A 144,179-nucleotide genomic window follows, 5' to 3' on the forward strand; every position below is an offset into this window, starting at 1 on the left:
CAATGAGCGAAGCAATTGTAGCCATGGCATCAGCAGCGCGATTCTGTTCTCTTGGTATCTGCTCAAACTCTATCATTGCAAAGTGTTGTTTCAGATCATCTACCAGTTGTTTGTAAGGCATTAGTTTTTCATCTTTTGTTTGGTAATCATCAGTTGCTTGACGGATGACAAGTTGAGAGTCCCCAAAAACACAAAGTTCTTGGATCTTCCATTGAACTGCAATTCTTAACCCAGTTGTTAATGCCTCGTACTCCGCTATATTGTTAGTGCACGGAAATGATAAGCGGTATGACTTTGGTATAGAATCGCCTTGGGGAGTTATAAAGAGTATACCCGCTCCTGCCCCATGCTGTGTATATGAGCCGTCAAAATATAATTACCATGGCTTTGCAGGTGATATTGTTAGAATGGACTCATCTGGAAATTCTAACTGTAGAGGAGCATCATCTATCATGGGAGCATCTGCCAATTGGTCTGCAATGGCTTGTCCTTTTATAGCTTTTCTGTCCACGTATTCAATGTCGAATTCATTCAAAATCATTACCCACTTGGCCAGCCGCCCAGTAAGTGTAGCTTTGCTGAGAAGATATTTTAGTGGATCAATTCTGGCAATCAACTTAGTCTTGTGAGTGAGCATATAATGTCGTAATTTTTGTGAAGCAAAGACCACAGCGAGACATGCATGCTCGATTGGTGTGTAGTTTAGCTCATATCCCACCAATGTGCGACTGATATAGTAGACTGCTTTTTCCTTGTCGTCAGGTATTTGCTGTGCTAGGAGTGCCCCCAGTGCTGTCGGAGTAGCCGATATGTAAAGTAGCAATGGTTGATCTGGAATAGGTGGCATCAAAACTGGCGGCTTCAAAAGATAGTCTTTGAGCGCCTGAAAAGCCTGTTGACAGTTCTCATCCCATTTGAATTTGATGTTTTTGTGTAGCAGGTGCTGGAAAGGGTTACACTTATCTGTAAGTTGTGCTATGAATCTTCGTATGGACTGGAGTCTCCCTTGTAAAGATCGAAGTTGACTGATATTCTTGGGTGGCGGCATGTCCAAGATAGCCTTGACCTTCGCTGGATTAGCTTCTATTCCTCTTTTAGACACAATGAATCCTAGGAGCTTCCCGGAGGTTACTCCAAAGACACATTTCTTTGGATTTAGTCTTACCTTGTACTTTTCCAACCGATCAAAGACAATTGAAAGTATGTTCAAGTGTGTATCTCTGTCTATTGATTTTCCCAAAAGATCGTTAACATAATCTTCCACGATTATGTGCATGAGATCATGAAAGATAGTAGTCATCGCTCTTTGATAAGTGGCGCCTGCATTTTTCAGCCCAAAGGGCATGACATTCCAACAGAAGGTTCCCCATGGACAAGTGAATGATGTTTTATGTTGATCTTCAGGTGCAATCCTGATCTGATTATATCCAGAAAATCCATCCATTAAAGATAACATTTTATGGCCTGCTGTGAGATCAACGATCAAGTCAATGTTTGGTAATGGGAAATCGTCCTTTGGACAAGCCTTGTTGATATCTCTGAAGTCTGTACATATTCAGATGCTGTGATCCGGTTTGCTAACAGGTACTAAATTGGAAATCCATTCGGGATAATCAATTGGGCGTATGAATCCGACATCCAGTAATTTCTCCAGCTCTGCCTTGACTAGCAATGCCACTTGTGGATGCATTTTCCTTAATTTCTGCTTTACTGGTTTTGCCCCCGGTTTGACTGTTAAATGATGCATCACCAAATCCGGGTCTAGCCCAGGCATATCCGCGTAAGACCATGCGAAGTTGATTTGTCGTCCCTTAAAGAAGCTTATGAATTTTGCTCTCTCGGCCTCTGTCAATGATTGAGCCAAAAATATGTTGTGTGGAACCTCTGCTGTACCAATGTTTGTCTTTATAGTCTCCTCTACCAACATGGATGATTTTTCCTCGTATGATGCTGGGAGAATGTCGAGCCTTCCATCTTCGGGTGCCTCAGAGAGGTTTTCACCCTCAGATACGTCCTTTCTTTTTACTTTTTTGGAGTCAGATAGCGCCACGGTGTGGTTTTCGCCATAAGACCCTTGTTTTGTTTTTATTTTCACATTTTTGCGACTAGAAGGCTCGACACCCTCACCAAAGTATGCTATGTTGTTGAGCTCTATGGTGTATCCTACTTTGTGGTCTCCAGGGGGAAGATCATCTCGAATGCCAAGATAGTCGACAATAGCTTCGTCATTTTGAAATGTATCAAATTGTGCTGGTCCTTCATGATTCCAGTCAATGAGTTGGGGATGAACAAGGGGAAGGTCATTAGTGTTTTCCGAATTTGCTGGACAAAGAGTGAAGATGTGGTTATATTCAGGTATGTCAAGGTAATCGTCGAGGTCATCGATGGCACTCTCCTCATCAGTTTCGATCGTGAGCGAATCCAAATTGTCATCACTAGTAGAGCCTACTGGGACAGATGTCCTCATCCTATGTGATTTTGACCTAGGACCTCGAAACGAAGCTTGTGCGGGATCCTTATGGGTTGGTTCTTGACCAACTCTGAACTTTTTGTAAAATTCCTCCTCCTCTGTGGGTTCATCTGGCTCTCTGAATGTCTCGGTGAGCTCATAGTCACTGGAGGATTTGTCTGAACCCCATTCCCACTCATTGGAGTCTGTGGAATAGTAATCCTCTTGTTGAACTTCGGCAACTTTAACTCGCCATACCTCTTTTGTTCTTTTATTATGTAGTCTGGGATTCAGAAAACCAAGCCCCTTGGAGCATTCCCTTCTTGTAGTTAGCTCAGGTTGTAAGGGCTCCATGACACCTTCTTTGCGTAGTCCGAGAGGGCTTTTTCCATCATACCCGAATCTTTGCAAAATTTTGAAGCCTTTGCCATAGTTCTCACAGGGTATAATAATCTGATCATGTGTGTCCTCTTCAACGTCCTTATAGAGCATTTTATATAAATTTTCTTCTTCTAGTTCACCCCATTTTTGAAAGATGGTAGGATCCCATTTGAGCATCATGATGGAGATTTGCTTGTTAGGATGTGGCCTCCCATATTCCTTGGGAGAGGTCATGACTTGTCGTAAAAACATTGTCTGATTCAGAGTGTATTCTCCCATGCCTTTGTCTTGAAACTTGGCTCTAAGTTCACCTTGTTTGGATGTCGAGGGCTTTAATGACTCAGGATCAATATATGCTGACGAAGGAGTAGCCTCACGATTATTGGGAATGATAGTCTCAGTATGTGATCTCAAGTTATTACAATATATGAATGGATTTGGATCACCATTGACCGTTACCTCGACTCCATTGTGAGGGAACTTTATGCATTGATGGTATGTTGATGGGACTGCCCTCATTTCATGAATCCACAGACGTCCTAGCAATATGTTATACGTGAGATCTAGATCTAGGACTTGACAAACCACATCCTTTGTGACTGGCCCTATTCTTAGCGGTAAGGTGACTGTGCCCTTGGACGAGCGCTCTTCATCATCATAAGCCTTGATGGTGATTTGGTTTGTAGCATTTACAGCTTTGTCAGAATATCCCAATTGTCTAATGGTGCTCAATGTACAAATATTAAGACCTGCTCCTCCATCTATCAAGACTCGCTTTATTCGGTGTTTATGTATGAAAGCTTCAACGTGTAAAGGTGCATTATGTGGCTGACTTATGGAGGCGTCATCGGCTTCTGTAAACGTAAGGGAATGTGGAATAGATAGGTATCCCACCATGGCTTGAAAATGGTCCACATTCAGATCAGTAGGGACGACAGTGTCTCTCAAGATTTTGTCAAGGATAGCTTTATGTGCAGGGGATATACGTAGAAGCTCCAAAATGGAGATGAGCGCGGGTGTTTTCCCTAATTGTTCTACAAGGTCGTACTCAGGCTTAATTGATAAAGGATTGGTATTCTTAGTGGAGGTACCTGGCAATGTAATCTTACCTTGACGGGTTGTAACATGACATTCAGAGGTAGATTCGGATGAAGATCCCACACCTTTTAGGACAATTTTGGGTCTCTGAGAAGTATTCTCAGGATTTTTGTTTTTGATAGTAATGGTAGAGATATGATTGTCCATTGAGATGTGATTGATAATAGAATCATAATTGTAAGGTGCTCTAGTGTAATTGGCTTGATCATCTGTGACTTTGCCTTTTCCTTTGTCATGTTTTGGGAATGGTTCCTTAAACACCTCATGTTCTTGATTAGATGAACGTCCCTCGATCTCTATATCTCCTCTGTCAATGAGATCTTGCACAATGTTTTTCAATCAATGGCAATTATCTGTCTTGTGACCCTTGCTCTTATGAAACTCACAAAACTCATCATCATTCCACCAATTTGGTTTGACCTTTGGTTCATATGGAGGAAAATCTGGAACTGTGATCACTTTGTTTGCCACAAGCTTTTTGAATACTAATTCAAGTGGTTCCCCCAATGGAGTGTACTTCCTTTGAGGTTTTGAAGTTGTTTGGTTGTTCACCTGATTGTTGGTAGAACTTGATCCAGAAAAGACGAACTTTGGTCTCACTGTATTTGCATCGACAACACCATCATTAACTGTGTTCTTGTTCTTGTTCCAAAATTTTGGTTTGTCCTTTCCTTTAAAGTCCTCTTTGTTTTCTCTGAATAGTTTGATAACTCCTTGTTCAATTAAGACCTTTTCTGTTGCTAGGCCCTTTTCAATAACGTCCTTGAATGTAGACAAACAAGCTTTTCTGAGATCATAGCCAATAGCCTTATTAACATTTTGTGTGAACATCTCCACCATTTGTTTCTGCGGGATTTCACAAGAGCATCTGCTAGCTAAGTTTCTCCATCTTTGTAAAAATGTTGCGAAAGATTCTCCTTCCTTTTGTTTAGTATTGCACAAGGTAGTAACTGAGACATTTGTTTCTATGTTGTAAGAGAAATGCTGAATGAATGCCTCTGCCAAGTCGCGCCATGACTTAATACCAGGAGGTAGTTGAGAAAACCATTCCATAGCTTGATCTCCTAAGCTTTGTGGGAACAACCTCATTAAGTATGTTTCTTCTACCGCTACCTCAATGCAAGCTGTGAAGAATTGTCTTATATGTGCCTTGGGGTCTCCTCTCCCTCTATATTTGTCAAATTTTGGTGTCACAAAGTGTGGAGGAAATGGAGGCATTGGAATGCTCTTATCAAAGGGATAAGGACATATATCTCTCATAGTGTATGTTGGTTTTGATGTACTCATGTCCTCCATTTTCTTTTGTAGATCCCTAATTTGTTGCTCCAAATTATTTTTGGGAGGAGATTGATTTCTTGTAGCATACCCCATGTTTGGAACGCCCATTTGAGGAGGAGCTTGTTGCATGTATGGATGATACTGATCGTAGACATGTCCATACGGAGGTCTATATTGTTGCGACATGTATGGAGCACTTGGCATAACTTCTTGTTGGGGAACCCCATATCTGTTTTGTGTGTATAAACCATATTCAATAGGCCTTTCATTTTCCATTGTGTTGCCCCCAATTTTGACATGAGGTCTCCTTGTGTCAAAATTTTGAGGATGTCCTTGAGTATCCACTTGTTTTGGTTGATCCATACCTTGAGCGTGTGTTTGAGCATAAGGCCTCCATGATGGTCTTTGAGTATAAGTATCATATGTTTGAGCTTGTGTATGTGAGATTGCTGGCTTTTGAAGCAAAGCTGATGGTGACTCTGGCATCATATTATTCGGTCCTCTATTTCCTCCACTATTTGGTCTCCTTTGATCCATGTTGGGTTGAATTTGTTGTGAGGGTCGACTTTCCATAAGTTGAGATAAGTCAAAATCATGCGGTATTTTAGCTCCATTATGTGCCATCATGTTTAAAAAGTATTGTCGATCTCTCCTCATTATCTCTTCAACCAATCTATTGAATTGAGGATTCATTATGGACTCTTCTATGTCTACTGATAGTATTGAAGAGTTGTCCACTGTGTCATTGTGTGTAGCATTGTTGTTTATAGTATTTGCGCTTTCCACATTTGAATTGTGTCTATAAACATTCATGTCTGGTAATGTAGTGTGCTCAGGATTGTAGAATAGATCATTGTCATACTCATAAGAACTCATGTTTACAGATTCTTGAGCTTCTTTAGCTATTCTCCTAGATTTTTGAAGGCGGGTTTCAACCATGAACTAGGTGTTAGACCAAGATGTGAGAGACTAGATGAAAAATGAAAAGAGTATGGAAGACCAAGAGTTGTATGGAGTGTAAATGAATCTTGAGGTGTACTTGCAATGTCCAAAGTGTAAGACCAAGTATGTATGTAGTAGAGTAGGTGTGACTTCCAAAGAGAGGATAGTTTCTCTTGATGAGGTAAGCTGACCTTGACCCTAAGTAAGACCAAATGAGACCCAAAGGTAAGAAACCTTGATGAGGGACCACTTAGCAAAGTGTAGTAGTATGTAGTGTGTTGAAAGAGTATAGTGAGGACAAGCAAGTGACCCTTTTTGACTCAAGTTTAGACAAGTATGAATGTAAAATGAGATGTGAAGCAATGATGGACTGTGTGAAACCTTAGAACAGGCTGAATGCTAGATGAAACCTGAAGAGACAACCTAAGAAGCTCAAGTATGCCGAAACTGATTTTCTTTGTTTGCTTGACTGTTGAAGTTTTCAAATCCTGACACAGACGCCTCTGTATACTTCACAGACGCGATTCCAAGACACAGACGCCTCTCTGTTTGACACAAACGCTTATAAAAACACAGACGCTATTCTGTACTTCACAGACGCGCTTATCTGACGCAGACGCGGTTTGAACAGACACAGACACGTTTCTGTAACCTTAGTGCAATTTTTCTATCTGTGAAGTTGTTTTGTTGTGACCAAATCTGATTTTTCGACTGTTTTTCGTGACAAGAGGACACAATGTTGATAACTCAATGTTTGCAAATTGTTTAGACTCCAAAAGTGTGTTGTTTGATGTAAAAAGTTTTTGCATACACTTGAAGACACAAAAGACACAATGTTTTGCTGTTTTGTCTTGAATGTTTAAGTGTTTAGCATAAGACAAGCACAAATCTTAGGGCTGGCCAAGACAATAGTTGTTGATCCCACATAGGGTTTTACCCCCGAGGCTACGCTATTCAGAGTGGATACTTAGATGCTTGACCTCACTGGCTCCACCCTCGACACTCACTTCTCGGGTCAGCCAAGCATCAGTCCCCATGAAAACTCCCCATGGCGAACTTTGTATCTCTACTAAGAACCGTATGTGTGTGGGCCGCTACCAGAGGTCCGACCTCCTGCCTCAACAACTAGAAGGATTTGGACATCTAAAACAAAGAGGTGCTAGTAAGGGCATCCGCTCGTGTGGCCATACATGCGGCACTTTCAGCTCTGTAAATGGATAAAATGTCCCACTGGGCGTGCCAAAATGTTTATGGTGAAAATGGATAACAATAAACAACAATATTGAAAGGCTAAATGAATTCAACCACCAAACTCTAGCCTAACAATGAACAAAGATCCACCATAACATATGAAGATAACCTAAGACAATGCAAAATAACTCAAAATCACAAAGATTATACCATCACATGTCCAATAGGGTTTTGATCTCCATTCTTCCTATCTCCATTGATCTTGCTTGATATATTTGCTCTCAGATTTTTGTATGCACAAGAGCTCAACAAAGAACGGAATGTGGTTGCAAGTAGGATCGTAATGTAGCCAAGTCTTCAAGATCAGTCATTAGGTCATTAGGATGTGTCCTTAGGGTTAGAGAATGAAGAAAGCATCTCCTTAAATAGAAGACACAATATGAGAAATAGAGGGTTAAGATTGAGAGGTGTAAAAAGAGAGGTCGGCTAGGATTAGAGGGTAGGTAAAAGAAATAATAAAATAATGAAAGAGGTAGGTAGTGTATGAATTAAGAGATGAATGACATGTGTCATGTGTAGAAAAAGATAATGAATTAATTAAATAAATAAAGATTTATTTAATTAATAGAAGAAGTAGGATAATTAAATAAATAAAAATATTTATTTTATTTAGGAAAAGGATAATTTAAATAAATAAATGTATTTATTTAAATGAGAAATAAGGCTAGAAGAGGATAAATGAATTAATTAAATAAATAAAAATTTATTTAATTAATAGAAGAAGTAGGCTTAGATAATTAAATAAATAAAATATTTATTTAATTAGACATGACAATTTTGAGTGTCTACAGTATCAACACCCACATCTTTGATGTTGCAAGTTCCTTCGTGATTTGGTACATTGATTACTTGTATTTGACACACACGAGAACATAACCTTGATGGTTGTGTTAATCCTCGTTGTTTGTTCCATTCAGCTTCCTCTGGACTGATGACTGGTGTAGACACCTAAAATTGTCGCGTCTAATTAAATAAATATCTTTATTTATTTAATTAATTCATTTATCTTCTTCTAGCCTTATTTCTCATTTAAATAAATACATCTGCTTATTTAAATTATCCTTTTCCTAAATTAAATAAATATCTTATTTATTTAATTGATCCCACTTCTTCTATTAATTAAATAAATCTTTATTTATTTAATTAATTCATTAGCCTTTTCTACCCATGACATATGTCATTCTTCTCTTAATTCCTACACTACCCACCCTCATATTATTTTCTTATTTTCTTTACCTACCCTCTAATCATAGCCGACCATTTATCTTTTACACCTCTCAATCTTATCCCTCCGTTTCTTATAGTGTCTTCTATATAAGGAGATGCTTCCTTCATTAGCAAACCCTCACTATGCATTCCAACTACTTGATTACTCGACTACACTACGTCTTTTGCACTTTTACATGCGATCCTACTTGCAACCACATTTCCGTTCTTTATTGAGCTCTTGTGCACGTAAAATCTAAGAGCAAATATATCATGCAAGATCAATGGAGATAGGAAGAATGGAGATCCAAACCCTATTGGACATGTGATGGTATAATCTTTGTGATTTCATTTGATTTGCATTGTCTTAGATAATCTTCATATGTTATGGTGGATCTTTGTTGTTGTTAGGCTAGGGTTTTGTGGTTGAATTCATTTAGTCTTTCAGTATTGTTGTTATCCATTTTCACCGTATACAACTGGTTCTGTTTCTGTAGCTTCTAGTTCTTCTTTTGCAGTTTCATACCTGATTTGTCTTATCTCATTAGAAGGAGGGTTGGTAGGTGAAGAAATTGCTTGTGTTCGTTCTTCCTCCAGCTGTCGTTCATAGTCTTCTTGTCTTTTTAGTCTGATTTCTTCCATTTCCTTTTGCATTTTTAGGCATATCAGCTCTTGTACGTCATCTGTGATATCACTGGATTCTTCGTGGGTTTCTGTAGTAGATGTATCTGAGAGGTGGTCAAGACCCCATTCATGCTCATTTGAATCAGTTTCTGAATCATCTACTTGTTGTTTGCTAGTATATGTGACTGGAACTTTCAATCATGCAAACAACTCTCTGATTCTATTTTTTTCGTCTCTCATATCCTCTGGAACTTCTACTTCCTATGGTATTATAGCTGATATAATTGAAACTTGATTACCATCTATTTCCTCTCTCTGGGTGGGCAATTATTTTTGTTCATCGTCACACTCTTCTTGAGTTTGTTGAGTATTAATTTCTTGTGTTGTTAAAGGTAGTACCTTTTTCTTCCACTTAAGTTGATGGTGGGACGTGTGTTTCTGTTTTAATGACTTTCTTGGATCATATCCTAGTCCAGCTTTATCATTGAAAGACTTAGTTTGTAACTGAATAGGTTCAACAATACCTTTTTGACGCTTGCCTAGAGGACCGATACCTGAATATCCCATGCATTGGAGCATCTTATAGCCTGGACCATATTGGGTCGGGGAAATCTCACAATGTCGTATTTCTTTGTTTGCACTATCTTCTTTGAAAAGTGATTTGAGAACATCATCCTCTTCTATTTCACCTGCAAGAGAAGTATAGGACTATATATAGAGACCATCATAAATGACTTTTGGAGTTGAAGTTTGTGACTTCATAACCTCTGATGGTTTTCCCAACTGTCTTGCTGATGGAGGAAGAGACATTAGTGAGAGTATAGGTTCTATTTTGTAGCCATCTATGCCAGAGTTTGTGATTTTCAATTTCTTTTCTAAATCTTTCAACAAAGATCCCAAACTTTCCGCTGTAGAGGTTGCTCTATTATGAGGAACAAAAGCATCAGCACTCTGCGTTAATGCATTGCAGGCATAACTTGTATCGGCAGGAATACTGACTTCAACTCCATTATAAGGAAATTTCAGGCATCGATGATACGTAGATGGTACTGCTTTCATTTCATGAATCCATGGCCTTCCTAGTAAGATGTTGTAGGAAAGATGAAGATCAAGGACCTGAAAAATGACATCCCTTTCTACAGGTCCTACCCTGATTGGTAATAGTACCAGACCCTTAGAAGTTCTTTCTTCATCATCATAAGCCTTGATTGTTATTTTTCTTGTTGGATCAATAACGTTTTCAGAAAATCCCAGTTGTGTCAGCAGATTGTAGGTACAGATATTCAACCCAACACCTCCATCTATCAAAATATGTTTAACTCGGTGTTTATGGATCATGGCTTCAATGTGTAATGGCTGGTTATGTGGGTGACTTAATGAGTTGTCATCTTCTTCAAAGAAAGTGAGATAATGAGGTGAAGTCAGGTGACCCACCATAGATTGAAGCCGATCTACATCTAAATCTTTAGGGACATTGGTGGTAAGTAAAGCCTTGTCCAAGACCTCTCTATGAGCAAAAGAGATCTTAAGCAGTTCCAAAATGGAGATTTGAGCATTGATTCTCTTCAATTGTTTGACAATACTAGAACAAGGAGAAGATGATGAAACCAACTGTTTTGATTTGGTCGTGATTGTGTCTGTTTGTCTATTTGGTAGATTTGATGTTGTTTGATCAAAAGTTGAGGAACTAGCTCCTGGGAGAGTGATCTTCCTTTGAGCGCGAGTCACAGCATTAGCAGTTTGTGATTGATTTTGGTGATCCTGGATTATGATCACATTGCAATATTCAGGCTGAGCAGATTCAATCATGTTGATCACATTATCATTGTTAGCTGCTCCCTTAGATTCTCCTTGTTCATAAGTCGGTAAGGGATATTTAAAGGCCTTATGATCAGCGTTAGTCACATGATTTCCAACAACGATCTTGCCTACATCAATGAGATCTTGGATTTCATGTTGGAGTTTCATGCAGTTGTTTATGTTATGTCCCTTGTTCCGATGGTAGTCACAGTATTCGTTTTCTCTGCACCATTTGAGTCTAATTTATGGGTCATATGGTCTAGAATTATCTGGCAATGTTATCAGATTATTTGCCAATAAGGTTTTAAAAGCTAATTCATATGATTCATCTAGAGGAGTAAAATCACGCTTAGGTTTTGAAAGCCAAGGCTTTTCTTTAAACCGTTCTCTTGCTTTCTTTGGAGGATTTTCTGTCGCAATTTCAGCTGCCTTGAGTGCTTGTGTGCCATTGGCCAAGTTAAATATTGTGGATTTTGTTTTTGCTTGGACAATATCTACCACTCCATCACTAACAACGTTCCTGTTGTTATCTTTGTCGTATTTCCAGTATTTGCTCTTTTCTTTAGAACTAGAACCTTGCGATGTTTCTTTCCAAAGTGATATATCTCCATTTTTTATAAGCACATCTTCCATTCTGAGGGTGTTATCTACCATCTTGTTGAATGAAGGATGTACTTGCATCTAGACACTATGCTTCAATTCATGGATTAAGTTGTTGACAAAGATATCCATTTTCTCAAGATCTGGGATAGTCCGTGAACATCTAGAGAACATCTTTCTCCATCATTGGAGAAAAGTGAGAAAGGGTTCTCCTGTCTTTTGTTTGGTATTGCAAAGCTCTATCATGGTGACCGAGTGACGAATATTGTAGGAGTATTGATGTAGGAATAGTTGGATTAATTATTCGAAAGTTTTTATTCCCATGGGAATACTTGAGAACCATTCCATAGTTTGCCCGCCTAAACTTCTCGGGAAAAGGCGCATGAGATACGTTTGGTTATGCATGAACTCCATACATAAAGCACATAATTATCTGATATGATCTTGGGGGTTCGTATTCCTATCATATTTGTCAAAATTAGGCATTTCTACTCTTGAGGGAAAAGGAGGCATGTAAAGTTTTTTGTCGAATGGGAATGGGCATATTGTGTCTAGAGAATATTGTTTCGGTGTTTTATCTTTGTTTTTTAGTTTTGTGGCCTCGGTTTGTAATGTTTGCATTTGTTTGTTTATCTTTCCCCATGGTGTCTCTTCCTCTTTAGTGACAAGGGCCTCCACTTTATAACCAGTAGGGAGTTTGGCACCTTGCTTTGCTAATTCTAGGAAATAGTATCCTTTTTCCCTACCCATGATGACCTTCATCATTTTTCAAAATTCTTTATCATTCTGACATTTATGTATTTCGGCCTCGGGAGGCTCAGGAAGCTCAGATTCAGTTGATGAGGAATCACTGTTAGTGGCATGATTGCTGAAGTTGTCATGAGTGTCTCGTTTACTAGCTTCTCTTTCTTGTCTTTCCCCAAACATGGTGGGAGAGAGGGGTTGACCAAAGATTGGTAGATCGTAAACTAGTATTTGTGACGAGGACGATTTATTTTGAAAGAGGTTTTCTTCAAAGAATGGATTGTCATTTGAAGAAAAGGGTGTTTCTTTTTCTTTGTTTGTTTTGCTGCGAGAGTTTCTGGTTTGAACAGGCATTTGTAACCGATAGGACCGAGAGTTAAATGTGTTGCAGAAGTCAAGATCAAATTGTAGCTAGTAGTTCATTTAATATAGTGGTTGAGAGAAGTTACTAAGATCTGGTCTGGTTTCAGGAATGATCTATCCTGTATAAGACATTATCTAAGTTGACTTAGGTTTGATAAGATGTTGTTTAAACTAGTTGAGAGATGATCGACAAAATCGTGCAATGCAATGGGAGGGGTACACTATCAAGGTTTTTTATGCTCAAGAGGATGGTAACTAGTTTTAGGCTCGCTGTAGACTATTTTAGACAGGTTTGACTTTTATGGACTGGCAAAATCAGAGACTCATACGACAAGATTTCTAAGACCGTACGATAGTATAATAGCTTCAGGAAAATAACAGTTATGTTTCGTACGAGTTGCTCCTTAGTACCGTACGACAAATGGGCATGTCCCGAACGACAAAGGATTCAATGCAGTTATGTCTCATACGACACAAGATTTAGCTTTAAACGACAGACTGTTGGGTCTTGTATGATAGAGGATTAAGCTCGGACGACAAATTAGAAGACTCGTACAATACATGATATGGTGCAGGATGACAAATAATCAGGTTCATACAACTGTTAACAGGACAGAGACAAAAATTCAGGGTTTTTCAATAGCTGAGTATGACAACTAAGTATGACCAATTCTGAGGTGGACTAATTTTTTACCAGGATAGACTAGTTTTTACACGGATAGAGTTTTATCACTGAGTTGTTGATTTGTTTTCTCCTATTTTAGTATTTCAGTTTTAGGGACGAAAACATAGAAAACACACAAGATAAATAATAATTCATCACAACATGCTAACCCTATGGAAGTTGTCTTAGAGAAGAAAACTTTTGCTTGCTGACTTAGGTACACACCCAATAGCTAATTAGAAAATGGCCGCTGAGTCTCATGCAATGGATTCTCAATGCCGTATTAGCCGACTCCAAATGCTAATGGGGGCACGATATGGCAAGTGTCTTGGGAGAGTTACTATCTCTCTTGCACAAAGATTATCAACCTTTCAGAGGTGAATCAAGTAGCTTCTAATCTTATAGTTCTTAGTTAGGAATTCTATTTGAAATTACCCCTTGAAGTCACACAAGCATTATTGAGGCCTATAGCCTGACAAGGTACTGAAACAAGTTGTAGTTACATAAACATGATTGAGACCGCGAGGCCCTACAAAATGCTCGATATGAGAGATCTCAAAGAGAAAACTCAAATAATCCCATCCTCCGAGACTTTAATCACCAGAGGCCTATTTATTATAGTGAGTTGGAATGCTCATGTCCAGCTGTACTCACTTGGGTCGTTCTCATAGGGTGATTACTTTTTCCCATTGTAACAGGCCCGCTAAAGGTACACAAATCTCAAAACTTAGAAAAAAGCTTCGAGGGTCTAGATTTTTGATTGTCTGTAAAAGACAAGAGCATACTCTCCTACCTTTTAGATTTTTCTTAAAATATGAAAGACAAAATTGTTCTTTAACCAGATAGCAATTTAAGTGCCTAAGAAAATACTAAATGAATACACAATGTTTAGTCGATTCTCCTTAGGCAACCTGCAAAACCAGTATGTCAGTAGTCATTTTCTTCTTGATTCTTTGGCAGGCATATGTTTGATTGATAGATTCTTTGACAAGCGTCTTGCAAAAATTGAAAGACCAAAATTAGTTTCCAAAATAATATTAAAAAAAACATCAAAAGAAAATTCTAGCATGCAAACTGTAAATTATTCTAATCTAACAAGAATTTCCATATTTTATGACTATCCTAGTTATGACAATTTTGATAGTATTGCACTTTGTCATTTATAACTTTTCAACCAGAGTTAATTAAGAAAATCTCTTTGGTGGAAATGTGGAAAACTTGGTTTTAAAAAACATATTAAAATTTGGTTTAGATCCAACGGTTCAATAAAAAGTTATGCCCTCCGAACAGAGACCATTTTTTACTGTCACAAAAGAATAAGTAAAATGATAGTACTGCACTCTGTCATTCCTAACTTTCAAACCAGAAATTATTAGAAGAATCGCTTCGATGAAACTGTAAAAAACTTGGTTTTTAACAACATATCAACAATTGGTTTAGATCCAATGGTTGAATAAAAAATATTCCCTCAAAAAAATTTCACTGTCATAGAAGAACAAGCAAAAAGAAAGATTTTTATTTGCAAATTTAACACATGTTTATTAGTTATAAAAACAAAACATTAAATTTGTTCAAGAAACATTAGAAATATTGTAATCGTGGGTTCGAACCCCACAGTGGGCCAAAAATGTGTGTGTGAAAAGTGGACCTGTATCTATATCTGTAATACACAACACTTCAATTAAGCCATTAGATGCATGGTTAGTAAATCAATAATCAATGAATAATAAACCATTACAAAGCGACCCATTGCCTTCTAGTAGATGCAAGTTTAGATTTCTCTCAAATTGCTAAGCTATCCAGTGACTAGACAACACCTAAACGAAAGATTTTTAAATCTATATGAGTTAAATGGATGCAAGATTTAATCTAGTTATGCAAGATTAATCTTACACGATTTAAGCAATATATGAATATTTAAGCTAAATGATCTAAATATGTATGTAATAACTAATATGCAATATCTGAATGCAAATTCTCAATGAACCTAGAGCAAAAACAACATAATAACAATATATTCTCCAGGATTTTTGAATGAGAGATGAGAGCCTGAATTTATAGAAAATTCACAAAGAAACCAAAGGCTGAGATCAAATGATGATGAGCGGTCAAGATTTTCCAAGAGGAAGCACAATCCAAGTGAATTGATGTGATTGGATGTTTTTCTCAGTTTTAAAGGAAATTGAACTAAAATTAAGATAAAATCAGGAAAAAACTGATTTATTCTCTATTTCATTCAATTTTAATATCTAAATATTTTAATTGCTTTCTTTGAGATTATTTATCAATTTTTAATTTGTTTTCAATATTATCTCCAATTGATTTCTTTTCTCAAATTTTAATTCTTTTTTTTTGTCAATTAAATCCTTTTTTGATTTATTTCCTTTTTTGAAGATTTGTGCTCATAATTTCCAATTCCTCTTTCTTGATTTGTTTCCTTTTTTGAATATTTATGGCAATTTTTATTTATTTTTCAAATTAATTCCTCTTTTTGATGATTTAATGGCAAATTGAGGGGGATCCATGTTGGTTGAATCATGGCAACTCTGTGCATGACTAGAGAATTTCAGTTGGATGAAGACTTGAAGATAACTGTTAAAGATTTGGAAAGTGTTGAATTAGAGAACGAGGAATTGAAAGAGAATGTGAAGGTAGCAAATGAATGTGCGCAAAAGTTGAGAGAGAAAATCTGAAAATTCAAACTGAAGCACAAGGAGTGAAGCAGGCGAACGAGACTGTTAAAGATTTGATGCAGAAGACTGAGAAGGATAAGTTAGAGGAGACCCTAAAAGAAACAATCAAGCTAAAGTCTGAGAAACATGGGAAGCTAGAGCGAGAAGTGAAGAAGTTGAAGATAGAGAATAAAATTATTTTTTTGGAAGACCTAATCAACATGCAGAAATCTCATCTGGACAAGACCGGACTTGGCTTTCAACCCGGTGAGTGTTTGGATCAGAAGGATAAGGACAAAAGAAAAGAGGTAGAAGGTGAGAAGAAATTGGAAGATGCAGGAAAGACCCGATATCGGATTACTAGTGCAAGAATGCCACCGATTCGTCAGCCCGATGCGTAAAGGTAGCCATCTTTTTATGGTTATTATTTTCAATGCAATAAATTTGGACATAAGGCTGCAAACTATATAAGCATTTAGTGTTATAGTTGTAAGAGATTTGGTCATAAAGCAAATCATTGTATAAACAATGCTTTGAGTCAAAATCACAAACTGGTTAAAGAAAAAAAGATGAATTACAACTTTCGTGGATATTATTATACTTGCAATAGCTATGATCATAAAGCTAATCAATACATATATAGATCTCATTCGGTAAACACTACAAGGAAGGTTATCAGTTATTTCAAGTGTAAGTAGTCCGAACATTGTGCTAATCAATGTGGAAATGGAAATATGGATAAATCTGCTGAGAAGAGTGTGATGAAGAATGATGAATCAAAGAAGAAGGAAGATTTGGTCTGGAGAAAAAAGGAAGTGAGCCTAACATACAGGAATCTGGTGTAGGCACCTCTTCCTCTGGTAATTAAGTATAATGCTTTGGGTCAGGGGGGTTCTGTTTTAAAGGAAAAATATTTTATCCTCCCTTGTCCAAGTGGATCAAGTCATTGATCTGGCATGACTGTGTTTAGAGGCTATCTAACAATTGAAGGTATTTTGCTGACATCATCAATAAGACAATTCTTGGCGACAAAACACCAAGAGGAAATTTTTGGCAAGATAAGTATTGACTTTTTGAATTCATTATTTCATTATCAATCATTTGTTTTTTAGAATATTGCGAACAGTAGAGGAATAGCTAAATAAGAAGAGCACACAATCATAGAAGGAAAAATGATAGTCAAAGAATCTAGCAGCATAGAATTTTAGGTTTTGAAAAAGGTATTCTTGGATGAATTCAACCCGGAGAAAATTAGAAATGTTGAAGCTAGTCTAAGTGATGTTCAGTTGTAGAAAGTTAAGGAATTGGATTGCAAAGATTTCAATTTATGGATTGAATTCCCTTGGTTCGATGATGCAAATGTTATCAGGATGATCCTTAGTCATGTGCAAGATGAGAACATCATGTTGGACAAACCCTATCCAATCACGAAGGAGGTTATCTCAAAGATCACTGGTTTATGTGATAGTGGAGATGTTCCGGCTAAGAAGTCAATTAAGAATCGAGAAGTGGAAACCTTAACTGACGTATAGGGTGATCAACGAGCATTGATCATTGATAAGATCGTTAACCTTGTGGTGAGGTATGTTGCCTACGACATTTCTTATAAGATATATTTCAAGAATGGGGAAGGTGCCACTTCGACAATTATAGTATTTATGACACATATGCTTGTAATGTAAAGAAAATCATTCGAATTGTTGAGATAATTATTGTTGGAAAATATCAAGATGTCAAAAGTGAAGAATTATCCTTTTCGGTTTGATTCATTTCTTGTATATTTGATCATGTATCATCAAGGATCCCTTCCTGGCAAAAGATAATGTTATATGGGAATTTGGTGTCCCGATTGCAAAGCAAATATTCAGATATTTGAACAGTCTAGATGGTAAAGAGAAAGTTTGTAATGCATATTTCAAATCCTTTATGGACGTGTGGTGTGTTGGCCTGATATCACTTGTATCTAGTTATGGAGGTTCTTCCTCTGGAAAGAGGAAAAGAAGACAATATGTTTCTATGAGTGTTTTGGAGTCAAAGAAAAGAAAGAAGGATTCACATGAGAGAGATATTATTGTAATTGAGGATCCAGAGTCTCCTATAGTTAAAGGAGAGCTAGCTAAAGAATCAGATGATGAATTGAATTTGCTAGAGTTGGTTTTGATTAAGTAAAAGCAGGTATTTGAAAGGTACCCGAACCTTTTACAAGCCAGGAAAACATAAAAGCTAAAAAAAAAAGTGCCTAATCACTTTCAAAAAGACAAAATAAACCCACCGAAAGGGAACAACTTAATACATCATTACATTAAAAACTCAGAAGCAAAAGGAAAGCACAAGGACAACAAAGAGACAGAACCAAGGACAACAACTGGAACTAAATACAATTTGCTAGAGTTGGTTGGTAGCTCTAATGGAATCAAGAAAATTGGCAAGATGTGGCCGACCTCGGTTAAGTTAGATAGAATTGAAGATGTTATGTTGAATCACTTGATCTGAAATAGTGTGAGCATTGAGGATATTACTAATTTGCTTCTAGAATATTTGAATGAAATTCTTAAGGAGAAGTTATCTGAGCAATTTGTCGAGGCTAGAGTACCTGACGAAAAAGGAATTGATGTGCATAATCTATTGGATGAATGTGTCGATGCGCAAAAAGGTCTATCAATGTGTATTGAGGAATTGAGAGACTGTATCCACAGTGCCAACGGAGTCTATAGGTATTGTATCTCTTGGCCAATAGTTGCACTGAAGCACAAAGCTATAATTGATGCTATTGAAGATGAGTTAAATGCTTTGGTCAAATCTTTTGATTGTTTGGAAGAAAAGGTTGGTGAGTAAAAGAAAAGAATAAACTCTCTTCTTGAGCTGAACTCTTATTCTTGCAGAGGCAGAGAGAAGACTTTGTAAACATGTTTTGGAAAGTAAAAGAGATTGTTGAGGCAAAGTTGGAGCATTTTTCAGCATTGCTTGGTAGTGTTGTTGAGTATGAGTAGAATCCATCTACCTCTAATAGTTTCTCCCATGTCGTTGATCCGTTGGTGGAATGCATAAGCCTTTCAATTAACATTAAATTGGCCATAAATTCTTGAGAAGTTCTTCGTCTGAAATGGAAGGATAAATACAAGATTATCTTTCTGAAGAAGAGCAGCTGAAGGTTCTATCTGGTTTGGTATTTAGTTTTTGATATCGTGTATATACTCTATTTTTCTTTCGTTTCTTTTTCATTAAAGGCATCCTTCGTCCTTGATGTTAAAAGGGGGAGAAAGGAATGTGAATTTTGGATACGAGGAGATGTATGAGTTAGGGGGAGTTGAGTTACATGCATATATGTTTTCGATATGTTTTGCCATTAATGACAAAGGGGGAGATTGTTAGACGTGTGAATATTGTTGTCATTGATGTCAAACCAATTATCCAATTTGGACCAAACAATATTTGCAGTTCATTGTTGTCAATCCAATTATCCAATTTGGTTCGAATGTCGTATATAGTCGGTGTGTGTATTTTTTGCTATGAGCAGGTATTATGCCTACTAGTATTGTTGTGAGATGGAGTTGATATAATGGAGTGACTTCCGGAAGATCCTTGTCTCTGAAATTTTTGAATTGTGCTTACATTAGTTATAGTAAGAGTTACACGTCCCGATATCAACTATTTTGCATATATTAGGTGTATCTCTTCATGTCTCGTGGTTCGGTATCCTTGGTACATGTGAATCTGTATTTTGAAATTTTGGAGATATCATGTGTTGAGTTTTGTGATAATGGGTTAGTATCTATGGGTCCGGATGACCTTATCCAATTGCGGTGTTTCTCTTGTGGTTGTGTTTTTATGATTATTCTACATTTGATGTTTTATGCGTGTTAAGTATAATTAATGAGTTTGATATTTCAGCAAAAGGTTTAAGTTTGGAGAAATTTTTAGAATATGTGGGAATACTGATTCATGGCCCCTCTCAATATTCTCATCGCTTCAACCAAATTCAATAGTGTATTTATCATAATGGTTATAAGTGGCAATTTGCTTTATATAGCCATTTCGAGGTGGGTGATGCATCAGTTTTGCATGCAATACTTCCTTGAAAATTTGTTTGTGATGAACACGCTTATGATGTTGGAGTCGACGAAATGCCAAATGATCTGTCTTGGGGATACCATAGATAAAATATTGGTGGCTATGCTCAAGTATGGGCACTCGCTAATTTTGCATGCAATTAAAGTTGAATTAGGTCGAGAGTTCTTGATGGTGTATAATCGGTATAGGGTTAACACCGATATTTGCTCGATGTTTATGGCCTTGGTGCCACATTTGGGTGTTCCAAAAGCAGCGGTGAAGAAATTTTTCCAAATCTTGTTCAAGCATGTTTTCTTGGGGAAGATAGATGCAGTTCTTGATAATGTGGGGCATGGTCCGCTCATGTCGCTTTCACAACACTACTACCTGAAAAAGGAAGAAGGGCCTATTTGGAAATTTCCATTAATCGGAACCCTTGAACTAGAACTAGTGGAGGCAAGATGGGGGGACATGGCAAGGTGGAATACCCTTCTAGGGATTGGCCAATGGATTGTATGGAGGAGGAAGGGCTCATTGATGAAGATGAGGCAGATGATAGTGAGGCCATGGTGATTGAGCTCTCAGAATATGGGGAAGAGTGGGCGGAGAATGATTACAAAGATGTAGAGGAGATTGCTAGAAGTCCGGCTCATCAAACCTATGGAGCAAAATGTTCGGTGATTGCCCATGCGTTGGCAATGGAGAGAGCCAAAAGAGGGGAAGCAAATCAAGAGGAGGACCCTTAAGAGGGCAATTTTGTAGTCACTAGTATATAGTTATAACTATACCACATTTTGGTATTATAGTGGTTAGGCTAGTCTAGGTATGTAGGTTTATAATGATTGTTTAATGTAGCTCTAACTACCATGGGAGCTCTTTTGATGTTTCTAGTTTATAAGGGTGGCTTGGGATCCATTTTGTCATGTATGACAGGAGGTTGTGATAGTATGTGACTGGAGTATATGCTCGACCTGCTAAAACTATGTATTGAAAACTTTGATATTAATATAATGGGTGCTAGCCCTTACCCAACTATTAAACTTTGCAAAAACAAATGTACCAACACACTCATTATTAATTTAAAATCTTAATTATATCCAACTATTAGTTATAATAAAGTTTGATAAAGTTTGGGTTGTTACAATTTTTTTTCATAGGGATCACATGTGAATGGTGGCAATGTTATTCTCAGTCCTTTAAGGCTTCATGTGAGATATAACCACAAATGTCATTCATGTTCTTTCAATTGGTCCTATGTTATTTTTGATTTATCTAATTGTCAAACCTCATGATTTATGTGTCGTCAATGCCCAAGTCACATATGGTATTTAGATTGTAGAACCTCTTTAAGTTGCACTAATGGGAACTGCTTGTGGATTATGATCATCAAATGGTAATCTAGAGAAAATATCAATCTTAACCATTGCATATGTTGTTGGTTTTGGTGGCATACTTATAGTTTGGTATACAATATTTTGAACATATCCTAAAGCAACATTGACAGGATTTTCTTTTATCCATATATTAGAAGTTCACACCACTCTTGTATTTTTGGAGATCAACAATTTTATATCAAGCTTATCATGAGATCTTACTTCTTTTGCATTAAGAGTTTTGATTTTTGTTGCAATAGTTTGTGCCATAGTTTGTTTCAGAGTATAATTTTTTTCTTGTTATGATTATTGTTGGTGTAAATAAATATTCATTTTGGATATTATTACACACACTTAAGTTAACTTAGGATAATGCATCTCTTCGTAGTTTGGATTTGAGACACTTAGGGAAGTGTGCACATAGGGATAGAGCTTGTAGGAGAAATTCCACCTTTTGTGGTCTTATTTTGCTGTTACACTCCACATTCGGTGGGCCATCCACCTCTTGTGGAATATTATATTGTTTCTCCTACCTACCTTTAGTATTTCTTACCTACCCTTGTTTCTCATTGAGCCACATGTCATATTTGTGTGCTCATACATCCATATGGCCTTGCCTATATATGCAGGCCTCTATTCATTGTATTGGTTAATCCAGTTGATCATTTGTATATTGATGAGAATATAGTTTGTTCTTGTCATTCTATTGTCTCTTTTATGCTTTTCATTGTGCCGTTGATCTTGGCAAAATCCTACATGGTATCAGAGCTATTGGGGCTTCATTGATCGGTTTTTTGAGACATCGTGGAAGGCTTCTATTTTTCGGATTTGGGGATCTCCATTTTTGGGGGCATCATGCAGCGATTTGGACATCACCGTTGAATCTGGGAGGCCGTTTCCATAAATTTCGATTATAAAGTCGACCTATATTGATGAGAATACAGTTTGTTCTTGTCATTCTATTGTCTCTTTTATGCTTTTCATTGTGCCCTTGATTTTTTCCCCATTTTGGCTATTATCGTACGGATTTCGAAATTTTTTTTAAATTTTTTTTTTTCGAAAAAATAAAATAAAAAAAATCAAATTTTTTGGGGGTCCATAGACCCCCAACCCGTGCCTTCCGTACTCTGTCTTTGTTCTGCAGATTTTTACGGGTTGCGCCGCCCGTACCTGCGCCCACTTTGGCAGTGGTACTCCCGCCACCATGACTCGTGCCGCTGTCGCAGACCGCCGAGCTCCGTGCTGTCGGTCTTCGCCCTCCGTGCCAACTGCTACCTCTTTGCCGATGACCATAGCCCCCTCCCGCCGGTAGAGACCTTCGGCGACCGCCTAGACACCTTCGGCCACCACGTAGACGCCCAGTTGGCTACTAGGACCCCGCCACGTGGCACACACAGGGTCATCCATCCGCCACGTCACCCGCGCCGCGCAGACCTCCGTACGCATTGTCAGACTACCACGTCAAATCCATACGGTACGACCTGCACAGTCACCTGCCCAGTCAGCAGTCCGTACAGTACGAACGCCCAATCAGCAGGGAGGCGAAGTTTTTGCGACGGTCATATGACCGTCAAATTTAACATAGTGAATTGCTGACGTCAGCGCCACATCAGCATTTTTTGAAATTTTTTAACCCCTCTCCATTGGGCTTTTCAATTTTGTAGTCCAACTTTGAAAGGCCATATCTTACTCATTATTGCTCCTTTTTTGGTGCAATTCTTTTTGAAATGGGCTAAAATTTTGTGATCTTCGCAGTGGTGTGGTTATTTTCTGATTTTGGTGAACAGGTTTTTCAGAATTTTTGGATTCTCTCAGCTGTACCTATCTAATCCTCAATTCTGCAACTTCAAAGGCCTCGTTTGAGCTCATACGACCTCCTTTTCAGGTGCCGTTTTTTTTTAAAGTGCTTATTTTTTCGTCTAATTTCATAATCTATGATCAGATTTCAGATATTTTGAGTGGAAATTGTACTTTCATATATTGGTCTTATTTGCCCTATTAGGTACTTGTAAATTGCTTGGATCTTAGTTAGATCTCTTGCATTATCAGTTTGAGTCTCTTTTGGCCTTATTGAGGTAGTTGTAAAATTGTAAATTAGAAGTCCACTTTGCCATTTTTTGCAAGTGGCCCATTGTCTACGCACTACTTATAAAGTGCCAAATCATCACATTTGGGGGGGGGGGGTTCTTTGATTGAGTAAATCTGGGGGGGTGTCTTGTGTGATTGTGCCTCTCTTTGTACTCTTTCCATTTTTGTTGCAATGAGTCCTCATAAATTTCCACCTCTAACTCCACATAATTATGCATCATGGAAAATTAAAGTATGGAGTAAACTAATGGAAAAGGGTCTCACACACAACATAGATGGAACAATAACAACACCACCTGATCCTAAGGCTGATCCAATTGCTCAATCAGAATGGCTCACAAAGAATTGCATGGCTCTTGGAACCTTATGCAAGTATGTATCAGATGACCTCATTTTTCACATTGAGAAGTGTAAAACAATCAAAGAGGCTTGGGATATGTTTCAGAAATTGTATGGACAAGTTGATGAAATCAGAGGCTATCAGATTGACAATGAGCTCACCAACTTGGATCCCAAGAGTTTTGATACAATCCAAGATTATGTCACCAAAGCAAATGAGCTAAGAGCAAAGCTTAAGGATTGTGGAATTGACAAAAAGGATGCTCAATTTATATTCAACTTGTTGGACAAGCTTGCACCAGAATATGCAGCATTTGTGTCTAGCTTCCAAACTCATCGTTTGGCAATGGGGAGTTCTTATGTTATGCCTTCATTTGATGCTTTCATAGAAATGTTGATATTGGAACAATCTAAGTTGTTGAACATGGGGTTTCTCAAGTCTTCAAAGTCCAAGGCTTTGGTGGCTAATCAAGGGAATCAAGGAAGTCAAGGCAAAGATTCCAACAAGAAGAAGAAGCAATCTAAGTCTAAGCCACACCAGGAAAAAGGGCAATCATTCTCTCCATCACAAGGCGATTTTTCATCCTCTTCTAAAAAGGGGACACCACCTAAGAAGGATAAACCAACTTATGCATATTGCAAGAAGTATGGTCATGATGAGCATCGATGCCACACAAAGCAAGTTGATGAGTTAACCAATCTTCTTAAGAAAAACAACATCAACTTGCCATCCGCCTACACAAAGAAGGATTCATCTCCTTCCTCTTCCTCACAGTCTAAGGGAAAAGGGCAAGCATTTGTGGCTACAACAGGTTCTTCACAGCAATGGATACTTGACTCGGGTGCCTCATATCACATGGGTTCTACAAAGGAGTAGTTTTCTTCATTGGAGCCATCTAAGGTACCTCACATTTACATAGGTGATGACACACAAGTAGAGGTTGAAGGGAAAGGTTCAGTTGACATGGATGATGGAACATTTGAGAATGTTCTCTATGTTCCTAACTTGTCTACCAACCTTCTCTCCATCTACCAAATCACTCACTATGGGAATGGGAAAAAGGTTGAGTTTACACCAGATTCAGTTGTGGTAAAGGAACTTGATGATGATGCCTTGGTAGCAGTGGGACAAGTCAATGATAACTCAAGGAACTTGATGATGATGCCTTGGTAGTAGTGGGACAAGTCAATGATAACTCAAGGCTTTATTCATTCTCCCGCTTTGTGCCAAGTTCACCTTCTAGGGCCTTGCTTACTCATTCAAATTCAGAAAGTAAGCTATGGCATGAGCGGTTTGGTCACCTCAACTACTGCTATCTTCAACAGCTAAGCACTAAAGACATGGTCACAGGTCTACCTTGAATCATTTTTTCCGAGGGTGTATGTTCAGGTTGTTCCATGGGCAAGCATCCCGAAGAGAAGTTTGATAAAGGGAAAACTTGGAGAGCTTTGGAAGTTCTTCAACTTGTTCACAGCGATGTAGCAGGTCCATTTCCAACACCTTGATTTAGTAAGGCCCGCTATGTTCTCACCTTCATTGATGACTACTCCCGCTCCACTGGGTCTACTTTCTCATTCATAAGAGTGAAGTATTTGACAGATTTCAAGACTTCAAGACTTGTGTGGAGAAGCAATCAGGGAAAGTGGTCAAGATTCTTCGCACAGATAATGGAAGAGAATATGTGAACAAGAGACTTGAGGATTTTTGTACATTTGAGGGGATTGATCTTCAGCATTCTGTCGCATACACTCCACAGCAGAATGGGGTTGCAGAACGAAAGAATAGAACTCTCAAAGAAATGGCTAGTTGTATGATACATGCACGTTCTCTTGATCCCGCCTTTTGGGCAGAGGCTATCAGTTGTGCCACACACATCCAGAATCGGGTTCCTCACAAAGCTTTGCAAGGTATTACTCCTTTTGAAGCTTGGGCTGGTAGGAAACTGATTGTGAGACATTTCAGAGTCTTTGGGTGTCCAGCATGGGCTCGCATTCCTCCGCAGAAACGCAAGGCATTGGAACCTCAGAGTCGGCCTTGCATATTTGTTGGATATCTTAAGGGTGTTAAGGCATACAGATTGATGGATCCAGAGACACATGAGGTATTCATTGAGAGGAGTGTTCACTTTGAGGAAAGCTCTCCTAGCTTAGCCTCTCTACCTCCTCCACCTTCCTCCATTGTGGATAGTGATGTTAGTGATTCAGATGATGAGACTCCCTCAACCCCGACTCGCAGGGTAACACCTCCGCAGGGTCCATTTGAAGTTGAGGAGCCTCGTTCTCCACCTCCACCTAGACCTCGTTGGGCTCGACAGACACTTGAGTTCGCGGATTCTCTTGTTGGGGATCCTTCAGATACACAGAGAACTCAATCACAACATCAGGATCTTCCACATGCATTCATTGCTATCGCTTCCGATCCACAGACATTTAGGGAAGCATCAGGGGTTCCTGAGTGGGACCAAGCTATGGAGGAAGAGTATAGTTCCTTGATGAGGAACAACACATGGGATTTAGTCCATCTTCCTAAGGGGAGAAAGATGGTTCGATGTAAGTGGATCTATCAGACCAAGTTTGCAGCGGATGGTAGTGTGGATAAGTATAAAGCTTGGCTTGTTGCGAAAGGTTTCTCGCAGGTTGCAGGTGTTGACTATACTGAGACCTTTGCACCTGTAGCCAAGATGAACTCCATTCATTTGACACTTGCTATTGCTGCAGCTCATGGTTGGGTTATACATCAGATGGATGTGAAGAGTGCTTTTCTTCATGGTGATCTCGATGAGGAGATTTATATGGAGCAGCCACAAGGTTTCATCCAGGATACTTCCTTGGTTTGTAGACTAAGGAAATCTCTTTATGGCCTTAAGCAGGCCCCCAGGGCTTGGTACGCCAAGATGGATTCCTTTCTTCTCTCCGCAGGATTCACCAGGTGTCATTTTGATCCGAATGTCTACATTTTGCGACAGGATGACTCTCACTTGATACTTGTGCTCTATGTTGATGACTTGATCATTACAGGGAGTACTTCATCCATCATTAGTAGGGTCAAATCTGCTTTGCATGACAGATTTGCTATGACTGACTTGGGTCTTTTGCACTACTTTCTCGGGATAAAGATTTCACAGTCACCTTCCGGGATTACTCTATCACAGCCCAAGTATGCTCTTGATCTACTTGCATGCTTTCATATGGTTGATTGTAAGCCTGCTCCGACTCCCTTTCTTTCAGGAGTCAAGCTTCAGGCTCAGTGTTCTTCTCCACTAGTTGATGCCACTTTGTATCGTCAGCTTGTGGGTAGTCTCATCTACTTGACTCATACACGCCCTAATATTTCATTTGTTGTTGGCATGGTTTCCCACTTCATGCAGGATCCACACGAGCTTCATTGGAAAGCTGCCAAACATCCTTCATTACATCCAGGGTACACATCACTATGGGATTCACTATGCAGCAAGCACAGGACTTCGCTTGGTTGGTTACACAGACTCCGATTGGGCTGGCAATCTAGTTGATCGTAAGTCTACTTTTGGTTACAGTTTTCACCTTGGTTCAGGCCCCATTTGTTGGCAGAGCAAGAAGCAACATGCTATTGCTCTCTCTTCGACTGAGGCTGAGTATCGAGGCTCTGTTAACGTAGCGACTGAGACCATTTGGCTCCAGCAGATTCTCACAGAGTTTGGATTCACCACTCCACGATCGACAGTTCTACATTGCGACAATCAGAGTGCTATTGCAATCTCGAAGAACCCAGTCCAGCATCGGGGGACCAAACACATCGAGATTCATATGCACTATATTCGAGAGCTCATCCAGGAGCAGGTCATTGATTTGCAGTATTGTCCTACTACAAAGCAGGTTGCTGACATATTCACCAAACCTTTCACCAAGAGTAAGTTCCAGCAGTTGCGAGCTCTCTTGGGGGTGTGGGATGTGTCATTAGGGGGGGTCAGCTGAATTCTCCTTCCTCTCTTATGGGGGGGGACTTTTTCCTCTTTGAGGTTTTGTCCTTCTTCTTTGAGAGTCTTTTGTACATTCATCTCTCTTTTGGGGGGGAGTTTTTTCCCACTAGGTTTTCTCCCTTTCTCCGTTTGTGAGAGATTGCATTGCATAGTTTTGCTTGCATTTGCATATTGTACATGGGTACCTATCATGGCCTAGTAGCCGGGACCCATCTTGCATTGTTGACTTGAGTCTTCATTCCCCTAAGTTGCACTTAAGGGGGGGTGTTGGTGTAAATAAATATTCATTTTGGACATTATTACACTTACTTAAGTTAACTTAGGATAATGCATCTCTTCGTAGTTTGGATTTGAGACACTTAGGGAAGTGTGCACATAGGGATAGAGCTTGTAGGAGAAATTCCACCTTTTGTGGTCTTATTTTGCTGTTACACTCCACATTCGGTGGGTCATCCACCTCTTGTGGAATATTATATTATTTCTCCTACCTACCCCTAGTATTTCTTACCTACCCTTGTTTCTCATTGAGCCACATGTCATATTTGTGTGCTCATACATCCATATGGCCTTGCCTATATATGCAGGCTTCTATTCATTGTATTGGTTAATCCAGTTGATCATTTGTATATTGATGAGAATACATTTTGTTCTTGTCATTCTATTGTCTCTTTTATGCTTTTCATTGTGCCCTTGATCTTGGCAAAATCCTACAATTATGAACATTATCATTTGTGGAGAATAAATGAACATTATTGTCAAACACTCCGTTGATTGCTACGATAATGTTAGTGTTTGTTTTTGACATCAACAACTTCCAGACATTAATTGCATTGTGTGCTTCTCTTGGGTTTGTGAATAGTTGACAAAATTACTTTTGTTGAATATCTTCTCCATCTCGTCTAAATATTTTTTCCAAGATACCTACAATTTTGAAGTCTTGCCATAATAACTTCACTCGTTTGTTATTGTCATATGCTAGTTTGTCTTTAATTGGGGGCAACCAACCTAGATCTCCAACTAAAACCATAGAAAATTTTAGAAATAATTCATAAACTTCAAATATTATATAATAATTATATACATTATTTCCAACCAAATTGTATTTATTATAATATTACATGTTTATTATAGTCGGTTGCAATTGTGCATATATTTGCAAAGTTGAGATTAACCTTTTTTGGGAATGCTTGATGAAGTCTAGAATCTATGTTCTCTAGCCAATGAAGCTCATTTCATCAGTTAATATATTTTTGACATGAAATATTTCTTCTTGAAAATTTGTCAGTCATGTTCTTTTTAGTTGAGCAAAATCTTTAATTGAAATTCTCAACTTGGAATGAATTATGGATGCGCCTATGTTGAATGCTGCAACTCTAGTTAGTGCAAGTAATAGAAGGAGAGATTGATTAAGCAATGTTGCATTTTTAAGAGCTTCATTAATTGCACCAATCAAATATGACTTTCTTGTTCCTATTGTTCCTTACATTATCATATATAACGACATCACATTTTCATGCATATGACAATGTGATATAATTATGCTGAACGCTTTCTCTTGTTTTTCACTGAGGCTTACGTAGTTGATATATTGTGGTATATCATCATACATAAGACATCCATAATCTCTCATTGTATTGATTAAATTGATTGCTTGAACTGTGTATTCATCACTTTGATAGTCGTTAGACCAATTTGTGTAAGGAATTGCATGCATAAAATATCAATTATATGTAGATAAATATTAAACACATGAATAAAAACACAAAAATAATAACAACAAAGAGACAAAATTTAACGTGATTCACCCAATCTCGGGCTACATCCACCAAATAGAGAGTCCAATATTATTATCTAGTAAATAAAAAAACTGATTACAACTAGCAATCCCTTGCAACTCAATACCGCTGCAAAATGCATAAAATTCTCTACAGAAAACCCTAACCCTTAGCCTTTTTATCATGACTTATGTCGGTTACAAAATCAGAGTTACAACATGTTAGCCAATAGAAAAATAACATCCGATGCCTTTTAAAACAATAAAAGTCTTTTTGGCCTCGTGGGGCGCTGCCCCTCAACCCCGCCCTGTATCGCGACAGGAAGTGCGCAAGGGGCGTTGCCCCCAAATCCCCATCGAAAAATATGGGGGAAAACTGCACCGATAGAAGTAGGGAAAATTTAACCTCCGAGTTTGATTAGGCTCCATAAAATAACAATTTATTTATCTACCAATATCCTTTCTTCCCAACATATCGATTTCAAAAACTTGCATTATCTAACTATGATGTAGTCTACATATGATTTCCCATTCATACCCTATAATATTTCCTTAAACAAATTCATTATCTTCAATTTTTGAATCACTATATATGTTAACTTCATAAATTTATATAAATTTTTCACTTCAAATAGTATTGCCTACACAACTAACAATAAAAAAAAACATGAATAAAAATCAAAACTTAAACCCAACTTAATTAAAACAATATGCCACCTATGTAATAAGAAATTAAGCTATTCTACAAAACTAAATGGCAAATTTGATGGGTATGCTCTAACTTCACCACGACAAAATCATAGCTTCGATATCCATGGAGCTTTAATCTACAGCTTATTGCCATAAAAGCAAAAATAATACGGCTGTTGTCTGATGCAACGGAGCCTTCTTAGAGCAATGCGTTTCCCATGATCTCACTGACTAAAGATATCGTAAGAAAAATACGCGGAAATATTGCGAGGATTTCGTAGTGGGGAAGAAAAATAAACCAAGCAGCAGGCAGCCATGTCCACTCTCGAAATCGAAGCTCGCGAGTAAGTATTTTTTTTCATTGTTATTACATGAATATACATTTTTATTCTGTTCATTTGCTTTCACTGAATTTTAAATTGCAGTTAAGCTTTCATTAGGCTAGAGGTCTCGGAAGACACGTAAAAAAAAAGGGTTTAACATTGTATATCTTACTTCAACCTTCACAGAATGTAACAAAGTCATTAAAGGACTCTAGGGTTTCTATATGTATTGTAAACTTAAAACAATTGGTACTATTAGCTAAAATGCTTTGTATTAGGGTTTTTAATTGGATTCTTCTTTCTGCTATAGGGTTTAATCATGCACACCCATTTTCTGCCTTTGGTGATGATAGTTTATGATTTGAATACTGTTCTTTTATGTATCTTAATATGTCTGACATTCGTTTCCTTTTGTATACAGTGTGATAAAAATTGTGCTACAGTTTTGTAAGGAAAATTCCTTGCATCAAACATTCCAGATTTTGCAAAATGAGTGCCAGGTTTCACTCAACACTGTGGACAGCCTTGAAACATTCATGGCAGATATTAACAGCGGACGATGGGATTCAATATTGCCGCAAGTTGCACAGCTTAAGCTTCCGAGAAAGAAGTTGGAGGATTTGTATGAACAGGTGAGAATTGAGATACACAAAACATCCTTAGAGAATCACATAACTTTCATAATTGGAGACAGTCGAAATTCAGTAATTTAGTGTAATGGCCAATGTGACTAACATAATGTACACTGTCAAAGTATGCGTTGGGAGTGCCTAGTGCGTCTCCAATGAAATGATATCCAACCGAGAACAAACAAACTCATAATACAGCAAAAAATGATCTGAAACAAAATCATGAATAACAAAAGCTAAACTATAACACATGAGAAGCCAAAGCTATATCAAACAGTGACAATCCAAATTGCCATTGAAGAAATTTAATTCATTTTCTCATCCGCTTATTTTAGACTTGACAGTGTCCAGCTTTTGATTTTAGTCATGAAAAGGTGATTTCCGTATATCGCTTGCAAGACTTTGGCAATGATCAATTCTTACCAAAGTTAAACTTGGTCTGTTTCCCAACAAGCTGTTCTCAGATCCGAGAATTGTCAATATAACTTTTGTTACTCCGTCAAGTTCTCATGATATCCCCACAATGATATGATCTAACATGATACTTTTATTGCTGTCTGATCACAACACCATTAAAAACTTGACAGGAATCTAAATTGCAACAAGTTTAGAACCATTTCAAGAAATTCTCACACTTGAGTTGAGAAAGTAAATACACATTCTAAAATTCATGCACATATTGAAAAGGACTTGGGTGTCAAACATGGTGGTGAGCACAATTTTTTTTGCGTTAATCCACTGTATTGGGTTTTCCTTATAATCTAGCAAGCATCTATCCTTGTAAATCCAGTATTAGTTCAGTTAACAAGCAAGCCCGGTACATAAAAATGCCATTCATAATAATCACGCTTTTAACCAATCTGTTGGTGTTTGTGCAGGTGGCATTATGAGTGTGTCTATCATCTTTCTTGAGCCATACTACCCTCAACTTCTTTTTTAAATAAATTTCCTGTCTGTTTATAGTATATTCTGTGAAGTATCTTGTTCAAGACTGACTCCATTTGTTGCTCAATAAATTTATTCTCTTGAATTAATTTCGAAAAGCCTCTCTGTTCTACGCCTTAAGGTAATATTTATGGTTTTAGGCTTTTGGGCTAGCACAAACTCTTTGCTCCAGAAGGAAGAGGAGAATTTGTGGTCCCAAGTTTGAATGAAGAAACTATGTCAATATAAATCAGTGGCATCTAGGGTCCTCAGCAATGCCCAAGGAAATTGACAAATCGGCATCTTAACTCTTAATATTTGTTTTATCCTATTCCAACCCCCTCCAGCAATTTTTTCACAATTTTTTCACAATTTTTTCACAATTTTTTCACAATTTTTTAGCCTCATATTTGCTATAAAGATAAAGTTACATTGAGCATAAGTTTACCTTTAATTTTAGAATATACCCTGACTCTCATATTTAAAGCTCAAGGTTGCATTGAAGATTTTCAATATGAATTTCAATGAAATTGTCAACATGAATAAAACTATTTGTAAAAAGAGAGGAAGCACTTGGGCAAGAATCGAAATTGAGGATTGCAAATAAAGATGAAAACATTGAAAATTACTAAGCCGAAATGAAGGCCTTAAATTGAACGGGCCGAACTCAATTGGTAAGGGTGATGGTATGTTCCCATGATTTTGCTATCCAGCAAAGTTCAAATTCTTGGACATATGATTGGGCTAGGTTTGATCCTTGGGTGACTATGCTGGATTGGTTCCCCCTTCTTATGGCAGCTTAATGGAAGGAAGCTTTTGAAATGGATGCATACTTATTATGTTGTAATCCACTTAAAAAAAGCAATTAATGCCATATTAAAAAAGTGAAGACCATCTATGTTGGGTAATATATGACGCACTCAATTGTAGTGAATCTCCAATAAAATGATATGCAATCGAGAATAAACAAATATATGAAATGGCAAAATTTGATCCACAATAAAACCATGAGCAACAAAACCTAAATTTTGTAACGCAGGAGAAGCCAAAGCTATATAAAACAGTGACAATCCAAAATGCCATTGAAGAAATTTAACTCATTTTCTCATCCACTTATTTTATGACTTGACAGTGTTTAGCTTCCAATTTTAGTCATGAAAGATGATTTCCATCTATAGCTTGCAAGACTTTAACATTGATCAATTCTTACCTAAACTAAACTTGGTCTTGTTCGCAACAAACTGTTTTCAGATCCCAGAATCATTGATATAATCTTTGTTACTCCCTCAAGTACTAATGATATCTCCATATATGAGATGATCTAACTCAAGACCTTTAGTGCTGTCCGAAAAGCAACAACATTTTATACTCGAAAGCAGTCTAAATTACAACAAAACCCTCACATTTAAGCTGAGATATTAAACACACATCTTAAACTTCATGCTCAATACTGAAAAGGACTTGGGTGTGAAAATATGGTGGCGAGCACAGATTTTTTTCTGTTGCCTCAATTGACTATATTAGGTTTTCCCTATCATCTAGCCAGCATCTATCCTTGTAAAGCCGTATTAATTCTGTCAACAAGCAATCCAGGTACATAACTTAAACACCATTGTGCATGTAACATCATAAAAATGCCATTCATAATAATCAAGCTTTTAATCAATTTGTTGGTGATTGTGCAGGTGGCATTATGAGTGTGTCTATCACCTTTCTTGAGCCATACTAACCTCAACTTCTCTTTTAAGTAAATCTTCTATCTGTTTATAATATATACCATGAAGTATCTTGTTCAGGACTGATTCTTGTTGCTCAATAAATATTTTTTTATTGAATTTGTTTCTAAAACCCTCTTTGTTCTAAGCCTTTAGGTGAGATTTAATGGTTTTAGGCTTTTGGGCTAGCACAAACTCTTTAATCTAAAAGAAAGAGGAGAATTTCACCCGTTGCCAGTTGAGGGCCCAAAGTTTGAATTAATAAATTACATTGATATAAATCAGTGGCATCTAGGGTCCTTGGCAATGCCCAAGAAATCTGACAATTTTTTCGGCATGTTAACTCTTAATATTTTGTATTTCCTATTTTGACCCTACTCCAGCCATGCAAAATCATGGCCAATCTTTTCACAATTTTTTAGCTCCATATGCTATAGAGATAAAGTTACATTGAGCATAAGTTAAGTGTCAATTTTAGAATATACCCCGACTCTCATATTTTAAGTTCAAGGTTGTGTTGAAAATTTTCAATGATGCAAATATAAATGAAATTTCCAATATGAATAAAACTATTTGTTAAAAGAGAGGAAGTGCTTGGGGAAGAATTTAACATGAGGATTGCAAATGAAGTTGAAAATATTGAAAATTACTAAGCATAAATGAAGGCCTCATACCAAAGGGGCTGAACTCAATTGGTAAGGATGATGATACGTTCCAATGATTTTGGTATCCACCAAGGTTCAAATCCTTGGAGGGATAATTAGGCTAGGTTCGATCCTTAGCCAAATGTTAGTTCCCTTGCTCATTGCATCTTATCCAAAGTATACGTTTGGAATGGATGTATGCTTACTCATCATGTTGTAATCCACTCAACAAAGCAGAGATCGATATAAAGATGTAATCCGGTTGTATCCATCTAAAAATAATAAAGGCTGTATTTAAAAAGTCAAGACCATCTATGTCAAGAGCATACGATGCAATCAATACAATTATTCTCTTCCAAACATTTTCCTATATACGATTATTGTCAGCATAAAATAGCTGACAATCAATCAATGAGGAGAAATATAAAAACAAGTAATAGTGAAGATAGATGATTAGTGTTCAATGTTAAGGAATCTTAATTAAACTCTTCTTAGGAGATAAAAGGCCTGAATGAAAAAGCGGGAAAGTGTCATCATGTAACCACAAAAGTTGATAATGAATAGTGAACACTTTTGGAAGAAAGTGTAGAAAATATTAAGGAGGCACCATGTTCAAGTGGATTCAAGGAACTATGGTTAATACAAAATGAAGAAACAAAGTACTTAAGTGAAAAATCTCAAGTCAAAAGACCCAAAACTGAAACAAAATAATAATAATTAAAGAACAGGCTGAAAGATATTGAGCAAAACAACTGGGAAGAGGAAGCCAGAATCCAAGATACGATGATCGAGCCTTACCAATTTTTACATTATTGCAGGGGTAATATCCTTATCCTTCTTATGGAAGTTGAGAACAAAGACAGCAAAATGAATAACAATGTCCTCAAGCTCAAGAAAAACAATATCAAGGCAATCGATATACATGGGGTCAAAGGCTTGCTTTTGCAACTAGACACTAGCAACAACATGGTTGATTGCTACAATTGTAAAGATACAAGCATTTATGGACTTGTAGGAAAAGCAATTGTGCACTTTAAGTTAATGCATTTTGAAGGGGAAGGAACACTATCAGCTTTTTTCTATAACCTTGTATGGATGATAAATGTATCCTTCCCCTTCTAAGGGTATCCTATAAGCTTGTTTCATCAAATTCTTCAATTTAAAGCATTATGAAGGGGAAGGAACACTATACACCTAGCATAACATGCAAATGACTTCTAACGAGTTTATGGGGTGGGGCTTAATTAGTTATGTCCTACCAAGGTTGACCTATATTTTAATGACAACTAACTACAATATTTATATGGGAGATACCTACTCAAATGAATTTCATGATTTAATTGTTGTTGGTTGATCTTTTTTTGGGACATTCTATATTTTAGAGTCCAGCCCTTCTTGAATTGAGCAACCTTTTTGTGCAGAATTTGTGGTTTCTTGTTTTTATTTGGAGATATGCCTTATCATTATTGTGCAACAGGAACTCCTCAATTCTCATTTATAATAATCATGCTATTGTTATCATTGTACTTACATGCTTGGGTGATATCCTGATAGACAATATCTTATGCAAGGTGTTTGGTTGTCATGTTGTCATAAATTGAATTTACATTTAACTAATTGTTGATGCTAATTATGATTGCACCACATTAAATGGTAGTTTGTTATTGTTTGTTTATTTATTTACTATTATGACTACTAATAGTAATATAACTTTTGTTTATCTCTAGTATGTTTAATTTGCTCCTCTTTTTTGTGTAGATAGTTGTATTGATTGGGTCATCAACTTTGTTGGTCCTTGCCCAAAATGCTAAGATTCATGAAAATTGTTTGCCTTCATGTCTTACATGCCTTAACATTAAACAATCAATTTGTTCTATTGCATTGTCCCTTTTGACTTTGTGCTCTGTGTGTCACACTCCATATTGTAATCATGGTGGCCTACTTGAATTCTTCAATGAGTTGTTGCCCACCATGTGTTCGCCTTTAGTGATGGTAAGCCCAATGTTATGATGAGGTGGCTTGTTGTTCCTGGTGATAGTTTATTATTGGCTATACATGTTCATATGATGGGAACCCTTCTCCTACATGGTATTGGAATACTTTTCCCATTGCCTTGTAATTATATAGCTACAACAAATGCTTATTTCTCATTAGTTGTGGTTGTCCTTGTCATGTCCTTTCCTTGCTAGTATTAGAATATTTAATTATATTTTAGTCACCTATATTTAGTTCCTTGTTTAATGGTCATTTAGCTTTTTAGTTAATTAGCTTTTAAGCTTTATTTAGCATTTAGCTTTCTCTTTTTAGTTAATTAGCTTATAAACTTTATTTAGCGTTTAGCTTTTTAGTAGTTCACTTTAAACTACTTGTTAAAAACATTATATACACTTGTATATTGTTAAAAAACTTTAATTTCTATATATACGCTTGTATATTTGTTAAAAACATTATCTGATTATTGAATCATTCATTCAATTTATTTTTCATGGTATCAGAGCGGGTCGATGGGATTCTTTAAAGTTTGGCGAATTTTTTAATAAAAATTCATGGCCTTCTTTCTGGAATATTTTCTAGATTTTTTTTAGGATTTTGCTTTTTTGAAGGCTTTTTTGAGGGTCTCGAGGGTTTCTGGTTTGTGGGTGAATTTCTTTGTGCTGGGCAGCAGTTTATGTTTTTTTTAGGGTTCTGGAGATTTTTGGGCCTGCAACTTGGAGGTTTTTTTTGGTAGATTGAAAATTTTCCTAGGGTTTCTGCAATTTGACTAGGGTTTTGACCCTTCAGTTCAATTCGAAATTTTATTCTGGTTGCTGGTTCTTGGTGGGTTTTTCAAGACCTCAACCAGGGTATCGTCAGATTTTTTTGGGTGCATCGTTTTCTGTGCCTCAATTTTTGAGCCGTCGGATTTGCATTCTGTTTTCAGATTCTTGGTGGGTTTTTCGAGAGCTTTTCTGGGTTGGTCTCAAATTTTTCTGGGTGCCTTGTTTTCCGTGCCTTGAATTTTGTGCCAACAAATTTGCCTTGGAATTTAAAAACAGTTCGCAATTTCTGCTAATTCTGTGGACATTGGAAATTTTGCTGTTTTCTGGGCACCGTTTATGCTGTTTTAAGTTTGCAAATTTTTTTTTTCATTTATGGGTTTCTTCCAAACCTCGAAGTTCGTGCATTGGGATTTGTGTCTCGAATTCCATTCCAGGGTTTCAGATTTTTTGTGCAGCTGCTTCTATTCTGATTTAAAAAAAAATCAAATTCTTCTGTCTCTTGCTTTCACTCAGTTGACCTCGATTTCCGTGATGGCATCTTTGACCAGCATCATGTTGGAACACAAACAGAAGTTCAATAGCTGCCACAACACCTGGAAACAGTGCATGTTCACGATATCTGAATATCGTTGCCTTGATTAGATTGATTTAGGCCATACCTCGTCCTACAGGTCCCAGGGTTTTCACATTTTTTTTCCTCAAAAATTGTTCGCAGGGTTTAGAAGTTTTTCCTTAAAAATTATTATCTGTCATCTGCAAAGCTTGCACGGGTTTTCTAATTTTTCTCCACAAAAAAATCATGGGAGGGTTTTGCTTGATTTTTCCTCAAAAATCAGGGAGTGTTGCTTTACCACGTGATGTCTGCTATTTTGCCGTGTAAGGTTTGCTGTTTTACCACGTGATGTCTGGTATTTTACCACGTGATGTTGTCTGGTGTTTTCCTGCATGATGTCTGATGTTTTACCGCGCGATGTTTGGTGTCCTACCACGTGGTGTTTTGGGTCTTGCCATGCAAAGTTTCAAGGTTTTGTTCGATTTTTTCCACAAAATTCGTTTCAAGGGTTTGTACCATTTTTTTCCACAAAAATGATGATTTGTATCTTCAGTTTTGGAGGATTTGCCGATTTTTCCTCAAAATCATGGTTTCAGGTTTCAATTTGGTTACCCAATGTCAGGTTGGATGGATTTTGGTATTCTTGGCCATTTACACTTTTCAGATCCAGGGAGGGTCTCCACTGCAGCAGAGTGTTCTTTTCATTTGTGATCAAAAGACCTGCAGTGTCTTATGTAGGGTAGTTAGTAGATAGAATGACCATTAAGGGAGGGTATTAGAATATTTAATTATATTTTAGTCACCTATATTTAGTTCCTTGTTTAATGGTCATTTAACTTTTTAGATAATTAGCTTTTAAGCTTTATTTAGCGTTTAGCTTTTTAGTAGTTCACTTTAAACGACTTGTTCTTAATTTAGCACGTCGTCTTGTAATCTCTATATATACACTTGTATATTGTTGAAAACATTATCTGATTATTGAATCATTCATTCAATTTATTTTTCAGCTAGGTCAGCCAACAGTGAAATAAAAGGTATTTTTTAACACCATAATAAATATATTATTTAATAAAATAAAGTTAATAATTTGAATTTTATTCTAGTGCCCTTGGCCTTAACAAGTATTTATGCTGCTGCTGTGTGCTGGGCGCCACATCTGGAAATTTCAAATCTGGTATGTTTTGAGAGTTTTCTCAAGTGGAACAAACTAGGACGCAAACCCTGGCTGCCCACCTAAGTCAGGATACGAACCCTGATCGGGACTGGGAGTCTACTAAGTTTCCTCTCTTTTAACTGTTTATTAAATTATTTAATCAGAAGTTACAATTTAATCAAGGGATCTATTGTCAGGTTGGGTGCCATTGCAGAGTTCAGGGGATTTTGGTGTGGCAATTTGTTTTTTGGCCATTAGGGTGCCAGCTGGGTTCTCATAACAGCTTCCAGGAATTACTCTACCTGCTGAATCAACGCTGGCTTGTTCAGGGCAGCAAACAGAACCAATATTGCAGGTCTCATCAGCAAGGATAATCTGTGAGGCAAGAATCTGCAGCTAGTCGTCAAGGAGCGTGGGAATATCCTATTGCCATGGGCAAATGCAACAGTCCAGGGGGTCTACATTACATGCCCTTAGAACCAAGCTTGGACAACAGACTTAAGCAATTTATTCAGAAAATATCAGGACAACAGTTAACCCTAGGAGTTGGAACTTGAACACAACTATAGGCGTGGCGTCTTCTAAGACTTCTGCTGCACAGGGGACTCATAGAGGTGGATGAATGGGCAATAACAACTAAGGGTTTCACGCATCAGGACTACTGATCTATTCACGTGAGGACTTCAACACAATCAAGCTGATCACCCTCATACAGAGAGTCATAAAAATCTCCTATATTGGTTGTTTCTGTAGTCTTCATATTTGAGTTAGACCTCGAGGTTATTTAAATCAATTGAACAAGCGTTACACTATTAATTTCTGTTATATGTCATTTTGTGAAATAAAATTCTGATTGGATAATAATATTCATACAACTTCTGTGCATCCTGGTATTGAATTGTCTGTCTGAGATCTGATGAGTATTTGTGAATACTGAACTAAATCCGATTTGGTCAAATTCATAAACCCTAGGGATATTGAGGAATCAGAATACTAACATTAACAGCATATCTTATATCTAGAAATTCTTTGTGTTTTTCATGGCATAACTGTTGGCTAACAAGAAACCCTAGTTCCCTGGGAAGAGGACATAACAGTCCTTAGTGATTTGTTCCTTGCTTCTCTTGCCGGCATGGATGCATAAAGACTATTGATCTCCAATGTTTTCGTCCTGCATCACCATGAATGAGGATTCCTACAAAAAACTTAAATGTGATAACTTGAAGCTTGCAGCCCATTGGACCCCCAGCTGTTGAAGGTTTTATTGCTGGTGGTTTAGCATTGTTTTGCATATGCCCTAGCCATCCTTGTCTACTCTAAAGGTTTTAAACATTTAATATAAAATATATTAATATAAATCAGTTTTCAAAATTAAACTGGGCGTAAGAATAGGACCTTTCCCAGGAAGGTATGAAGGCAAGTTCCTGTTCATTTGAATCAACTGATTTTCCTAATTTAACATTATTGGTTCAAATCCAAGCCTTTGTAATTGAGTATGAAAACCCCTAACTGCGAAACCCTGAGGTTAAGATGCCAAACCCTATCCTCCTTTGTTGGCAATTCTACCAGCACTATCCATTACAAGCCAATTACTCAGATTGCTACAATACAAGGTGCAGATCAGCAATATCCAGATCGCTACAGGCCAGCTAATACTCAGATTGCTGTAGCATGCTTAGATTGCCAGACATTGGGTGCAAATAAGCAATAATCAGATCATATAGCTAATCACACAGGACATCTAGGTGAGTTCATCAATAGGCCAATCAGGGTCTATAGATGGTAAGTGATTACTGTTATTTTCACGGGACTCCAGGGATATTTATAAACACTAGATGAGCATACAGATATTTACATCAGTTTGAAGATAATTATGGCTGCAAGGTCACTGTATCTCAGACCTGGTTGTATATCAGAGATTTCGATTGCAAAATTAAAGCTACAGCAGTGTGGATGTTTGCAATTTCCAACCCTTACTGTTTGGATCAGAATTGTAGATCAGTAATTTGCTGTTTAACTTTTAATCTTTGTTTGATTGTCTACCCTCGCTTTGTGAAGAAATCTGGATATTCAAACTTGCATGACAGGCTGTAATCAGGTATCAAAACACAGTCGAGTCTCCCATCACAGCTCAGGGCTATCACAGATTTGCTTATTGTCGCTGGCAGTGTTGGAATTTAGGGGCTGTGGGTGCGTTTATCTGGTCCAGGGCAGCATGGTTGAGCTTGCTGCTGATCTGTAGTGACTTTGCAGGCTAATGAAATGATATTCATATTACAACCATCAGGGGGCCATGTGCAGTGTGAAACAGGGCATATTTTGAAATGCAGCTTGTTGTTTCACCATTTTTTTCTCTGATGGTATTTATTTTTACCATGTGGGATAGATATGGGTTGTGTTGATATCTGCACAATGCTTAGATAATGTTCCATGCATACCTAATTTGTAGATCCAAGGTAGATTTTCTAGTCGTCCAAGTGCAATTCCTTGGCCTGCAGTTGTGTGTTAATTTAGGACAAGCGCCTGATGTGCTAAAGTTTCTTGTATTGGATTTGAATTGACCCAGTATCGAAGCCCTTGTTGCTGACTGTGCTAGCTGGAGCTGATTTGTTGTATATATGTCGATATCTTTATTATTTTGGGTTGATATCGGTTGGCCTTTTGGCCAGTCTTGTACAGGTATCTGTTGGGGATTGAAGGGAACCAACATATGTTAGGCTGGGGATGCAATCAGGGGATAGATATCTTGTATAAACTGTTGGAAAGGTGCAGTCATACAGGGATTCTTTTGCTGAGGAATGTTTTCATGGTCAGTTGGGTAATGTCAAGGGGGTTCATGAGTTATGCTATGAAGTCTCTCGTGCCTCACTTGCAAGTGTGTTTATCTTAGGAGTTGGTCAGTGGTACAACATTGTAATACATTGCAAATCTTTAGTAATCCGCTTCTCTTAATAGAATGTGAAATGACTTTGTTTGGCAGTGGATTATGAAGCATGTTTTGATGCAAAATCCGTTATTTCTTTGATGCATATGATTGTGTGTATTTGGCTCCTTGGTTAGTTTCATGCAGATAGCTATTTCTTATTTTATGCCTCTGATTCAGTTGCTTAACACATGGGCACCAATCTAGAATGATACAAGACATCCTACTCTCCCTTGTTCCCAGTAGTGTAGACTTAGTTTAGGTGTCCTACCAGCATTGCATACCCATTGCTTAAGCAGCATATATAGGTTGGAGAGCTGATTAGAGGTCAATCTTTAGAGGGTATGCTTTGTTGTTTTATCCGCATTCATGCATGAAGTGAGACCCTATGTTGAACATATCATTAGAGATGCAACTTGATACATCTTTAATCACTTGCATGAGTTGCATTTCTTCTTAAAGGAGGTTTCCAGCCTTGTTAATAATGAATCAACACATACACATAGGTACTTAGAGACAAACTAATTGGAGTTTCTTGTGCTCAGGGCATAGTTCAGCTGCAAGGCCTTGAGTTTAATTTCTCACTTCTCTTTAACTGTCCTGTTTTAGAAATCTTAGGGAGTAACCCCTTGGCTTAGCAAATGCTTAGGGATAAAGGAGAGTTTGCCATCTCTCAAGGATTTGCGCTTAGTTGAGCACAGTTTTTTGATGGTTCTAGCCCTATCCTCATGATGACAATGTTCCCTGGCTGTGAGGTTTGGTCTTGTCTCTAGGAATGAGGAGCTGCAAATTTTGTAGCCAACAGATTGTTTATGCTTGTCCATCTGCATAAAATAATTTCAATTTTAATTCCTTCATATTCCCTAATCTACAGCATCTAGAAATTGGAAACATAAAATATTCTGAATTTCCTTGAAACAGGCAAGTTGAAAGTATAAATCAAATTTTGTAGCCAACAGATTGTTTATGCTTGTCCATCTGCATAAAATAATTTCAATTTTAATTCCTTCATATTCCCTAATCTACAGCATCTAGAAATTGGAAACATAAAATATTCTGAATTTCCTTGAAACAGGCAAGTTGAAAGTATAAATCAAAGTTTTGAAGTGCGATTATCATGTTGCTTATTATTGATATTTTTCTTCTCAATCCTATTTTGAATTTCTTCGAAACCGGCAAGTTGAAAGTATAAATCAAAGTTTTGAGTGCTATTAGTCATGTCGCTTATTATTGATATTAATCTTCTCCATCCTTTGTTCACTAAAGTGTTCATATGCCAGGAAATCTAGGAGGTTCCGCTTCAAGAATATAATTGTTGAAAGTAGTCATGGTAGTGTTTAACTGATTCCTGCTGGGTAGAGTTTTTTTAAAAAAAATTTTAAACATTCAAAAATATTTCAGAAATTACCTTTGGTAGTTAATAAGTTTATTGTAACCTTTCATCCTTCCTCTTTGAAGATTAGTTCCCATTTCCTGCAAGCATGCATGTACATACAAAAAGAATGAAAAATGGTTCCAATGTGATTTTTCTCACATGTTATCTTTTTTTTTTCCCTTGTGTAGAACTGATGTTTACATGTGTAAATGGCTAGAGTTATATATAGATGATGCCAAGTTGATTTCATGGACTGATGTTCAATCTATATTTCTCTTCTCAGGAGTTTGATTACCATATATCTAGAAAATAACAATTACTTGTCGTTAGAGCCCTAACAAAGCGTGCCAAAGTTATAGACATTTTCATATTGGCTTCTTTTTTATTTTGCACTAGGATCAGTTCATTTCAGCAAGGAGTTTGAATAAGCTGGCATCCACGTCACAATGCATTTTATTAAGGACATTATGTACTGGCTAATGCTATGGATATTTGCCAGATTCTTTTTCAAGGACAAGGAATATGGATTAAATTTATGCATCCAGTTGCTTAGATGTATCTTCCTTCTTGATTGTGTGTCAGATTGTATTGGAGATGATTGAACTTCGAGAATTAGATACTGCGAGGGCTATTCTAAGGCAGACTCAAGCAATGGGCTTCATGAAGCAGGAGCAGCCTGAACGGTATCTACGGATGGAGCATCTTTTAGTACGGACATATTTTGATCCTCGGGAGGTAAATGGAATTATAAACAATTTAGATTACTTGTGTCTGGTTTAGTTTATTTAGATTATTTTTTTTCTTTTTCTTCTCCCTGATTGTGAATCATGGACACGTAAAAGTATTGCATTTTTTGTTATTGTATGTAGTGAAGTGGGATTCTATGCAGGAAAGAGAAGTATATTTATGCAGCACTTTCGGCTACTATTGCAATTTTACTTGTTTTTATTTTTATTTTTTAAAAAATTTAATTTGAATACTTGTATCTATTTGTGTCTGATCACAACCAGTGGGATAGCAAGGCAAATATATGTCAAAGACATTGAGCATTCAGCATTGACAGATATTACTTGTTTATTAATATATAGGATAGGGATGCATGCATAAAATGAACAATTTTAAAAAATGAAGGGACAAAACCAAAAGTTTAATTTTGTTAAGTTCAAATATGATAGGGATGGTGCTTCAATATGGGTTTAACTTTTCTACAGCTCTTTTGATTTATTTTTCGTTTTCTTCTTGCTTTGCTCATCCAAGGAGTTTGTCAAAAACAATCATAAGCTGCCCAAGTGATGCAATCTTGTAAAAAGTATATTTTTCCAAGTGCGGATGGTTTTGGGCTGAAATAATCCTTCTTATAAGTTCTCGAGTTAAAAATGTTTCAGTTAGACTTTATATTGGCAGGAATTTGAAGTACATAAAATTATCATGTTATCTCCAATTGAGCACATCTTATAATGCTATCATATTTCATACAAGGGATAACATTTTTGGCCTTTTTTTTGCATTCTTTGAACAATTTATTAGGTCTTTTTAAAACCAAATTTCCCTACAGCATAGCTATCTCCATATAAATTGAAATATACTACTACATTGTATTGGAGACCACTCCCCTTGAAACTAGCTCAGTTTCATTTTCCTAATTCTGTACATTTGAGTAAAATATTATCTCCATCTGATAAAACAAGGTGCTGATGCCATTTTTGTCAAAAAGAAAAACAGATTTCTTTTCTTATCTTTATTGAAATCGCTCAAATAGATTAAAATAGATCTGTACAAGTTCATTTTAATCCAGTAAAACCTTGGGCAGGGGGTTAATTTGCTAAGAGAAGTGACATTAATTTATTAAATTTGCTGAAGGGTAAACATTAGCAAAACTGATTTTATTAGCAATGGAATTGTGTAAACTCTGTAAATAACATTTCTAATTTTTGCTACTCATTGGCAATGCTGTCATTATTTGGAATAGTCAGATACAATAACCTGATCTTACAAGTGGGGAGAGGAATCTGTGTATTTGGCAAAAGCCAGTTACATTTTTGAATCCAATCAAAATGTGGCATAAGGCTTTGGTATGCAGAAAGAGTTATGAAAGGCCTTTAAGCCTTGATTGTCAGGTTCTGAGAATTGTTTGGAGTGAGGTGTAGCACCCATATTTATCTTATATTCTGCCTGAGTTGGCATTCATATCTTCTCAGGAAAGTTTCTGTTTCATTATTTCTGTGTACCCTTCTCAACCTATTTTACAACAGTAAAGCTGTGGTTTAGTGTTCTTGTAATGTTCCATTCTTGACATTAATGGAATGTGGGGTCCACCCCTTTAATTCATAGCATTGAGTGAGTGGTGGCAGCATTTTAATAGCAGATAGATAGGTTGTAGTCACTTCAATTAGGATTAAGTTAACCAGTGGAATAGGGCAGTTGAGTTGGAGTGGGAATTCCTTGTTGGAACTGCCAGTTATTCGGGTTAGATTCAGTTCTCTCAGACTTGTTAGTTAAATAGGTTGCATATGATTGAGGAATGGATCAGATTTAGTTATTTTAGATTTGCCAGTTAAGTAACTGGGATTGCTGATGGTTGTGGAATGTAAAAGGGAAAGCATGGAATATAAGAAGCATTGGGGAAAAGAGAAAGACATTTCAGGTTGAAAAAAAAAATTAGATTTTTAGGAGTGTGACACTGACAACTATACAGATGTTTGTGGCTTTTGGATATGGAAACCTTAAAGCATGGCAATCAGACTATCTTGGGGATGAAACCCTCAAGGAGCAGATCAAGTTTGAGAGTGTCATCAGGGTCATTAGAGGTTTTATCAGATTTGCATGAATAGTGTGCCTAGTAATTTGCATTAGACTAGTAAATTTTAATTTGCATATGTGGTGTTTGAAGTAAATGTAAAAAATACAAAAATATTTATTGCTCGAGTATTTCTTTAAGTTAACAGTCCTAGTATGGGTTTGGGGGTTTGGTTTGCGGGTTCGGTCAAAACATTTCGGGGGTTGGGTTCATCCATACAAAAATAAGAAATATATACATATTTGCAGTAGTAATTAAGTTAGAATACCATATGCATAGTTGCAGTAGTAATTAAGTTAGAATACCATATACATATTTGCAGTAGTAATTAAGTTAGAATGCCACAGTGTCATATGTAGTATAATAAACAAAACCACCATAAAAATTAAAATTATTACAATGTCAATTAGTCAAACTCAAATGTCATAATATATGTCAAGTGTCAATAATCAGCCATTGCTGATCAAGAATCATCAAATAGGTCTTCAAAAATATCATTACTGTCCATATTAGATGATGTAGGTACTGGTATATTAGAAGAACCGCAAACAGTGCCATTGGCATTGACACTAGAATTGGAACTCTCATGCTCGCTAGCTGGCTCATCTTCAACATCAGGGCAGCAAGGTGGAAATTGGAAGCATCCAAGTCAATATGCTCTAGCTCGATATCCCATTTCCTTGTTTCTCCTTTCTTGTAGCCACTTTGTGTAAAATAAGATGCAATTTTGATTGCACATACACTTAGTCCTTGGACTTTTTTGAGTGTAGTCAATTGCGCTTTATATAGTGTGTGAAAGAGCATGTGCTCTGATTCTTCTCAGATGTAGATGAACTAGCAACCTATTAAGAGTTATAAAGTTTAAATTATATAATATAAATGAAACTTAAAGAGAGTTTTTTATAAAACTTATTTGCAATAAAATTTTGATTGCTAGAGGTTGTAGGTCTGTGAATGATTGGCCATGGAAAAACTACCAATTGTGAGCATCGACCTTATACTTAATACAAAGAGTATCAATAGTAAAGTCTTTGTCAACACAAAAAGGAGCACGACACTTGTTGGCTGACTTCAACATCTCTATATGGGGCAGTCCTTGTCGACACAAAATGGAGCACAACACTATAATATTTGGGAATCAATGCAAAGGCAAGAATGTGTGGTGGGGTTGTCATTTTGTTCCATCTCTTTTCAATAATATCTCTCCAAACTGTGCTTATCCATGGCAGTATAACAGGTCATGCTTAGTATGGGCTTAGTGAAGTTGAGGAGATATTCAACACGATCCCATCAAATGCCATTTAGGATCATCTGCTTGATATTTTCTGCCCTTGTAGTGTTAGGTTGCCTCCATATGGACCAATTTGGGCTGATGGTCATGTTAAAAAGTGCCTTCCATCACAAGTTGTCTAAATACAATTGTGTAGGAGACAAAATGAGTTTAAACCATAGTTACGAGACTTGGACTCAGTCCAAACTCGACAAGCATGACTTGGACTTGAACTTGGGACATGGCGAAAAAATTCGGCGAAGACCTGACAAAGTGAAAACCCAAGAAATTAAGAGATTTTTAAGGATTTAAACTTGTTTCATGCACCCTTAATAAATAAACCTTTAAGACACAATAACATTATTAAATAGACGCTAATTTGATCACATACACAAACATACATTGATCACATAAGTATAAGTGCAAATTGTAGCTAAAGGAAATAGCACACTTTGATATATAATAGTCAAATGTATACAAAACTCATGGAATATGACTTCCATGACATCAAAAGTTTAAAGCAAATATCAAAACAATAGCTAGAATTCTACGGCTTAGAGGAGCCTACATCCTTCCTACAAAGGCGCCTATGGTAGTCTTGGATGATGTAGCAACCATAATATTATTTTAACTATGAGTATGCAGAGATTATCAACAAGGGATATGTATTATGTATATTTTAATGATCATGATTCATCATTGGCGTATTATTTGCTTAGACTTATAGTTTGATGGGGGTTTGGGGGCAACATCAAAACAAGGTTGAGGGTAGCATCTCTCGTGGGGGTCTGAGGATGAAAGAAAGAGAGGTAGAGAGATAGGTCTAGATCTTGGGGGAGATGGTAGGGTTTCAAGCAGATCTGAAGCAAATACAAAAGATAAAGAAATAAAACAGGACACAGATAACATAGAGATTTAACGTGGTTCACCCAGAATGGGTTACGTCCACCATACACAGCCGTCCAATCTTTCTTATTATCCAGCAAAAATAGTACATCAACCTTACAATGCCTTAAGCATCTCAGCCGCTTATAACATGCGTTTTTAGGGCAACAAACAAAGTCGGCTTTTTTAAGGTTTTATAACAATGTCGGTTTTCATCAACGGCGAGGATACGTGCTGAGTGTACAGTAATTTACTGATCAGTCGCCACATTTCAACAATCTCCCACTTGGAGACTGATCAGGCTCCACACCGAACAATCTCCCACTTGGAGACTGATACTACATAACACCACTGTACATGCAACATCCGCTGGATAAAACACTAGGACTTGACTGGTATAAATTCCACAATTATCAATCAAGAAGACCAACAGAAACTGATGAAGAAATCAGCTTCTCCTGTGGAACTGTCTTTGTGAACATATCGGCAGGATTCTCACTTGTGTGAATATTCTCAAGCCGTAACTGACCCTCCTCCAAAACAGTCCGAATGAAGTGGTACCTGAGCTGAATGTGCTTTGTCCTTGAAAGAAAAACAGAGTTCTTTGCAAGATGAATGGCACTCTGGCTATCAGTATACAATGGGCTATCCTCTTGTGTCTGACCCAATTCCTTTAGAAAACATTGCAACCAAATCATCTCCTTGCTGGCTTCTGTAGCAGCAACATACTCAGCTTCAGTGGTTGAAAGTGCAACAACCTTTTGCAGCCTAGAAATCCAACTGACTGCAGTTCCCCCTATAGTAAAAACATACCTTGTAGTACTCCTCCGTGAATCAATATCACCCGCCAGATCAGAGTCAACAAATCCACTCAGAGCAGCATTAGATCCTTTGAAACATAATGCCTTCGTAGTAGTTCCTTTCAAATATCGAAGAATCCATTTCACAGCATTCCAATGTTCCATACCCGGATTACTCATAAACCTGCTCACAACTCCTAATGCATGTGCAATATCTGGCCTTGTGCATACCATTGCATACATCAGACTGCCAACAACTGATGAATAAGGGATGTTAGACATTTTATTAACCTCTTCCTGTGCCTTTGGGCACATCTCCTTAGTCAATTTGAAATGACTAGCCAAAGGTGTACTAACTGCTTTTGCATCCTGCATGTTAAATCTTTTCAACACCTTCTTTATATACTCACTTTGGGACAAATTCAAGGTTCTATTTTTCCTGTCCCGTGTAATCCTCATACCGAGAATTTGCTTAGCTGCACCCAAATTCTTCATAGCAAATGACCTGGCTAATTTCTGTTTAAGATCATTTATATGTTGCATGTTAGACCCAACAACAAGCATGTCATCAACATAAAGCAACAGGATAATATAACTACCATTATCAAATCTCTTAAAATATACACAATGATCAGAATGACATCTATGATAACCGTGTTCAGCCATGAAACTATCAAATTTTAAATACCATTGTCGGGGTGCTTGCTTTAGGCCATACAGACTTTTCTTCAACCTGCACGCCAAGTTCTCCTTACCTTTGACCTCATATCCCTGTGGTTGCAACATGTAAATTTCCTCCTCCAAATCTCCATGGAGAAAAGCTGTTTTGACATCTAATTGTTCAAGATGTAAATCATCTGCAGCCACAAGACTGAGTACAGTTCTAATTGAAGTCATTTTTATAAGTGGAGAAAATATTTCATCATAATCTATACCCTTTTTCTGTGCAAAACCTTTTACCACAAGTTTGGCCTTATATATTTTTTGACCTCCTTCCTCCTCCTTCAGCTGATAAATCCATTTGTTAGGCAAGGCTATTTTTTTTGTAGGTAAAGGGACTAAGTCCCAAGTCTTATTTTTCATCAAGGAGTCCATCTCCTCTTTCATGCCTAGCTGCCACTGTTGTTTGGCATCCACCTGCATTGCTTCTTCATATTCTTCTGGTTCACCAGAATCCGTTAATAAAATAGAATACAAAGAAGGAGAAAATCTTTCGGGGGGTCTACTTGTCCTCGTAGAATGTCTAACACTTGCAGGAGTTTGTGGGACAATCTGTTGTTGCTGAGCATCAGGTACCTGTGGCATTTCATTTTCAGGAATCTCATCCAACACCACATATTCTTGTTTGTCCTGTTCATGCTTCTTTTCCTGCATCTGTTCTTTATACATAACCTTCTCATTGAATATAACATCTCTACTTCTAATTATTTTCTTATTTTCAAAATCCCATAATCGATAGCCATATTCATCTATCCCATATCCAATGAAGGTACATTTCTAAGATTTAGCATCAAGCTTGGTTTTGTTTTCTTTATCAACATGGACAAAAGCTTCGCAACCAAAAGTTTTTAGAAAAGAATAATTTACCTTTTTACCAGTCCATGCCTCCTCTGGAATACCACCATCCAAAGGGGTTGAAGGTCCTCTATTTATCAAATAGACAACAGCATGTACAACATCTACCCAAAAATGTAAGGGCAATCCAGCATGCAATCTCATGCTCCTCGCACGTTCCATGATGGTCCTATTCATTCTCTCTGACACACCATTTTCCTGTGGAGTTCCTGGAACTGTCTTCTGCTTTCGAATCCCATTTAAGGAACAGTAATCTTCAAATGCTTTGCTGCAATACTCACCTCCATCATCCGATCTGAGACACTTCAACTTTTTTCCCGTCTCATTCTCAACCAAAGCTTTCCATTTCTTAAAAGTTTCAAAAACATCTGATTTTTGTTTTAGGAAATATACCCATGTTTTTTTGGTTGAGTCATCAATAAAAATAACATAATAACAAGAGCCACCAAGAGATGATACCTGAACCGGTCCCCATACATCTGAATGTACAAGCTCTAACTTCTCACTCTTCTTCTCTTTCCCAACCTTGAGAAATCTGACTCTTTTTTGTTTACCATAAACACAGTTTTCACAGAACTCTAAATCAATCTTCTTTAGTCCTGGCAATAGATTTTTGGAATGAAGGATTTTCATCCCTTTCTCACTCATGTGCCCAAGCCTATGGTGCCACATTATCGAATCTGTTCTTGCAACATTTATTGTTGTTGTCCCTACAGTAACTTTGTCTGTAGCAGCTAAGGTAGAGTAAGTGTTACTAGTACACAGATATAATGTGCCTACCTTCGCACCTTTAGCTACTACTAATGATCCTTTAGTGACCTTCCACATACTGTCTGAGAAGGTAACTATGCAACCTTCACTACCTAGCTGCCCTGCAGAAATTAAATTTCTTCTTAAATTAGGAACATGTCTTACCTCCTGCAGAAACCAGTCATTACCATTCTGCAACTTGATCTTTATCTTTCCTTTTCCAACAATTTGATAGGGCTCATCATCACCCAAATATACCTGTCCAAAATCACCTTGAACATAATCTAGAAAATATTTTCTATGGGGTGTAGCATGAAATGAAGCCCCAAAATCTATTACCCAGGAATCATTAACATTATCCAAACATAAGATTAAAGCATCTTGTAAAGTATTACTTGCAATATTAGCTTCCTTACTGTCATTTTCATTTTTGTCTCCTTCTTTGTTTTTCCGAGACCAACAGTCTTTCTTTAGATGACCAGGCTTTTCGCAGTACCAGCAATCTTTCTTTCCTCTAGATTGAGAGCGTCCTTTCTTTGACTTCCCTCGTGACTTTTCATTTCCAGGGCCTTTTCCTCTTTCCTTTGATCTTCCTCTGTTCTCCACATTCAAAACACTACCCGATGATGTTGGAGTCTCACCTGTGCTTTTCCTTCGCATTTCCTCGCTTAGGATAACACCAACAATATCATCAAATACCAAAGTATTTTTACCAGAGACAGAGTTACTTACAACCATAACTAAGCTATTCCAGCTTTCTGGCAAAGAGCATAAAATTAAGAGAGCCCTAACCTCTTCTGCAAAGGTAATTTTTACCGAAGACAATTGACTGGTAATTGTATTAAATTCATTTAAGTGCTTCGCTACAGATCCTCCCTCACTCATTTTCAAATTAAAAAAACGCTTCATAAGAAATACCTTATTCGAAGCCGAGGGTTTCTCATACAACTTAGCCAATGTTGCCATCAAATCTACAATCGTTTTTGCTTCTGTTATATTGAATGCTACAGACGACGCAAGGCACAATCGAATGGATCCCAGTGCCTTTCTATCTAAAATGTCTCACTCTTCATCTGATATTGTGGTCGGTTTCTTTGCCTTTTCTTCCAATGGCCGCCACAAATCCTTTTGATACAGGTAATCCTCCATCTGCATTTTCCATAACTGATAATTCTGGCTGTTAAACTTTTCGACCTTGAATTTGGAATCCTCCATTGCTCCCACTCAAATCTGAAAGTCCTGCCAATTTACAGAAAACCTCGCTCTGATACCAATTGTTAGGGTTTCAAGCAGATCTGAAGAAAATATGAACTAACAATTATATGCAGATTTAAATACAAAAGATAAAGAAATAAAACAGGACACAGATAACACAGAGATTTAATGAGGTTCTCCTAGAATGGGTTATGTCCACCATACACAGCCATCCAATCTTTCTTATTATCCAGCAAAAATAGTACATCAACCTTACAATGCCTTAAGCATCCCAGTCGCTTATAACATGCGTTTTTAGGGCAACAAACAAAGTCGGTTTTTTTAGGGTTTTATAACAATGTCGGTTTTCATCAACGAAAAACGGCAAAATTTTTTTTCTCAGGGGCTGCCGCCCCCGAACCCCTGCCCGGGGCCCAACCCGACCCCAGACCCCGGCTAGTATACGTGCTGAGTGTACAGTACTTTATTGATCAGTCACCACATTTCAACAGGCGAGTGGAGAGAGTGAGATAGAGAGAGATAGAGAGAGGGGATAGAGGAAGAGTGATAAGGAGAGAGATAGGTCAAGAGTTTAGGGTAGATAAAGTGAGTGAGAAAGAGAGCAAGAGAATGCTCAAGATATACATTAAATATAACTTAAAATATTGACTTATACTTAATGTTATATTTCATGTATTTTCTGGGGGCATGTGATAAACCAAACAAGCATTGAAATTTTGAGACTTAAAAAAAAAATTGAGTCTAGCCAATTTCAGGTGACGGTACTCGCCCAAACTTAGTGAGTCAGGCAAGTTCGTTAGACTCGGAGAGTTTGTCTCAAACTCGGCTAAGTCTGAGTCTGAGCCCCTGGGACTTGCCAGGCTTGACTTGACTCACAACTCATCGAGTCTGGGTGAGTCCATGTGAGTCTTGTTTCTATGGTTTCAACAACCTATTTGAAAATCGAAATAATTTTTTTTACTAAAATTAAAATTTAAATAAAATTATTATTTTTTATTAAAGTGAAGCCTATTTATTAAAATAAGTTCACATTCAACAACTCCAATTGTGAGAATGTTCTGAATATGCATTATGACATATGGTGGTTGGTGATGAACATTTGGATCTCTTTGGCCTTGGCATATATTTGTTTGATCCAATCAGTATTGGTGCCAATTTTTTATTGTGTGAATAATGCTCAACTAAAAGCTAGCTGCCTAGAATTTTATGCATTGTTTGTTATGACTTGAATACTGTTTCGAGGCACCACTTCCTCAATGGCTATTATGAGAATGTTAGCAATATTTACAATTTATTGCCTTAAATAACATTGTCCATTTAGGGGACATTGCAATAACATTGATAATGACCAAATTTCTTGCATCCTTCCTTCCATATGAAACTATGGACATCCTTGTTTCAGCACAGAAATGCCATTTGGGCTTCCAGTGACTCCTTTATGAACTTCACCTTTTTTTTCAATATGGTGCTACAAACTTTTTCAAAACCTAGGCCCTTGAACCCTTTTGGAGCCTCATTATGCTTCCATCATTTGTTGTCAATATGGTGAGCAAACAACACTGAAAGCCAATCCATTTGCATAGAGACATCTTGCTATGTGTTGATTGGCAATTTCTTTAGACTTGTTCTGAAATGCCATTTCCAATAATCCCTTTGATCTCTTATGTGTAAAGGCTGCAAGTTGTTCCTTAGTTGTGGCAAAAAATGGGTGGCTCTTTACATGTTGAATATTAGAAGGCGGTGGAGGGGGCTTCATTCCTTAAAATCCTTTCTTTAACAAAGGATGATTTGATTTGTGGCCAATTACTTGATCTGCTTTTTTTGGCTCATTAATATATGCTAGGATTTTTGCAAGTTGTTCTCTAGTTGTGGCAAAAAATGGGTGGCTCTTTACATGTTGAAGATTAGAAGGTGGTGGAGGGGTCTTCATTCCTCAAAATCCTTTCTTTAACAAAGGGTGATTTGATTTGTGGCCAATTAGTTGATCTGCTTTTTTTGTCTCATTAATATATGCTAGGATTTTTGCTTTTGGAATAGATACACGTTTTTTTGGACAAGCTTTGCTGCCTAGTTCAGGGATGTGGCATAAATTGCCTTTCAGCCGATTGTATGAGCTTGAATATCTAATATCACATGCACTGCAAATCCAAACATAACCTCCACTACTTGGAATCTGTTATAGTGAACATATTTTCAAAAGGGCAAATTTGGGTCTATTTTGAAGCAAGTTCAGACCATGGAGCTACAACACATTGCCATTGTAATCCCTATGATAACAATTTCAGTAAACAACACATTCAAAGAATCGAAACAATTAAAAATATATATACATACAATTTAACTCATTTAAATAAATTAAGCATCTGTTATGTTTTCATAGACGAATGAAAACAAAACAAAATAAGAGAGTTCCTTTAAAAAAAAAAAGAAAAAAGAAAAAACCAAAATCTTGAAAAAAGTACACCTCTTTTGTGAAAGTCTTCTTCTGTCATTTCCATGGCAAATAATGGGCTCTTGCAAATATGTAGGAAAAAGAAACCAACCTCTTTGGAACCTTCACCAATCAATCTTCAACTCTATTCATGCAATGTCAAGTAAGAATGAAAATTCAGCAAGGAATAGGATGAATGATATTTTTGCTTTGCATTCATAATAAGGGAAATGACTTTTATCTTGTCTTCAAACTGTCTTTGATTCCATGTTTTAGGGTTGGGAAGGGCATTTTTGGGCATGTGGTTGAAGTCAAAGGTGAAATTAGAAGATTTTTTTCTTAAATAACATCAAAATTTGCCAGCTGGGTATGAAAAGCAGTGAAATTTGCTGTGGGTTTGGTTGGGTTCGTCCTGGATGGACCCAAAGTACTGGGATGTGACCCAAGATAGCCCCCAATGCAGACCAGATCCATTCTTGTATCCGGGCTGGACTGGATCCAAATTGATAGGCCCCAGGGTCTGAACTGGTTGCACAGGTATTTCTGGGTTTATTATTTGTGCATTTAGTTGAGGTTTTTATAGTCTAAAATTCCAAATAATTCAGTCATCAGTATTGTTTTGATTTCAAATAGTGTAGAATTAAGTCTTTAAGATGTTTCTGTTTTTGCTGTAGATTTTTCTGCTTGTTATCAGTTTCAGATTTGGCCCGTAGCATTAGAATCAGAATCACTTTCTTGACCTTATGGTGGACACCAACATATTAAGCATGGTGTAGTACAAATTTGGAGGTACAAACCTGGTGGGATTCAGAAAATGAAGATTGTAAAAAGTATCAGCAAACACCAAACAGAGTCTCAAATTGCTACCCAAATTGGGAACCTTAATGTCCATGGGAGATCTAAGATGTACTGCTTAATTCTTCTAGTGCAGATTTTAGACCTCCAATTTGACAGAGAAGATTGAAATTGTAAATCTCAGTAAGGAGTCTGTGGGGTATCCAATTAGACAAAGATATCACTTAATTTGCTTGCAGGAAAAGAAATGCAGGGGTGGGGCAGTTCTATGATCCTAGGCTGTATGTAAAAGTTTGGAGAGGGGAAATATTATCTTAGAACAGTGACTGTGGAGAACTTTCTGACTTCGAAGTGCTTCTTAGACTGATAAAAACCATCTATTATTCTGCTGCATTGGTCTAAAATATCACCTTACACAGGAAACTGTCTCTACAGGTCAACTAATCTATATACAATTTTTTTTACTGACTTTCATCTTCATCTATAAACAGGATCACAGGAAAGACACAACACTCTTATGCCTGGAGAGTATTTAAAAGGAAAAGCAATTGAATAAGAACAAATACAGATATATGAAACACACAAGTTAATATCACATTGTGGTACTCTTATGTACTGTATTAATAAAAATGTCACACTATATGATATAATTTTCTTCAGACTTACTCTTTAATTGTTGGTATTTAAATAACATTTATACATATCTTTCTACTCAGCTCTTTGTTTTATACTGTTTACAAATAAGCATTAATCTCCACGGTAATATGCTTTGGTATTTGCTAGGCTTATCACGAGTCATCGAAGGAGAAACGGCGGGCACAAATAGCACAAGGTGATTTATGTTATTTTGAGCTTTCTTTTATCTTTTTGTATCATGTTATATTTCAGTTGTATATCAAATTTAATGATGTACAATCCTTTCGGTAGTCTCTAGTTCGAATATTTGATAATATGTAGTTTCAAAGAAATAAAGAGGAAAAGTAGTATCCTCTGTTCCTTGCAAAACTTATGAGTATAAATATGTAATTGGTGGAGAGATAAAATTGACCAAATGAAGAGTTAAAATGGTAGCCATAAAGTTTTAATAGGAAGCAAATTGTGATTTCTCTTTGAACAAACCTATTAATATTGTAATCATTTATTTTCCTGAATGAATTGCAAATTTCATCTTCTATGTTTTTTAAAAATTTGTGAATTAGGAAACAGGTTGTGTAATATACTTGAATTATTGGTATTTGATCTGTGCCCTTTAAGTATGCATTCTGCTCTGCAGCACTGAAGAAATTTTCTATCAGATTGTTTTAGTAGGGATGGAAAAGTTGTGTATGAATGTTATAATGGCTGGTTTATAGTCTGGGTTTTATTAAAATAATATTATATCTATCCTGTAATGGTCATCTTAGTTGTCGACTTATTTAGCTTATTAGTTCGTTTAGTGTTTTAAGTTCAACTATTGTTTCTTTTATTAGAACATATAGTTAGCTTTTTAGTTTTTAGCTATATAGCTTTTTTTAGCTTTTTAGCTTCAAGTTGAAGCTTTAGTTGAATGGTTTGTTCTTTTTAGAACACTCTCTTGTAATTCTCTTTATATATGTTGTATATTCATAAATAAATCATTTTTTAATTATTTTTCATGGTATCAAAGCTGGTTGATGGAGTTTTTCAGAATTTGGCGAATTTTTTAATGAAAAATTTGTAGCCTTTTATTACCTGGATACAATTTCCAGAATTTTTTAAAGGTTTTTTTATGAAAACAAATCTAAATTGCGATTAGGGTTTTGTTTTCTTTTTTTTTAAATTATAAAAAAATTGTGGCTGTGTGGCGGAGGTCGAGGGCACGATTTTTTGTGTTTTGCGGCGACTTTTTTTTGTCCTCTCGTAATGACTGTTTGTTCGTGTTTGTATTGCGCGATTTTTTGCTTTTGTGCACCCATGGCTTCGCGACAACATGGTTTTTCTTTTGGCAGCAAGTTTTTTTTCATCGGGTGTCTGCGATTTTGTTTTACTTGCATGATCTTCTGTGGAGTTCTTGCGATGCGATTTTCGCATTTTTCAGCACCTGCGATTTGTCTCTGTTTTGGGTGTTTGTTTTTTCGTGTCGTGATTTTTTTTTTTCTCTATGCGGGGATTTTTCTGCGATCCTTTTCAGCACCCTAGCAGGCAGGGTTTTCGAATTTGCCCACGTTTTTTTTTTTTTTTTGGCGCGGTTTTTTTCAGTCCTCGTTAAATTGTTCGTAGGGTTTGTTATTTTTTCCTTAAAAATTATCATTTGTAATTCGTGATGTCCGCGTGGGATCTTGTTATTCTGGGGTTTTATTGTATTTTCCACAAAAACAATGATATGTAACCTCAAATTTATGGTTTTTTGATTTTTCTCCTAAAAATTGTGAATTCTCTTTTGGAGGGTTCTTGTTTTCAGAGTTTGATGGTTTTTCCACAAAATTGTGCTTTGTTGCAGTCAATTTTGGGTTGCACTTGGATTGCTGGGGTGAACATCTGCAACCGTGATATCTTGTAGTCTGTTTTGGAGTTGCTAGAGCAAACAATGCTCAATACTTTTTTGCAAAAGTTTTTGCTAAATTCGTGTTTGTTGCTTTTTGGAGGGTTTGCTGATTTTTCCTCTAAATCGTGGTCTTAGGTTTTTTTTTCCTTCTATAATTTGTGTGTGAGGATTATATCAGGTTGGACAGCTTCTGGTACTCTTGCAGATCCTGGGGGGGTCTTCGTAGCAACAAAGTGTTCTTTGCATTGCATTTGTGATCAAAAGACGTACAATTTCTTTTGTAGGGTATTGAGTACGATGACCATTAGGGAGGGTTTTAAAATAATATTATATCTACTCTATAATGGTCATCTTAGTTGTTGACTTATTTAGATTTTTAGTTCATTTAGTGTTTTAAGTTCAACTATTGCTTCTTTTATTAAAACACATAGTTAGCTTTTTAGTTTTTATCTATTTAGCTTTTAAAAGCGTTTTTAGTTTTTTAGCTTCATGTTGAAGCTTTAGTTTAACGGTTCGTTCTTTTTAGAACACCATCTTGTAATTCTCTTCATATACATTGTATATTCGTAAATAAATCATTTTTTCAATTATTTTTCAGTTTTCTGCTTAATGATATTCTAGGATTTTGGCCTTTGGCCTTAAGCCTAAAGAAACAGTGCTTCGATGTAATGGTTTGTATTCTAGGTGATTAACAATAAGAATGAATACTTTTGATGGTTGATCTAATGCTGTAATAACGAAGATATTCATTCCAGTTGCTAGTCCAAGTACAGGGTTGGGTATGGGTTCATTGGAATGGTGATTTTCACCCTAGGGTTTGATATGGCTGGGTACAACCATGTGCTATATCACACACCCATAATTTGCAAAAAAGAAAACAATACAAAATTGCAAACATAGTTAATACTTGATAGTATTAAAGCTAATTGATAATTTAGTGCGATATCACCACTCCCACTGGCTATATCTTGTGTAGGAGCCTCTTCATTGTCGCAAGTGATTGTGGCAAGTTGTGAAACATGTGTCCAATTTGGCATAATTAAGGGTTATATCCCAATTCTTTGTCGCCCCATGTTTGTAGTGGACATTCTTATGTGATAGGGGGTACAGTTTTGAATGCAAAGACCAAATCTTATATTTTTTTTTGGCAGCCAATTGGTTGCACCTAATTGAATGGATAAAGGAGTATGGATTCAAAATCCACGTAAGTGAAGAAGAACTCACAACCTATAGAAATTGGAGACAAAGTTAATATAGCATTTGTAATTATAAAATGTAATATATAACTGCAAAATGATAGTAAGAATGTTAAGGAAATGCTTACGTGTGATAGAGTTTTGATTATAAGAGGTTGGAGGAAAATAAAACCTTGTCCATGGAGGTACCGCCATGTATGGGCATCCGCCTTGTCCTTGTCTCAAAGAGCAGTAAGATTATGATTCTTTTACAAGATGAAGGTGTCAAACCCATTCATAATAGTATCCTCCACATCTGGATCTAAGATGATTCTTTGTAATGTAGTCTTGTATCCTTCAACAACTTTAATGTCTCTATATGGTGCATAATCTCGTATGCACGAATATTTCTCCATGCCATAAGATTGGGAAGACAATGCAAACACAAGGAGATGCAAGGGTGTTCATCTTGTTCAAGGCTCAACAATGATTCTTTTCACTTTGTTGGAAAATTACTTCTACATGGTCATTCTCCTTCATTGCTATTATAACCTTTATTTTTTCTATCACGAAGACCATGACAATGTAATGTCTCCTATTAGGGTCTGCTTGTTTCCCAATAATTAATCATACATTATTATGCCTTAAATCAGATTATTAAATCTAGTAGACAATAAGTATTAGTAATACAAGTGAGAATTACCATATTTAAGCTCCCAATCCTTTCCTAATTATCAAACCTAATGGAGGATGGGGAATTGCTTGCTAGGGCACTCGGAAACCATTCTCCACAAATAGGCCTGAGGGTTTCAGGAACACCCATCCATACCACCTCTTGACTCACCTATTTTGGGATGGAAATAATACCCTCCTAACAAAACCAACCTATCCCCATGAGGGAAAATAAAGAATGATTATGGATTAGGTCGTTATATGCTAATCTCTCGTGCATTATGAATATCTATGTAAATAAATGAAAGTAAGCATAATTGTCAAATAAATCTGGTTCTCCTATTGTTAACAAATATAAATCTTATTGGCATTATCACTTTTATACTTATATATAATAATTAATGAAACAGCCTATATTATAGGCCATAAATCTGTCCCTAATTCCCAATAGAATTCAAATATAATATTCTGTAATAAACATTAAGTTTATGGAAGAGATACAGCATACCAATCTGCTGTCACAATAACGGTTGCAATAATCTAGATGATCTGCCAGTAAATCAGTAATCCGTTCCTTTGATGATCTTCTTCTATTCTTATTAGATCACCTTATCTTATTCATTCTTTCCTCAATCCTTTTCCCCCAAGGAGGATCCTTTCTATGTAGCTGTTGAGAGTGTGAAGCATCACCTCTCTTCCCGTGGTGATGTCCCTTCCTAAAGGAACGTCTCCTCACCTGCTGACTCGTCATCCTACATGAGCTGTGTTTGGTGTTTAACAATTTTTATGGATCACTGCTTAGAATCAAGCATTTCTATTGTGGCGAAGATATATTATACTGTTTCCTTCATATTTAATATGGTCAGGCATGACAGTGGTATCTGCACAACTTATTTCCATATCATTGTGCATTATGACCTTTTATTTATTACTGACAGCACTGGCTTAATATGGTTTATTCCCTTGATTAATTGTTTAGGTAAATAGATGTAACCAGCACCTGATAATAATTGTTTTGATTAGTCCAAAAGAATGGTTACTCAAGTTTGTTTCTTTGTTTTGACGGGGATGTGACATATATATTTCTCCCAAACATAGCCAATCTATGTCAACAAACCTAATCATAGTAATGACAGGCATAGCAAACTCAATCTGTTATCTACATGTGTTCACCAATTTTCATGTAGGATTAACGATTTGAACTTTTGGGCCCTTTTTGAATTTGCCTGCCTTCCCCTGTTCTAATGGTTTCTAATGACCATGGCACTTACCTTAACAAATTCTCTCAAGATGATTGTGTGTGATGCAAATCAAGTCTCAACAACCTAATATAGTGTAAAAAATAAAAAATAAAAATTTAAAAGTAGATATATCACAAATTTATAATTAAAATTAATTGCAAACTTAAGGTAATCTAAAATAAATATTGAAATTTATTAAACTTACCTTCAACAACTCGAAATTGGAGAGGCTCTTTAAGATGCCTTGGGAACATATGATTGTTTGTCATGAACATCCAAATCTCCTCACCCTAAGTGTATATATTTTTCACCCACTCTATCTTTGTGCCAATGACCAAGTTGAGTGAATGGATGATAGATGGTGTCCACAAACAATACTTGTATTTTGTCTCAACCAATAAACTTGCTTCCTTACAATTTTTAGTGTTGTCCATTTTGACTTGGGCAACATTTTAAACTCCCACTATCTCTATTGACTCAATGAGGATATTGGAAAGGAAGTTTGCATCTTCCATTTGCTCCTCACAATCAACTGCTTAAAAAACAAAGCCCCTTTAGGGTTAATACAATGACATTTATTAAAGGTTGGTTTTTACAAATTTTCCATCCATTAGAAACAATGGACACTTATGTTTTAGCACATGAATTCTTGATTGGTTGTAGTAATGTCTCTATAAAATGTATTTTATGCCAATAAGGTAGTGTGCACCTTCTCATACTTGGGATATGCATAACCTCAAAGTGTTTGATTGATTTTTGACAACATTTCATGCCAATGTGATTATCTCATTAGGTTGAAAGGAATCTTATTGGTGTAATCTAATGCACAATGTGTTTATTTGCAATGTCCTTCACCTTAGTTTGAAATGGCTTACCTAGTAAGGCTCATTTGTGGGAAAAAGAGTGATCATTTCCTTGGGAAGACAACATTGCAAAGAAATGATGTGGGAAAGCCACTGTTGGAGATGCCCTTGTAGGTGGCTTGCGTGATCTTTCTTTGATAAAAGATGAGATCAAATCTTGTTCTATCACTTACAATATTAGCTTCCTCTTGTTCTTTAATATATGAGAGAATTTACTCCTTTGGCAACCCTTTTTGTTGGGCCCTTGGAAAACTCTATTTCCTTGGCTAGTCATTGTAGCTTCATACATTCGTTATTCCTTAGTAGCTTAGTGGTAGAGCAATATATCTCCTTTGCACAAGTTGGAGCCCTCCCACATTACTTAGCAAACACACACTATGCATTTGCGATCCTTAATGTTAAAAAAAACCACCAAGCTTCAAAAATGAAAAATAGCAACTTGGATTGATGTTGGAGGTTTTTATGTCTTGTGTTTGTCAAATGAGATGTTTTGTGTCACATTGTCCATATTTAGGGTTTCAAATGATGTTTTAGGTTTACTTTATGAGCAATAAATGTAATTTTGAATTTTCTTTTTGGAAAAACTTAAAAAGAATTATGGGTGTTTTAGGGGTGTGGGTTCATTTGGGTTTGGCCTAGGTATACCCAGGGTATGATCTTGTGTATCTTGTGGGCACATCTTGTACCTAGGATGACCTTGTGCCATGCTTGGACCCATGCTTGCATGTAGTACTATGTTTGGTGTGTATGGGGATGATGATCATTTTAGGACATAGTTCCATGAAGTTTCTTGATGGGGGGATGCTGGGACACGTGTTAGGGATGGGGTGACCAAGGGCCTAGATTTGGGGATAGTGGGTGGATGGCGTCAAAGCAACAGTGGGGCGCAATGTTGATTGCATATATTACTTGAAAAAATAGATAAAAAAGATGTATATGAATTACGAAAGAAACTTAGGCAAATTGGTAAAACTTAAATACTATTGAACTTTGAAATTTGAAGTGAACATTAACAATTAAACATTGAACAATGAAAATTTAAAATTTATATTATTTTCAAAATTTCGTAATGATTACAATGACTACAATGATGTCAAAATAACAAAAATGAAGTGAGGTGTGGCCTCTATGTTGGTATAAGCCACACCTAAACCAACGATGGACTGGTCCAAGAGGGGCCAGTAGCTCAGTGGTAGAGCACTCCAGCAGCGTATGGAAGGTCCTAGGTTCGAGTCCTAGCTGGTCCATGTCTCAACATGGTATTAGAGCCAGGTCCAGGCTAGGAGCCCCAAGCACACGAGAGGTGTGGCTTAAGGGGGGGTGTTGGTATAAGCCACACCTGAACCAACGATGGACTGGTCCAAGAGGGGCCAGTAGCTCAGTGGTAGAGCACTCCAGCAGCATATGGAAGGTCCTAGGTTCGAGTCCTAGCTGGTCCATGTCTCAACACTCTAAGTATCTCTAAGCTTCTTATCACTAGAATTGATAGAAGTGGACTCCACATGCTCAAGCTTCACCAAACTAATACCAACCAGCCTTGATTGTGTAACCGCAACATACTCATCAATCTGCTTTTGGCTCTACATCCCATTGTGCTACTGGACTCTCTTTGTACAAAAGTGTCTTGTGGTCAATGAGACACAAAGTACTCAAGCTTCTTTGCTCTCCTAGAGGAGAGTTTACTCCTCTTCAAAGAATGGATGAAGCTGTAAGTAGATCGGTTCCTCTTAGCAACATGAGAACTAGAAACCTGAGATGGCAATCGAATGGCTAGAATGGTAGTCAAAGAAATTGGTCCATGGCAATTCCACCACAAAATTGGGTTCTCCTATGCCATAGTTGACATATCCATCTTGGTTGCCTCAGAATAACCTCTAAGAGTGGCAAATTTTGTCTACTAAGTATGAATGATGCCAGCCTCTATAGGATCATACGTCTTTTCAACGGTCCTAAAGAACCTTGCCTTCACTTCAACATCCTATATGGGTGTAACTCTACCATGACTTTGCTTGTACTACTTGGGGTTCAATGCATATGCAGTCATGTGCAAAGTAGTGTTGAGCTTCTTCGATCTCCGATGAATGATTGGTTGAATGTGCTCATTGTAGAATGCTATTGTGGGGTTCAACAACCCTCATTTGGTCAAGCATAGTATCAATTTACTCATACACCTCTCCAAGGCTAGGTGCATTGGAATCCCCTTATCGAATGACTTGGAAACCTGGAGTAATGATGGAGACTATATATTTGGCCTCACCCCAAAAAACATCACCCTTCACTATATCCTTCATCCCTTGCCCTGTTTTGGACTTGGGCCACTAATTCCATTTTGCTGTCATGACCATTAATTACAATGCCTCTTGCAACTCAATCATTCTCTTAGAGAGAATGAAATATGATGCTTATCTAGTCTCAATAAGAATCAAGAATTCCTTCTTAGAGAAGGTCTTGAAGAGTGCATGTGAAGTGTGGTGGTTGTAGATAAACATCTGCACATTTCTACCATCATTGACCACTGCTTTGATCCAATCATTCTTTCCCATGTCCTTGTGTGCATTATTCATGGAATGCACATAACAAGGAGTCTACCAAAATGACTATAAGCTCCCTCATTTAATTTCTCTACTATTTTGTTCACATGGGCTGCATCTATCACTACTTGGACCACATTTTGTGGCCCAACCTCCTCAATAGCATCCTTGAGGATCTAAAACTGAAAATTGATCTCTTTGCGATGCCCTGAACAATCAATTGCCTTAAGAAAACATGGGCCCTAGGAACATGTAACCATGATATTGATGAGTGGATGATGCCCAATTTCCGTTCACCCATCCATGACTATACTACATCCACTTGCCATCCAACATTCCTTCATTTTCTCCATTAACACATTTATCTTGGAATAGTTCTTATCCAAGATTGTGGTCTTCAATTTTGTCTCCCGCGGTGGCACATATGATACTGTTGTACTTGCTACCATCGCCATCACTTCCTTATAATAAGGAGATCAAGCCACGTAGAATGGATGCCATTGGCAAAGAAGAATTTGCCAATGGCATCATTTGCATCATCCTTCATCTGTACATTGAAAAATTCAGTTATTAGTTTAGGAGCACCACTTGTCAACTTGCATTTCCCCCTAACCTCTGTTGCATGGACCTGTGAAGTAGAACTACTTGCCTCTGCAAAGTAGAAGTAGAATTGTGTGGTTGGCTTTGATGACCCATTAGCCTATGAGACAGAGGCAGATGCAGGTGCAATTGCATTGCCTTCACTACTGACACCCCATAGCTTACATATCTCAGCTCTGAATTTCAGGTTTGCTGGTCTCCCCAAAAACTCACTTCCTTCCACACCTTTTTCTCAGACATGAAGGAGGTGTGCATTAACTCTAGTAATGCTGCCCTGAAATTCAAGGCCACAAAAGTGGCATTTCCACAACATTGTGCCCAGATGTCCCAGGCCCGCTCTGTAATTTTGTTGCAAATTGTTTCGAAGGAGACTGTTAGCAGAATATGCCAGTAATGTGGAGGGGCAATTCATACTTGCAGCTACACTAGCCATGGAATCAGTGGTTTGGGTTTCACCATCATGGTCACCCCTCTCAGCCTCAGCCTCAGCTGCATAATTGAATTCAGTACTTTCAGTCTCAACCTCATCCTTGCTCATGCCAGGAGAATTCATTGTGACACTGCAATAAACAATATAAAATTTATAAGTTCATAATTTTAAAATTAAAATTCAGGCTATGCATGTGTATAATGCAAGGATTAAGAATTTAAGACACAGATTTTCTTTTTGGTTTTCTTACTTCAGATCGCACGAAGCACAGGAGCAGAAGATACACAAATAAAAATCTTTGTTATTAATCTTTGTCAACCAAGGATTTTACTTTTGTTTTTCTTATTTCAGGTTGCATGAAGCACAAAAGTAAAGGATACACAAAATTTTCATTCTAGTTTGACAATAAAAAATAATAAATTTGAACATATAAAGTTTAAACCGCTGATTTCAATTTGTAAATCACTAAATAAATTAAAAAAATAAAAAATATGGCAGCCATGTCTATGAACATGATTTTTAATTTTTTTTTTTTAATTTTCAAATTTCAATGTCGAATCTTGATGACAATATGAAAAATGAACAGTGAACAATGAATATGCATTTGCAGCCATGTCTATGAAATTATGAATAAAATAAAAATATGAAAATGAAACTAATAATTTTTTGCCTTCTTAAAACGGTTATAAAATCCTACCTTATGCTTGAAAAATCCTTCCAACTTGGTGTAGAAGTCCTCCTCTTTCTCTTCTTCTTGTTCCTCACCCCTCTTGCACTTGCAGCACTACACTCTCACTCTTTCACTCTTTCACTCCTTCACTCACTCATTTGCTTATCTTCAATCTTGCTGTTGAAATGAATTTGTGAGTAAAAATGGGGTGTTTTATAAGGTTTGGGAGGCATTGGTGGGTCTCATTAGCCATTAGGGACAGGCCTTTCGGCCTTTGGCATTGGTTCCAAAAAAAAATTTAAGTTTTTTTTTTTAATTTTTCACTTTTTGGGCATGTCGGCCATGGGAGATGTCTGGGTATCCCTGCCATCTCGACGCATCCCCGGAGGTGGTGGTGTAGTGGGGGAAAGTCCCCATCCCGGAAATGTGGGTATTTTTTGGGGCATGCATTTCCGCGGTTCACTGTTTTAGAACGACCTGGTAACATTTATAATATTAATAATTGTTCTTGGATCTGTTTAAATGCTCTTGGAGATTAACCAAGTCTGATATTTTTGGTATTACAGCTTTGGCGACAGAAGTAACCGTTGTTCCACCTTCAAGACTTATGGCTTTAATTGGTCAAGCTTTGAAGTGGCAGCAACATCAAGGTTAATAAGTTTATCTGTTTCATTATGTTTTGTCTATTTTCTAATAAATGTCACTCTAGAATATGAATTCAGTAATTCATGGTATGTTGCATTTTCTGAAGCATTGCATGCTGCTTGTTACCAGGATTGCTCCCCCCAGGTACACAATTTGACCTTTTCAGGGGAACAGCTGCAGTGAAGGCAGATGAGGAAGAAATATATCCAACAACACTGGGACACACTATAAAGGTAACAGTATAGTAAACCCCGTGTTAAGGAACCTAGCAAACCAGTTGATTCCTAGCTGGTCTTCATGTACCTTTATTAGATACCAGAATGCAGCAAACATCTTTATCTTTCCTAGAAGCATAATCTTTTGATTATGTCATGGCAACTAAATTGATATCTTTTATATTACCTGAACTTGTGTACTATGTTTTTCATTGTTACTTTATTCTTTCAATTCTTTTCCTGTCATATAAAGAATCACTTTTAAATAACTGTTTGAGAAATTTTATCTGGAGATTTTTAATAACTTTGATGGTGTATGATAAAGGCTTTCAGGGCCCTTTTACATTACTACAAAGTATGTACTAATGAAGCACACAAGTCTGTAAAGAGGAGCATATCCTAATGAGATTAAGCATTTTCATGTGCCTTTATTAGATACCAGAATGCAGCAAACATCTTTATCTGGCCTAGAAGCATAATCTTTTGATTATGTCATGGCAGCTAACTTGATATCTTTTATATTACCTTAACTTGCGTACTATGTTTTTCATTGTTACTTTATTCTTTCAACTCTTTTCCTGTCATATAAAGAATCACTTTTAAATAACTGTTTGAGAAGTTTTATCTGGAGATTTTTAATAACTTTGATGGTGTATGATAAAGGCTTTCAGGGCCCTTTTACATTACTACAAAGTATGTACATGTTTATGAAATCAAAATTTCATTTTTTTCAACGAATTATGGCAGATTGAATTCAGCATAATTCCCTTATTTTTTACATTTGGTTGATTTGATTTTGGTCTTACATAAATGTTAGGAATAAGTAATAACTTGTAAGATATGTTTCTAAAAGAAACTGACATTCCTGAGCAATGTAGATTAGATCCAAAGAAGGGCAAATTTAGATCATATAAGTGCAAAATTCGCTTCAAGAAGCAGAAATGGAAACTTGGAAACAAAAGAATGGTCAAGGCTATACACTCAAGAAAGAAAGCAAGATATTTTATACTGAACCAACTGAACTGTCTGTCTGGAATCATGAGAGTATATACACTCAAGAAAGAAAGCAAGATATTTTATACTGAACCAACTGAACTGTCTGGTCTGGAATCATGAGAGTATCAGTATAATTTTATTTTTGAATTTTTCTTAGTTTTCCTTTGTTACTCTTAATAGGTGGATCTTATGACTCTGAAGGATTTGATTACATCTATTGTTTTGATAATCTTGTCTCAATCTTCTCAATTGTTTTTTGCTGAACCTCACTTATAAATTTTGAACTATGGATACCAGAAAAATTTACTGTCAGCTTGTTCACTTTTTAGTTTTTACTATTCTTGATGCCGATGGGGTTGTTTTCATTTGAAATACACATTGCATTTTGTGCACGTGTACTGGATTGTAGTAATGACTAAATATAGCTTTTTCTCATGTCAAGATTAAACTTATTAGCTTTCTATTCTCGCAGTTTGGTAAGCAAAGCCACCCAGAATGTGCTCGCTTCTCCCCTGATGGACAGAACCTTGTTTCGTGCTCAGTTGATGGATTCATAGAGGTAGTTTCAAACAAACATGGGTCCTATTTGTAGTTCATTTATGATCATTTTTGAAGACTGGAATGATGAATTAACATTATTTAATCTATCAGGTCTGGGACTATATCAGTGGAAAACTTAAGAAGGATCTTCAATACCAAGCTGATGTAAGAATTAGACAGTTAGTTTAAATGTTTTGTGAAGGGTACGGGTGAAGTCTTGCTTTTTTGTATTGATATTTTGGTTTTTATCAGCATTGATTGGACTAGGGTCATTGAACATATTTTGTAATGATAATTATATGCTCTTAGAAAGTAGATGATGATATCTTCAAAAAGTGGAATCCTGAGAGTGTGTAGCCTGAGACAAGTTTGTAATCTTGCAATGCACATTTACCAAAGTATAATGCATTAGCTTGTTTTTGTTGACTTCATTTTTTTAACCAGGTTAATTGAATTTCCAACCTGAGACAAGTTTGTAATCTTGTAATGCACATCTACCAAAGTATAGTGCATAAGCTTGTTTTTGCTGACTTCATTTTTTTGACCAAGTTAATTGAATTTCCAATTACTTTTATCCATTAGAATTCTAAAAGACCATGTCGTTTTAGTTTGCGCTGTGGTTATTTTCTTCACACTCATGGTCTTGACTCTTGACAATTTGGCCTCCAGGATGCCTTTATGATGCACGATGATGCAGTTCTTTGTGTTGACTTCAGTCGTGATTCAGAGATGTTGGCTTCAGGTTCACAGGATGGGAAAATTAAGGTATGTTTGTTAAGAGCACTGTAAAAAATGGTAATGTCCGGCTTATTCCTTGTCTTTCAATTTTTTTGAACCTTATTGTGGAAAATTACTGATATTCAAATCCTTGAGTTTTCCATATCATTATTTTTTAGTTAATGATATATTCTTTCTGTTTGACACATGTATCTTGGGCACTAGATGGCCAAGTCTGTATCTCATTTGTTGCTGAATTTACAGAAATAGATATATTTGATATCTAGATCCAAAATATATATATGATACCTAGATCTGCCTCCCACAAAAAAAATATAATTTTCACTGTTGGGGTGCCTGGGGCAGACCCTAGGTTAACCCATGGGTTGTCCTGACCCAGAACTGGGACCCGAATTGTATTACCCAGGCATGGCGACCTATTCAAGAGGACCCAGTAAAATAGCTAGAAAACGTATTCAGAACTCTAGTGCTACTTCTAATGAAATCCACAGGGTCTTTAGTTTCCCAAGAATGCAGTTGCTAACAATTGCTCAGATCTAATTATCCAGTTGGATTAACAGAGATGAGGATGCACATTGAATTACTTCAATGCATATTCATTATATATACATCACATGCTCACTCATAACATACAATATTACACAAATACGCTTGTAATGGGTGTTTCTTTTTTTTCGGTAATTGTAGGAGTGTGAGGATTACTAGGTAGGTTTGCAAACATCACATTACATTAGTCTACTGGTTGCTCACTCAATATTGATGTTGCTGTTTTACTCAACCATGAAAACAGATATGGATTTTGGTTCTGATTTGTATGTCCATAATTACTGGATACTAATTACTGTGTAGCCCTCTGCTATTATCAGTTCTGTCTAGACTAAATAAATTTCTGTTGGGCTCTTTGCCAATCTTCATCTCACTGTCAATTCCAATACATATCTTTGGCTTCTGATGCCATCATGACATCTGGTGAATCTGTTGCCGTAGATGATATAGCATTTTCTGTTTCTGGGAAAAATGATCTCCATTATCTTACCAACTAGCTCTTGGGGTGTCAATAAGTGCATGGGGTTGATCTTGGAGCTCTTATGGACCATTACCTGCTTCCTGGGGGTGTATGTATATTTTTTTGTTACGGTTGGACATCTCACATTAGTATAGACTCAGCACACTTCTTATCTCATTATATTTTGCAACTTGTTATATTTTTATATTTGTTTATCTATCTTGATTCTTTTTCATATTTGAGACAGATGCCCCCTGTTTTGGGTGCTCTCATTTTTGTTTATCTATTCTGCTCTAAATTATTCAATTTCTGACTGATATGGTTGATAGCAATCAAACTCAACAAGTAATTCATCTCTCTATGGCAGTCCCCTATTCTTTTGCATTTTTTCTAGGAATGTGAGGTAACAAAATGGGAAGTGATAGACAAATCATGGTTAGAATACTCATGTTGAGTTTCACTGAGCAGGCCAATAATTAGGATTTTAGGATGCCATGTCTTGTGGGAGAGTCTATGCTAATTTCTATGTTTTAGGCAATAGTATGAATTGGCTTTCTGGAATTGTCAATGAATACGTATTGCATATAATGCCAAAACTCATCTGAAAATAGCAAATGTAGCTATGCCCTCAGAATACCATATATTTAAAATGAATTACTATCTGTTTTGCTTTGTAAATCTTGGGTTTGGTTATGGGCTGACATTGTTAGGCCTGGAAATGGAATGTAGAAAATATTGACAAATGAAATGCATGTGAATTAGACGATTGAAAAATATTCAATGAAAAATTCACCATTCATGCATTCATTCAAATAAGATAAAATGCACACATCTAACGAAATAAAAATGACTTTTCAGTTCATCTTCTAGATGACTTCAACTTCTAGTGCAGCTAGTAAATATAAAATATAAAATATTGTCCTACTGCTCCTAGGATTATGTACATCATTGTTACATCGCCACCCCTTAATCTATAGGGGTAGTGGTGAAACCACTGTTTGTGTTTCACGTTGGGCAACTTATTTATGGGACCTCTTTTTCTTGATACGAAGCCCTAGTATTTTGCACAAAGTTTTGCTTGTGTGATTCCCTTCTACAGTTTTTCAAGAACCAATATATGGACTTGGTTTTTAGACTTGAGTTTGTTTTCTCAAGTTAAGTCAGCTTTCCATGATGCTTTATTTTGAGAGAATACTGTGCATCCATTTGCTATGAAATTTTTTACCACCATTTTCTTTTGTGATGAAATTTGCAGAAGAAGGTTGTTCAACTTTTGTTTTTGTCACGTCTGAGTGAAAATTGGAGAACCTAGGTTGATAGTGCCCATGAGTAGTCCAAATGTGTGCTGACTGCTCTGTGTGACTCAAAGACTGGATAACCCAGGTTGATTTTGTCAACGAAGTGTGTTGAAGCATGCACAAATGACCTGACTTTCTATCAAGTTGAAACTGTTTACCGCTTGTCATCCACAGTTGTGTCAAATGAAGACACGTGTTGATACATAAAAAAATGCTCTTATGGTAGGAATATAATGATCTGCTCCATTGCACAATCGTCAAAAACCAAAATGAAGTGTGCAATCTTAGGTGTTGAGCTGAATATTACTTATTGAGATGCTGTTGTGATAAATGGCAATATGTTGCAATGATAAATTGTTAACGGATAACATAAGGAATCTTCAAGTACCATGCTCAAATAACTCGAAATCTAGATCTTGATGTTTCTCTTAAGTACCATGCTGGAAGAAACCAAAATCTGAATCTTGATGTTTCCCTTGTAAGATGAAAGTGGAGATTTATTGCAATGGCCCCGTTGGAAAGAGAAAATGAACTTGTTTAGAGATGCACAACTCGATGCCCTCACAAGTTTTCATCGTACTTCTCCATTAAGCTATCCTTTTGGGTTTTCAACTTAATGGGAAGAGTTCTAAGTTTCCCTTTCGGGTTGTCAACTTACAAATCAAGTACAAAGTATAATCAACAAGAGGTAGTATCCATGGCTTTAAACATTTTGTATTGAGTTGCATATTTGGCGATCTTAGTGTGCTCATTATCAATATCCAAATGGGAAATCGTAGGTTCAAAAAGTCAACCCTCATATTGACATCAAAGAGATAGAGTATAATCATCCTTTTGTGGGAAATCAGTGCAACTCTACAAGATTTTTAGTAATTTGTCAGTCAATAATACAAGTATCAGTATTTGCAATGCTTAGCTAATTATCAATTAGGTCGACTATAGCATTTGCAATAAGAGTACACAAGCTCAACAAGCTCTCACACCATTGCTCAAAAATATCTGTAATGTTGAATTTTTTTATCAACTGGATCATTAACAACATCCACATGAAGAGTAGATGAGCCATCATTTGAAATGGTGGATTCGACAAAAGGCAAGTCTCAGTTTGTCATCTGGAATGATCTATCCACCCAAAATGCATGACTCATTGGTTTTGTAGATTAATTTTTGACATAACATTGTTTTGCGAAATATGTGTTGACCACATGATAGACAAGGGTGGAGATCAAAACAATCACTCAAGATTTGTCCTTGACTGCCACAACGACAACATGTTTGGACTTCATGGGTTAAATTTAGTGCAAGATGATTTTGTTTGTCTTGATATGACAACTTGTCAATTTCACAAGGCCAACCAATAGATGAAGACTCAATCAACTTGACTATTTTTCTGAATAATTCTGGACACAAATTTGAGAGGTTTGGAATATTTTGGTACATGGAAATTTACAATACTTTGTATAACTTAGAGCAAGATGATGGTTGTCGGTTTATGTTGTCTCCCAAATCAGCAATGGGAGGATTGACAAGTATTGTAATGATGATGGGGGTTGACAGCTTGCTTTTGGATTTAGAACCAACAACATTATTTGTGGCACACGAGGAAGATCAACATTTTTCTTCAAGGATTTTTTCTTTTCCAGCCTTTGTATTTCTTGAAGAAGGAACATTTTTTCTTATTTGCAACATGTTATGTAATATAGAAGGGAGCTTAATACTTTTCTTCAACGAATTTTTGTCTTTTCCAGCCATTTGAGTCTAACTTCTTAAATAAGGATCACCATTGTTAACATCTTTCTTCTCTGTTGAGGCATTGGATGCTTGTTCTTGTAGTTGATTTTGCCCTATATTTGGTTCTTGCTGCGACAGCTTGTAATGGTTACAAAATGGCATGAATAGAGGCTTGTATTGTTGCCAACATTTTAATATTATCTTTGCTTCCTGTTTGTTATTGACATTGTTTTGCAAAGGTAACATGCCATTGACATATAATGCGGACATGATTACAAAGGTTACACACTTTTGAGTTGGTTTCCACTAATAATGCTTGGAGACAATGCATTTCACAACACCTTATAGCTTTTACTGTCAGTGGAGATGGATTGTTTCCTTATCACTCCAATGGGTTTCCTTTTCTGTATATTGTTAGACTGATATACCAAACCTCTTGATATGCTCACCTTTTCAATCTACTTGTTGGCATGTGGAAGAAGCTCGTCCTTTCAACATACCTGTCGGTACATGAAAGTGGTGTTAAAGCAGGTGAGGGTAGAGAGGTATGTGGCACATAGGCAGCATGTGAAAATGATTCACCGTATCCATGACACATGCTTAGATAGAAATCGAACTTTTTCTAGTGAAGATTTATGTCTTACAGTAGCGATGAATGCGTAATAGAGGGAATGAAAATGATAAATGATAACATCCCTTTTGTCCCTGAAAATTTATAGGGATGAAGCTATAGACGACGTTGTTGCAGCTATATTAGGCATTTGTTATAGTAGTTCAATTGTGATGGCTTAATCTGTAAATGTGAACGGGGGTACCTCATATACCTATCATTATAATTTTTTTGGAGTTTGTGAATCTATTTTTTAAAATTCTAAACAATCTTCACTTCCATAGAAAATTTCAGAATATTTTTTACATAAAAGCAAGTGGTCATAAGCCAAATTTGGCCTCTATATGCAATGGTTATGCTGTTTTGAGACAAGAGACATCCTTCTCCAATGTAATTTCAGCAAACTGTATTGATTTTTGGGGATTAGATTTTATTAAGTGGATAAATCAGACCCCTAAGAATTTGTACTCGTTGGAGTCGTGAACGAGTCTAGTTTCCAAAAAGTTAAATCTCAGAGACAAATTTGACCTAATGACTTGTATATGATAGTAAACACAGACATAGGTATTGTTTTTTCTGTTTTTAGATAATTAATTCAAAATTCTCAGTTTTGAACAAAATGAAAGGGGGTAAATTCTGAACTTTAGAACTCTTGGAAATAAAAGGGCTTATGAATTAACACTGTCCAAACCCTTTAATTCTAATATGAGATGTGTTATCCTTGAACAAAAGGAAAAATGGGCAATTTTGGAAAATAAGGTAGAGTATTGACCAAAATTAAACCAAATAACTCAACATAGCAGACTTATCTTGCTTCCAGCAAGTTGTGGCAGTCCTCTCTTGCTTCCAACAGTCCATGGCAGTCTACTCTCGCTACCAGTAGGTTATAAGAATAGTAAAAAACATCTTATATTAGCATAAAACAGTAAACACCTTCAAAAACATCTTGTAACAGAAAGAACACCTTATATCGGCAGAGAATGCCTTGTAACAGCAAAAATGCCACAAATAGTTCCTTCAAACAGAAAAGATGCTTTCAATATTGCCTTTTGAACATGGAAATGACTGCAAATTTTGTAGGTTAGGGAATGTGGCTCTGATAGATATGGCATGCTGTTCTGATTGAATTTTTGTATGGGAAACATATGGAAAGAGGAATTTTGAGACATTGAAATGATAATTGATTTTTATTAACAAAGAAGAGGAATACTCCTTTTATAAGCAATTATAGAAGATCTTCTATTGGTAGTGGGCCAGCGTCCCTCGCAGGGATTTGCGACATGGTTTAACAGCCTCCTGTGGATTCTATAAGTCTAGTGGTTGTATCAGGCATTGACAGGTTGATCTTATGGTGCAACGACAACCGTAGCTTGTAACAAGTGGTATCAGAGCGTGGTCACAGGTTCGAATCACGCAGGCCGCGACGAGTGACGCTGGGAGGGGGATTGTTGGCAGTGGGCCAGCGTCCCTCGCGGGGATTCACGACATGGTTTAACAACCTCTTTTGGATTCTATAAGTCTAGTGGTTGTATTGGGCATTGATAGGTCGATCTTTTGGTGCAACGGCAACCCTAGCTTGTAACACTTCCCATAACAGAAACAATCAAGAACTAAAGATAGAATAGAAAGATTCTAAATTCTAACTGACTGATTACATAATAGGAAGTTATGAAAAAGTAAAAACTAACTAAACAACTTAAATAACCATTATAAGCTAAATATTACAATATTACTTTAATAGATATATTGTGTGAGGCTGGAAATGAGAATTAAAGCCAAAGAGAAATAATGTAGATGAAAAACGAAAAAGCTTAAGCTCTGTAGAACTTTCTCTGAAGCCAATGTCAGGCCTGGTTATGGAATATAGGAAATATTAACAAATGAAATGTACGGGAATCTGTAATGTCACCTAACGGGACCCTCTTATATTCTGACCTAGAATCACAATTTTAGTGCATAGTAAATACAAGAGAGGGACACTATTGTCAACTAAAACTTAATTGGAACCTGCACAGCAGGTTGGTCAACATTTCCATTATGTTATGATAGATCATATATTCAACATTCTTTATATATTGCCCAATTTATGTGAAGGATTCAACAACCCTTTATCTCCCCACACCTGTCCCCATTATGGAGCTCAAGGTGAATCACACAAGGCGACTCGAGTCTATCCCTCTCCAACAAGCCCAAGAGCACGAAGGACCTCGTCAACTTGGCCTCTTGGCCCACACTGGGGGTTGGCATACCTGCTGGAGCCTAGTGCTCTTTGCTTCCTTGTATTCTCCCTCCATAATTGGATGGTGAGATTGAAAGGCATTACGGACTCCATCATATAATTTACTTAATGGTCATATGAACAGTTAGTGATAGAAAAGCCTTATTACACTGTCATACATATTGCAGTCTATATTAATATTACTATTAAATTCTGCATAAGAACATTATCCGGCGTCATATATTAAGCATACAAATTAAACACATCCCCATGCATACCACCAAGAACAAGGATGTTACTGCCTGTAACTTAATAACAGTTCTGATCTGAACTGATTGATGCTGATGTCACTAGAGGCTTTTGATTCTTTTCCTATATATATATCAATGTGAGGGAGAGGTCACACCTCTTCATCATGTATGTCCTTTGGCAAGAGACACACTCTTTCACCATTAGCACCCTTTGAAAGAGTGCAACTCTTTATTATTTCTGCCCTTTGAAAGGGACACAACCTTTCACAATCAGATCTGCACTTCTTATTTAAATCAGATCTGCACTTCCGATTCCCAAATTAACCCCCCCTCAAATGAGGTTCTCTTCTCCCTTTTATATCTCATGTTTGAGGGAGTCGCAACTTTTCATTTATGTATTTTGACCATTCATTAACTTAATTAAATTTTAATTATATTTAATTATATTCTTTAATATTTTAATTTAATTTTTAATATTTTAATTTTATTATTATTTTTATCATTAAATTTTATTTCAAAGACATTACAGAATCAGACAATTGCAAAATATTTAATGAAAGCTTTACCATTCATTCATTCATTAAAGTGAGATACAGTGGACATATTTAGCATTATGAAAATGACTGTTTAGTTCTTCTTCTAGACGACTTTTGAACTGTTCATCTTCTTGTACAGCTTGGAAATATAAAACATATAATATATCCTACTACTCCTAGGATTATGTACACTATTGTTACAGCCTTTAACACATTGTATTTTAAACTTAGATCTTATATTAGTGTAAGTTTTGTTTATAATAGCTTCATATTCTTAATATTTATAAACTTGGGTTTCATTCAAATGTACCCCAGTAATCTGGTTCATGCTCAATTATTCTGCTTAGTCATTGCATGACCACCTTGTCAGATTTCCATTGGAGTTTTGGGCTTCATATTGAAGTGAGGGAAATTTGAACCTAGGTTATGCCATTTCTATTATGGTACAACTTGTGGGACAAAATGAATGACTAGATCGATGGCTTTTTTGGGTTAACATTTTGGTATGAGAAATAAAAGTTTAATTAGAAGAATAACAAATATATTTCTTAACTAGTGTGCTTCTTTATGTTCATATAAACAAAATTTCAGTAAACGGCTATAATGGCATAATTTACAACTTGGATCATTTAGTTTGGTTCCTCATCTTGAGAAACAATATTTTCTCATCTTATACAGGTATGGCGTATACGAACAGGTCAATGCTTAAGGCGTCTAGAGCGTGCACATTCTCAGGGTGTCACAAGCCTTGCTTTTTCTCGTGATGGAAGCCAGCTTTTAAGCACATCCTTTGATGGGATTGCAAGGTTGAATCGTAAATCCTATTCTTTGGCTGTTTTCAGAGCACCTTACAATAGTTTTTTGTTATACGTTATTGTCTTTCAAAAATAATTAGTTTAAAAAAAAAAAAATCTGTAAGTCAAGAATTTCCTTTGTCCAATTCAAAGATGAGTTTGTGTCAGGTTTTTATGTTATTGTTTTCAATCTATTAGTAAAATATTAATGTATGCTGCAAATTCAGTTTTGTTGCTTAATGCAATAGGATCATTTTTTTTTTGGTTTTTGGCAAGATGTTAAAACTCTTTTTTATGCTGATACTTAATTAATTATAAGCATCTTAAATTAGCGTAATCTTTTATACTTACAAAAATGAAAACTCTGATATGCAACTTATTTACAGAATACATGGCCTTAAATCTGGGAAGACACTGAAGGAATTTCGTGGCCATACATCGTATGTCAATGATGCAATATTTACAAGCGATGGTAGTCGTGTTATTACAGCTTCCAGTGATTGTACTGTAAAGGTATGTTCTGCATAAATTCATTGTTATAGTTGTGAAATTTAGTATGTCCTTCTCATTGTCTGCATTGAATTGTCATTTGTTTCTATTTACAGGACATTGCACACAAAGGCTTAAATCATGTCATCTTGTTGCAGGTCTGGGATGTGAAAACGACAGATTGTATTCAAACATTTAAACCTCCACCTCCTCTCAGGGTATATGACTCAAATTAAAATCCTCTTCAATTTGATTTCTTATAACTAATGAAATTGTCAATTTGGTGGCCATGTCCACCCTTGAAAAGTTAAAATTTAAGTTTGATTGTTTTTGCTACTCCAGGGTGGTGATGCATCAGTAAATTCAGTGCATCTTTCTCCGAAGAATCCAGAACACATTATTGTCTGTAACAAAGCATCATCAATATATGTGATGACACTCCAAGGACAGGTACAGCTGACATGCATTATATTTAATTATTACTTTTAAAACTTGACAGGCTTGCTATACAAGATATTAAACCTTTTTATAGTGATCAATTTAATATTTAACCCCAATAGAATGTAGTTCTATCCTCTCATTGTTGCGTTACATTACTGATTCTATTTCCTTGAAAAATATACTGTTATGTGCCATTCAACTAAACATTATTAACTTACAGCTGATCAATGAACCTAGCAGTCTCACCAAGCTTAGTTGGAAAGGAAAATTTACATCTCTTCTTAGTTGTTGCTTAGATAGGAATCAATCTCTACTGACAGTTCCCATGGTTGTATGGTGATATTTATGCTGTCTAGGTTGTAAAAAGTTTTTCATCCGGTAAAAGGGAGGGAGGAGATTTTATCGCTGCATGCGTTTCACCGAAAGGAGAGTGGATTTACTGTGTTGGTGAAGACAGGTACTTATTAGTTATTACTATAATCTCTCATTCATCTTTTTTTATGCTAAATACTATAGTGATAACTGTCAGAAATTGCACTATGCATTGGAAAACATAGTTAGAAATTCTGGTAGATGTGCATTTTTAGGCATAATATAAAACATTGAGAAAGCTGCAATTCCCTTGATAAATGGCAAGTTTGGACTTTGCTTTCCTTTGAGCTTATGGCCATGTCAGCTTTAATACTATTGCCTTAACTCTGGTCGGTTAGGAAATGTGGGTGCTCATTCATTGGAGAGAAAATAAATTCATTTAAATTGTGCGGCATATGTCTGACATGGCTGATTTGAGGTGGGCTGCCATGTATACGATGTAACTATATCTCAGTTACATCACTTTCCCATGATATACTTATAGATCCACGTATCTGGTTATGGTGGTTTGAGTTTTAACTAACTACCCACAACATTATCGTCCTATGGCTCCTTGTACTGCTTGCCTCCTAAAGATAAAGACTAAAACTAAAAGTATCTTTTACTGACAAATAAGAATATAAGGGAGCTTTAGAATCCCTGTATTATAGGTTCCCTCCTAGCTCGTCTTAGGAATTGATTCTTTACTTTACATATATTTGATCCCTCGAGTATGTTATGACCCTAAAACTACGTTGCCGGTTCAGGTTCGGGCATGGGTTTGGGTTCGAGAACCTGGTTTGGCGGCTCGGCAAGATTTTGAAAAGGGTTTTGGGTTCGTTAGTACAAAAACAATGTGAAAATATATATTGTAATATAATATAATTTAATATATATTATACAATAGTATATATTATAATATAACATATATTATACAATAGTATATACTCTATATTATAATATAATATATATTATTATATAATTGAAATATATGAAATATAAAAAAAATATAAAATATATAAATATAATTTTTGAAATATAAAAATTATTAATAATAATATAGAAGAACTATAGCATTGGAAAAATATTTTGTTACAAGCTTAGCAAATGAAATACCTGACTGCACTGGACCGATGGTTTTGGGTGTAATTGATAAAGATTTCTACTGCCTTACAATCATAGCATAAACAAAGCAAACGATCAACTGATGAAATGGCAAAGAACAAACTCCGGTGAAATACAGGTATTGACAGATACAGACAGATGAAATTCAGGTATCATTCAGTCACAAAGATACATGTAACAGATTGACCAAACCCAAAAGAGTACCGGTTTTGGGTTGTAATTGGTAAAGATTTCTACTGCATTACAACCATAGCATAAGCAAAGCAAATGATCAAATGATGAAATGGCAAAGAACAAACTCTGGTGAAATACATGTATTGACAGATACAGACAGATGAAATACAGGTACCATTCAGTCACAAAGATACAGGTAACAGATTGACTGAACCCAAAAAAGTACCGTTATGAACTTGGACCCTGTTCGAACTGGACCAGGACTGGGGGCTCAGGGGAAAGAACCCAGTAACTTAACCCTAGAACACAAATTTTTAGAATATTATTGCCATTTTTTTCTTACATCAATTCAGAGTCACATTTTGTTGCTTGCCTTGATATCCTGGAATCTAATACAGCATGCTAGCCTATTTTGGTATTTTTTCTATCTAGAAACTGCAATATTGCCTTGCTGCAGCAGGCTTTTTTCTAAGGTATCTCTATAAAGGGCGAAAATTATACATTATAGTTTTTGCTTGTGTCAAATCCTTTGACAGACTATTGAGATCATTATGAAAGCTGTCAGGACTCCTACAGCTCTGATACCATGCCAGTAATAATAAATACAGAGAAATATTCAACTTATTTAATTATACAAGTGACAATGTAGCACTATAAATTTTTTTTCCTGCTTGACTCACAATATTGATGGAAAATTCACAAGTGTGCAAGATGTTAGACAAACGAGATATAGCCTCTGAGGAATCTCTATAATCTATCCTCTTTAATTTTTATTGCTGGCAGCTCCCTCCAGATAATATTGTTTTCTATTTTCAGGTTGGCAAGATGAAAAAAGGTCATCTTTTATTACTTTATTTGAAGTGGATTTCCTTAATGGCTTTTCTTTGTGTTACTTACCCCTTTGGAGTAGATTCCTCCAAAATTCTACTTATTATCTTTGGGCACTTGTTGACATGTACCACATCTAATACTAACCAATTATTTGTGGACTTATCAAGTGCCTTAGGTTCAAAATACACACCACAATATTTCTGTCTGCAAAACTTGTAACTTTGTCTCTGTAACAGTCTTAACTTAGTGATAATTCCCCAATTATTATAACTAGGGGTTTACTATTTTGCAATCAGTATCAGAGGCAATTTGCCTGTAATATACAAACAATATCAACAATAGAAAGAATGGTCAATGTTCAGGAATAACCATAAAAGGCAATGGAAGTGTCAGAAATAGTTATTCAAAACATCTAGAAAACAGGAGTACAGAAGCAATGGTAAAGAGTTTATTGCAAAGAAAACCCAAGAGATCAGAAGCGTTCATCAAAGTAGAAATCTATGAAGGTTGAACAGTGAAGGAAACCTTCTTTATTCCTCCACACTGAAAGTACCAATTACATCAATTCATTGACAGCTCGCCAATAACATTTCTGAGAATACTGTCAGGATAATGTCATGGAATACATCAGGCTTCTTTGAAGCAGTTCTAAGGTTTGTGACACTATAATGTGCTGAAACAATGTCATCTCTTCTAGCATCCAAGTTCAAATTGTTAAAGTAATTATTAAATAATAAATAGTAATGGTCTACTAGTTATTAGCTTTAGGCTTTACTTTAGGTTAGACTTTAGTATGTGTTTTTTGGTCCCACAGTCATAACGTGTGTTGTCTCCCCTACATGTAATCCTATTTGAGAAAGATTTCGTTGCCTATTTTATTAATATGAATATATTAATTATCTTTGTGCTTAATTTTTGTAATATGATATTAGAGCTCAACTAGAGCCATGGAGTTGGTGAAAGTGTGAAGACCTAGGGATTGTTGTTGGCGGAGATAGATTGAGGGATCACTAGTGTAGCACAATCAAGAGGCAAAAGTTTTTGTAGACCATGTCATACATCAGATTTGTATGGCTTCGTGGGCAGAGTTTTAAAAAAAAAATGGTGTCATTTTATTCCTTGAAAAGTTGTGACATTTTTCTTTTGGGCAGAATTGTGGCAAGGTTGCTGATGAAAATTACATATTTTTTATTACTAAAAATTGTGGGATTTTTCCCCCAAAATCACAACAATTTTTTGCTTTAATTGCGGGTCTTTTTCATCAAAAATTGGTGGATGGTTTACTATCTTTTCCATAAAAAATGTGGGTTTAATAAGTTGAAAATCATGATTTTTGGGTCATGCGATAGTCATTTCTGCAATTAAAAACCTAGATGCAGGAGCAGATATGGTTCAATTTTTTTGCCAAACATTACTAGTAACAGATTTTCAGGTTTCTCCCAATTGTCACTAGGGCATGTTGCAGCTGTTGGTGTGAATACAGTTTTGTACCTAACTAATTCATTAGTGGGGTCCTATTCACATGTTAACTTGGGTCCTAAGGAATTTTTCTAGAAGTCTTAGTTGTCAATTTGATGATATCTTATCTTTTGGCATTTAATTCTTGTGTCCTAGGTTGTTATGTTAGTTGTCTCATGTTATATGATTAAGACACTTGCCAACATCTTGTTTAATCCTATCTCACCTTGCCTATATAAGCTATTAAAATAATAATGTAATATTTCTATAATGGTCATCTTAGTAAGTTGTTTAGTTTCCTTTCCGTCTTTCATGTTTCTATTCTCGATCGTTTCCATTATGGAAAGATCGCCTTGTATTCTCTATTTAAGGAGCCTTTCGTCTCCTTCTGTAATCATCAATTTGATCAATAATCTTTATATGGTGTCAGAGCAGAAGTGTTTAACGAATTTTTAATTTGTGGTTTCTTTACCTGGAATTTATTTCTAGAAGTTTTTTGAAACGATTTTTAATGAAATATTGTGTTTTTTCTTGAATTTTTCATGAGAAATTTTTAGAAGGATTTTTTGATCGATTTTTATTAAAAATCATGGGTTTTTACCTTTTTTCACAAATCAAAGGTTTTTTTTACCATTTTTCCCCAAAACGAAGGATTTTGCTGATTCATCACAAAAATCGTGTGATTTCTGCTAGCACCATTTTTGCCTGATTTTTGACAAATTAGAGGTTTTTCATTTTTTGAGCAGCACCTAGGGATTTGTGCCAGTAGGGTTTGATGATTTTTCCACAAAATCGTGGTGCTCTTTTTCACTATTATTGGATAAAATCACGGTTTCTTGTAGCTTGTTTTGGGTTGTATCTAGGGTTTCTAGGGCAAACAGTGTTCTGCAAATGTTTTTGATGGTTTTTTTTACAAAACCGTGGATGTTAATATTTTTCTAAAGCAGCAGGGGGTTTTTGACCTGGTCTTCTTTTGATGATTTTTGGCAAAATTGTGGATTTTCAAAATTTTTGCACAATTTTTTAAAAATAAATTGTGGGTTTCAGTTTTTTGCCACTTTTTTATCAAATAAAAAATCAAAGTTTATTGCAGGAGCTGATTTTATCTTGTTTTCCATGTCTCTAGATAGCGGGAGGGATAGCTTCGTTACTCAACATCATGTTTGAAGGATTGTGATAAACTTGGTCATGTACAAAAGTTTTGCAGAGAGTGGTTGGCTGGTCAAGAGTTTTTATTCAAGATCAAGGACATTAGAGAGTAGTTGATTGACATTGGTCAAAAAAATGGAAGAGGACATGGTGATGATCACATTGAAAAGCTTACCACATGGTTACAAACATTTTATTGAGACTTTGAACATCATTTTTGTACAAATGTTGACTTGAAGTCTGATGAGTTGTGTAATATGCTTTGAAAAAACAAATTGAAGTGATAATTTGGTAGCAGTTGTGAGATGAAGGGTGTAAAAAGTGCTTTTGTAAGACAAGGGAAAAGGAAAATGGTCATAGAAGAATAGACAAGGGAGCAATGAGAATGCAACAAAGAATCTGAAGAACATCACGTCATTATTGTGGTAAGATGGGCCATATGAAGATGCACTACAAAAAAATGTAGGTTGAGGAGAAATCCAACCAAGGAGGGCCTCAGGTCGTAGAGCATACAACGGAGTCAACCTTCTATGCATTCATGGTCAAAAGACCAACATATTTGTATGTCACTTAACCAACTAGCAGAATTGTTTCACAAAGCATTTTGCTTGCAATTCTTCTGAAGATTCAATGATTTTTGGTGGTGGGAGGAGTACATGATATAGGCAAAGGGAATGTACAAGTATTCTCAAGAGAGAATGTTGATTTTTCTTTGTGTGTACGATGTGTCACTATGGAGCTTAAGCTATACTCTCCATGAACCATATTATGAGATACTACCTCAATCTGGATATAATCTTTAGCAATCACAAATGATATATAGTTGACAAAGAATTCAAGAAGACTATTGCTCTTGGTGTTGAAGATCATGGTTTGTTACAAATTAGTTGATATTGGACAGGCCAGCAAACATGCATCGGTAACCAAAAGTGTATTAGACATCACCGCACTTTGGCATCAGCAGTATGATCTTTAGTGGTGAGGAGGAGTACACGGTAGTAGGCAAAGGGAATGTACAAATATTCTCAGGAGGGAAAATGTTGATTTTTCTTAGTTTGTATTGTGTGACATACGGAGCTTAATCTACTCTCCGTGAGCCAGATTATGAGACATTGCTTCTATCAAGATATCATCTTTAGCAATCACAAATGTTACATAGTTGACAAAGAGACCAAGAAGACTATTGCTTTTTGGTGTGGAAGATCATGGTTTTTACAAATTAGTTCTTATCGAACAAGTTAGGGAGCATGCATTGGCAGCCAAAAGTGCATTAGAGATCACTACACTTTGGAATCAGCAGCATGGGCACTTTAATCTATCATACCGCTCTTAGTTGGCTCGAGAGAACTTGGTAGTCAGTTTTCCTAACATCCAACAATAGATATAGGGTGTTTGTTGAGCTTGTTGGGTAGAGAAGCTACACAAATCTCTATTTGATCATGGATGAGCCTAAAGAGCCAAGAGTCTTTGACTTTGTTCATGAAAATGTTTATGAACAAATGAACATGACATCCGTCATTAGTGCTTTGGTATTTGCTTGTGTTTGGTAATGATTATAATATTAAAATGTGTGTGTATTATTTGAATTTGAAATTTGATGTGTTTAATGTGGAACCCTCATCTTAGCAACTCTTTCTCTTGGGTGTGATCTCTCATCAAGTGAAAAACCCAAGGGTGATTGTAGATAAATTTTGTGATCCTCCTTGCATCCTCTACAATTAATGTCACTCAATCAAGTTTGCCTATGTCCTCCAAAACGAAGGTCAAGGACACGTTACATAAGGTGACCAAAAAATTGTAATGCGTCTCTCATGGAGGGTTCTCAGAGCCGCCACATACGCTGCTGCATTGCCAATTATTATTTTCACCACATTTTCAAATCCCACCTCCATGACAACTTGCTCCAACATTAGAGCCAAAGTTTCTACAATTTTCACTTTGTTGGAGGCATCCACCAATTTCAAGAAGACCACTTCATTTTTGCAAGCTACCAAAACATTAATAATGGTGTGGGTTTTCCCATCCGTCCACCCATTAGAAATAATAGTGCAGCCATATTTTTTCTTTTCCTTTCTTTGCTCTTCCACTTTCGCCCTTGCTCTATCAGTTGTATTTACGAGCAGTCTATAAGTACAAAGTGAAATCATGTACGCAATTTTAATTTTAAACAAAAAATAGCTTAAATTCAACATAAATTACTATAAATTTAAGAACATAAATTTAATCTAAAACTCAACATGCTCATCGAAAAATTTAAATCAACTAACTCAAGTCTTTGCAAGAAGGTGCCTTGTAGCGTGTTCTTGCAACTGTCAATGCGGTAACCAAATTCTCCTAATAAGGAGTATTTGCCACATTGAAAGGGATGTTGTTAAAGTACCAAAAATCAACACATGCAATGTCTGCATGTTCATGGACCTCCCTGTTCCATCCAGTTGCCTCCGACGATGGTTGTGCTCCAGGTGTATCTAGGCACAAAAAAATTATGTGGTGCTCTTCTAGAAGTAGATGAGGTGGTGCCCATAGTGGTGATGGATTTGGTTTGGATATGTGGGCCACGAATATAGCCCACTATTCTCTGAAGTGCATCTTCATCTGATTCAAGGTCGACTGGAGCACCTGGAGAAGCAGCTATGTATGCTACCATGGTTGCCTTTGCCCTTTCCCTTTGCAATTTTTTCTCTTCTGCAGCTGCAAGTATGGTATTCATTTCTCTTTTTATTTCTTTAGTTGTCCTAGGACAATCATTGGAATCATGACGAGTGGTGCTTGCAAGACAGTATTTGAGGCAGTTTATGCCTCCATGAAATACTTTTTCACATTTAATGCAAAAAAATGACCCAGGTTTCAATCCTTGATAGGCATACTTCCACGTAGGGTCTCTAGCTCCTGCAGGACAAGTGCCTACAAATGATGGGGGTGGTACTGATGGGGCAGAGCCTGAAGCTGAATTGGATGTAGAACCTTCTCTATTTGCCATAATAAGTTAACCCACACATACAAAGTGAAAGCACAAGTTGTTAATATTTTAATAAAAAAGTCAACAAACAACCTAAATTAGTCTAAATCAATATAGATTAGTTGAAATCTGTAAAAGTTTAATCTAATCTAAGATTCTAAACATTTTCTTGAAAAAAAAAGGATTCAAATAAAAAAAGTAGCCAAGGTATAAACAGTGAAAACAATGAAAAATAAAAAAAAATTGTCAAAAAAGGGTGATGAATCTTGTATTGTGGAATCTAAATCTATTTAGAGTACTTGGTATTAGCATTGATGATTTTTTTTTTAAACCTAGATGCAGCAAAAAGAAGTAAAATGTTTTTTTAAAAAAAAAGAAAAAGAAAATCAGAAAACCTACCTTGAAATTCAATTTGCCTGTGAAATTCACTCAAAAAACGCTTAAATCTTCATTCCTTGGTGCAAAATCGCTGCAAATGGACTGCTAGGAGGTTTTTTTTGGCTGGAGGTGCAAAAGAGCACAAAAAAATGAAATGAAAATGTCTTTTTTCTGGCTATGGGCTCTTTATTTTTCTGCAGCTGAGTTTTTCTATGGGACTCTCAGAGTTTTTGTGAAAACTTGCCAAAAACTTGGGGCTGAAAAAAACTCGAGTTTTTTCACGATCCATCGAGTTTTCGCTGAGTAGTCCATATATGGTCATTAACAAATCATGAACAACTTATTGAAATCTTACTGTTATGTCACAACTAAATTAGGGTTTGATCAATTATATGTTATGTATTCAACAACCATAGTTGTATGATATATGGTTGAGTTTATAATCATGTTGAGGATGTTCAGTGCCAGTTATTCAAACATATGTTTCAATATGACTTAGTTTTTGAGCAATGGAAACACACTAAACACTGCTTAATTTTGTTTTTTGATTCTTTGTAAGATTTGTTATATTGGTGGGGCAACTGCATCAATTAGTTTAAAATTTGGTTTTCTGCAGGAATATCTATTGCTTCAGTCAACAGTCTGGGAAACTGGAACATCTCATGAAGGTATGTTATCTTAGATAGTGTATGCCTGAACTTCTTAATAATGTATCTTCTTTTCTGCTTATTATATGTTTATATCCAGAAAAAAATGATGGATATATATTGAGATTGATGCATGTAATAAATCCACATTTGAGATTAAACTTGTTTTTAATTGAATACAATGTATGAAAGCGATAGAAAGAGGAGAATTTTTTTATACTATGTATCAGAATCTTTCTATTGTTGGCAGTCTGTTAAACTGAAGGCAGTTGACTGTAACCTTGATTAAAGAGACTGCAGTCATTAATGCCAGCGAAGATGCATATTTTCCCTGTTTGGATGATGCATTTACAGAAATTATTATTCGATTTTGATTTGTTAGCTATGTTCTTTTGTTTGGAGATTTTTTTATTGATGCATGACCCACATTGATAATGGTTAAACTATGCAATGACACTTGAATGCTTGCATATTGCTTCTAAACTTTTACGTTAACCTGTGGATGTGGTGATGTGAGTTGGATTAAATTCATAAGGTCTCTACATGCCTCTATTATTTGAATCCTGCTTAGTAGTCAAACAAATATTTAATCATAAACAAGTTATTGAAATCTTCTAGTTATTTATAGAGCTTATATTTAGAAACCACAAACTAGAGTGTGGCCTCGGAATGAATCCAGACTACACCTTTTTTTTTTTTGACAAAGAGGGCAAACAACTATAAAATATGACTGAAAAGAGTAAGAGTATGACAGCATAGTCTTGCTGCTTTCCAACAAGCAGCAGAGTAGTATGGTCTAACTACCTGTCATTTGTAACACATCAAAACTCAGTGTTCCATGGGCGTTGGGGACGGGGGGATGGGGGGACGGGGGGGACGCGTTTCTGGGATGGGGGGACCAAGGGCCTAAATTTGGGGACGGCGGGGGGACGGCGGCGGGGTGGTGGTGCTCATATACTTATACATATACATATAGTACTTGAAAAACTAGTTTTGAAAAGATGTATGACAGTATTACAGTGTAAGAATTACATTTCAAATGAGACTAGGAAATTTGAAATACTAAATCTAAATACCAAGATTTCTAAGTTGTGTTGTTATATGGAGCCTAATCAAACTCGGAGGTTAGATTTTCCCTACTTCTATCAGCGCGGTTTCCCCCCATATTTTTCAATGGGGGTTTGGGGGCAGCGCCCCCAAGTTGGGGTCAAGGGGCAGCGCCCCACGAGGCCAAAAATACTTTTATTATTTTCTAAAGGCATCGGGTGTTATTTTTCTATTGGCCCACGTCCAATTAGAGTTACCCCTTAACCCTCAAAAAACTTAAAAAGTCACTTTTTTTTTAAATTTTAATTTTAAACATTGCATATAAGTGGGGGCGACAGGAGACGTCTGGGCGTCTCCCCATCCTTGGAGAGACGTCTGCACGTCTCTTGAAGGACGGGGAGACGCCCAATCATCTCCCAAGGAGACGTGGAGGCGTCTCCATGTCTCTCTAGGAGACGCCTAGACGTCTCCCAAGGAGATGTCTCCACGTCTCCCTGGGAGACGCGGGGACGTCTCCGCGTCCCAGCGGCGCTTGGGTGGAGGTGGCGGGACGGCGGGGGACGTCGCGTCCCCGTCCCCCCGTCCCCGAAACGTTTCTGATGGGGGGACGCGCCCAAAAAGGGGGGGGACGCGTCCCCGTGGAACACTGTCAAAACTATAATAAAAATATACCGTGGATATCAAAATAACTGACATGAAGATAGACAACTATCAAAATCAGCATCACAGAATGGCAGATTATCTGGGGCATACACCTTTATAGCAAAAAAAATAGAAAATAAAAGCAAGGAAATAAAATACTAATAATGAGGAGTGGGAGGTCTCGCGAGATCTAAGTGTCCCTGATTTGAGAAATAGATCAGTTTTTTTTTTTTACTTGGGTGTACACACAAATATAAAAAATTACAAAATATAAACATAGTGGTACTTATAATAAACATAATATTTAAATGCCTCATAATCTGCAAAATGAAAATATGCATAAATTCATAGTGATTTGTCAAATGTCACACACAAGAAAAATTACAATCAATATTCAATAATCTTCATACTGCTCTTCATTTGAGAGCATCAAAGTCAACATTTGGCTCAATTTCTTTTGTACCACAATTAGCTGCAACTCTCCATGTCATGTGCAAAAGCTGCCTCTCTATAGACTTCGCCAAACTATGCAACTATAGCGTCTGAGTCAATACACATAGGAGTTGGATCCCAATTCTTCATCACCCCATCTGTTTTAGGTATGTTGGAGTGCACTAAAACCAAATCCTCAGCTTTTTTTGAACCCAATTAGTTGCACATAACCAAGTGGATGAAGGAGTATGCACTCGAATTCCGCTTAGCTAAAGAAGAACTCACAACATCTTGATTTGCATACGACATTTACAATTAAAAACCATAAATTATAAATTCATACAGCAAATGAAAAATGAGAACGCTAAAAAATAAAAAGGTTCATGCTTGAGAGAAATTTTATTGCAAGAGGATGCAAGTAAATAGAGCCTTGGCCATGTATGCACCACCATCTATGGGCCTCTTTTTGCATTTGTCTCAAAGAACATAAACATCATGATGTTTTGAAGATACGAGTGGCCAAACTCATTCAAGAAAACACTTTGTATATCTAAATCTAGCAATATTCTTTTGAATGCAGTTTTGTAACCAACAACAACCTCTTTATTCCTTTATGGTGCCACCCTCCTTGGCAAAGAAATTTTTTTTACTCTATAGTATTTCGGAGACAAAGCAAATGCTAGGAGATGCAAGAGCATGGTCATCTTGTAGCCTTTTGAAAAATGGTCATTTTAATCTATAGTATTTTGGAGACAAAGCAAATGCTAGGAGATGCAAGAGCATGGTCATAGTCAACAATGATCTTTTGTAGCCTTTTGAAGAATGCTTCTATGTGGTCATGCTATTTGGCTTCTAGTTTGGTGCTCAATTTTTCAATCATGGAGTCGATGCCATCATAAACTTTACTTAAACATGGCCAATTTTTATTAACATACCTAATCATGTTGATGATGGCGAAATTCAATACATATTACACATAAGTCTTATCACTTATCATTTAGGATCACTGCTTAGAGTTTTTGTGTTCCCTATATTTGTTGCCTCCTTATACTCCAAAGAGTGTTGATGGCCATAACACTCAGTCCATCGTGCACCTTCACAAGTCATCTTGAAATGATTGTATGTGATGCAAATTGAGTTTCAATAAATATACATGGTATGGAAAAAACAAATTAAAATATTAAAAGGTAGATGGCATGCCACATATCAAGAATTAAAGTTGAAAATATACTAAAAAATAAAATTTAAGTTACCTTCAACTCCAAGTTGAAAAAGGCCTTGAAGACGTCCTATGACATATGATGATTAGTCACAAACATTTAGGTCCTCCTCACTTTCCATGTAGATATCTTGACCCACTCGATCTTTTACCAATATTTTGCAATATCAATTGAATGAGTATACAACACATGGTATCAAAACATTATGCCTATATGTACCCTCCTTTGTAAAAGTAGCTACCCTACAATTTTTAGTGTTGCCCATTATGAGTTGAACAATTTTTTTGTGGGTTTACCATTTCAATGGATTGTATCACGATATTGGCAATGAAAGTTGCATCCTTCACTTGCCCCTCATAATTTGTTGCCTTAAAAAACATTGCTATTTTAGGGGACACTACAAAACATTGATTAGTGGTCTATTTTTGCAATACTTCCATCCATCAGAAATGGACGCTCCTATTTTGGGCCATGTATCATTGATTGCTCCCAATATGCCTCTACAAAAACTTTCTACTTGGCCAATAAGTTGATGCACACCTTTTCATACCCAAGACTAATGTAATTAGTAGGTGCAAATTTCTGTCACCATATTTTGCCAATATGGTGATCTAACAAGGTCGAAGTAATCCTTTTACATTTTTTGAAGGAATGAAAAATAGGTTACAAGGTGTAACTATTTGTGTATACTTCCATTCACATTTCTGTAGTTTGAATTTCAATGATTTGTGATTATTTCAATGTTTTCAAAGCATTAGGTAATTAGTCATTGTGATTGGAGTTTTTCAACATTCCATCCTAGGATCAAGTGGGACTATGGTCTTCGCAAGAAGATATTTCACCTAGCTACCCTCCCAAGGGAAGTAGTGCTTTAGATCCTATGCGGTTTGGGGGACAATGCTATAGATGAGGACCTAGATGAGTTGTATATGTGCAAAAGAAGTTTGAAGACAAAGGTTAGGTGGTGAAGGATACGAGAATTGGAACTAACCATTTTATTAATCTACACATTTTCTATATAACATATTCCAAGAGATGTATGATTGTATTTTCTCCTACCCTATAAATTGTATGCCTTTTTGTGTGCAAATTTGTGTAGATGTTGTGTGGAAGGTAAATAGAGCTGTTGGTAAAGTTGTGCAACATGATCTTTGATGTTGTGCAAGTGGCACATGATGCAAAGGGCTGCAGGTGAGCTATATGTTGTCTTAGGAATTGTGTGGCATGGTTCATTCATTGTGCAAGTGGCACATGAATTAAATTTTGCATGGGTGCATGACATGGTTCTTGGCACCACGTGCATGGGGTTGTTAGTGTTGTGCATGTCACTGATGGTGACATAAAGGTTCATGTAGTAATGGGTGGATAATATGACCCTTCTTAAGGGCAATCATTTGAATAGTGCTGAAGGATACTTGTGCAATCTAGGGTGGAGGTTGACGATATGCTTGAATTGTGGAATCACCTAAGGATTTTGATCTCTTATTGCTCGTTGATATTGTGATGCTTTACAAGGTGACTATGTCACATACTAACTCCTTATGAAGAGGATGAGTATCATATGAGAAGCAACATTGGTACTTGACGTGTATATTTGGTGTTGTAGGAGCTAGTCCATCCCAAATTGCATACGAATTCTAGAGTGTGATGATGGCTTTAGAAATGAGCTTCTTCATACTATTGCCATTGATTGGAAGAAAAACTAGTGGTGACCGTTCCACCTACATTTTCAAATGGCATAGACACCCTACTTCAACATTTGACATAGTTGTTGTGGTTTCATATGTCGTGACATGTGACTTCAGGGTTCTTATCTTCCTCTTCTTGCTCATGGGAGCCCTTTTCTTCTATGCACATGAATATAGTCTTCCTGATGTCTCCACTTTGAAATATAATTCAATAATAAATAATGAAATAAAATTAAAATACAAAAGAATAAAAATAAAATTAAAATATAAAAAAATTTAATTAAATATAATTAAAATTTAATTAAGTCAATGAATGGTCAAAAGACATGGAAAGAAAAGTTGTGACTCCCTTTAACATGAGATATAAAAGGGAGAAGAGAACCTCATTTGAGGGGGGGATAATTTGGGAATCAGAAGTGCAGGTCTGATTGTGAAAGGTTGTGTCCCTTTCAAAGGGCAGAAATAATGAAGAGTTGCACTCTCTTAAAGGGTGCTAATGGTGAAAGGGTATGTGACTTTCCAAAGGGCATATATGATGAAGAGGTGTGACCTCTCCCTTCACATTGAGAGATATAAAGGAAAGTAATCAAAGCATACAGTGACATCACCATCGATTAGATCAGATCAGAACTGTTATTAAGTCACAGTAACATCTTTGTTCTTGGTGGTATGCATGGGAATGTGCTGAATATATAAAGCCTGATAGTATTCTTATGCAGAATTTAGTAGTAATATTAATATAGACTACAATGTGTATGACAGTCATACTTAATTTCAGAAAGATTCATAGTACATGAAAGAGTCAAGACTATTATATATATAGCCCAGTCCTTAGACTTCTGCTAATACCTATGGAGGATGGGAATGATTTGTGCAAAGGGAAAGGTGGTCTAATTCCAAACAATTAGGAAGTCCTGAGATGGGGTAAGGGTTTGCATCCGTAAACCTTGAGGGAGCCTGTTGTAGTTTGGTTTCTCAGCGCCCTGGCAACATAATCACCCCTTCCTCCCTTAGGGTTTGGTAGTACCAATGTTAGATCATAATATAGAAGGATATGAATTATGAAATCTAGAATTAATTGTAAAAAGACATAATAACTTGGTAATGCGTTCAGTAATGTATAATAATTGTTCGAATTATGGTAGCCTCCTAGGAGGGACATTACATTCTTCTACACATGGCACTCTACATTAGAGGGGTTAGTAGATTTGTGCCTATTCCACCATTTACCTATTTTGGATGGTTTTTTCTTGTCCAAAGGTGTTTTGTTTGGTGTGGGTAATTTGTTTCTTTTGCCCCTCAGTCTTGACTTTCATAGTGATGGTTGCGTGGTGATAGGCTTCTCCCATCATTTTTACCTTGGCTAGCTTCGATTTCGACTAAATGAATGTGTGTAGGTTGCTACAATACTTGAGGACTCTATGTTGCTTTGATAGTTTGACTCAAAATACCCAACTTTGCATAGATCATGGAAGACATTAGTGTAGGAATGAATTGATTGGTCATGTCCTTTTCATAGTCATTGCCGCTAAATATAGCAGTCATTATAGACATCTTCACAATAATATTCATCCTTGAAGACTTCTAGGAAATTTTCCTAGGTTAGCTTAATACTTCCTTTTATCTATTCCTCCCATAGAGCATAGTCTTGCCACTAGTTCCTGACAAGTGAAGAGACTTTGAGAAATGTGATCTTGATGGAATATGACTCTAGCTGATCTAACTAGTTATCTACTACATATGTTTTATTGTCAAGCACAAAAGTGTCTAATTCACGTGGAACCTATGGGGGACTCTACCATTGAAAAATTGACAATTGAGGCGATGGAACCACCTATTAGAGGACTTCAGGGAACTGGTTGAAAAAAATATCCTTGAAGAGTCTTTGCAATTTCACCTTCGATCATTGCATCGATTGCATCTTGTTCTTTCACCGTTTGAACTTGTGTGAGGTGACAAGGTAATCTGATGGGTACCGTGGTTTGATGTAGAGGCTTAGATACTTCAACCTCGTTTAGTGGGACATGCAAGCTGAACCATTTGATACCAATGATATGAATCTGAGGTGGTTTGGGTAAAAATTCACTAGATGTGTTGTGTGCATGCAAAATTAATATGGAGACGAAGGTTTATATAGAGAAGAATGTTAGGGCTGGAACATATTGTTTTATTAATTTGCATGTTTTGGACATGGCATACTTCTCCACGAGGTGTATGTCAATATTTTTTTTATATATCCTATCTGTTTGTCTGCCTCTTTGTTTATCTTATAGATGTACTCTGAAGATTACATGATCATGTAGGCAAATGCTGTTATGGGAGTTGAATTGATTGAGCTTTCATACATGACACTTCATTTCCTGATGGTTAGAATTCTAGTTGCGTGATTTGTTGATAGGTGGGGTGTGTAATGAAATGGTTCCAGAAAATGCATTGGATTGTTGTGCAGTGTTTTGAGATGCTTCTCAATATTTTACGTTGAGTTTTGGACTGTATGCCCTGTGTTCACTAATCCATGTAGATGTGGCGCAAAACCCAAGCAGAGTTGTTAGTGAAACTGTGGCATGATCCTTTGCACTGTGCAACTGGTGCATGAGAGTAGTGTATTACCTAGTCTATTCATGATTTTTCCATGAATCCATTCAATAGACTGTACAAAATCAGTTTTTACATCACAAAGCTGACATTTTAAAGTATGATAAAGTAGACTAAGTTTTACAAGATAATGGACTCGTGAATAGACTAGGTAATACACTTTTAGCTAACAATTTGTAGCATAAGAGTATGTATAAAAAGTAGAAACATATGTCTATTAAAAACAATGCAACAGACACAGATGCATGTGTGCATAGTTTGAGGACTCAGACTTGGCGTGGACTCCACAGCCCAAAATAGGAGTCGGACAACTCGACAAAAAACTTGGCTAGGAGTTAGCAATGAAGAAAACTGTAGCTTTACAAAAAGTAGAAAGAAATTAAATGATTTAGAGAATATAGGAGCCTAATTTGATTATCAATTTCTCATAATTCAAACATTACGCATGTTATATGGCCTTCAAATACTCAATATTTGAAAGTTCATCATTCAAATTTCATAATTTCATACACAGTTTCAAATTCAAATGTATATCATCTTGAGTTTATAAATGTTTACATATACTGATATGTCAAAAGGAGAAAAACAACCAAATACAATCTACATATTTCTCTTTCCTCACTTAATGTAACTCAATTTTTCTGACCTCAAACTAGAAGGTGCTATTGCTACGGTATCTAAATGATGATGAATTGTTTTTTGATTTTCAAAATATTCTTTGCCCTCCTCGATTGCATTGAATTCTGTTGGGGGTTTGGGAGTGGAGATCCTAATGGGTTTGAGGGACAGCAATGATAAGCTGCACAAAGTATTAGATATGAGAAAATGCCAACGATAGAAGGGGTGCGGGGAAATGCACTTGTGTCTCCCCGTGGGTCGGAAGTGGGGGTTTGGGGGCTATGCCTTGGATTTTTTTTTTTGGATGAATAAAAATGGGCGAGTTTGAGCCAAAATATACAGAAATGGATGAGTTTGAGCCAAAATATGAAGAAATGGGCGAGTTTGAGCCAAAATATAAAGAAATGGACAAGAAAGTGCAAAAAGAAGTGAATTTTTTTTTACACAGTTAAAAAAAAACCAAATTTTATGTTTTCTCGGCGTGTATATTGATGGGTGAGAGTCTTGAGTCGGGACTTGTGAATCTGACTCCAAGACTCACGCGAATCCCTTCCCCTGGACTTGGTGAGTCCGTGCTTGGACTCGCTAGGACACGGCTCTCAAGTCCATGGCCATGGGACTCAGCGAGCTTTGGGACTTCCAAGCTCCCGAGTTTTGGCAAGTTTTGGAAGAGTCTGCAATCTGTGTGTGTGTGTGTATGCGTGTATGTATGTATGTGTGTGTGTATGTATGTATGCATGCATGCATGCGTTTATGCATGCATTGTCATGTCCTTGCTATGATATCAAACCCAACACCCAATAAATCTAAACCCTAGGCATTCAAAGAAAAAGGCCAAAAATAATATTAATATTTTCCTAACAATGGCTGACCCAAGTTAAGGGTCGATTTTGATTTATTTGCATTTAATATTTGTGATAGGATGAGGAAGGGTGACTAGGGCAAAGGGAAGTTAGTGCCAACCTAGGGAATATTACAAAGCAGCGCACCCTCTGAGATGGGATCAAAAAACAATCAAATAATTATTATTAACTTAATGCTGGCCGCCCTGTAATCAAAGAGAGGTGATCGATGGATGAAGAGACCTATTGGAGGCGTATAAGTAGAAGATTAATGAGGATCATTTCATCATCAATTCATGGAATATCATTCTAATTTTAAAGGCAGATTAGAGCAGAGATTAAGAGCAGATTTAAGGAGGATATGTGAAGATTTTATGAGCAGATATCAGACACATATTTTGAGCAGTCCTAAGGTAGAATTTTGTGAAGATATCTTTCAGATTTGAGAACAATCAATTGTAAAGTCTGATCTGATAAAAGGAGCAGAATAGACTGAGTTTGTCACACAGTAAGATACAGCAGTCCATCCCAAAAACAGAAGCATCAAATTAGAGCAGATCAGATACAAGGGCAAAAACTAGGGCATTTACAAAAATTGGGACATAACATGCATGTATCTGTGTATGTATGTATGAATGCATGCATGCATGTACGTATGCACATTTGCATGTATATATGATTGCATGGATGCATGCATGTGTGCGTGTATGCATGCATGCATGTATCTATCTATGCATATGTGTATGCATGTATGTATGCATGCATGGATGCATGTATGTATATATGCAAGCATGCATGAATGTATCTATGCATGTATGAATCAATGTATGTTTAAATGTATGCATGTATGCATGTATGCATGAATGTAGTATGTATGAATGTATGCATGGATGTATGTGTGGATGTATGTATGCATGAATGCATGTTTGGATGTATGTGTGTATGCATGCATGAATATATATATATATATATATAGATATGTATATATTTAAAATTCTATTTTACTAATCATCTGACAGTTATTGTTTCATTTTTCATTAAAAAAACATCGACACAGTAAAACTGAAGCTTTATGTAGAAATTATTTTTCTCTGAACTGGATAAACACAATGATCTCATCTCGATTCATGCATTTGCATATGTTTCTCCATTCATTTCCACTCCCATATATTTGACTTTAATTTAGGATCTCTCTCAAAATTGGGCTGTTGGCAGCTACTGTAGGCCATATTGAATGCAAAGCAGAAACATCAAATTTGAAAGACAATACAGTGTATAACATTATTTCTAAATTTTTACAGTTGCAGTTTCTTTCCAAGCATTAACTCTTATAAACATATTATGCTCAATAGCAAATAGAATAGTAGCCAAACAGGGATCCTTCTTGTTTTCTTGATTGATGGGGCCTGTTTTCAACATCATTATTCACCTTGCACTCATGAATGAGTGACATTAGATCACGCCAAAGCTATTTCTTGAATGCCATAGAGCTAATTTTTTCCTCCTTTATTTTATATTTTCTCTTTATTTCCCGTCTAGAATTTTAGTGACATTAAAATTCCTCAACAATGGAAGCCAATTGTCAATAAGGGTGTTATGCTATTTAATGAACTTGGCTTTTTCAATTGTAAAATAGCTCTAACCCTTTTAAGCCAAATTCAAGAGTGGATAATAAGATCAAATATCTTTTCCTTATGTTGTATCCAGTACAGAATTGGCCCAAATGCTCCATAAGTTGTATACCAATTCATGTTGCAACCACTAAATTCAAGTATTTTTAATCCTTTTTGAAGTCTCGCAACAACTGCTACGTGATGCATTATAAATTTGATAATAATTGGATCCTGCCTGCGTAGTGATCAGTTATCAGAGTCTCTCTACTTTATTTGTTATATTGGAACTTAAAAAACATTATGTTAATAACTTAATAATATAATATCTATGCTCTCCCCTAAGTTTCCGGGATGGAGATGGCAAGGGACAGGGGGATGCGTTTTGGGGATGGGTTTTCCTAAGGTCATTTTTTAGGGGACAACATGGGAGAACTATTAAAAATAGGATTTTTTTTTTAAATAAAAAGAAATCACATATATTTAAATGATTAACATTGATTAGGCATTCATGATTAGACATTATGGAACCTGTGAGCAGGGGTAATGAATAAGAATTGTGATATATATATATATATATATGAGCATGAGTTAATAAAGACATGCTTGACTGGTGCGTATATTCAGTTGAGGGATTTATTATTGAAGTTTTCCTGAAGTTTTCATGACTACATGTTATGTTGCCAAACTTATTAACAAAGAGGAACGGTTAAGTAAAAAGATATCTGGTTATGTTCCAGCTTGACCTTAATCTGGGATACTACTAGATGGGATTGTTTGGCGAGTTGTCTGTGTAGGGCATGATTGATACATATTTGCATTATGGAAGTAGCATTTCGTGCTGACTATGACTTGACTCATATTTAACAGCATAACGATTGTAGCATGCCCACTTTATATGTGGTGTTCCTTGTATACTGAAAAGGTTGTCCAATTTATGAAACAAGATAATCATTAATTGTGACTTCAATTGTGAAGGTGGAGATCTGCAAAAGGGGATATGTATTTTGTAGATTTTGTGATCCTGATTCATCATTGGTCTATTACTTGGTAAAACTTGTAGTTTTTCCTTAGCAGGGTTAAGGGGTGGAATCCCCACAACCAAGCCCAAATGAAGAGCTTCAAAATCACACAAACCTTCATTGGTGCACTTTATTTTCATATTTTCTTGTAAATCTTAGATGGGCATGTCATAAAACAAAACCAAATGTGCTTTGAAAGGTCATTAGTTTTTATTTTGTAAACAGTAACTAAAATGTGCTTGGGTATGTTAGAGGGGCAGGTAGTCATCCTTGAGACAGATTGGGGATGTGCCAGCCCCTATCGTACGTCAGTGTACCTTGTGTATTTTTTGATGTTGTGGGTATATTTCAAAAATCTTGAAAAAAATCGGATGTGACGGAGATGTTTCCTACCCATTCCTGTCTCCGAAATGACCCTTATTGAGGATGGGGTCATTTTGGGCAGGGCATGTGTACACGGACTGCGTAGGTTAATATCCATAAATTAGCCAGGTATGCCAATGGGTCCAAGCCAATGTAAAGAATAATAATTTGCTTATTCTTCTGTATTAAAAGTTATTTTATATGAATATCAACATCAATGATTCTTAGTACCTACTTACCAGCATGCAAGTTGCAACCACATCATGCTAATTGTTTATTACTGAATTTCATGTCCCACTGCAAATTGTTTTGTACTATTTTCATGCCCTAAAGAAAAACACTAAATGATACATTATAAATTCGATAATGATTGGATCCTTCCATACCTAATTATTACAGATCTGTCTATCTTCTAGCTGAATTATTAAAGCTCTATGTTATCGTTCATAAATAGTAATTACCAAAGTTAAAAATTATGTTTGCGTTGAGAATCTTAAAATAATATTGCTGATTAATATACACATTTTGCATAATATCGTTTTTTATTTTAAATTGATTTTTATTCATAATTTTTTTTTCCTTCAGGCTCACGAGAAGGACATAATTGGTGTAACACATCACCCTCATAGGAATTTGTTGGTAACATATGGTGAAGATAGCACTATGAAGATCTGGAAACCCTAATTTGGGTCGAGTTAGTTACATTTCTGTTTTTATGGAAATTTATTAATTTTTGACAACATGCTGTAGAATCAGCGGGAGCTCTTTTTACTCTAAAAACTGGAAGTGTATATTTAATTTATAATTAATCAATCTTTTTTTTAACCTTCCTTGCACCCTCCCTTTCCTCTCTACGTTATAGCCCAAACCATTTTTTAATTACATAGGAGATATTATAGTCACAGTCTCCCTTTAATGCTATTGTTCATTGGTGTTTTTGAATTTAACTGTGCAATTTTTCAGCATTAACGTTTAGATCACATTCTTGATCCAAGATCAGAGAATAGAAAGAAAGAGGAAAAATGTTATTCGAAGGTTCTCTCCTACCCACGAACCTATTTTGTAGAAAGTATTGTAGACATGTATAAAGAAATTTATGCCTCCATTCCATTTATTGAATGTTTGATACTTCACTTATTTATTAGTTTGTAAGTATATTATGAAGTTCTTGATAGTGTTTTTGAATTAAATTTTGTTATTTTTAATTTTTTTCACATGGAGTGGAAAATTTATATCTATTAATATATTATGATGTTATTTTTTACATAAAAAATCACATCAAAAGGTGTTCTACAGTGGTATCAAGTAGTCTCATGTTGTGATTGTGTAAATGTAAATAAAAACCCCTTAACTTAAATTTGATAACCATTTATTGTTAAATAATTAATATATAAAAATAAATATAATATTAATATTTAAGGAAACATTATAATGCTCAAATGGGTTTTATAATAGCATTGAGGAGTTACATTTTGTGACCATACAAATGTAAATAAAAACATTTGAACTTAAATTTGATAGCTATTGGGACGAATCCCATTTCGGCTATTACATCTTCACTCTCTCTCTCTCTCTCACACACACACACGCACACACACACACACACACACACACACGTTTGTGTATAGACATGTGTTTGTGTGTGCATTCGAATGCTCTATTTGTTGTCATCGAGTCTCTCCAACAACTTTCTTTGGTTGGGCATTTGGGTTGCTGTCTGCTAGCTACCCTAAGAAGGGGTCCTTGGAGTCAATTTTTGAGGCTGATTTACCAGGTGGATATTCTTGCACTTTCTTCGATTGGAGTTGTTCCAGGTCATTCTTCTAAGGTTGTAGGATTTGTTGCTGACCCTTGTGGAGCCTTTGTTGTTGGCCTCAGATCTTGTGTAGACGTTGCTGCTCCTATTGGTCGCTCTTTTGTTAGCTCAAAAAGTTTCGCCCAAGTTACTAGGTGTGGTCCTGTTAACTCCCTAGTGCATCACTTGACCTCTTTCCTATGCTAAGCCTTCCCTTGTGGTTGTTTGTGGTTGTTTGTGGTACATAGGTTGTCGAAAATGAGGATTTGTACTAGTGCTTAAGTCTAGTATGTAGGTTTTCCAACTTTTGGCTACTTGGAAGCCAATTGTGGCTGGAATGATAGAGTTCTAGCCCTATACTAAAGGCTTCTTCATTGCCTCCTTTTCCTCTTTCAAGGATAAAAATTTGGTGCTTAGTCAACATTGGGGTTGGGGAGAACATTTCTCTTTGTCAAGCCTTGGTGTCATTCCTTTAACCCTGTCTTAGAACCACTATATGTGCAACTGGTTTCAATTATATAGTTGAATCTTCCTCTTTAGTTTTGGGAGGATACTCGTTTTGAGGCTATAGACAACTTAGTTGGTCGCTTCCTAAAGTTTGACAACTTTACTTTGCATATAGGGCATGCCACTTTTGCTTGCATCTTAATGGATATTGACATCTCCTAACCCCTTCATGGTGAAGTGATTATGATAGTTGGGGATCAACATTGGTCGCAACCGTTGGATTATGAGGGCCTACCCTACAAATGCCATTGTTGATTCGCTAATGGTCACTTAGCTTTGGATATATATATATATATATATATAAAATTGAGGTTAGACGATTAAAATAAATGTAACCATCTATGAATTTCCATGTAGCTAGGAAAGTGTTCAAAAAGGACAAAGGGGGTTAAAGTTATTTAATATTTATAGCCTATGTGTTAAGGTGATTGTAATTTTTTAAGAAAGGATACATTTTCCTATCTTTTATAATGCTAAAATTATAAAAATCTCCATCTTGACGTGGAAATGGGGAAGGGATAGTCATGCGCTAATATGTATTGAATGGTTACATAAAAATTGTGACAATACACCTCTTTAGGTGCCCACTTTGAATAATTAAAGAGACCTTTTCAGGAGCCCTCTTAGGAAAGTTGAAAGGTCATATATTGGCTATGTATTGCATTTCATGGTACCCATGTGTTATTCATCAAGAGGGGGCGTGAGAAATTGCAAGAGGAATATAAACATTATAAATAGGGCCATGAGATAGAGGTTTATGCATTCCGAGTTGAGTCCTTCAAAGTAGAGTGTAAGTAGCAAGACTTCGAGTTGTATATTTGTAAAGCCAATTTGGCTTATATTTGGTCGAGTTTGGAATATTGTATTTCTTTATTCCATTGGAGTAATAAAAATCAAATAGATTTTCTTGCATTTCTTGTGTTGTTGATTTTCTTGCATTTCATCAAGTGGTATCAAAGCGGGTGTTCTTGAGCGTGCAGACAAAACGTGAGGCAGTTTGCACCAAGACTTGTTGTTGTGAGCTCATGATCAAGATGTTTGCAAGAGTGATGTGTGGTGGATGAAATGTTGTTTCATATGACGATTTTAGAGTCCTCTAGAGACAAGTGCAAGCAATGCAAGTGGAGTTAAGCAGAGGAGTGGAGTGAAGAAGACAAGATGAAAGTGAGGATAAATTTGAAAAGGACAAATTGAGAAGGAAGAAAAGACTATGAGAGATCTTGGAGAGGATAGATTTTTTAGTGCCATCTCCAATATTGGGAAGAGGCCAAAGTTTGGAAGTTTCTACATTTTTTGGAAGACTTAATCCAAAAGAATTTGATCGATTGGAACAATGATGTGAAATACTTTGAACGTGAAGAGACAAAGGGTCATATTTGCAAACACCAAATTGAAGGGACATGCTAATATCCGGTGAAGAGAAGTCTAGTTGGACTGAAATAGAAGAGGAATATATAAGATAATGAGATAGGATTAGATGGTGGAGAAGTTGAAGTGACAATTTATTCCCATGGATTATGAGCTTGAGTTCTTAAAAAAATGCAAAGTTTAAAGCAAGCAGGTAGATTTGTCAAGAAGTACATGGAATAGTTTTATCAGATCTTGATCCTTTCAAAAGCCAAAAAGGAGAAGGTAGCCCTTTACCTTAATGGGTTGAAGCTGAGTATACAAGAGGAGCAAAGTCTAGTCAGAATGAATGCAATTGAGGATGCTTATCAATTTTCTTTAAAGGTGGATGAGAAGTTGAATATAAGATTTGAAAGCAAGCAAAGCAGAAGAGTTCGATCATATGGAGATTAGAAGAAGATTGAATAAGCAAGTGAAAGTTAAGGCTAAAAGGGAGAGAATGTCTACTATCCTCGAGACCAATATAACATAGATTTGGAAGATATCTTGGAAGAGGAGAATCTCGTGGAACAAGTTTTGAGTGTGGAGAAGGACATAGATCATATTATTGTCCTCAACATCAAGAGAGGACAAACATAAGACCTGAGAGCAATGGCAAAGTTGCGCATGCAAATGAAGATGCTAAGTCTTCACATTCTAAAGATGCAGAGGGAGAGGGTCTTGTCACAAGAAGAGTCTTAGTGAATAAAGAGGTGGATCCAATTCAAAAGAAGAGCTTGTTTCACACTAGATGCGAATGTGAAGGAAAAGTATGTAATGTGATCATTGATGGTGATAGCATCGCCAATCTTGTGCTAGAAGAAATCATTAGTAAATTGAAGTTGGAGAAAAAGAGATCCACATCCATACCAAATTGTATGGTTGCAAGATGACCATAGAGAGTCAGTCAATGAGAAGTGTTTGGTAAAATTCAAGATTGGGAACTACCATGATTAGGTATTATGTGATATTATGCCTATGCATGTTTGTCATGTGTTATTGGGGAGGCCGTGACATTTCTATTCAAAGTGTGGTACATGATGGATATGCAAATACCTATTCATTGATGAACGATGGAGTTCACAACAAGTTGAAGCCCCTGAAGGAGGAAGAAGGAAAGGTATACACTAATACATGAATTTGTTTGGTTAATGGAATGATACAACTAGTGAAAGAGGACAAGGATGTAAACGATGATCTACTAATGGAAGTTGCATTAGTATGACTTGCATTGAAAACAAGAAGAGGAAAGTTCCCAGCAAAATAGGATGAGGATAAGGTGGGGATAGAGAAAGATATTACGACACCATTTCCTTTACAAGACGAGTGCAAATGTAAGTGGGGAGGAAGATGAATGAAAGAAAGTTGAGTTCCTTGATGATTCCCTATTTGATAAAGAAATTGGTGAAGACAAAGATCTCTAATTGGGAGAGGAGGTAAGAAAGAATGACAGTTTGATGCAAATTGAAAAGATGAATCCCACGATTTTTATGCTAATAGTATTCTGAATGTAGAGAAGAGTAAGTTTTTAGTTGAAACATGTCTTTTGAAGGCATGAAGAGGATGAAACACTATGTTGTAGTTGAGAGTGATGATGGATAAGATGTTGTATTAGTAACAAAGGTTCTACATGACATTCATATAGAAGAAGAGAAAGTGGATAACTATGACTTTCCAAAGGTCAACAATGCATCTTGGTTAGAGCTAGATTATGTTCAAAGGGGAGGAAAGAGAGGAAGAATGAAAGATTGAAGAGACATAAAGGTGCAGACTAAGGAAAAGAAGAATGTTCAAGCAAACAAGAAAGAATGGTGGATTCCACATCAACATATTGTTTTCAAATGTTCATGAGCTTCCCTCATGGAACATTTCTTCTTACCCAAGGTGTTTGATGCAGGAGCATCCATGGACGTAGAGAGATCCCACATCACCCAAATATATATGCACACACACATACATATATACATACATGTGTATGTGTGTACACACACACATGTATGCATACATAGACACATGTATATGTATGTATAAATATACATATACATATACATATACATATACACATCTGTATATATATGTAAGCATATATATGTATATAGTATTTTTAGTTGAGGTTGGATGATTAAAAATAAATGTAAGCATCTATAGGTCTCTATGTACTAAGGAAAGTGACCAAAATGACATAGGAGGTTAAAATTATTTAATATTTTTAACCTATGTGTAAAGGCAATTGTAGTTTTCAAGATAGGACACATTTTTCTATCATTAATGATGCTAAATTCATAAAAATCCCCACTTTTAAGTGGAAATGGGGAAGAGGAAGAGTCATGCGTTCCATTGCATTGAATTTTTACATAGAAAATGGGAAAATATGCCTCTTTAGGTGCCCACTTTGGAGAATTGAAGAGACACCTGTGTAGGAGCCCTCCTAGGGAAGTTGAAAGGTTATCTATTAGCTATGTGTTACATTTGTTGATGGCCATGTGGTGTTCATCAAGGGGGCATGATAATTGTAAGAGGCATAAGAGCACTATAAATAGGGGCTTGCGATAGAGGGTTAAGCATTTAGAGTTGAGTCCTTAAATGAAGAGCATAAGTAGCAAGTGTTTCGAATATGAGTCCGTGTTGTCATTGATGTCAAACTTGTCATGGGAGATTGTTTGTAGTTTGCACGATACTGCCATTAATGTCACATTTGTAAAGGCGAAGAAGAAGTTGTAGTTGTTTAGTTGTGTTTCAGAAATGAGTGTTTAGATGTTGTTATGATGTCTAGTGGTGATATTGAGTATGTGTTGTTTTTGGAAGTGACAGTAGTGGACGCTGAAATATGCAGGAAAGAGTATTTAAAGTTGTTAAGGGAGAATGCTCTGCATTCCTTCACTTTTGTAGTTGGTGGCTTGTGGTTTTGGATTTAATGTCTATGTTTTGTGTATGTTGCAGTATTATATTTTTAGGTTCTTAGTTGCTTGAGTGTTGAAGTTGGTTGTTGCAGTTTGCTGATAGGGAGGTTGTTTATTAGTATTGGTTTGAAGAATGCTCTCTAGTGTTAGTTTAAGTGTTGCGGCTTGGAGGAAATGTTCATATTGTTTGTGTTGTGTTCCAATTCAGAATTCAAGTGTTGGTTTGCTTTGCAAGAGAAGTTATATTCTGTTGTTCGATGTTATCTATTGTGTTTGTCTCAAGCCGATTCAGTTGATTTATCTTATTTGGATCATATTCATTTTTTTCGGATATGCATTGTAGGTTGAGTTAAACTGTTGCTATGGGTCTTATTGTGGCGTGTGAAGATCTGCATTAAGTTTTTTTCATTAGATAATGTTTTTGGGCCGACTGGTTAACGTGCTTTATTGTTTATCTACACATTATGTTTGATGTCGACTTTGGAGGATGTGTTGGTGTGTGCGGTTTGTTAGAATCAACTTAGAAAGACATGTGATGTATTTGGGTCCCTTTTATCTCCTGGAGTGGACCACATTTAACGCAATTGCTCATGGTGGTTGACTTTGTGTAATTTATATTTACTCTATTTGTAGTACCCCTGCCCTAATCAATCTCTAATCTTGGTTTAATCTTGGTTAGTGTATCTTAATATAATGTTAAAGTCAGATGTTTGATTTAACGCATAGCTATTGATGTGGTTTTCACACTAGTCGTATGCAAGTTGCTTAGTGTACCTATTTCGTGGTATTAATATCAGGCTAACGCTTTCATTAAATTTTATTTATGTATGCATGTATGACTCTTGGTTGCAGGAGATTTCAGGTACAACACCGCATGAGTGCGAGGTTCGTCTTCACCTGGATGTGCAGGTTTGAGTGTACCTCTTTTATCCTTAGAGTTGGATTAGGTGGTCGTAAGACCCTAGTTGACCTTCGTCGTGCTTAGGTGAGCATCGCCAGTTGTCGTTGGTATCCCTTTTTGTTTGGGTTTGCGAGTCGTCTGTTTGGTTGACCTTCTCGGTTTGCGTGCTTGGTGTGCATGGTTAAATTGATTAATTAGTCCGTAGTAATTATTTTGATTAAATATGTAAGTGCGCATTAGAGATTAATGGACTTGATTAATCGGGATTTCGTTATGCGATTTTCGTTGATATTGGATTGCTCGTTTTAAATTAGGAGTAAGTTCGATTAAATGACTGATTTGGAATATTAAATGCATTTTGAATATGCTGTTGAAAAAGAAAGTTTTGTATTTTATCGCAATAGATTGATTGTATTCTGTTGGCTTTTGAAATTAGAAAGATTAAATTTCAGTTGAATGAGAAATCGATTTTGGATTTGAAAAGCAAGTTAATTTGTTGTGATAGTTAGAAAAGGATTAAATGTTGAGAATTATTTGTAAATAAGAATTTTAATTCCAAAAATGGAATTTTGGGTCAACTCTTTCATATAACCCAAAATTTGGGGAAATTTTGAAAAAAATGGACGTTTTTGGAGAATTTCTGGTTGGAAAAGATTTTGGAGATAAAATTGGAGGTTTTTGGATGGAGAAGGAAGGATTTGGGAGTTGGAGATTTGGACTCTTCGGCAGATCTTGCCAGGAATGCGAGATCAGGTAGGATCTGTTTAACCATTTGGTTTTAAAAAAAAAAATAAAAAAAAATAGTTCCTTGTTTGGCCATTTTGAGTTTGGCTGGAGATTTATCTGAGGTTTTGTTATTCCTCAATGCTGTTTGGGTGGTTTGGAATCCCATTGTGTTTGGAGAGAATGAAAATTATCAAAGAAAACATGGTACCAAAACCGAATTCTTTTAAATCGAACTTATATTCAACCGAAATTTACTCGGTTCATTTGGGCGTTTTTGTTTTGGAAGTTCGGACTGTGTATTGAATCAAAAAATATATCTTTTTTTTATCCCTGTGCGTGTTTTTTTATATGGAACCGAACTGTGTTTCAAAAATAAAGAAAAGATATTATTTTCGAACTGTGCGTTTATTTTAGCTCGGACTGTGCGTTACTTTGTTTTACCGAACTGGGCGGAGGTTTTATTTAAGACAAAGACTGTGGGTTGGGGTTTGGAGGGCGGGGAGCGGAGCTCCACCCGCTCCTCCTCCCCTCCCCCGCACGTTTCCCTTGCTCCTCCCTCGCAGACCGTTTGGGCCGCGGCACACTGCGGTGACCGCAGGGGCTGCGGTGGCCGCAGGGCGCCGCGGAGCCTGCGGGCACCGCAGTGGCGCCGCCGCTCGGGAATTGCCCTGCGGCTAGGGTTAGGGCACGGCCCGCCCTCGCCTCGTTTTTAAATGCGTTTTGTTTTAAACGTAGTTTATAAAATCATTTTTTTTAATGTAATTTTTTTATTTCCAAAAAAAAAATGCATATGATATTTTATATCATTTTAATGTAAGTTATTTTAATGTTAAGATTTAATTAGTTTCTTAATTAAGATTAGGGTGGCAATATCGTGACAAATGTTAGTTTGATATTGATTAACTTTATAATGGAGTTTATAGGCTAATTGTTATTCAACTTCATTTCGTGACTTATGCCCTCTTCCTAATTAAGTTCTAAAACTGTAATTTCGCAATTGGATATTGTTGATTATATTCTGATTGATCTTGGATTAATAAATCTAGATATTACCTTCTAGCTGATTAGAGCATTTGGCTAATTGAGGTAGTATTGTTTAAAAATAATAGAGAATAATATGTTATTGGAAAATCGTTGAAATACGATGTAGTTACTAATTGATGATGTTAAAAATTATCGTAGAACATATCATTTGAGTAATTGAAAAGTAAGTGAAATATTCATCGTTGGGTATTTGAATTGAAATGATATGCTTTTGGAAATGATTATCTTCTTTTAGATCCTCTTTTTATAATTATATTCCGTGATCCATATTATGCATCTGGGTTTGAAAAATACGAAACTGTAGAGGTTGGTTTCGAACCAGTATGTCAATGACGTTTTGATTGGAGATTAAACATCTTATTTTAGTTGATTAATGGTTGTCTGATTTTTATTAATATGAATTGGTTTAAAAACTCATTATGACTTTATATGTCTGTTCGATGCTTTGAACCTTAGAGAGTTAGAAAACCGAGAACAACTCATTCCTAGATGAGGTAGATAACTGTAATCTGATTTAGATCATATTGGACACTTGATCGACATTTAATGTTTAGATCAATTCGGAAAGATTGCATCTGTCGAATATTGTCTTTTCTGTTTATTGCCTTTGCGAGTTTAATTGCTGTATTCGCTTTTAATTATGAAATGGCAAGAGTGCTTTGTTTGATAGGACCCTGTTGTATGGAATGATTTGAGGTACCTGTTTCAGTCCTCTGTTCCGAGTTGACTGTGGTTTTGTGGTAATGTCGTATTTGGTCATATCCTCTTTGTGTGAGTCGAATGTTGAATTGTGGTTGACCATTGTTGGTCGGGTCTCTAGTTAGAGTACCGTCAGTAAGTGTTCATCTTTGAGTCGTGTTTGACCAGATGATTGTTTCTCTCTTCTTGAACTCCGTCGTCTGACCATGTGTATTCCTTGGGTTTGAGTTCGTCTGAGTATAGTCTAGTGTCGTATGGGGAAGTGGCTTTCGATTGGGGGCCACGCCCAAAGTGGCTGCTGGGTAACCCGTCGAAAGTGAGTCTAATAAGTGATAACCTAACAGTAGATTAGAATGAAATTTCTAAGTAAGATAAATGTGCCTCACACATGGGACGAGTGTTAGCATAGACTCGACATGCTGTGAGAAGGCCTGAAATGGCAAACCACCATCCTTGTCTTCACGAGATGATGTGTGGGTCCACATGAGGCTTGGATGGGCCGGAAGCTCGGATTAGGTTGCCAGGGTGACCCAGTGTATGGGGCCGGAACCTATGAAGACTTGCCATGGTAACCATACCAGGTTGTGTGATGACACTTGTCCCTACGTTCGCTAGTGTGTTGTCGTATCGTCCTGTTAGGAGTACCTTTGTGGGTCGTCCTTTTGTCTCTGCCCTTGTGAGTGTCGGTGTCATGTTAGACCTTGGGTAGTGATGGCTCAGTTTTATGGATGCTCTTCTGGACCTTTGTTTTAGCTTTGATTATGTTCAGCTGGATCCTGTTCTTTTCAAGGATCGTTTATGTATTTATTGACCGGTGCGGTCGCTTGTATATTGTTTATATTTCGCCTTCATGGCCGGATTGTAATGGTGTAACCTCTTGTATTCTTAACTTTATTAATTATCAGAGGGGTCTTGCAGTTGAGCAGACCCGAAGATGTAGCCCTTTAGGGGTGAACTCCGAGATCATTATGGTGTTATGTGATGTATTCTCTTATGTTTCCTTTATTCAGCTTTATCATGTATGATTAGCTTATGTTAGAATGGTTAAGTGGATAAATGGAATTAGCTTTAAATGCTTATATGCAGTTCTTTCTTGTATGCCATGTTGATCAAATGCATAAGTGGTTTAGATGAGATTTATCATAGATGCTTGTATGTAATCGTCTTTTAAAGTGCAATAAGTTGGAATATGAATGAATGTAACTTAGAGTAATGAAATCTATTCAGTTGTGGTTAGGAAATTAAATATGCTAGAAAAGATCTCTTATGTTTATGATGAAATTCTAGTGTGTTAGAATATTAAATGTATGGCTTGTAGTTTTAAATGAAAAGCTTGAATGAAGATTATGAATAGATCTTAATGGATGAGTCATTGCTTGTGATTTATATTTCCATCCTTTGAAAGAAATTATCCTGATTAAGAATTATCTCGTTGTTAGATTATCAGCTTATTGGATTAATCGTGTGAGTTAAGTGAATTGTGAAATTTAAGTAATCTCGTTGGGAAACTCTTGAGGTGTTAGTTGATGTCTTCCGCTATGTAATCTGAATCTTTGATATCTTGTTGTATCTTATGTGGTGTAACTTTAAAAATAAAATAAAATAAAAATTATTGCACTCTATTCTTGTGTTTTGGCTTAATCCCTTCGGGGTTTCCTGGCGGGGCATTACATTTGGTATCAGAGCCCATGTTGCAAACATTGGGATCTCTGGTGTCGCGTGTGCCCTCTATTGGTGTGAGGTGTATCGACCTTATGTGTATGCTTGTCCTCCTTTTGCATGTGAGTGATTGAGCAGACCTTAACTGGTGTGTAACGTGTGTGTTCACACCTTGTTCTCGCCTTCTTGATGTTGGTGTTTGAGTGTTTATATGTGCATTGTTTGCTTATTGATGTCTTGGTCTACGATTACTCTTATTCTGAAAGAGGGTCGTATGTACCTTCCTTTATTGAGTGTTGTACTCTTTAGACTAATCCATTTGGGTTGGTCCGTGCTTGTCTTGAATCTGAAAGTGCGTATCGTGCTTGTTTAAGTTTATGATCTAGCTTAGTGTTGTCCACTTGAAGGACTAGTATGGCAATTATTGAATGCTTATTTTGTAGAAATTAAATGATTATCTCCATTCCTCTCTTTCTCTCTCTTTCTGGAAATTAAAATGATTAGGATATGTGTAATTATCTTTGATTCGACTTTTCTTGTTTGCGAGAGAGAAAAGGGTATGACTTCTTGAACCCTTGTGTGAGCTTTATGATGCTTATGTTTTCAGAATATTAAAGGGCTATGGGTTTAAAGATTTATTTTGGTTATTGGGAGAAAACTGTATGTGTATGTTTAAAGAATTCTCCATGTGTATTTTGTAGGAGTAGCATGATTAAATTCTATCTTAGTAAGGTGCATTTCTATGCGAATAGTTGATTTATGTGAAACTGCTTGGTTTGTAGAAGAAGTATTAAAAAGGAGCATGTTATTGTAGCTTCGAGAGAGTATTAATGTGTTCCCTGAAAGATTGTTTTATGTGTTTTTCGAAAGATTGTCTTATGTGTTTCATTAAACCAGTTTGATTGAAGATTTATTTTAGCAAATGCTCCATTGAACTCGCTTTTGGGTATATGTAATTACCTTAATGTGTTTGGAAAGTGCGAATGAAAAGCTTGTTTGATGTGCATGCATTAATATGTTTTATTTGGGTAATAGCTCCTTGCTTATCTTTGATCGTAATGTGATCTTCTCTAATAGGTTACAAACTATGACATGTGTTTGTATTGTATTGTTATAAGTGAGTGTTCTTAAGAGGTCTTGCATTACCGAAAAGATTGCCTCTCTTGATCTCTGTTTTGTTTGGGAAACTAGAACCTCCTATTGCAACCATAATTATTGGAAATGTTTTGTTAGGCTGATTGTCATCCTTCTAAAATGGTAGCGAAATGAAAACCGTGTAATTGAAATGATAGGCTTATAGTGAGAAATTTTATAATGTAGTGTGATCAGTTGATCTTGCGTTTTTGTAGGAAATAGTTTGGTTATCAAACTCTCTTTCCCTTCTCTTTGCCTAATCATAAGATTTTTAGAAATGGTATTAAAGAATGCATTGATTTAAATAGAAGTTTATAAAACATGTGAAATTGTATGTCTGATTTTTGGCTTCATAGTGATAGATGAAAGTCTTAAGCTTTAGAAATGAATTTGAATAGCTAGTAATGTGAGTTCGGATGCTTAGTGAGATGTGATAAAGATATAGGAATGATGTTATTTCCTTATATAATTGTGAATTGTTAATAATTTCAGTACTTGAATCTAGAGTAAACTTGATTCAGTTATTTATATAGAAAGCATAATTGAAATCTTCCTTGAATAGATGTTAGCGTACTGAAAAGTACTCCTCGTAAATGTGACTAAACCAGTACTGGTGTAATTGTGTGTATTGTAAGAAACCAGTGCTTATCTTGTGTGCCCATGGATTGGTGAAGTAATCAACCATGGAGGATATGCTGCTTATGAGTATGGGAAACCATACTGTTTATGTGATGTTGCTTATTTGTTTCCCTGCTGAGTACCAAACCTCGGGTTGTGGGTAACTCAGTATGTTAAGGGGTAGTATTCGAAGTAACCGTTCCTTGAATAGTATGGATTGACGTACGAGTAATGTCGGCGCGAAGCGACTTTAGCTTCTCTACTTCGAGGAATGATATAGTTGTACTACTAAACTGTATCAAGGTGTACTCAATACTTTCCCTTTTTGATGAATCTATTTATAGGTTTATGTGTGCCAGCCTGTTCCTCTCCTTTATTTGAGCATTTGGATGGTGACTCTTGTGTATAGTGATGGTGTAACTTGGAGGATCCTTTGCCTTGTCTTCATGAAAGGTAGGTTTATTCACATGTGCTGCCAGTTAGTAGGTGTTGGTGGGCATGTGGGTGGACCATAGTCATGTATACCTCTGACTTACGACGAGTATCCTTCTAGATACGTCGCTATGCGGGATGTGACCTGCGCGTGCTTGTTCCGTGAGGTGCACTACCATGCGGGATATGTCCATTGTGTGTTTTCTCCACTTGGGGTATTGCCATGCCACGTGACGACGTGATGCGGGGTGATGTCGAGGTGCACACGGCCATGCCATGTGGGTAGTGTGACTATGTCGCACCACATGATGAGCTACTGCAATAGCTAGTCAGTTGTTCCTTCCTTCCTCGTTGGTGGCTAGATGTTAGTCACATAGTGATGTTATGTGCAGTTGTGATATTCTTTATAATTCTTTGGGGATCAACAATTTATTTTTACTTTGACTTTGAAGGTTTAGCCATGATCTTGTGATCTTTTGCACTTTTGATTTGGTGTTGCAATTCCGGATTATTTTCTTACCTTACTGTTGGAATTGATGATTTATTATCTTTATTCATTTGTACTTTGGTGGCTAAACTGGTTTATCCTTATTGTTTTCGGATGCTGGTCTTGTGTCGAGATGTGAAATTCCTCTCCAAGGACGTATAATACGGATTTGGTAGAGTGTGTGCGAGGAAGTTGATATAGGGAACCTTGAGGATGGGGGTATGTGAGGCTGTGTTGCAGCTAGTACCCACTACCTACCTATGTGTGGTGACTATCTCTTGGAGGCTAACCACCTTGCTCAACAAGGGATATTCACAAGGGTCTTGTATGGAAGGTAGCACCGCTATGGTGTGCCTAGCACCATCGAGTCCTTGAGTGAGATATTGGATATTTATGATCTTATTGTTGTTCTGAGATCAGGCATAGAGATGCTGATCGTGCATGTTATCCTTGACCGAGCATTAGACATGCTCACATGTGGCCTTTTCTGTTATGTATTCCAGTTATGTGGATGGTTATTATTTGTATCATGGAGTAAATTGTGTTAACTTGTCACTATGTTATGGGACATAGTCTTTAGAAAGGTTTTCTTATGCCTGGCAAGTGTAAACAATTGAGTTATTTTAGTTGCTCTTATTTGTTGAAAGTTAATTTGGTGGTAGAAATTGATATTTGAAGCTAGTTCTATCCAATAAATTTTATGATAAAGATGGATTGGTAAAGGAAAATGATCACGATGGCATGTTTTCTTGTCCTTTTTGGTCGTTGATTATGGTAATTGTTGTTTACCTCTTTGTAATGCTTTACTTTAGTGTAATGAAAGGAAGAAAATTCTTGTTTCTCTGCTATGTTTGTGGATAATTCCTAGAATATTTTAAGGAATGTATGGTTTTAGATGTATCTTGCCAATGGATAATGGCGTTTGTTAAGGATTTTGCAATAGCATTTCATTTATTTATGGAAAGATTTCCATGTGCAATTTGATCTTTGTTGAAGGAGTTTCAGGGCTGATGCGTACGACATGTTCTCCATCTAGCCTTACGACTTCCAGGAGTAAGTCGGAACCTAGGGGGGGAGAATGTAGTACCCCTGCCCTAATCAATCTCTAATCTTGGTTTAATCTTGGTTAGTGTATCTTAATATAATGTTAAAGTCAGATGTTTGATTTAACGCATAGCTATTGATGTGGTTTTCACACTAGTCGTATGCAAGTTGCTTAGTGTACCTATTTCGTGGTATTAATATCAGGCTAACGCTTTCATTAAATTTTATTTATGTATGCATGTATGACTCTTGGTTGCAGGAGATTTCAGGTACAACACCGCATGAGTGCGAGGTTCGTCTTCACCTGGATGTGCAGGTTTGAGTGTACCTCTTTTATCCTTAGAGTTGGATTAGGTGGTCGTAAGACCCTAGTTGACCTTCGTCGTGCTCAGGTGAGCATCACCAGTCGTCGTCGGTATCCCTTTTTGTTTGGGTTTGCGAGTCGTCTGTTTGATTGACCTTCTCGGTTTGCATGCTTGGTGTGCATGGTTAAATTGATTAATTAGTCTGTAGTAATTATTTTGATTAAATATGTAAGTGTGCATTAGAGATTAATGGACTTGATTAATCAGGATTTCGTTATGCGATTTTCGTTGATATTGGATTGCTCGTTTTAAATTAGGAGTAAGTTCGATTAAATGACTGATTTGGAATATTAAATGCATTTTGAATATGCTGTTGAAAAAGAAAGTTTTGTATTTTATCGCAATAGATTGATTGTATTCTGTTGGCTTTTGAAATTAGAAAGACTAAATTTCAGTTGAATGAGAAATCGATTTTGGATTTGAAAAACAAGTTAATTTGTTGTGATAGTTAGAAAAGGATTAAATGTTGAGAATTATTTGTAAATAAGAATTTTAATTCCAAAAATGGAATTTTGGGTCAACTCTTCCATATAACCCAAAATTTGGGGAAATTTTGAAAAAAATGGACATTTTTGGAGAATTTCTGGTTGGAAAAGATTTTGGAGATAAAATTGGAGGTTTTTGGATGGAGAAGGAAGGATTTGGGAGCTGGAGATTTGGACTCTTCGGCAGATCTTGCCAGGAATGCGAGATCAGGTAGGATCTGTTTAACCATTTGGTTTTTAAAAATAAAATAAAAAAAAATAGTTCCTTGTTTGGCCCTTTAGGGGTGAACTCCGAGATCATTATGGTGTTATGTGATGTATTCTCTTATGTTTCCTTTATTCAGCTTTATCATGTATGATTAGCTTATGTTAGAATGGTTAAGTGGATAAATGGAATTAGCTTTAAATGGTTATATCAGTTCTTTCTTGTATGCCATGTTGATCAAATGCATAAGTGGTTTAGATGAGATTTATCATAGATGCCTGTATGTAATCGTCTTTTAAAATGCAATAAGTTGGAATATGAATGAATGTAACTTAGAGTAATGAAATCTATTCAGTTGTGGTTAGGAAATTAAATATGCTGGAAAAGATCTCTTATGTTTATGATGAAATTCTAGTGTGTTAGAATATTAAATGTATGGCTTGTAGTTTTAAATGAAAAGCTTGAATGAAGATTATGAATAGATCTTAATGGATGAGTCATTGCTTGTGATTTATATTTCCATCCTTTGAAAGAAATTATCCTGATTAAGAATTATCTCGTTGTTAGATTATCAGCTTATTGGATTAATCGTGTGAGTTAAGTGAATTGTGAAATTTAAGTAATCTCGTTGGGAAACTCTTGAGGTGTTAGTTGATGTCTTCCGCTATGTAATTTGAATCTTTGATATCTTGTTGTATCTTATGTGGTGTAACTTTTAAAAAAATAAAAATAAAAAATTATTGCACTCTATTCTTGTGTTTTGGCTTAATCCCATCGGGGTTTCCTGGCGGGGCATTACACTATTTGTGGCCAACCTAGTTGAGATTTTTAGTGAATAAGTTGATTTAAGTAGATGTGTGGATGTGTGAATTAAAGTGTGGATTGATTGAGGATGATGTAGAAGTATATGCGTGGAAGAAGTGCGCATACCTGTTTGTTATATGTTTATGATAAGGAGATCCTACTCGATTCAATTCATCTTTGATAAGTGTTTGTGATTGAATAAGTTTAACAATTTAGACAAGATTGATTCACCCCCCATCGTAGTCTTGTGGCGTGTTCAACAATTGGTATCAGAGCAAGGTTCCTCTAAGATAAGCTTAACCGCTTGAGGAAGGTCTAGTATGGCACAAGAGAATAGTTACAAAGTATGATAGTTTGGTGACACAAATTTCTTTTGGAAGATATGGATGGAATACCATTCGAATTCTTTGCCGCTTGGAATATGAGATATTATTCTACTGCAAACAAGATCACGGTGTCTAAGAATAATGCCAAGGCAAGCAATGCAATTATCAGTAGTTTGAGTGACATAGAGTTCTTGAAGGTCATGGGCTGCATATTCACAAAGAAAATTTGGGATAAGTTGAGCAACATTTATGAAGGAAATCAAAAGACCAAGCAAGTCAATATGCAAAATGTAAATTATAAATTTGAGACATGGAGGATGTCTGAAGATGAAAACATTGAAGAAAATAGAGGTATTGGTGAAACATTGACAAAAAATGAAGTTGTGAGAAAAGTAACGAGGACATTGCTTAGATCTTATTAGCCTAAGTTGTATGCTATTAAAGAAACCCATAAATATACCTTGGATCAACTCTACGATCTCTCTTTGCCTTTGAGATATGTTGGGAAAATATATTGTAATCAAATGATTGATTATAAAATGATAAATTTAGCCACCATTATAGTGAGATTGTATCCTTGCTTACAAAGGTAGGCTACCTTCTTATTGCTAACTATTAGGCGTAGTATCTAAACTAAAATTATATGCACTAATCTATTCTTGGGGGTGTTACATTCATCATATTCTCTTCTTTCATAATAGATTTTGTTCGTCTTAAAAACCACCTCAATCAAAAACTTGTGACAATTACATACTATATGTTTCCATAAGATACTAACAAAAGCAATTATAGGCGATAAATAATCAAGTTACACAAAAGAGTAATTGAGAATGTACCAACGATTCCTAAATTACAAAGAAAATCGACCAAGCTCAAAGTCTTTTTGCTTCTCCATTTTGATCACAAGAACAAAATATATATGACTAGGTCAAAGTCTCTCACATAGACTACAATATAAACCACTCTAAGTAGATAGAGTAGGTAGAGGAGTCCCTCTTTTGGTAATGTTGATTGTCAATTGAGAGTTATGTTTCGCCTTACCTTTATTAGTAGTTTGTTGATCCGCTTGATTTTGTGTTTGTGAGTGGGTAAACACAACATAGGCTTCACCTTGAGCCTCTTCCTCTGGGCCTTTAGCTTCTTTGTATTGCACAAACTTGCCAATACAGTGAGCAAGGAATGTCAGATGGGAAAGCAAACAGGGAATGCATTCAAGAACAAGTAGTATTCTATGATAAGACCTTGGGAGTTGATTCATACCTAGTTATGTAGACCTACAAAGACAAGAGGACTAAATGGTGAGAGGTATTTTATGTTGCTCATTGATGAATATTCTAGAATGACACGGGTTACTTTTTTAAAGGGGAAATCATAAGCATTAGATAGATTTAAGGTGTTCAAATGTATGGTTGAGAATCAAATAGAAGTTAAGATCAAATGATTAAGGTCAACTAGAGGTTGAGAATTTACATCAAATGAATTTGGTAGATTTTGTGAAGAGGATGGTATTATAACACAATTGTTTGCACCTAGGACTTCACAAAAAAATGGAGTTGTTGAAGGAAAGAACACGATTATTGTTGAAATATCTATAACTATGTTGAAAGATGCTAACCTACCTAATGTGTATGGAGAGAAGCTGTGCATACTGCTATATATATTCTTAACAAGGTATAAGTAAAAGTGAATCACACAAAGACATCCTATGAACTATGACATGAAAGATAAGCTACAATAAAATATCTTAGATTGTTTGGAAGCAAGTGCTACATCAGAAGAGTGGAAGAGGATTTGGGGAAGTTCGATGCAAGATTTGATGAAGGAATATTTTTGGGATACTCTACAAGAAATAAGACATACCGGTGCTACAACAAGAGGTTGGAGAAGAATTGGGAAAGTAAAAATGTTAGAGTAAGTGAATAAATGGAATCAGGTTACACCGGAACCTGAGATTGAGATAGAAGACACCCCAATTACTACAAAAGAGGACGTTTCGAAAGATATAGAAGAATAAAATGTAGAAGATTAGAAACTTGAGCAAGCACCTAAAACACTTGGAAAGTATATGCAGAAGAGTCATTCAGAAGATCATATCATTGGAGATAAAGATAAAGGAGTTTAAACTTGATGAAGACTTGCTAAGGCCAATGAATAATCAAATTTCTATTTCTTATCTAAGGTGGAGCGAAATACTTTTGCAAAGGCTAGCAAAGATGATGGATGGATGAAGATAATGAATGAAGAGATGAACCAGACAAAAAAATCAGACATGAGAGTTGGTACCTAAGCTGGTGGACAAGAATGTGAGAGGAACAAAGTGGGTCTTCTGAAACAAGTTGAATGGAGATGGAGAAGTCACAAGGAACAAGACAAGATTGGTATGTAAAGTTTATTCACAAGTTGAAGGTATAGACTTTGAGGGGACTTTTGCTTTGGTAGCTAGGATGGAAGCTATAAGAATAATTCTTGCATTTGTCGGCTACAAAAACTTTAAGGTATATTAGATGGATGTGAAGTCAACATTTTTGAATGGAGAACTTCAAGAAGAGGATTACATTGAACAATTAGATGGGTTTCAGTTGTCAAAAGATCTAGATACTGTCTGCAAACCCAGGAAGGCACTTTATGGACTTAAGCAAGCTCCTAGAGCCTTGTATGTAAGGTTGGATAGATCTTTATTGCAGTAGAACTTAAAGAAAGGTACAACAAATAGTAATCTTTATTTCAATGTTGAAAGCGGGAAACTATTGATAATGGTTGTATATGTTGATGATATCATTTTTGGAGGAGATGAAGATGTTTGCAAGAAGTTTGCAGAGGAAATGCATAAAAAAATTGAGATGTCAATGATTGGTGAGTTGTCATTTTTCCTTCGTCTTTAAGCAACATGATTACTCCCAAGTTGGATATAATAAGACTCCTAACTTCACTAACTCTCCCAATTATTTTCTCCCGATCATGATTTAGGATTTTGATTTTCGCAAGTAGAGATATTACCTGATTCTCATGACCGCTCAATGATGCTGTCAGGGAATGAACTGTCTGAGATATGTGTTCAAGCTCATCCTCATAAACCTTAGACTTCTTCTCAATATCTGTAGTGAACTTGTTCAAGGATAGACATGATTTGTACAAATTCCCGCCTTTAGACAACATCTTGCATGCTCTTCACATATTCTCCTAATGTGGCTTTATCTTTGGCAATCATTGTTTTCAAATTTCGAAGCCTTTTTGCATTAAATTCATTTAGGACTTTTTCTTCAGTTGACCTTTCAAAAGACTCAAAATGTTTGTCTACAAAATTAATCAAACTCTTTAATTGCCCGGATGGAGTGGCTGAAATATCCTTTTGAAACGAGGGCATCAATTTTTTAAAAACATCGGTTGCCATATTTAGAAACATACTATCCTCAGTATGGGACTTCAAAATGTCTTCGTTGGCTTTGGCTTGTGCAAATGATGCAAGTTGAAGCTTTTGAATTGGGGACAAAGAATCTAGGTTGATTGGACCTTGAATGAATTCCAGATCATTAGTGACTTTCTTTCCCTTTACTTTCTCAGCAGTGTCCTTTGCTTCAGTCTTGACTTCAACCATGACCTCCACTTTTTTCTTTTTCTGCATTCTTCTCAGGAACCAGAGGGTCAACAACTGGAGGATTCTCAACCTTGTCCTTCCCTTCCTCCGCTTTCCCTATGTCCTCATCTCCAATTTATTCTTGCATACTGGCCTCTGCAGGGACTTCTGAAATAGAAGTGTCATCTACTACCTGCTTGGCTTCTGGATTGACTTGTGACGTTGTGTCCTATTCTTCCGGATGAAGTTCTTCCCACCTTTTAGCCTTATTGACCTCATACTGATTATCTAACAATACTTTTGTGAAAATATTTTTCAGTCTCCTTGGCAACTTCATCTATCTTCACCAACATGATTTTGTTCACCCTGTGTTTGCTCCTGAATTTGTTCTTTTCTAGCTTAAGCAATCTATCTACCTCCTTTGTAGTAATGTGAACATAAGCTGACCAACACATATTCCTTCAGTCTCTCATCTTCCTCATTAGCTGTTTGTCTTCTACTAGCCAAAATGTCATACAAGCTCTTGGGTATGACTATCATTAGTTCAATCAATGCTTTACTATAAACATTCAAGTATTTTACAATAGCCTCTTCTAGTGTTCTCTTACATGATTCATCAAAGTTGTTATACACTCAGATAGTGGTTTCATGTTACCATTCTTAAAAACTTCATTAACAATTTGTTCTAATGTTATAGGAGGAACAATAGTAAATTTTCCTTATTTCAAAGCTTCATCAAACTCAGATTCCTTAGATTTCTTACCAGATCTTGTTCTACCGGTAGGCTTCTCTTTTGTGATCTTGGTGACTTTTGGAGTTTGGGCCTTCACTTCTTTCATGACTTCATTAGATTCAGTCTCTTCTTCATCCACAGTCACAAATATGACTGTCTTCCTCTTCTTTTCATCACCAGATGACTTGATTCAAGATTTAGGTTTGCTTGTTGACTTTGCAGGACCGGAGGAGGGAGCTATAATTTTGACTTGCCTTTGCTTAGGCTTAGGCACTTCCGGTTTTACTTCCTTCTTCACAGACTACTCCTCAGAGAATATTTTATTCTCTTGCTTTTTAGACAACTTGCTTGGTTATTCCCATACTTTCTGCAAAATCCTCTACTTTCCGAACCTTCTTCTGAATCACCAAGTTCTTAAACTGTTGATGAAGTTTTAAACTTTTCTCCTTGTATGTTCCAAATCTTTCCTCATTGGGATCCACCGGTTTTCTCAACGTATGCTGTGCATACAGTTCCATAATTTGTTGTTCGACCTCATAGCCCATAGGCATGATCCATATGGTTCGGGGCTCTATAGCTTCCATCAAACATTGATTAGTAAGTACCATGAAGTAGATGGAGTCTTGATATTTCTCTACAATAGACTTACATATCCTTTCGCTATCATGAATTTCCTTCTGGAAGTTCTTGAAATAACCCCATAGATTATTTGTTGAGGCCTTAGAGTCACCAAAATTGTACAGGTGTTCCTGGATTTTAACTCCGACAAGTCTATCAAATGCCCATTCCATTGGACCAACACCCAAAACCTATTTCATAAAGTAGAAAAACAAACATAGAAGCAGTGTTCTAAATTTGAAAGGATGTTTCTTATTTTCTTTGTTCTTCTTAATATTCTTGATAACCTCATTCCAAAGCGATTCACAAAGGTCATATTTCTTGTCCTCTCTCATCATCTTGTATGCGGTATAACTGATAGTACTAGAAACAAAATTTTCTCTGTTAGAAAAATAGATTTTGTACCCAATGACCATTGATGCAAACTTGATATCGTGTTCCAAAATATCGTTGATTGCCATCACCTATTTGCCAAATTTTGATCTTGTCGCATTGATCACAATCTCATTCTTCACAACTTTTCGAGATGGTAGTTCTCTGGTTGCACATAGTCCCGTTGTGGCCTGAATGAATGACTTAGTGATCTTTTGGGGCTTATCCAACTAGACAAATTTGTCATGAACTCGACTCAAGATGTCCTGGATCTATTCCTGTTCATAAAACATTGGAAATCTGATGAACTGCACAAACCCTTGTTCTCAAATACTTGAAATTCTGGTTTCAATACTAAACTCTTGTCTCCTAGCTGATTGTTATACAGATTCGACATTTGTGTGCTACCCAATTCCTCAATGGGGCAGTGTGTCTATACCCTAATATCTTCAATATGCAGTACTCTGCCGATGAAAATGCGCTCTGAGGATCATCTTCCATCAAAATGAGTGGATGATTCTTGAAGCTCTGACGCACACGCTCAATGATTTCAACAACCAAAGGAGTTGCAATACCAAACACAACCATCTTATCGAACCGAAAAGGGGTTTCACTGTTAATTACCTTTCAGCTGGACGCAAGACCGCACACCAAATTTGAATCTCTGCAAATTCTCCTTTATTGCGCTCTTATGCTATTCCACTTTGAATGCAATGTGAGAAATGAATGGTTATTTCGCCTTTTATCCTTCACATACCTAACTTTTCACTGTAATAAATGTAGTTAACCCTAATACTTTTGGATATTCTTCATTTCACAAAGATCTTCTGTGGACCTTCATGTTCTTCCAAAAATCCATCATAGATATCTACAATCATCATATACCTCTGTAACCTACTGGAATCAGGCATAGATCTTCAAACATGGGGTTTGAAGGATTTTCATGAAAGCTTCCCCCAAAGCCGAATCCCTTAGCTTAGTTGCCGGATAAGGTTCCGACACTCGAATCATGTGCGGACCCATTTCCTACCTTAGAATCATTCTTCTTGACCCATTTCTTCTTGTACTGCTCTCTGATTTCTTCAACCTTCACTTTGCCCTTATCATTGGATTTGTTCTTGTTTGCTAGAGTATTCTTGTTCACATTCTTGCTTCTAGAAAAGTTAGCAATGTGACCAGGTTTGTTGCAAGCATAGCAAACAATGTTGCTTATTTGATTAGGCTTGGAATTACTTTGATTTACTTTTGATCTGCATTGGTTTGGAATATTTCCAAATATCCCATAAGCATAGCATCTTATATTTCTCCTATTTACCATACTTCTGCATTCAACTGACTTATGACCATATTTATTTCAATTGAAACAATGTCCAGAGAATGATGAATTATTCTGATTAACTCTATTTCTGCATTGACTTGCCATATGACCAAATTTATTGCAAACACAAAATTTGCCATTCAATTTATAAGCATTAGGTTGTCTTACCAGAGATCTCTTGTTGTTTTGAGGTTTAGTATTGCTTTGTCGAGATCCAAAGTTTTCTCCTTTCTCAAATCCAAGTCCTCCCATATCACCTTTATTCTTCTGACTTTGTAGCATTTCATCTAGCTTAGCTGAGCTAGCGTTGAATTTTTCTTTGTAGTCATTAGTAGTGGCAAGTTCATCTCTTAGAATTATGATTTATCTTTCAATCTCTTGCTCATTGTTTTTGGATTGCATCAATTCAAGATTCAATAGGTCATTTTCATGATTTAGTCTACAACATTCACCAGATCTATCTTTTAGTGACTGAGTCAAGCTTTCCTCCTTCTTCTTCCCGTCTTCATTTTCCTTTCTCAATTTCATCACAATGGCTTCCATCTCATTCTTCTAAAGTGCATTAACTCTAGCAAGTCGTTCACATTCTTCTGTCTTTTCTCTTAGGGCTTCTTCATCAATGCTTTGAATTTCTCTCTCATGAAGCTGATCAACAAGCTCCTTTCTCTTTTCCTTGGACCCACTCAATTGCTCCTTTAATGTTTGAATAAAATTTTCAGCATCCTTGAGATTTTTTTTTAATTCCCGGACTTTGGCTTTGGGCCAATCAAGATCATCAAGTGCAACAAGTAGCTGTTGTCTAAGACCATTGTAATCCATTAAGACACCTTCTTGGATCTCCTTCAAGCTGTTAGGCTCCTTCCGAGGAACTTGGCTTTGATACCAATTTTTGGAAACAAGGGAACACTGAGAGGGGGGTGGGGGAATCATTGTTTAGCAAGTTTAACTTTAATAACCTGATCTAACAACCACTTTATGCAAATGAAGAAAAGTAAGTGCAAAAACACAAAGTTGAAACAACAACACCACGACACCAAGATTTTTATGTGGAAACCTGGTTAAGGGAAAAAACATGATGGGATTGAGACCCACAATTTTATAATACTATGATTAGGAGTATAATAATATTTCATAGGGGAATGCACATGAATTCAAGCACACTGTCTAGAGCTCACTGCTCAATTACAAAGAGAGGCCTACAACCCCTAGAGGACTCACTGTCCTACAAGTGATTATAAATGATAACTGATTGTTTGAACTAATGAATAACATCTACAAATGCCAAAATATAGATCCAGTTAAGCGCAAATAGTCTTCTTCTACTGATCTGGTTCATTGTTTTGTTATGCTCTGCTTTGTCATATACAAGATAAAAAATTACTCAATTGCCCATGTGAAACTGCACACAATCTCTTATAAATGCTTCTTACATCACCATCAACATCCACAACCTTCCAAATGATCATATCAATTGGACTAATATATCCGCATCATCAAATTAAATCAATTTCTTGTCGGCTAAAAGACCGCATAACACACAACATGAAACATGTTACCCAAGTCGACTTAAACTGATCCAAAAACAACTAAGCGGACCAAAACAAGATGTTCACACACTTCCCATATGTCGGCTTATCAATCTGAAAAACACAAACAACCATCAAAATTACTCCGCACGATCTACATGAGGAATCTTCACACGTTACTGCACTAAAACACTGTCTACTAGAGAGATTGTCTACCAGATCTTCCAACCAACACCAAACTTAACACTGAAGGCCACAAACTTAGAATAAGGTAAATTGCATATCCACAATACATATCCTAGATCCGTAAAGCAAAATACTCAACCAAAATAATTTGCTGACCACCAAATTGCATACTCTGCCGGATACACTGTTCTTCTTACCGGACCTCATAGAACCTCAAGCAACCTTTCAGAATGAATGAATTATGAGCTATGAACTAGATATTTAACTCAACTTGCCATCAAGGACAACATTTGATCATCAACATAGTCTCTTGCCAACAATCATTTAAGCAAGGATGATGAATCTGTAGGGATTAGAAGCTGTATAGATCTATGATTTGTAGATTGTTGTGTTTGACTAATTCAAGATCAGATATTATACATGCCATTGATTTTGTTGCTAGATATCAAGCTAATCCAAAGCAATCTCATGATCAAGTAGTCAAAAGGATATTTAGATATTTGAAAGGGACTTTAAATTCTGATTTTTGTTATAATAAGAATGGTGATTTATCTTTGAAAGCTTACATAGATGCTGATTGGGTCGGATGTGCTCATGATGTAGAAGAAGTCCAAGTGGTGGTGCATTTTTCTTGGGAGATAGATTGGTCTCTTAGTTAAGAAAGAAGCACGATTCGTTGTCATTGTCTACAACAAAAGAAAAATATATTACAACATCATCTTGTTGCACTCAAGTTATGTGGATGAACCAAACCCTTAGAGATATCAAGGTGATGTATGATGAGACAATTCCTATTATGTGTGATAATATAATTGCAATTAATATTTCAATGAATCCGGTAATGTATTTAAGGACTAAACACATTTTTATCGGGTATCATTTCTTAAGAGAGAAGATTGCAAAGAAGGAATCCAGATTGGAATATATGCTTATAAAGCATCAGATTGCAGATATTTTCACCAAGGCACTGTCAAAAGATAGTTTTGAGTACCATTGACAAAAATTAGGGGTCATTGCCCTTCCTACCTCAAACTAGATGCATAGAAGTGGTGCGTTTATCTAGGGGGAATACGAGTTTATCTTATGTCTTCTAGATTGATGTGGTGGCTTCTCTCAGGGGGAGCAATGAAGGTTGCAGTTTCCTGGTTCCAGGAAAATATGTGTTGAAGAGACATATCCATGATAGCGGGAGTGTTGTAGGTATCATAAATATACTCGGAAGAGGGAGAACTGTTTGAAGAAGTTGTGGTATGAAGTTGTGCCTTTTGTCCTTGATGTCAAAGGGGGGAGAGAGTTACTATTGGAAAGTTTATTGATTGCTGGTACAAGTGTTGCCATCAATGACAACAGGGGATATTGTTGTGAATATAAGTCCATGTTGTCATTAATGTCAAACTTGTTGACATGGGAGATTGTTTGCATTTTGCATGATATTGTCAGTAATGTCACAGTTATGTTTCTTGATAACAAAGGTGAAGAGGAAGTTGTAGTTGTTCAGTTGTGTTTTGGAAATGAGTGTTCAGATGTTGTTATGATGTTTGGTGGTGATATTGAGTATGTGTTGTTTCCAGAAGGTGACAGTAGTGGAAGTTGAAATATTCAGGAAGAGTATTTAAAGTCTTTATTGGAGAATGCTCCGCATTCCTTTTCTTTTGCAGTTGGTGGGTCAAAGTCCAAATTTAATGTCTATGTTATGTGGATGTTGCACTATTATGTTTTTAGGTGCTCAGTTGCTCATGTTTTGAGGTTGGTTGTTGTAGTTTGTTGACAATGAGGCTGTTTGTTAGGAATGGTCTAGAGAATGCTCTGCATTGCTCCATAGTTTTAGTTCAAGTGTTGTGACTTGGAGGATATTCATATTGTTCGTACAATGTTCCATTTTAGAATTCAAGTGTTGGTTTGCTCCACAATAGAATTTATATTATTTTTGTTGTTCAACATTATCTATTGTGTTTGTCTCTGACTGACTCAATTGGTTTATCTTACTTGGATCATATTATTTTGGTACAAATATGTGTTGGAGGTTGATTTAAAGTGTTGTTATGGGTGTTACCATGGTGTGTGAAGATCCACATTAAGTTATTTGTATTGATAGTTTTTGGGCTGATTGGTTAATATGATTTATTGTTTATCTATATGTTACATTTGATGCTGACTTTGGAGGATGTGTTGGTGTGTGTGGTTCATTGGAATCAACTGAAGAAGACATATTATGATGTATCTGTTAGTAGCAACAATGGAGGAAAATTGAGAGGGGGGGGGGGTGAATCAGTTTTCACCGGATCTATAAACTTAATCACAAAAATAGATCTGATAAACCACAACAATAACAGAGATAAGAAAATTTAAAGCACAACACACAACACCAAGATTTTGACGTGGAAAACCCAGTTAAGGGAAAAACCGTGATGGTAACCTACCCACAATAAGATGATACCATGCATTAGTAAGTGAAAATATTACAATGGGGAATGCACATGCATTTAGGCACACTGCCTAAAGTTGACTATTCAAAAGAATGACAAACACCCATGAGAAAAATTCAAAAATGTATCCAAAATTTGAAGTCCAAAAATCTTACCAAAACTATGTGCTCCCCCTGAGCAGATGATCTCTTCTGTCCATTATTTTTCTCATCTCTACTACTCCCCCTTTGACATCAACGACAAAGGCTGTCAAAAATGTCATCTGAGTGTAGTTCTCAGCTGGAACCCTGCAACCGATTGGTTACAATCTGAAATAATCTGCCAATGCAACATTTAGGCTCTGAGTGAACCTTTCACTATCCTTCAGTGCTGCTTCAGTCCTTTGAATTGTACCGGTGAGGATGTGCATTTTCTCTTCCGGTGTCTTTAGTCTTGGAACAAGTGCCTCTAAGATCTCTTTTCTCAAAGAGATGAGGTTGTCAAGTTTCAGACCAAGTCCGCACTTAAGCTCTTTAGCCTTGAATTTTAATCTCTCTTTTTCTTTTTCAAATTTTCAAATTTTCTCTTCAAAACCTGCTATCTCCTATTCTATAACCGATATGGGTTCTGATGAACTGATGAGATTATTAGCAATATTATTTCTTTCTTTATGTGCTTTATTGATTTTCTTGTCTATATCCACTGTCAAAATATCAGTCTTGCATGTGTCTTTGTATAACTCTTTAAATTCCATTATTGTTATGCTTAGTGCTGGTAGGTGTGTGTCAATATGTCCCATGCACTTCTTATTGTCTCATCAAAGAATTTCTCCTTTTCTCTGTTCATTTTCTCTCTAAATGTTTCCTCATTTATGTGTTCAACTGTCAATATGTTACCAGTGACATACTTAGACAATGTGTCTAATTGACTTAAATAATATTTATTTTCCACATTTTACTTGGGTGCAATCAGTTTTAGAATAGGAATGATATCATCAATAGCTTTGTATGCTAGTGCATTGCACTCTGTGATTTTCTTAATTGAATCCAATAATACCTCTGTCACATTAGTTGGTCTGAATTCTGTCATGGAAGAACCAGATGATTGTCCAACTACCTTAACAATCTGCATTGCGCCGGTGTATCAATATTCATTGTGTATAAAACTTTTGAATCAGGATTGGTGTCCTCATGTGTTGTTTCCAACTCAACATTATCAGTTACTGGTGGTGTATCAACAGTCTCAATCGGTGGAGTATCAAAAGGAGGTGGTGGCAAATTGTTTGTTACTTTTATGTTTGGAGGTCCACCTACCTTGCCTTTACCTTTGTCCTTATCCTTTTGGTATACCTTAAATGTTTTAGGTCTATTGTGTTCTTCTTGCTTCTCTTTCTCCACAAATAAGATATCCCATTTATCTGCTGTCTCTTTAGAGATTTCATTCACTCTTCTAGCCATTAAACCTACATGTCAGTGACCACTAGAAAATACTGTCATGTTTGCCTCACTTATTAATTCATCAATTTCTTCTACTGATTTAACTGGATGAACTGCAAGCAATTTTTCTATTTTTATTTTCTTGTCCAATTCCATAATAGCTAGTCTCTTTGCATCAAGTCTCCTATACATGTCACTCGGTAAATCATCTACAACTTCTATCAAAAATTTCTTATAGATATCTAGGTGTAGAATGATACTATTTTCTATGCTTTCCTTTTCTTCATTAGTAAGAGTATCATACAATTTACTGACATTAGACAAGTTTCCTTCATCTGTTATTTCATTTAAAAGATTAACTAAAGGAGTGATAACCTGTTTTTCTTTCTTCTTCCTTGGTGTCATTTTATTTGCTGGGGGCCTTACTGCATGTTGTTTCCTTCTTGTTCTCTTTGGTGCAGGAGAGGGTGCTGGTGAAGGTTTTCTTTTCCTTTCTACTCTCTTAAATTCTGTCGGTATTTCACTGTCAGATGAAGTTCCAACCAGTGAAAGATGAGATTTCGTTTGTAACCCTTCCAAGTCACTTTCCTTAATACCAATAATATTCATGATGTTCTCCTTAATTTCCTTTGCCTGTTTAGAATAATTCTTGATACTCTTTTCTCTTCTCTTTCTTTGTTTCAATGTTTCAACATCTTTTTCTATGGTTTCAGCACTACTAAATATTTTCTCTTTAGGTTCTCTAGGGGCTTCAAGTAGGGCTCTAGCATATGTCTGAATTATGTTTTCATCTGCCTCATAACCCATTTCTGTCACATCAACAGTTCTAGGAACCACTGCCTCCATCCAGATTTCATCTTTCTTTATAACAAAACATATTTCTTTTTGATATTTGTCAACTATGCTCTGAGATAACCTTTCCCTTGTTTTCATTCTAGCCTAAAATGCTTGGAAGTATTCAATTATGTTGTTTTCCCCGTCAGTTTCCATGCTGGTAAGGATATCCAAAAGTTGTTTGCCTACCGGTATGTCAAAACCAAATTCTGTCCTGCCTATACCGGGAACTTCCTTTGTAATACATAGCATCAGGCACACAAGTAGATTACTTAATCTGAAAGTACCTTTCTCATCACCTTTAATTTTCTTTGGGTTGTCAATTAATTCATCCTTCAACCATTCACATATGTCAATCTTAGTGTTACTGTTCACCATGTCATAAGCACTCTTGATACATAAACTAGAATTACAGTTCAATCTATTAGCATGTGTAGTTTTGTATCCTAGTATCATGCTAATGAATCTGACATTTATGTCTTTTACATCATTGACTGTCAAGGATCTGCTGTCATGGGTTGCACCAGTTAATGTCATCATAGTGTTATTTGGAACTTTCTTAGTTTTGTCAGGCCTGCTATCGGTGGAAGGTGAGCTAGTCACTGCCCTAACTGCTTCTCTTGTGATCTTATGGATATAATCAAGCCAAAAGAATTTCCCGTGAACTCTACTTAGGAAAATTCTCACAAATTCATTAGGAATATCAAGAATATGAAGTATTTCCACAAAACCTAGGGTTTCTATGATTTTATGTTTCGGTTTCACAACAAGATTCTCATCACAAATGACAGTCTTGTACATATTCATGATTTCATCAGCACCTAGTTCGTCAATATGACAATGCATGCATATCCTAGGATCTTCTGTATATGCAACTCCTTTAGGGATTTTAGAGAATGCACCTAGGGTATCACCCTGCTTTGCTACTTTGGGTATGATTTTGAATACAAGCCTAGGGCGTTTAACCACTTCAACAACAGTAGGGTTTGCAGTGAATTCAGGTGCAGAGGAGGAAGTCATTTGATAAATACCTTAATCTGCCTTTAGGTTTGGATGCTTGAAAGATTTTGCTTCACTTCTCGCTGTGGATGCCTTCGCTCGGGTTTTTCGCACTCTTAGAAAATTTGAATGCTCGATGAGTGAAAAAGAGTGAAAAAGAGTTGCTTTATAATGTCATTTCCTTCAACTACCACAATAAATGTCTGTCGGTTAAGTGAAACTTAACACATCTGCCGGTAAAGAAGCAATTCATCTTCTTACCATCAACCGAGGGTAAACTAGCATGATTTTCAATTAGTTGCCATACCCCCCAAAAGGTTCCTTTTCAGTTAGATGAATAATCTCCTGCCGGTGGAGTGATACTCTATTCTACCGGTGAAGGAATAGTCTGATCAACATTCTGATCTCTCTTTCTAATCCATTGTTTTGAAAATTCTTGCTTTACCTCATCAACCTTCTCTTTACCTTTCAAGCTGGGTCCTTTATTATTTGCCGGTGATGTCTTCTACAAAATTTTGCAATATGTCCAATCTTGTTACAAGCATAATAAATCACATTGTTTTTTTGAATAGCCTTTCCATATCCTATGCCGATATGTGTTCTGCATTGATTAGATAAGTGTCCAAATCTTCGACAAACACAACATCTTACATTCATTCTGCATTTTTTTGAATTATGACCAATTTTGTTGCATTTGGAACATTGACCGGTGGGTGCATTAGTTTTCTTGATAGTTTCTAGATCTACACTGATTTGCTCTATGACCATACTTGTTACAGTTAAAGCATTTCCCATTAAATTTGTAGGCATTAGGCTGTCTTGCTGGTTTACTGTGATCATGATTGTTTGCAGTACCAGAGATTTCACCAACATCAAAGCCAAGTCCATTAGTATCTCCATTAGGTTTATGATTTTTTAGCATATCATCAAGTTCTTCTGAACTTTTCTTGAATTTCTCTTTATGTTGATTTGCAATAGCCAACTCATTTTCCAAGAAATCCTTCTGCCTCACGAGTTCAGTTTTATCATGTTCCAAGTGAATCAGATATGTCTTTAACATATCATTTTCATGTCCGAGTCTTAGATTTTCATTTTCGGCATCATTGATTCTTCTAGCCAAGTCATCTTCATTTTTCTTTCTGTCTTCAATGTCTTTACAAAATCTCGTAGTCATATCTTGCATCTCATTCCTCAAGGTCATGTTTTCTTGCTTCATCTTGCTTACAAGATCATTAAGAGTTTCCTTTTCATCATCATCATTCTGTATCTTCTCATGAAGTTCTCTTCTTTTGTTTCTAGAAATAGTAAGATTCTCTTGAAGTCCTTGAATGATTTCCTATGCAGCCTTCAGATCATCTTCAAGTTTGATATTCTACAACTTTTCTGCATCATAATCTGCAAGAGTTGTTTCCAATTGCTTTCTCAAGTTATTCATTTGTACCGGTGTCAGAATCTCCCTCAAGCTGTTACGCTTTTGAAAAAGAGGACTAGGCTCTAATACCAATTGTTAGGATTCCCAAAGATACTGAGAGGAGGGGGGTGAATCAGTATCTTGCCGATAAATAGATTTTCTGACCTTATAAATAAATTGCATTCCAAAACAGTGTAACGGTAAGCAAGAATTAATGTAGTAAATATGAACAATAAACACAACATAGAAATCACACCATAGCACAAGATTTTTAACGAGGAAACTCGGTGTGGGAAAAACCTCGATGGGATTTGTGACCCACAATATTTACTCATTGGCCAATGAATGAATATTACTTACAATAGGGGCTTGCACATGCAGAAATGCCAACTGCCTAAAGCTCACTGCTTAATTACAAAAGGAAGTCTCATTGACTTACAAAATGGATTATGCAAATCCAATATAATATACTGTTTTAGTTCAGCATCTGCTATGCCAGGTTCAGTATCGTTTTAAGCTCATACAACAACAATAAACCTTACTACAAAATCTGCCTTAATATTTGCATATTACTTCTGCAAATAATCTTCCCACATCCACATCTAAAATGATCTACAAGATCTCATACTTATATATATGAGTCTTATTACAATACGCCTTGTCGGCTTGCAAAAAGATGTTACAATTAAATACAATATACAATAAACAAAATCCTGTCAGCTGGGGTGCCGGTAATCATCTTTGCCGCTGCCGGTGAACCATTTGCTGGTGAAGAGTTTGCCGGTACCGGTGCCATAGGGTTGCAAGGTTGCCATCAATGACAATACCTTCAATCACCTACAATTTCTCATTGGAGTGTGCAATGCCAACATATAGTTCTGGTTAAGCACAATTGTCTGCTTTGCAACACCAATCTCTCCTCAATACACTACACGGAAAGATGAATCCTTGTTCACACGTACACCACTTTCTGATAATATAGACACAACCTTTATACCCAAATTACATGATAATATCACCTATTTATACAATTCATCAACCTTGACAACAAGGTCGGCTAAACCCTTAGCTCACAATTACAAAATTACATCACACGATACAAAGATCGACCACCAGACCAATATAATGATTTACATGACATAACATGGACCTAAATCAAATGCTCAAACACACAAAACCACCATAAATCACGGCAAGATCAACCGCAACATGCTACACCACCAAGACAACTGCATAACATGAAGAACATCACCGGTTCAACAAAAACACCAAAAACTCGCACAACGATTAATGCAAACCATCAAGACAAATATGACACGACCAGGAAACACCAACAAGAACGTTAGAATCTTTAGTAATAGCTGCACCAACACCACTTATCATATCTTCATTTGTCAACGTTTGAAACTCAAGAACACTCAAACAAAAACAACTGTCACAAAGAAAGATAACTTACAGAGAACCAAATCACGAACCATTTGAAATAAAGATACACAAGACCATCCAAAAAAATCCCAAAATATCATATCAAGATTTGATCATACCAAAATATACCAGAGGAAATACTGAACTCTACAAAGCATCGATTAGATAAACAAATTGCAAAACCGGATCATATTATATGACCAGTTAAGCTTCCCAGATCACCAAAATCAGTACAGAAGAATATAAAGATACTCTATACACCAAACCATAATCGCAATGAATCAATTTGCAATCACCAGAGCAAAAATATGTTGACATCAATGATAACAACATATCCTAGCAACAACAATGTCCAACAATCTCCCCCTTTGGCAGTGATGGCAACATATGAATGTGAAAAACAATCAATGCAAATAAAGAAATATCTCCAACAAAATCCCCCTAAGATCAAGTAGATAAAATGATTTTTCACATGCTTCTCTCGTCCTTTGACAACAATGCCAAAGACCAGAAAACCAAACTCTCCCCCCTAAACACATAACCAGACTACTCCACCAGAGGAGCAACACCAACTCATCAGTCCAGAAAAAGAGATAAGATTGTGAAGGCCACCAGATTGATGCAACTCAATGCATCTAGTTCTCATCAAGAGGGGTGGATACCCCTAACTTGTCTCTCAAATAGACAAATGTATCTATAGGCAAAGGATTAGTGAAAATATCAACAATCTGTTCCTTTGTAGATACATACTCCAACTTCACTTCCTCTTCACTGACTTTCTCCCTCAAGTAATGACATTTGATTGACACATGTTTAGTCTTTGAATGTTGCACCTGATTATTTGACATGTTGATAGCACTAGAATTATCAAAGTATATGATAGTCGGCTCATCATAGATAACCATAATATCCTTAAACATTTGCTTCATCCAAAGCACCTGAGTGCAACTACCAACAACATCAATGTACTCAATCCATCGTTAGTAACACAAATAAAATTAACATTTCATCATTTACGAAATACAATATATAAGTAGAATTAACATCTACTCATTCAAAGAAATAGTGCCTAATCAACATCTACTCCTCAATAAGCAATAATGCATAATCATATTCACCTAATCACACTCCAAAGAATAATACTTGGATAAAAACATTAAAATCATAAGGTATCAACCATCCACTTAAAAAATTTAACCATGGTCAACAAGGTCAAGAAGAGTCTGATTAGGGAAGGGGTATTACATCCTCCCCGCCTAGGGTTTGACTTACTCCTGGAAGTCGCAAGGCTAGGATGGGACAACAAGGACACCTAAGTCATAATACTCACATTACATAACTCAAAAACTTAGCTTATCTTAAGGATAATGCAATCTACAAAATCAATCTACTAATGTATAGAAACCAACATCCCAAATCAACTATATTAACGTAAACATTTCCTGCCTTTTCTAAATCAAATGGTTAACATTGAACAAATCTTCCTTTTACGTTCCTCAACTAGGAAAAATTCAACGCACTGAAAGAGTTACAACAAGATACATCATCTTCCACTACCTAGATTAAACATACTAACATCCTTATTCAACTTCTAGGAACCACTATTTTAACATACATTCATGCAAGAAAAGATCTTCTACTGAAATCCTTATCCAAAAGTATACATTAACAAGCATCATAAAGATGATATTTACATGTCTACTACAACATTCTACATTTACTCACTTTCCTGCATTACTAGGGTATCCACAACATACGCTCAAATTAAACTCTAAAATTCAATCGTAACTAATATATCGTACTACCTCTAAGGTACATAATACATACACATTGAATGAATGAAGGTTCATGGTGTAAAATCACATCAACCACAACACTAAAACATCAATCCTAAGGCAAGATACAACCTCATCGGAAAGAAGAAATGAATATAATCACCTACATCCAACCATCTAATGCCTTCTTAATTCAATTAGAACTCATGTAGGCTTTTGAAACCCTGATGAAGCAATAGGTCTGCAGATCATTAATATTTATCTAAAACTTTTCACACAATTAACTAGATCCAGTTCACACTTCTTCCTACTACATCTTATGATTTAGATGATTACAAACCAATTTCATCAAAGAAAATACACTTATTTCCTTACCTGATCTCATTACTATTTGATTACCTTGTTATGCCTAGAATCACTCTCTACGGTGTTCTCCCTTAACACACTATCAGAGGTTCAAGTGAATATGATAGATATCACACTTAACACATAGCTAGGGCCAGCTAATATAAACATTTAGAATGACCACAAGAAATCTAAAAAAAAATTCATTTAAAATGATGATCGCCAAATATGATGATAAATAAGAAAGATGCCGACCATTTTGAAAATCAACAAAATAAAAAACATGACAAGTGCCGAATTTAAATTAAAAAAAACCAAAATTTAGTTGTCATTTCATCATAAGAAATCTCAAAATAAAATGCTAGCCCCATAGTCACAAAACACTAGTCAATAGACAGTCAAAACACTGTCGCAATAAAAACTCGAAACAAAGTGACCATTTTCAGCCGCACCATAGGGAGTAACCGCTACACAAAACCCAAGATCACACGTCTTGAGTGCGTTAGAGAATGAATAATAGACACTAATGCTATTACACTAACTACTTTACTTTAATAACATGCAATCTTTATATACATGAACGTTCATATAATTATTCTTATGCAACGAGTCATATGTGGGTAGGGTACAAATATGACATTTCACATATAAAAGATATACACTTAAAGCATAACTCTCATATCACACAATATCTCTATCACAAGTATTACCTTCCCAACATGATCATTTATCTATATTACTAGTGATGCTTTGCAAAAAGGATTAGAAAATCTGTTTGATGGCAACACACACAAGAGCACAAGAAACGAACGTTAGTGTTAGCAACAAAAGATTATCCTAAACAGGCATATCAAGAGAGATATTAAGCATGAAATAGAAAGCATATAAACATAGAATAAAATATCTAATCAAGATGCTCATAGTTGCTCCTCCCTTGTTCCTCTCCTCTCCAAGTCCCAAATGAGTGTAGCTCTCAGCTTTTAGCACTAGCCATGGATGCCATATGGAGATTCAAGATGGTTGAATATGATAAGCAAATGCTATGCAAGTGTAGATAGTGATGCTATGAGAAAGCTCTATGCTAATGCCAGTATAACAACAATACTCTAATGCTTCTTTTTTTGCTTGAGGAGAAAGGGTTCTATTTATAGAAGAAATGGGGAAATGAAGGGTTAAGATTGAATGGTTTAATCAAGGGCCAAGTTTGAAAGTTGGGGATCCATGTGCACAATTGGCACCAATAAAATGGTGACAAGTGTCAACATAGGATTGGGTTGAGAGAAGAGGTTGGAGGCATTAAAGGCCTGAGAAGACCTCATGGTTATTTAGAGGCTAAGGGTCAAGTCCAAATTAAGATTACCCACTGGATTAAGAGTTAATCCAAGGATAAACCTTTGTGCAAATGTTTAAGAGATAATCATGGTCAAAGCATTAATGGCATGATGAGACCTTTGGGTTGGGTAGAGGTTGAGTCAAAACAAATGTTTTAACCATGTGGGAGGGTTTGAGGTAACCATTAATGGTTATTGGAGACTTTGGGGATTAAGTGGTTGAAGGTTGAAAGCCTTCAATGGTTATCAAAGACTTTGAGCCATTTAGTGGTTGAAGGTTGAAAGCCTTCAATGGTTATCAAAGACTTTGAGGGTTTGAGAAGTGACTTCCCTTTTGCTTAGGAATGTGACAAAGTTTAGAGAAGGGGTTAGGTTATTTAGAAATGATTAGAAAATTCTAGAAGGGGTTTAGGCATGCAAGTGGATTTTGTAGGAAAATGCAAGTGGGAGAAATTTTGGTATTTTCAATTAAAATAAAATCATTTATTTCAATTAAATGGTGTAATTTGCATTTGGATAAATATTCAAATAAATATTAATTAATTTAAATGAGAAAAATGAAGATAAAGCATTAAAATGCTTGAAGACTTTGAGGGAAACCATTAAAGGCTTGAAGACTTTAAGGAAAACCATTAAAGTCTTAAGAAGACTATAGAAGGAAGCCATCAAGTTTGAAGACTTTAAAGCCATCAAGTTTGAATACTTTAAGGGAAACCATTAAAGGTTTCAAGTGGGTGACGATAAATAGGATTTTAAATAAATAATTTATTTAAAATAGTTGTGCAACTTGCTTTTGTAGGAAAATACAAGTGGGTGGAGGATAAAGGTGATTTTAAATAAATTATTTATTTAAAATAATTGTGCAACTTGCATTTGTAGGAAAATACAAGTGGGTGGAGGATAAAGGTGATTTTAAATAAATTATTTATTTAAAATAATTGTGCAACTTGCATTTGTAAGAAAATACAAGTGGGTAGAGGCTAAAGGTGATTTAAATAAATGTTAATTTATTTAAATGTGAGAGGTGGGATTTTTGGGGATTTAAATAAATATTAATTTATTTAAATGTGAGAGAAGATTTAATTAAACAAATATGATTTATTTATTTAATTAATGGTCTGAATTTGGTTAAGTGAATTAAATCAAATAAATTGAATAATTTATTTAATTAATAGGAGAAGAGGGTTAAGATGAATTAATTAAATATTAATTTAATTAATTATTAATTGATGGTTAAATAATCAAATAAATACTAAGTATTCATTTAATTAAGTGGACAGATTTATGTGACTACAACTAGAATTCCCAAATCGAATAAGGTAAGGAAGTAGCATCATTTCTATATTTTCACTGACCAAACACAACATTCTTATAGTTCTTAACAATTACACAAAAGTTTTGCGAACCTAAGAATTCTATTTTTCAAAATAAAATGGAACCACAAAAGATTAATTTCCTATTCTCCATACACATTCTACATGCAGTGATAAGATTATCTTAATCAATACTTTTCCCCCATCATGATCCATCAAACATGTAAACCATATGGGCTACCTATAGAGTATATGCAAAAAGCATTCCATTTACTTACTTACTTGACATTATGCACTAATAGGCAAAACAAAACACATGGTTAAATCATAGAATAATGTACTGCTCAAAATAGCATCTCTAATACTGGATTCAGTACCGGTTAAGCTCTGATAAACATCTTCAAACCTTCCTTGAACCTTCTCTATGGTCTTCTCATATGATCTTATATATTCGCACATACTATGTTACAATACCATAACCTTACATACCATATCCCATGTTCTATCTCACAAATGAGATCTTACATATATAGAAAACCTAATACCAAATGTGTAGGTCGGCTCACTAAGAATATTACAATAAAATCAATTACAAATAAGTCTAGATGCAATGCATCATATCGTATCAATACATTTACAACAATATCCAACCAATAATTCATCTCCATAACGTGTCATGCCGATCTGGAATAGATAACACATACCGGTCCATAACCTAGACCAATCTACCGGTAACAAATATGTCAACTCGATTAGACCAAAACACCAAAACCAAGTATCCAAACCATGTCTTCGACATAATCAAGTGATCTCCAGATGATAACAAGCCATCATCAGTTCCGGTGAATCATATAACCTGCCAGTGAACAATATACCAATGACTGTGCATAAGTCACTGAACTTGCCGGTGAACACAATGTGCCTGTTCAACTAGTCAACCAATATAACCATAGTGCTAAATCAACAATGTAGATCTCCAAAATGATAAGTGTTGACATCAATGACAAAACTAATGCAACACAACCATAATATCAACAATCTTCCCCTTTGACATTGATGGCAACACTAGATGGAAAAACATCTAAGTGCCAAAACAGAATGCCAAAAACCAAAAACCAACAATCTCCAGAAGAGATCAATACCAAAAATCAAAACCAAAATACAAAAGAGTAAATAACTCTCCCCCAATGAATAATGTCTCATAAATCTCTCCCCCTAGGATAATTTTTTTCCATAGATATCTCTCTCCCTTTGACATCAAATGCCAAACAAATAAAAAATACCAGAACATACAACCAAGTACTCTCCCTAAGACGTAGCTCTACTCCATCAAAGCCGAATTTTTTTTTCTCTGTTAGTTTCTGTCGGTTTGATGCCAATCTTCAACTGTCTAAGTCTCTACGGGTGAGGGTATTACCCCAAGCTTCTCTCTGAGATATTCAAATGTTTCCTTAGGCAAAGGCTTAATAAAGATATCTGTAGTCTCCTATTTAGTATTCACATAAACCAATCTTACTTCTTTTGTTTCAACATTCTCTTTTAGAAAATTATATTTGATAGAAACATGTTTAGTCTTAGATTGAAATACTGGATTCTTTGATATATCAAATGCTGTTGAATTATCACAATAAATGATTATAGGTTCTTTGCATTTTACTTTTATGCCCTTCAACATTTGCTTAATCCATAATACCTGAGTACAATTAGTTGCTACTGCAACATATTTTGATTCTGTTGTTGATAATGCTGTACAACTCTGCGTCTTGCTTAACCATGAAATCAATCTGCTACAAAAAAATAATGCTCCACCAATGGTACTCTTTCTGTCATCTACATCTCCTTCCCAATTTGCATTGGTGCATGCACATAAATCAAAATTTTCATCTTTAGGATATCATAAACCAAGATTTGTTGTGCCTTGTAGATACTGGAAAATCTTTTTTACTGCTGATTCATGATTTTATTTAGGATTACTCTAAAATCTTGAAACAATACATACTGCATTCATTATATCAGGTCTTGTTTGTGTCAAATACAGTAAATCTCCAATCATAGATTTGTATCTTGTTGGATTAACAAGAGCTGAATCATCCTTCAATGTCAATTTATCAATTGTAGTCATAGAAGTACTTACCAGTTTAGAATTTTCCATACCAAATTTCTTCAGTAGTTTCTTCAAATATTTTTTTTGACATATTTATCAGTTTGTGAAATCTACAATCCTAAAAGGAATTTTATCTCCCCAATCATAGACATTTCAAATTCTTCATGCATCTTGTTAGTAAAGTCGTTACACAATCCATCTTCTCCTCCAAAAATGATATCATCAACGAAAACTTCAATAACCAAGATGTCATCATTAGTCACTTTGAAATATAAGTTGTTGTCAACATTACCTTTATTGTAACCAAGCTTCAAAAGATATTTGTCCAATCTAGCATGCCAAGCTCTAGGAGCTTGCTTCAATCCATACAAAGCTTTCCTTAATCCACAAACCATATCCTTAACATTTGTCAATGAAAATCCATCAGGTTGTTCAATGTAAACTTCCTCTTCAAGATCTCCATTCAGAAATGCACATTTTACATCCATCCGATATACTTTATAGTTCTTATGAGCTGCAAATGCAAGAAATAATCTGACTCCCTCAATTCTAGCTGCCGTTGCAAAGGTTTTATTATAATCAATTCCCTCTTTCTGTGAATATCCTTTACACACTAATCTTGTTTTTTTCCTAATTACCTTACCATTTTCATTAAATTTATTTCTGAATACCCATTTAGTTCCAATTACATTTTTGTCTTTATGCCAGGGAACTAATGTCTATGTATTTTTCTTTTCAATTTGTTCTAGTTCATCTTCCATTGCTTTAATCCAATGTTCATCTTGACAAGCTTCAATAACAGATGTTGGTTTAATTTGAGAAATTAAGCATACCTCTTCATTTGCCAGTCTTCCTCTTGTCATAACACTTTGATACTTATTCCCAATTATCTGATTTTCTGAGTGATTCAGTCTTATATAATTGGGTTTATTCACATGCTGCTATTCTTCAGTCACTGTGGAATTATTTGATGATGTCGGTGTGACTGGATCTACATTCTGTACCGGTGCACTTTGTATTGGTTTATTTATGATCATCTCAACTGTCGGTTCAGAATCTATAGACCTTGAATTTCCTCTAAAGTGCTCATCTATCTTCACATTAGCACTCTCAATGATTTTCTGCAATCTTTTATTAAAACATCTATATGCCTTGCTCTTAGATGAATAACTATAAAAATATTCCTTCGTCACTTCTAGGATCAAATTTACCAACATACTCATATCTCCTAATATACAATTTGCTTCCAAATATTCTGAAGTATTTAAGAGTAGAAGTACTACCAAACCATAGTTCATAAGGGGTCTTACCGGTTTCACCTTTGATGTGAACTCTATTGAAAGTGTAAACAATTGTATTCACTGCTTCTCTCCAGTACACATTAGGTAGATTTTCTTCCAATATCATGCTTCTAGCTGCTTCTAGAATAGTTTTGTTCTTCCTTTCCAAAATTCCATTTTGTTGAGGTGTTTGGGGTGTTGATAGTTGTCTTTTGATTCCATTCACGGTTTCATTCTCTACCATTGTCTTGAACAATTTGAATTTTCCAAAAGCTTCTGATTTCTCCCTGAGAAAAGTAACCCAACACATTCTAGAATAATCATCAATAATTAGCATAAAGTATCTATCTCCCTGTAGACTTCTTGTTCTTGCCGGACCACATAAGTCAGTATGAATTAAATCAAGAACATTATTGGATTTTTCAAAAATACTCTTAAAGGTTGTTCTAACTTGCTTTCCCATTTGACATTCCTTACATACCGGATTATGAGGTTTCACAATCTTAGGTAAATCCCTTACTGCTTTAGTTGAACTGATCTTTACAATGCAATCAAAATTCATATGAAAAAGTCTCTTATGCCATAACCAACTTTCATAAATATGTGCAATCAAGCATATCTTATCATTGTTGTTCAGATGAAAGATATTACCTTTAGTCTGATTATCGGTTGCAATCTCCAATCCAATTCTGTTCATGATATCGCATTTACCATTCTTGAATTGTAACTGAAATCCTTTTTCAACTAATTGACCAACACTCAAAAGATTATTCTTCAAACCTTCAACATAATAAACATTGTCAGTATTGTGCTTACCATCCAAAGATATAGTGCCTTTTCCTTTGATTAAACAAGCTTTATCATCGCCAAATCTTACTATACCTCCACTATATTCCTGAAAAAGATAAGAATTTATTTTTATCACTAGTCATATGATGTGAACATCCACTATTAATGATCCATTCATCTTTTTCTTTAATTAAACATTGTCAGTATTGTGCTTACCATCCAAAGATATAGTGCCTTTTCCTTTGATTAAACAAGCTTTATCATCGCCAAATCTTACTATACCTCCACTATATTCCTGAAAAAGATAAGAATTTATTTTTATCACTAGTCATATGATGTGAACATCCACTATTAATGATCCATTCATCTTTTTCTTTAATTTTAGCTCCCAGGGCCCGCTCTACTGGTGCAACAGTAGGTGTTGGTTGATCTTCTTTTATTGCAACAAAAACCCATCCATTGTCTATTGGTTCTTCATCATAATCATCAATAACTCCTTCATCAATATAGTAACAAGATTTATCTTTGTTCTTCTTAAATCTATATCTCTGATATTCAGGGCTAAGCTTTTATGTTCTTTTAGCTTCCTCTCTCAATCTTACATGTCTGTCAGGACATCTAGATGTTATATGACTAACTTTATTTCAATTAAAACATTTAAACAATGCTTTACCTTCATACTT

At 36.1% G+C, this 144,179-nt stretch overlaps 1 protein-coding gene across 2 annotated transcripts; it reads left to right on the forward strand.

Annotated features, from left to right (window-relative positions):
* The first annotated feature begins 30,420 nt into the window (after window positions 1-30,420).
* Window positions 30,421-107,762, forward strand: LOC131074004 (suppressor of mec-8 and unc-52 protein homolog 1). Of its 2 annotated transcripts, none has more exons than XM_058010562.2 (16): window positions 30,421-30,689; window positions 31,090-31,300; window positions 43,926-44,078; window positions 56,645-56,693; window positions 67,113-67,196; window positions 67,321-67,424; window positions 68,875-68,961; window positions 69,054-69,107; window positions 69,612-69,707; window positions 78,009-78,136; window positions 78,511-78,637; window positions 78,772-78,831; window positions 78,956-79,063; window positions 79,411-79,511; window positions 88,096-88,147; window positions 107,646-107,762. In XM_058010562.2, the coding sequence occupies exons 1-16, from the start codon at window positions 30,661-30,663 to the stop codon at window positions 107,706-107,708; spliced, it is 1,506 nt and encodes a 501-aa protein (XP_057866545.2). In that variant the 5' UTR covers window positions 30,421-30,660; the 3' UTR covers window positions 107,709-107,762. The 2 variants fall into 2 exon arrangements, with proteins under 2 accessions (XP_057866545.2, XP_057866544.2); XM_058010561.2 differs by lacking the exon at window positions 107,646-107,762 and adding an exon at window positions 100,791-101,035 and having other exon boundaries at window positions 30,422-30,689.
* The last annotated feature ends 36,417 nt before the right edge of the window (window positions 107,763-144,179 follow it).

This window comes from Cryptomeria japonica, chromosome 9 (assembly GCF_030272615.1).
Source record: "Cryptomeria japonica chromosome 9, Sugi_1.0, whole genome shotgun sequence".
Taxonomy (NCBI): domain Eukaryota; kingdom Viridiplantae; phylum Streptophyta; class Pinopsida; order Cupressales; family Cupressaceae; genus Cryptomeria; species Cryptomeria japonica.

What these genes read in the sequence shown, in the direction of transcription:
- LOC131074004 (XM_058010561.2), top strand. Translation starts at nt 30,661, where the DNA reads ATGTCCACTCTCGAAATCGAAGCTCGCGA. An exon ending in TGGAGGATTTGTATGAACAG is followed by an intron (nt 31,301 to 43,925) that starts GTGAGAATTGAG and finishes ATTGTGTGTCAG; the next exon opens with ATTGTATTGGAGATGATTGA. An exon ending in AACTGGAACATCTCATGAAG is followed by an intron (nt 88,148 to 100,790) that starts GTATGTTATCTT and finishes TTTTTCCTTCAG; the next exon opens with GCTCACGAGAAGGACATAAT.